The 133,690-nt window shown below is 36.1% G+C and overlaps 7 protein-coding genes, 1 long non-coding RNA gene and 2 pseudogenes across 9 annotated transcripts; 7 read left to right on the top strand and 3 right to left on the bottom strand.

Annotated features, from left to right (window-relative positions):
• Positions 1 to 23,824: 23,824 nt before the first annotated feature.
• Positions 23,825 to 25,915, top strand: LOC126797020 (zingipain-2-like). Its single transcript, XM_050523711.1, has 3 exons — positions 23,825 to 23,830; positions 24,663 to 25,116; positions 25,196 to 25,915. Exons 1-3 carry the CDS (start codon positions 23,825 to 23,827, stop codon positions 25,777 to 25,779), a joined length of 1,044 nt encoding a protein of 347 aa, XP_050379668.1. The 3' UTR covers positions 25,780 to 25,915.
• Positions 25,916 to 26,201: 286 nt separating this feature from the next.
• On the bottom strand, positions 26,202 to 30,555 carry LOC126801060 (ketol-acid reductoisomerase, chloroplastic). The gene is made up of 10 exons (XM_050528513.1): positions 30,198 to 30,555; positions 29,892 to 29,984; positions 29,443 to 29,508; positions 29,175 to 29,315; positions 28,790 to 29,017; positions 28,593 to 28,710; positions 28,370 to 28,509; positions 28,113 to 28,280; positions 27,824 to 27,979; positions 26,202 to 26,792 (listed from the first exon to the last, which is right to left on the bottom strand). The coding sequence occupies exons 1-10, from the start codon at positions 30,480 to 30,482 to the stop codon at positions 26,430 to 26,432; spliced, it is 1,758 nt and encodes a 585-aa protein (XP_050384470.1). The 5' UTR covers positions 30,483 to 30,555; the 3' UTR covers positions 26,202 to 26,429.
• Positions 30,556 to 37,015: 6,460 nt separating this feature from the next.
• Positions 37,016 to 66,761, top strand: LOC126800293 (uncharacterized). Its single transcript, XR_007672702.1, has 3 exons — positions 37,016 to 37,312; positions 37,807 to 38,712; positions 66,557 to 66,761. It is a non-coding gene; the product is annotated as an uncharacterized LOC126800293 (long non-coding RNA).
• LOC126800290 (uncharacterized) lies at positions 42,733 to 45,930 on the bottom strand. Its single transcript, XM_050527621.1, has 3 exons — positions 44,468 to 45,930; positions 43,476 to 43,852; positions 42,733 to 43,191 (listed from the first exon to the last, which is right to left on the bottom strand). Exons 1-2 carry the CDS (start codon positions 44,666 to 44,668, stop codon positions 43,499 to 43,501), a joined length of 555 nt encoding a protein of 184 aa, XP_050383578.1. The 5' UTR covers positions 44,669 to 45,930; the 3' UTR covers positions 42,733 to 43,191; positions 43,476 to 43,498.
• LOC126800291 (uncharacterized) lies at positions 46,069 to 46,977 on the bottom strand. The gene has a single exon (XM_050527622.1). It carries the CDS (start codon positions 46,818 to 46,820, stop codon positions 46,302 to 46,304), a length of 519 nt encoding a protein of 172 aa, XP_050383579.1. The 5' UTR covers positions 46,821 to 46,977; the 3' UTR covers positions 46,069 to 46,301.
• Positions 66,762 to 76,127: 9,366 nt separating the features above from the next.
• Positions 76,128 to 79,962, top strand: LOC126800289 (uncharacterized protein At1g03900). The gene is made up of 8 exons (XM_050527619.1): positions 76,128 to 76,365; positions 76,692 to 76,723; positions 77,062 to 77,162; positions 77,262 to 77,334; positions 77,507 to 77,538; positions 78,551 to 78,641; positions 79,288 to 79,399; positions 79,491 to 79,962. Exons 1-8 carry the CDS (start codon positions 76,261 to 76,263, stop codon positions 79,788 to 79,790), a joined length of 846 nt encoding a protein of 281 aa, XP_050383576.1. The 5' UTR covers positions 76,128 to 76,260; the 3' UTR covers positions 79,791 to 79,962.
• A 6,353-nt stretch (positions 79,963 to 86,315) lies between these two features.
• LOC126800286 (uncharacterized) lies at positions 86,316 to 94,354 on the top strand. 2 transcript variants are annotated; one of them, XM_050527617.1, is made up of 6 exons: positions 86,316 to 86,471; positions 91,418 to 91,593; positions 91,945 to 92,674; positions 92,857 to 92,960; positions 93,099 to 93,719; positions 93,815 to 94,354. In XM_050527617.1, exons 2-5 carry the CDS (start codon positions 91,498 to 91,500, stop codon positions 93,267 to 93,269), a joined length of 1,101 nt encoding a protein of 366 aa, XP_050383574.1. In that variant the 5' UTR covers positions 86,316 to 86,471; positions 91,418 to 91,497; the 3' UTR covers positions 93,270 to 93,719; positions 93,815 to 94,354. The 2 variants fall into 2 exon arrangements, with proteins under 2 accessions (XP_050383574.1, XP_050383573.1); XM_050527616.1 differs by having other exon boundaries at positions 92,857 to 93,020; positions 93,815 to 94,353.
• Positions 94,355 to 95,565: 1,211 nt separating this feature from the next.
• LOC126800284 (disease resistance protein RPM1-like) lies at positions 95,566 to 98,316 on the top strand (annotated as a pseudogene).
• A 3,423-nt stretch (positions 98,317 to 101,739) lies between these two features.
• Positions 101,740 to 104,685, top strand: LOC126797019 (uncharacterized; annotated as a pseudogene).
• A 24,260-nt stretch (positions 104,686 to 128,945) lies between these two features.
• On the top strand, positions 128,946 to 132,344 carry LOC126800288 (protein trichome birefringence-like 39). Its single transcript, XM_050527618.1, has 5 exons — positions 128,946 to 129,375; positions 129,480 to 129,654; positions 131,145 to 131,320; positions 131,440 to 131,598; positions 131,845 to 132,344. Exons 1-5 carry the CDS (start codon positions 129,053 to 129,055, stop codon positions 132,134 to 132,136), a joined length of 1,125 nt encoding a protein of 374 aa, XP_050383575.1. The 5' UTR covers positions 128,946 to 129,052; the 3' UTR covers positions 132,137 to 132,344.
• The last annotated feature ends 1,346 nt before the right edge of the window (positions 132,345 to 133,690 follow it).

Here is a 133,690-nt window from a genome sequence, read left to right as displayed (position 1 = left end):
CCAAAGAAGCTTTCCGTCCCACCAAAACCATATAGTTCCCCAATCCTTCTTCATCGATGAAGTACAAGAAAATTAGGCTTCACTCAATCCACATTGGCTTGTGAGGGGGAAGAGTTAAATTTTACAGCCCAAATTTATTGGGCAAGGAGAGAAGAACGAGGTTCATCCAAAGAAAGACAACAACGCCCGACCAGCTTAACGGCAAGCAGAATACAACAACAAGCAAAAGAACATACAGAACGGCTGGCATATCGTCTGTTTCCTCTAATCCATTTAGAAGAGGTTCTTTACCACCTTTGTTCTTGCTTATGCAATGATGCATGAATATCCTAAACTGCGTTTGCTCATTGGTTAGTGATAAAATAGTAGGAGATGCTAAGTTTGGGTAGCTGGCTAGACTTCCTACAAGAATTTTGGTTTTTCTTGCTTCTATTCTATTTTATACATTATAGTTATCAAAATTGTCGAGCTATATTCATTTGGTTTGTATTTTGTTAGTCTACTTAGTAGTAATTTAAGAAGGGCCTGAAAGCTAGGGTTTTGTAGTATAGAGTTGCAGATAAAATGAAGAATATGAAGCTAAGCTTGTATTGACTCGATGAATAAGAATCTGTTACAAGCAGCAATTTATAGAGCTGGAAAGAGCTAAACACTAACTGACACTTATCAGTGACCAGAGAACAAGCTAACTAACTAAAATATATATCTAGACTTAGCTAAAATATCTGGCTGATTATAATCTAACAGGGCCCCAAAGGCCTTCTCGATCGCTTGCATCAACTCCCTCTCTGCATCATTATGTACGGCCCTTCTTCACCCTATTGTGTTCCCTTTAATTAACAACCGAAACTAGCTAGCTCGGTCCATTTGTTGTATCATGAAAAAAAAACTTAATAGTCCACTTATCTGTAAAGACATCACTTACTTGGGTTCTTTCCAATCACTACAACAATTCTTAGCAAATTGCACACTTTTATAGCCACACTTGTAATTAGGGTTGTAAACGGTTCCAAAACCACTAAAAATAGCTGGAACGGTAAACTAAACCGTGTTACTTAAACAATTCAATTTTTATATTTTTCATAGTAGGAACCGTTAGGAACTGAACCAAACGGTTCTTTTACAGTTATGGTTCCAAAAAGTTCTTGTAGCTAAAACTTTGTATAAACAATTAAACATCAATGCTTCTTGTTAATATTGGCAATATGCAATTGTGGAAGACTCACCAGAGTAGTATGTTTCATGATTACAATCATTCAATCAACATTCAAGTTTTCTTCATAAAGTACTAAACTCAGTCTCAGTGAATAAACTAAGGAGACTCACCAGATTACAAAATACAAACCATGGTACCAAACTCATCAAATAATTAAGAAAACATTGCAAATTAGAAACCAACAAACAAAGTTGCAATATATAACATAAAAATTAAAAATAAGCTTGTAAATTGAAATCAAGTTGGGTGGACCACTCTGATAGGAGCACAAAAGTGTGACGTTCTTAATGTGATTATGCCCTATTCTTACTCTTTGTTACCTCTTATTTAGTATGTTTTAATTTCTTTTGTATGAATAAGTGTCTAGGTAAAGCTTATATCAATTGTGATTGAATTGATGATGAAATCGTGCTAAGTGTTAAGAATCCTTGTTGAAATATGATTCCTTGTTCGAGTAGGATTCATCCTTTTGTATTTCTTTGTTTCTAACGTACTTATTTTTATTAGGAAATACAAATCCATGTTGGAGAAGGAAAGCAATCCTAGTTCCACAAGGAAAGGGAAGAAGATATGCACTTAAAAGCCAAATCCATGCAAGAATGAAAATGCTGTCAAGATTCGTAGCCCAAATTCGATGAGGTCCCCTGGATAGCTCCGATCGAGTTACAAAATGTACCTTATATGGATAGAAAGCTGTGTGAGTGTAGTTTCTGTAGGATTTAGAATCAAATCAATCTCTAATTCCTACAGGGAGATATTACTGAATCATTACTCGGAGGTCCAGTGAGCTCGGCGGAATTATCTCAGCCATTGATTTGCTTTTGATCCAAGAGCTATGATGGAAACTTGGGACCTTGTTTCTCCGGCATATAGAGCACAAATATGTATCAGAATCTCCATAAATCCATGCACCAAAGAATGTCAAAGAAGGCATGCAGCAAATTAAATGCGAAGAGGCAAGAAAGTCAAAGAAGGCATGCATCAAATTTAATGAGGAGAGGTAAGAAAAATCAAATATGTCTGCAACAATTAAGACTTTTGCTGCCTCCCTAATTCAAAGGAAGAAAGTTGTGTAAAAGAAATCAGCATTAAAGGAGGAAGAAGATATGCAATTAATGCAAAAGATATGCAATCCTTATAGAAATCAGAATTCTGGCAGTGCAGATCATCCAACTTTGACGGGCTCCCATGGACAGCTCAAAATGACTGAGAATATGCATGATATATGGATGAAAAGCCCCGGAAGTCTAGTTGAAATTTCCGGTTGGAATCATCTCAATATCTATTTGATAGAGAAAGTTATGGCCACAACAAGGGACAAAGGTCAGATTTGCCAGTTCTATGAAACCTCAACCAATTTGGTTTCAACTTTGTGGACTTTGTGGCCATCCTCACTTGGGTTTCTTCCTCTATATATAGCACCTCATTTCTACATAAAATGATGATCAACCTTGCTCACAAGACTAGCCAAAGCTCTGCCTTAAACACTACTCATCATCCTCAAAGCCATTCAAGCAAAAACACAATCTTTCCTTCATTCCATTCGATCCAAAGCGCTATGCCTAGGATTTCCAATCAAGTTGAAGCCGTGCTGCCTTGTTTTGATACCGCTAAGGAGATTTACAAAGTGTAACTCGTTACTTCTTCACTTATGTTTTCGGTTTGGATTCTTTATGTGGTGTTGTGTTTATGTTTTTGGCTAGTTCCGAATTTGTGGAATACTCTTATGTAGTTTACGATTTTGCAAGATGTTATAAAGTAGTTCTGATTTTGTTTTCTATGATTTCTATGTAGATTTCGTGAGTTTATAATTCAATGATTTAATTATTCTCTTTCTTGTGCGTTAACTATATGTGATTCAAGGCGCTAAGTTAGTTCTGCATATAGGATTCTTAAGTGTTTTTGTTAACTTGTTAAAGTAAGTGACATGCTTGACTTGTTAGTAATCACTAGGAATTAACCATGATCCGTTTGTTATCTAAGATGCGCTAAGTAATTAGATAAGAGATGAATCAATGAAGTGGTAAGATTGAGAATGACATGTTACCTTGTAATTTCTAAGCGCTAAGATAGGATTACCAGGCCATGTTTCGAGTTAGGGATGCGCTAAATAACCTAGTTCGGCATTAGGTTGTTGTTGATTCATTCAATACTTGTCCGCTAAGGCTCGGTGATTGCATAGGATGACATTATGATTTTAAAGTTACTTGTGACGTTTTTTTTGGTGATGTTTATGTGTTGGTTGGTTGGTCACATGTATATATTAGTTTAGGTTTTCTTTTTTGTTTTTATCTTTCAACCCGATCCTATATATCAAACTCTTTTAAACTCGTATGAATTCATTGTTAAATGTTTGTGATTCTATGTCCTGGTTGGATCCCCGGTTTGTGAACGATACCCTCTTGTTTTATACTACTAACGATGCTTACAGGGTTAATATTGATCTCGAGTAATCGAACCGATCAAATGGCGCCGTTGCCGGGGGATCCATCTTGATGGATTTCTAATCTTTTAATTTTGAATTCACTGTTCATATTGTAAATTTGTATATTATTTTCTTACTTGGTTCTAACTTATAGTAATTTGATCTTAGGTTGTTATTTTTTATGATTGAGTAAATGATTGTTATAGGTTGTAAATCAAATGGAATAGGTAAAGTCCCTTTTGTTAATATTAGCCTTAACCCCTCATGTTTCTTCCAAATTTTTTGCATGAGGTTGAGGGCGGCTTTTATTAACACTTGGAGATTTGTCTAACACCCAAGTTAGTTTCTAGCTGAGTAAGGGGCACGCTCTCTTTCATTACTCTAGTGCATGGGACCAAAATTGGATCTCAGAGAACTATTGATTGACATACATCTCGGTGATGGAGTCGATAGGGGGCTTGCCCTCCATAGTTCAACAAATGAGTCCTATCATGTTCACTATCTCTAAATTAGCTATCCGGCCATCTGAAACAATGATTCAAACTTGTGTCTAGGCATCCATACTTAGGCCTGTAACAATGATTCAAACTGTTCACATTTACTGTTACAGATCACTATTCACTGTTACTATTCACACTGCGTTACTATTCACATCCACTGTTCATGCGGTGTTAATGTTCACTGACCGCCACTAATCATGACCAAATTTCACCACCACTACCTAAACAACATTTCCAACAACTTCCTAGTTGACACCAAGGTCTAAATCCAAGCCTAAACAGTCCAAACAACGAAGAACATAAAATCGGCACTATTCACAAACCCTAGAAATTGAAATTTTGATTCGGGTACTTACACTTCGATTTGGCTCGATTCCTTTTGTGGAAATGTTGCTGGGACTGAGACAAGCAAAACCCCCCAAGAATCTCGAGCTATGGTGGCCGGAGGAGGCGGCGCCGCCACAGCAGTAACTTCCGGCGGTTGCTGCACCGTGTGTGGTTGTTGCAAATTAAGTTCATGCCGTAAGGTTCATTATACATCCTAGAATCGGTTATGCAGTTAAGTTCCTCCCAAGGTTCCTAACTCAATGACACTTTAACACATTCGAACTCAGTCCCAACCTCATTCGAAATCTAACATACTTATCCTACCATGCAACTTCAAAGCCACGCATATTGAATTCATTAAGCATGTCACCTACTTAACCAACAATCATGCAATTCCAAAAATCACATAGAAAAGATAAACATATTCAAATGCACAAGTCTAACCGAACCTAGGCAATAATCGGTGAAGGTGATAAAGAACAAACAATTAATCAACTCCCAAGTATCAAAATCGTTTATAACTTTGGATTATTACACATGCGACGTCAACTTCCGGGTATCAATCACACACGTAAGTAAGAACACACCGAAAATCATTTAAATAAATAAACATAAACTCATGGCATAAAACCTAAAATCAATGAATTAAAATCGAAAACCTTAATTCATCATGTCATTCAAAAGTTACAAATATCTCATAGACAAGAATAAAAATATCTTTAACAAAACCTAAACATAAATCATCCAAGAACAAGCACATAAAAACCCGAAAACTTAACATGAAGATCAAAGAGTTACACTTTATAATTCTCCTCCCAAGGTTCCTTACAGAGGTAGCACGAGATCTTCAAGAGTATGGTATCCTAGGCTCCCAAGCTTTGGACAGAAAATATGATGAAGGGTGGTGAATTCGGATTCTATGATGCTTGGTGAATGAAAGTGTTTGGGCAGAGCTTTGGCAAGTCTTGTGAGCAAGGTTGATTGATAAAGTGTAACCATGATTCTCTCTATGTTTATTTCGGTTTTTGGTTTTTCTTGTTCTTGGTTGTGTATGTGTTTTGGTCATTGTAAACTTGTTTCAATTTTGTCTATAAGATAGTTACTTGTTTCAAATTATATAAAGTTTCGATTTTAGGTTTGTAGTTCTATGATTTTAGTTTATGCCGTGACATGTCTTTGTGTGATTTCGAGAGTATCTATGTGTTATGTATACGCTTGTAGCATGATATTTAGGTTGTTGGATTTATGACTTGTGCTATAAATATGTTTATCTTTTCTATGTGATTTTCGGAATTGCATGATTGGGGGTTAAGTAGGTGACATGCTTAATGAATTCAATATGCGTGGCTTTGAAGTTTCATAGTAGGATAAGTATGTTAGATTTCGATTAAGACCGCTTGGAATGAATTGAATGTGTTAAGTGTCTATGTGTTTAGGTTACTGCTTAGGACCCTAATTGCATGATCCAACCTTAGTTATTCATGATAGTGTCTCGGCAAGACTGTTAAAGGAGGACTAGAATCTGATTTTCGTTAGCTTTGTATGATTTGTTTTGGTAATAATGTGTTGGTTGGTTGATCACATGTATATATTAGTTTAGGTTTTATTTTCTGTTTTTATCTTTCAACCCGATCCTATATATCAAACTCTTTTAAACACTCATGAATTCGTTGTTAAATGTTTGTGATTCTTTACCCTGGTTGGATCCCCGGTTTGTGAACGATACCCTCTTGCTTTATACTACTAACGATGCTTACAGGGTTAATATTGATCTCGAGTAATCGAACCGATCAAATGGCGCCGTTGCCAACAACCCCACACTTAAACTTTGCTAGTCCCTTAGCAAATACTAGAAAAGGGAAACAAAAAATCAATACAATTAAACTAACGACTCAACTATAATGCCTTCAACATTTTGTCTCAGAGATCTTCAAACTCATAGCATCAAGAATAACAATTAATCGAAATAGATAGAATGAATTCAATGGTTAATAAACATGAGATCTCGCAAAACAAGTAAGACATGGCAGAAACATAGGTGATATTAAGCTCAACATGTTCAAAACAAGTTCAAATTCAACTCACAAGGGATATGCACTCCAAATATTTTCTCTCAAGAACATGGCATATGCTTAAAAGCTTTTCACACATAAGAGTTATGAATACATAGTGAATTCGAAAACCTCATGAAAGATACCAATCATATGCACAAATGAACCCAAACCATACGCTTACTCATGAAACAAACTCCACAAATCAAGAGCTACTCATTATAAGAATCATGCGGATCTTTATAAAAGGTAGGCTTAGGCTCGGTAAGGATATCATTTTTCAGGTAAAAGGAATCACAAAGGTCATCCTCAAGACTTAGCAGAGCAAAAATCATTCACCTTATGTCGCCATACTCCATAAAACAAGGGCCAATTTTATCATGTTGGACCCATTCTTCACTCTAAACATTGTGAAAACGAACAAAGGCTAAAGTACAACATTATTGAGCCTTCAACAAATATATCACAACTCCAAATTCACATCAAACATAGCTATGCCGTAACTTCTTTGTATATATATATTTTTTTTCTTTCAAGTCGTGTTCATGTATTTTTTTTCTTTTTCTTCTCACGACACCTTTCTCTCTTTTTTTTCATTCTTTTCACCCTTTTTCATACGGCATAAGTACATACATAGCATAACCCCACACTTGAATCGAATCATCACTCCATATTAACATCCAACAATCGGCTCTGCCAAGCTTTGAGAACAAGGTAGAGATATAACTATACTAAGCAAGGATATTAACATGTTGGTAATGAAAGAAAAGGTTTAACGTAGGCTCAAAGGGGTTCATACTAAGGTGTCCCAAGCAGGGCACAAATAAGGCATACGGCTTTTTGGTTTAAGTGGTGGAATCCTAAAAAGATCCAACAATCCTTTTCAAAATCAGAGTATATTATGATAAAAGTTTCGAAAGTTTCACAAAGTAAGTTCTAGCATTCTCTAGTTCGTTGCAATTCTATGGCATATGAATTGATCAAAATAGATGTAATGAGGTCATATAGCCAAGAAATGATAGATTAAAATCTCCAAAGAAAGGCACATATATGGCTCGAAACTCACATAGGTTACATGAATTCAAACAAGTAGGGAACATGCTCATTTTGTACCTAAGTTTCAAAATCCTCATCTACTACATGTTCGTATAAAATCTACACATTGATTAACCATCAAATAGCAATTAAGTTCAATTTCCAATCTTGTGATCATCTTTCAACCAATAATTCAAAGATCAACTCATCCTAGACAGTTAAAGGCCTACCTAAGACTCAAAACAAAACAAAACAAAAAAATACAAACAAATTTTTTTTTTTTTATGACTCTAACATGTAAACCTTCCCCCATACTCGAATCATGCATTGTCCTCAATGAATGTCAAAATAAATAATGCAATGAAAGACAAAAGCATAGTGGAAGCAAACAAAGACACAAAAATAAAAACATGAGAAAAAGATGAGAAATGCTCCCCCATGGCGCGGTCCAACAGCTTGCATTCCATGCTTCATAACGTTTGAAAGTAATCTTCAATCAGTAAGACAACAATGGGAATTGAAAGCTGATATTCTAGCTTTCCAAGCATAAAAAGTACGTTCGCTAACTCCAAATGAGGAGAAAGTTATGCCCCTGAAAATTTGTCACGAAAAACAAGTTCATAGAATCAAAAACTAGAATGACCTTTACCTCTTTGTACCTGAATTCCGTTGATTTAAACAGCCGGAATGGACATGGCCTGAATGAAAGTTGAAGATAACACAACCAGCTTTCAATCCATATATGGCACGACTGCCCAGTTAGGCCGGAAGTACTCCTTGTTTTGCAGTTTCCGGACTACAACTGCACGAGTTCTGAATTTCTGACACGACCTTGCTTCCTTCAAATTATAACTGGGAATGATGTAGACCTCTAAATCTAGTTCTGTAAAAAGCTACAGAAACTAGACTCAAATACCTTTGTTTCCATATAAAGCACATATTCCAACTCCCTGTAAGCTAGGAGATACAGTCTGCCGAAGTCGACGGACTGTTTCTGCCAGATTCTGTTGAACGAAAATTTTTTGGATCTTCTTCACGTTTTCTCGAAAACTAATTGACACAAACACAAAACACATCAAAAAGAAAAAAAAATAAATAAAAACAATAAATAGAAAAGAAAACAAATTGGGTTGCCTCCCAACAAGCGCTTAAGTTTAAAGTCTAATAGCTTCGACCGAGTTTTCCTTTCAATCATTTCGTAGGTGACACATTATGGGGTTTCTCCTCCGCCATTTTGTTGTCCAACATTGTAGTATATTCTCGAGCTCATTGTTGGTCACTTCACTATAAATCTGTAGAATCTCAATTAAAATCATTAGTGAAAGTGAGAACTTACCAAACATAACATAGGACGTGAGGTCCTTAAGAGACTATGTTCCTCTAGCCATATGATATTCCGTGGAATTTAAAATGCCACATGAATGAGATGCAAAATGAATGCAATTAGAATAAATAATGAAGATGCAATGCAAAAGTTAGAGAATAACAATTAGGAAGTCATGGATATATACAAGTCACACACATGTCAAAAGTCATTAAATTATAATAAGCACATGTTAAGGGAAAAAAAAACTAGCTTAACAACTAATCCAACAAATTGTCAAATCTTATGTTTAAGTTCGTTTTAATTTCTCAACTTAAAAACCTAAGAAAGTACACACAATTATAATTATTATATGTTACAACAAAATAAGATAAGGATTCACAAGTTAGTTCTTTAAGTTTACAAAGTTCACACAATTCACAAGTTCTTTTTGCTATTTCAATGATTGAATGAACGACTGATTCTAAGTTGTAAGCCGAGGTGGACGTGCGGCCTAAGTATGAATGTCTAGACACAAGATCAAGTCTTTGTTTCAGAAGACCGTATAGCTCAATTAGAGATAGTGAACATGGTAGGACTCATTTGTTGAACTACGGAGAGCGAACTCCCTATCGACTCCATCACCGAGATGTATGTCAGTCAATAGTTCTCTGAGATCCAATTTTGGTCCCATGCACCAGGGTAATAAAAGAGCATGCCTCTTACTCAGCTGGACTTAAACTTGGGTGTTAGACAATTCTCCAAGTGTTAATAAAAGCCGCCCTCAACCTCATGCAAAAACTTTGGAAGAAAACATGAGGGGTTGAGGCTAATATTAACAAAAGGGACTTTACCTATTCCGTTCGATTTACAACCTACAACAATCATTCATTAATCATAAAAAATAACAACCTAAGATAAAATTAGTATATATTAGAACAAAGTAAGAAAAAAAAATATACAAATTTACAATATGAACAGTGAATTCGAAATTAAAAGATTGGGATCCATAATGATGGATCCCCGGCAACGGCGCCATTTGATCGGTTCGATTACTCGAGATCAATATTAACCCTGTAAGCATCGTTAGTAGTATAAAGCAAGAGGGTATCGTTCACAAACCGGGGATCCAACCAGGGTAAAGAATCACAAACATTTAACAACGAATTCATGAGTGTTTAAAAGAGTTTGATATATAGGATCGGGTTGAAAGATAAAAACAGAAAATAAAACCTAAACTAATATATACATGTGATCAACCAACCAACACATTATTACCAAAACAAATCATACAAAGCTAACGAAAATCAGATTCTAGTCCTCCTTTAACAGTCTTGCCGAGACACTATCATGAATAACTAAGGTTGGATCATGCAATTAGGGTCCTAAGCAGTAACCTAAACACATAGACACTTAACACATTTGATTCATTCCAAGCGGTCTTAATCGAAATCTAACATACTTATCCTACTATGAAACTTCAAAGCCACGCATATTGAATTCATTAAGCATGTCACCTACTTAACCCCCAATCATGCAATTCCGAAAATCACATAGAAAAGATAAACATATTCATAGCACAAGTCATAAATCCAACAACCTAAATATCATGCTACAAGCGTATACATAACACATAGATACTCTCGAAATCACACAAAGACATGTCACGGCATAAACTAAAATCATAGAACTACAAACCTAAAATCGAAACTTTATATAATTTGAAACAAGTAACTATCTTATAGACAAAATTGAAACAAGTTTACAATGACCAAAACACATACACAACCAAGAACAAGAAAAACCAAAAACCGAAATAAACATAGAGAGAATCATGGTTACACTTTATCAATCAAGCGATCTCACAAGGTGTAGCCGTGGCTTTCCAAGGGGATGAAACCTCTTCACAAGCGTGCTTGAAGGCTAAGGATTGGTGGAGAATGGTGGAATCGGTTTTAGGATTTCTTGGATGGGTGAGTATGAAATTTGGTAGAGCTTTGGCTAGTATGTGCACAAGGTTGATGATCATTTTATGTGCAAATGAGGTGCTATATATAGAGGAAGAAACCCAAGGGAGGATGGCCACAAAGTCCACAAAGTTGAAACCAAATTGGTTGAGGCTTCCTAGATTCGGCAGATCTGACCTTTGTCCCTTGTTGTGGCCATAACTTTCTTTAGAAAATAGATATTGAGATGATTCCAACTAGCAATTTCAACTAGACTTCCGTGGATTTTCATCCATATAAGGTACATTTTCTCAATCCTTTTGAGCTGTTCAGGAGAGCCCGTCAAAGTTGGATGATCTGCACTGCCAGAATTCTGATTTCTATAAGGATTGCATATCTTTTGCATTAATTGCATATCTTCTTCCTCCTTTAATGCTGGTTTCTTTTACACAAATTTCTTCATTTGAATAAGGGAGGCAGCAAAAGTCTTAATTGTTGCAGCCATGTTTGATTTTCTTACCTCTCCTCATTAAATTTGCTGCATGCCTTCTTTGACTTTCTTGCCTCTTCTCATTTAATTTGCTGCATGCCTTCTTTGACATTCTTTGGTGCAGGGATTTATGGAGATTCTGATCATATTTGTGCTCTATATGCAGGACAAACAAGGTCCCAAGTTTCCCTCATAACCCTTGGATCAAAAGCAAATCAATGGCTGAGATAATTCAGCCGAGCTCACCTGACCTCCGAGTAATGATTTGGTCATATCTCCATGTAGGAATAAGATATTGATTTGATTCCAAATCCTACAGAAACTAGACTCAAAATCCTTTTATCCATATAAGGTACGTCTTCTAACGCAATCGGAGCTATCCAGGGGAGCCCGTCGAAGTTGGACTACAAATCTTGACAGCATTTTCATTCTTGCATGGATTGGGCTTTTAAGTGTATATTCTTCTCTTTCCTTGTGGAACTAGGATTGCTTTCCTTCTCCAACATGAATTTGTATTTCCTAATAAGAATAAGTATATTAGAAACAAAGAAATACGAAAGGATGAATCCCACTCGAACAAGGAATCATATCTCAACAAGGATTATTAACACTTAGCACGATTTCATCATCAATTCATTCATAATTGATATAAGCTCTACCTACACACTTATTCATACAAAAGAAACTAAAATATACTAAATAAGAGGTAACAAAGAGTAAGAATAAGGCATAATCACATTAAGAACGTCACACTTTGTGCTCCTATCATTGCCGAAGTGCAAGGCGTAGCCCAAAAGATGGAGATCGTCGAGCCCGTCAGTTTGATAGGTGGCACGACACGAGGCGACGTCGGATGGTGGAGAAATCGGCCGGAGAAGATTTTTTGGGTCGGGTGAACAGTATCCGAGCTGATTTTCTGGTTTTTAATCTCCTCTCCTTCCTTTTATACTATTTCCAAAATCGGAAACGAACTTCCAACGTTAATAACTTTCGCGTCCGACGTCCGATTCGAACGCGTGACGTGTCCACAAACTCGTATCGATGAGTTCTACGACTTTCATGAAGGAAGTTTCGCAACCGAGCGACGGAATAAAAGTCGATCTATACGTTGCGGTAATGTTACGTTTTCTAATTAAACGATCCGAGAACGTTTCCGTTTTCGTTTCGAAATGTCGCAAACCTCCAATTGTCATCTTGAATTAATTTCACAAGTTTAACACTTTGAAAATACTCGACATTTAGTTTCTAAAAATTCGGGTTATTACAAGGCCGCACGTCCACCTTGGTTTACAACTTAGAATCAATCGATCATTTAATTGTTTGAATGACAACTTACGAATGTTGAAGCATGAAATTGATTGAAACAGCAAAAAAAAAAGAGCTGCTTGTGAATTGTATGAACTTTATAAACTTAAAGAACTAACTTGTGAGTCCTTATCTTATTTTGTTGTAACATATAGTAATTGTAATTGTGTATACTTTATTAGGTTTTTGAGTTGAGAAATTAAAACGAACTTAAACATAAGATTTGACATCATGTTGGATTGGTTGTTAAGCTTGTTTTCGTTTCTTTTTCCCCTTAACATGTGCTTATTATATTTAAATAACTTTTGACATGTTTGTGACTTGTATATATCAATGACTTCCTAATTGTTATTTTCTAACTTTTGCATTGCATCTTAATGATCTCATTCTAATTGCATTCATTCTGCATTGCATTCATTTTTCATCTCATTGATGTTGCATTTTTAATTCCACAAAATATCATATGACTAGAGGAATATAGTCTCTTAAGGACCTCGTGTCCTATGTTATGTTCGGTAGGTTCCAACTTTCACTAATGATTTTAATTGAGATTCTACAAATTTATAGTGAAGTGACCGGCAACGAGCTCGAGAATATACTTCAAGGTTGGACAACAAAATAGCGGAGGAGAAATCCCATAATGTGTCACCTACAAAATGATTGAAAGGAAAACTCGGAGTAAGCTATTAGACTTTAAACTTAAGCGCTTGTTGGGAGACAACCAAATATTTTTTATTTTCTATTTATTATTTTTATTTATTTATTTTCTTTTTTATGTGTTTTGTGTTTGTGTCAATTAGTTTTCGAGAAAACGTAAAGAAGATTCAAAAATTTTCGTTCAACAGAATCTGGAAGAAACAGTCCATCGAATTCGGCAGACTGTATCTCACAGTTCAGAAGGAGTTGGAATATGTGCTTTATATGGAAAAAAAGGTATTTGAGTCTAGTTTCTGTAGATGTTTACAGAACTGGATTTAGAGGTCTACATCATTCCCAGTTGTAATTTGAAGGCAGCAAGGTCGTGTCAGAAATTCAGAACTCGTGCAGTTGCTAGGGGTGTTAATCGGTTTGAATGGTTCGGTTTATAGGTGATACCGAACACCAAACCGTTCTATTTATTCGGTTCGGTTCGGTTTGGTTTTTCACTTTTTAAAAAAAAAACCAATTGTGTTCGGTTTGGTTCGGTTTGGTTTTTCTCTGGTTTATATCGGTTTTTTTTTCGGTTTTTTTGTAAACAAAATCGGAGTTTCTTTCCTTGTCTATCTACTTAATTCTTAACGAAATAAAAAGAACATGCGGACAGATTTGCAAAATTCTATTTACAAGATATAGTTGCTTCACAAATGCATACAATTGCAAAAAGCCACTAAACAAGTTATACCACATTAGTAGGCATGTTGTCGTTCCAATATCTAAAATTCAAAATATTAAATTTTGACCGTCAGATGTGATCAGCATATTTAAATAAGGATATGGTAAAAAATTCATCTAATGTTGATAATATTTGGGTCTCGATCGATGTGGTCAACATTAACTTAATTTCATCTAATTAAGTGAATTTATTCTTACCCCCTCCTTCTTGACTAGTTTTGGTGGATTTTTTCATGCACACACTCTCACATATATGTGATGTAGCAGCTAGTGTAAAATTTTCAAAAATTTTACGTTCCATGGATAAGGCTACCCATAGGTGATAATAAGCGTAAAAAGGGTTAACCGCCTCGATCGGGACACAAACGTTATCGAAAAGATGTGATTTTTTTACCATAACCATATTTCACTATACGTAACGCATCATGCGGACAAATTTGCAAAATTCTATTTATAAGATATAGTTGCTTCACAACTGCATACATTTGCAATAAGACCACTAAACAAGTTATACCACATTAGTAGACATGTTGTGGTTCCAATATCTAAAATTCAAATTATGAAATTTCGACCGTCGGATGTGATCAGCATATATAAATACATATATGGTAAAAAATTCACCGAATTTTGATAAAGTTTGGGTCTCGATCGATGTGGTCAACATTAACTTAATTTCATCTAATTAAGTGAATTTGTTCTTACCCCCTCCTTCTTGACTAGTTTTGGTGGATTTTTTCATGCACACACTCTCACATATATGTGATGTAGCAGCTAGTGTAAAATTTTCAAAAATTTTACGTTCCATGGATAAGGCTACCCATAGGTGAGAATAAGCGTAAAAAGGGTTGACCGCCTCGATCGGGACACAAACGTTATCGAAAATATGTGATTTTTTTACCATAACCATATTTCACTATACGTAACACATCATGCGGACAAATTTGCAAAATTCTATTTATAAGATATAGTTGCTTCACAACTGCATACATTTGCAATAAGACCACTAAACAAGTTATACCACATTAGTAGACATGTTGTGGTTCCAATATCTAAAATTCAAATTATGAAATTTCGACCGTCGGATGTGATCAGCATATATAAATACAGATATGGTAAAAAATTCACCGAATTTTGATAAAGTTTGGGTCTCGATCGATGTGGTCAACATTAACTTAATTTCATCTAATTAAGTGAATTTGTTCTTACCCCCTCCTTCTTGACTAGTTTTGGTGGATTTTTTCATGCACACACTCTCACATATATGTAATGTAGCAGCTCGTGTAAAATTTTCAAAAATTTTACGTTCCAGGGATAAGGCTACCCATAGGGGATAATAACGTAAAAAGGGTTGACCGCCTCGATCGGGACACAAACGTTATCGAAAATATGTGATTTTTTTACTATAACCATATTTCACTATACGTAACGCATCATGCGGACAAATTTGCAAAATTCTATTTATAAGATATAGTTGCTTCACAACTGCATACATTTGCAAAAAGACCACTAAACAAGTTATAGCACATTAGTAGACATGTTGTGGTTCCAATATCTAAAATTCAAATTATGAAATTTCGACCGTCGGATGTGATCAGCATATATAAATACATATATGGTAAAAAATTCACCGAATTTTGATAAAGTTTGGGTCTCGATCGATAACATATTTAATTATGTATATTAAAAATATCTATAAATAATATAATTTCTTTATAATATATATATATATTCGGTTTTTCGGTTCGGTTTCGGTTTCCAAACGTCCCAAACCAAAACCACACCAAATCTTTCGGTTTGGTGCGGTTTTTTTGCGGTTTGGTGCGGTTTTTTTTTTCTTCGGTTTTTTTCGGTTATGGTTCGGTTATGGTTCGGTTTTTTTTCGGTTTTCGGTTTTCAATTAACACCCCTAGCAGTTGCAGTCCGGATACGGCAAAACAGGGAGCACTTCCGGCCTAAGTGAGCAGTCGTGCCATACATGGATTAAAATTTTGTTGTGTTATCTTCAACTTTCATTCAGGACACGTTTTCATTCCAGATCTTTAAATCAATGGAAATAAGGTCTAAAGAGGTCAAGGTCATTCCAGTTTTTGATTCTATGAACCTGTTTTATTTGACAACTTTGCAGGGGCATAACTTTCTCCTCATTTGGAGTTAGCGAACGTACTTTATATGCTTAGAAAGCTAGAAATATCAGCTTTCAATTCCCACTGTTGTCTTACTGATCGAAGATTATTTTCAAACGTTATGCAGCAGGGAATGCAAGCTATTGGACCGCGTCATGGGGAAGCTTTTCTCATCATTTTCTCATCTTTTTCCCATGTTTTTATTTTTGTATTTGTTTCCTTCCACTATGAGTCTTTCATTGCATTATTTATTTTTGACATTCATTGAGGACAATGCATGATTCGAGTGTGGGGGAAGATTTGCATGTTAGAGTCATAAAATCAAAAATAAAAAAACATTTATATTTTTTTGTTTTGTTTTTATTTTGTTTTGAGTTATATGTATGCCTTTAACTGTCTAGGATGAGGTGATCTTTAAATGATTGGTTGATAAATGATCACAAGACTGGAAATTGAACTTAATTGTTATTTGATGGTTAATCGATATGTAGAAATTGTACGAACATGTAGTAGATGAGGATTTTGAAACTTAGGTACATAATGAGCATGTTCCTTGTTTAAATTCATCTAATCTTTGTGAGTTTCGAGCCATATATGTGCTTTCTTTTTTAGTGATATTCTATCGTTTCTTGGCTATATAACCTCATTACATCTATTTTGATCAATTCATATGCCATAGAATTGCAATGAACTAGAGAATGCTAGAACTTACTTTGTGAAATTTTCAAAACTTTTATCATAATATACTCTGATTTTGAAAAGGATTGTTGGATCCTTTTAGGATTCCACCACTTAAACTAAAAAGCCGTATGTCTTATTTGAGCCTTGCTTGGGACACCTTAATATTAACCCATTTGAGCCTACGTTAAACCTTTTCTTTCATCACCAACATGTTAATATCTTTGCTTAGTATAGTTATATCTCTACCTTGTTCTCGAGACTTGGCAAAGCTGATATTTGATGTTAATATGGAGTGATGATTCGATTCAAGTGTGGGGTTATGCTATGTATGTATTTATGTCGTATGAAAAGGGTGAAAAGAATGAAAGAAAAAAATAGAAAGATGTCGTGAGAAGAAAACGAGAAAAATACATGAACACGGCTTGAAATAAAAAATATACAAAGAAGTTACGGCATAGCTACGTTTGATGTGAATATAGAGTTGTGATGTATTTGTTGAAGGATCAATAATGTTGTACTTTATCCTTTGTTCGTTTTCACAATGTTTAGAGTGAAGAATGGGTCCAACATGATAAAATTGGCCCTTGTTTTATGGAGTATGGCGACATAAGGTGAATGATTCTTCCTCTGCTCAATCTTGAGGATGACCTTTGTGATTCCTTTTACTTGAAAAATGATATCATTACCGAGCCTAAGCCTACCTTTTATAAAGATCCGCATGATTCTTAAAATGAGTAGCTCTTGATTTGTGGAGTTTGTTTCATGAGTAAGCATATGGTTTTGGTTCATTTGTGTATATGATTGGTATCTTTCATGAGGATTTCGAATTCACTATTTGTTCATAACTCTTATGTATGAAAAGCTTTTAAGCATATGCCATGTTCTTAAGAGAAAATATTCGGAGTGCATATCCCTTCTGAGTTGAATTTTGAACTTGTTTTGAACATGTCGAGCTTAATATCACCTATGTTTTCTACCTTGTCTTACTTGTTCTACGAGATCTCATGTTTATTAACCATTAAATTCATTCTATCTATTTCGATTAAGTGTTGTTCTTGATGCTATGAGTTTGAAGATCGCTGAGACAAAATGTTGAAGGCATTATAGTTGAGTCATTAGTTTAGTTGTTTTGATTTTTGTTTTATGTTTTTGTTTCCCTTTTCTAGTGTTTGTTAAGGGACTAGCAAAGCTTAAGTGTGGGGTTGTTGATAGGAGCACAAAAGTGTGACGTTCTTAATGTGATTATGCCATATTCTTACTCTTTGTTACCTCTTATTTAGTATGTTTTAGTTTCTTTTGTATGAATAAGTGTCTAGGTAGAGCTTATATCAATTATGACTGAATTGATGATGAAATCGTGCTAAGTGTTCAGAATCCTTGTTGAAATATGATTCCTTGTTCGAGTATGATTCATCCTTTCGTATTTCTTTGTTTCTAACATACTTATTCTTATTAGGAAATACAAATCCATGTTGGAGAAGGAAAGCAATCCTAGTTCCACAAGCAAAGAGAAGAAGATATGCACTTAAAAGCCAAATCCATGCAAGAATGAAAATGCTGTCAAGATTCGTAGCCCAAATTCGACGGGGTCCCCTAGATAGCCCCGATCGAGTTACAAAACGTACCTTATATGGATAGAAAGCTGTGTGAGTGTAGTTTCTGTAGGATTTGGAATCAAATCAATATCTTATTCCTACAGGGAGATATGACCGAATCATTACTCGAAGGTCCAGTGAGCTCGACGGAATTATCTCAGCCATTGATTTGCTTTTGATTCAAGGACTATGATGGAAACTTAAGACCTTGTTTCTCCTGCATATATAGCACAAATATGTATCAGAATCTCCATAAATCCCTGCACCAAAAAATGTCAAAGAAGACATGCAGCAAATTAAATGAGAAGAGGCAAGAAAGTCAAAGAATGCATGCAACAAATTTAATGAGAAGAGGTAAGAAAAATCAAACATGGCTGCAACAATTAAGACTTTTGCTGCCTCCCTAATTCAAAAGAAGAAATTTGTGTAAAAGAAATCAGCATTAAAGGAGGAAGAAGATATGCAATTAATGCAAAAGATATGCAATACTTATAGAAATCAGAATTCTGGCAGTGCAGATCATCCAACTTTGACGGGCTCCCCGGACAGCTCAAAATGACTGAGACGATGCATGATATATGTATAAAAATCCACGGAAGTCGAGTTGAAATTGTCAATTGGAATCATCTCAATATCTATTTTCTAGAGGAAGTTATGGCAACCACAAGGGACAAAGGTCAGATCTGCCGAATCTAGGAAACCTCAACCAATTTGGTTTCAACTTTGTGGACTTTTGTGGCCATCCTCACTTGGGTTTCTTCCTCTATATATAGCACCTCATTTCTACATAAAATGATGATCAACCTTGCTCACAAGACTAGCCAAAGCTCTGCCTTAAACACTACTCATCTTCCTCAAAGCCATTCAAGCGAAAACACCATCTTCCCTTCATTCCATTCGATCTAAAGCGCTACGCCTAGGATTGCCAATCAAGTTGAAGCCGTGCTGCCTTGTTTTGATACCGCTAAGGAGATTTACAAAGTGTAACTCGTTACTTCTTCACTTATGTTTTCGGTTTGGATTCTTTATGTGGTGTTGTGTTTATGTTTTTGGCTAGTTCCGAATTTGTGGAATACTCTTATGTAGTTTACGATTTTGCAAGATGTTATAAAGTAGTTCTGATTTTGTTTTCTATGATTTCTATGTAGATTTCGTGAGTTTATAATTCAATGATTTAATGATTCTCTTTCTTGTGCGTTAACTATATGTGATTCAAGGCGCTAAGTTAGTTCTGCATATAGGATTCTTAAGTGTTTTTGTTAACTTGTTAAAGTAAGTCACATGCTTGACTTGTTAGTAATCACTAAGAATTAACCATGATCCGTTTGTTATCTAAGATGCGCTAAGTAATTAGATAAGAGATGAATCAATAAAATGGTAAGATTGAGAATGACATGTTACCTTGTAATTTCTAAGCGCTAAGATAGGATTAGCAGGCCATGTTTCAAGTTAAGGATGCGCTAAGTAACCTAGTTCGGCATTAGGTTGTTGTTTGTTCACTCAATACTTGTCCGCTAAGGCTCGGTGATTGCATAGGATGACATTATGATTTTGAAGTTACTTGTGACGTTTTTTTTGGTGATGTTTATGTGTTGGTTGGTTGATCACATGTATATATTAGTTTAGGTTTTCTTTTTTGTTTTTATCTTTCAACCCGATCCTATATATCAAACTCTTTTAAACTCGTATGAATTCGTTGTTAAATGTTTGTGATTCTATGTCCTGGTTGGATCCCCGGTTTGTGAACGATACCCTCTTGCTTTATACTACTAACGATGCTTACATGGTTAATATTGATCTCGAGTAATCGAACCGATCACACTCTCGCACTTCCAGCCTCCATGAATGTAAGTTATGCAACCACCAAGTAAACTCCTTTACTACATAGCAATTTAGCAACATAGCATTATGTTTACAATTTTTAATTGTACTTAAATAATCATTATAATACAATGAAACCATAATATGAGGCAATTATTAAGATATGTACTTGAGGCTAGTTACATATGTGCATATCTCCATGTTAAGACTTTGGGCAATTGAGTTTAGAAGCAATGAAACATAGAGGTTTAGAAGATGAAAGACTAATCACTATCAGCATCAGAGTCAAAACCAACTCTTAAACACAAGATGTTCTTATTTGCACTAAACACAAACTTGGTACTACATATTACAATAACCCAAGATCTCATGACATCTAGGCTCTAAAGATCACAACAGTATGACGCAGCAAGTGTCATGAACACAATAGAGATAAGTGAGAGAAGTTCATGTTAACATAATGACTTGCCACAACAAACCAAAACGATAAAATCCTAAATGTACATGTTCTGAATGCATCCAACAATCACTCAGCACAATGTACCATCCAAAATAAGTTGTCTTAACACAAGCAACAAGTTCACAGTTCATAACAAACTATATCAACTCAAAAATCAAAACCACAAAACAAGAAGTCCTAAATGTATCACCCACTTAAGGAGCACCTAGTCCGATTAGAATGTAATCATTCAAATGCTGAATAAAGAAAAAGGTTTGTTAGCCAGACAACATTGATACTAGGAATAGTCAATCATAAAATCAAAACATATATTTCTAGTAAAACCAATATTAGATATAACAGTAGGGTACTTGGCATTTATGATACCTCTCTAGCAATAAAACAAAAGCTGGTCTTAAATCATTCAACAACAATGATCCAAAATTGATTTCGCAATATCCAGATGTCACAACCCCGAAATTTCGAGTGATAAAACTCGAAATCGAAGCCATGAAAAACTCTAAAACAATCTCAAATATATTAAAATCATCTTATAGTCACAGTACGCCGCCCGACATTGGGCAACCACTTGCTACCCAATATCCAAAATATGAGTACTCATAAGCGCTGGTACACCTTTGTTACCCCTCATGTTAGTATTCTGGCAGACAGACTAGAGCTCTAACTGTATCGTAACTGTCGCCCGACCAAGGCTAGGTTCCGACATGCCAACACGTCCGAAGACAGGTCCACAGACCACAAAAATGTTTTAACATAACTCAAGTTAAAACCACGTACAAAACAATCATCATATGATAATGTACCAAATCAAAGTAACACGCTCAAATAAATAAATATCAACGTTATAATAAACTTATTTTCAAACGGAAATTATGACAGTGTATAATATAGCAAACCATATATATGTACTTATTTTACCAATTATACACATACACAATCCACTATATTATATACGTATCATAGTTCATTCTTTTTAATTAAGTGTAATTATAAATCTCCGCAAGAGTCGATTCATCATTGTGAGATTTTAATCACATTCACCATAATCCATAATCACAAAAACCTTTTCAAAGTCATTTATTAAAATAGCGTTTCACTTACCCATGAACCATAGGCGATCAAGTTCATGTAATTTAAACCAAAACATATTTTTCAAATAATTTTTATAAACTAGTGATGCAACGACTATGATGACAACTCAAACTAAATTCATAAGTATAATACTACTTCGATCATGATGATCATTGTGAGGTTTACTCACCTTATTTCATGCGTGCAACTTCCACGACACTGAAAGTAGTTTCCTCACTCGTTTCGTCAGTCACTTAATAGCATGATAAAATGCTTAGAAAATGATACGTAAAATATCAGTTGACTATTTTAGTACAGCTAAATGTTGTTCATAAAACATTGTTCACAGAACACTGTTCATGTTTTACTGTTTTACTAAACATTGTTCCAATTTACTGCTTTACTAAAATACTGTTCACATTTACTGTTACAGAACACTGTTTCACAGTACTATTCATGCGGCACCACTGTTCACCGACCGCCACCAATGACCACCAAATTTCACCACCACATTCTAAATAACATTCCTAACAACTTCCTAGTTCACCACAAAGTCTAATTCTGAGCCTAAACACTTCAATTTAACATGAACTGAAAAGCCCCAATTTAAAAACCTAGAATTTCTTTTCTTCGATTCTCCTAGCACACAACGATTAGGGTTAAATATTTTAGAGGGTGTGTAGTATGGAAGGAGACCTTCAAAATGTGACAAGAATCGTACCGATTGGTTGCCGAAGGAGGGAGATCCGACGAGTTGAAGTTCGACGAAATATGATTTTGCGGGAGAACTTCCGGGCTTCACCGCTCTTAAACGGCGGCGAGATGGCGGGTGGTGCTACCACCAATCGACAGAGGATGCAGCAACCTTTCAAACGTGACTGGTGAGCCGCTCTATGGTGGCCGGACGACGGAAATCCGGCGGCCCAAAGTCGGCTGTTCGGGAGAGAGAATTTCTGGATTTTTTGGGGTGAACAGTACTGATCCGAGTTTCTGATTTTTCTCCCCATTTTTCTCTTTAATTCCTCTATTTATATTATTTTACAAAAATGTCCAAATACCTTTTGATTCGTAACTTCTTCATACGAACTCTGATTTAGGCGTGCCACGTGTTCACGAATTCGTATCGACGAGCTTTACGACTTCATATAAGAAGTTTTCTAAGAAACCCAATAAGTCAAAAATCAACTATTAGACTCGTCAAATTGAACGTTTCCGAACAATTAATATTTCAAACCCTTTCGTTTTCATTATCGGCTAATAAATTGGACAATGACCAACTTCATAATATCCGGGAACTCATTGGAAATTAGATATGAATTTTCGGGGTATTACACTAACTCATTCTTTTTGAAGACCATATGCCGTAATGACCCTTAATTAGAATGTTTCTCAAACAATCGTACGTGATATTCTACGTCCTAAAAATTTTCTATAGAAACGTACACAAAATGAAGAACCGCAAGTAAATATTTGAGCTAGGAGTTTAGCCAGTAGTAGAAGAACTCGATCTTCTCAATAAGGTTGGGTGATCTGACTACAAACTCAAAAACGATATTGCCATGGTTTGTATTGAACTTTGTTATTACGAACTTTTTGTATAGTTGAATTCCTTGCATTTCATATATAACGTTTTTTACGTGTCTATAGTGACCTTGTAATCGTACTTTAGGGTTTCCGTTCCGCAGAAATATATAGCAGAGAATTAGGGTTGGGAAAAGGATAAGTCCCTGTCCGGCGGTTCCCTAGCTCTGGCGGTGGCTTCCATTATATATACTGATTCTAGTCTGTTTATGATGGGTGTTGGTGTGTTGCCGGCCGGGTTCGCGGTTCCGCGGCCTAGCGGGTGGCGGTCAGAGTTTGATGTTGTAGCTAGGGATGGCTTTTCTTTTTCTCTAAGATATATCAAAGCAAGGCTACGCTAGAGGGTCTAGGAGATTCCTTACTAGTCGAGGACAACGTAGTCGACCTAGGTTCCAACACACGGGGTCTAGTGCATGCTGGTGGTTCGATACGAGTTTAATGGAGCAGCGAGCTTGGGTTTTCAAAATGGTAATGAGTACGTACTTTCGGTAGGATTGATCGAGGCGAAGTTTTTCGCTAAAATATGGCTGTATGGTGCGGGGAGAGATTGATCAAGGGAAGAGCAGGGTCGTAAGGGTTGGTCTTCGGTTGTGGGATTTCTAGGAAGAATTCTGCTGTGGATCCTAGCTAATTAAGTAATTGATCATGAAGTTCTAGTCATGAAGATCATTAATTAAGAATATCAATTTACACAAACTCGATCGGCTCAAGTTGTTCGTTGCTTTTCCTAGAATCATTGTGTCCAAAATTCCATGGAAATCATGTATATGGCTCCTTAATGTAACTAGTTACGTACACATGATGATATAACTCATCCAACTTTCTACGTTACAAAATTGGAACATTCGATCAGTAAATTTTCACACTTGAGGTTCCCAGTGTAACTAGTATAAGTTTATGTCAGATTCACGCTGCTTGACCTTTGTTGTACTCGCATGGCCATAACTCTTAGATTTTGTAGAATCTATGATTACAGCTAAATGCAGTTTATCACACTATAAACATATATAAATTAAAAGTCCAAAACCTAAATCATCATCATTCGTTTTTATCCTGACTTGGTGTGGAACTGTGGATGTTGCATAAGCCAATTGTGTTTGGCTTGCAAAGTTTAATTTGGCCAAAAGGAAGTTACCAATTTGTGACGGAAGGATTTATGAAAGCATAGAAGAAACATTAATAATTTGCAGTACTTTGTTCTTTTACGTGTCTTTACATTATATTGATGTTACGTACCAGCTGTTTCATATCAGAACTTTGATTTTTCAGGGGCGTCTTCACGGAGACACCAAGGTCAATTTGATCAGTATAAATCATCAACTCTTTGATTCATTGGCTCCATCAAACAAAGCATATCTTAGCTAGCAAGCATTGAATTCACATACCAAATGTACTCTAAATTTATTTGCCTTTGCTTGATCCTCATATTTGGGGCTTGGTCTTCTGAGGCCACTTCTCGAAACGTTCAAGATGCATCCATATATGAGAGATACGAGCAATGGATGGCTCAATACGGACGCCAATACAGCTACATGAATGAGAAGGAGGCTCGCTTCAATATATTCAAGAAAAATGTTGCATTTATTGAATCTTCAAATAATGCAAACAAGCCATACAAAATGAGTGTCAATCAATTTTCAGACCTCACAACTGAAGAGTTCCTAGATAAAAGAACTGGATTCAAGGGTCCTGGGGATATCCCAGTTCCACTTCCGACTACTACTTTCAAGTACGAAAATGTTAGCATGGTGCCATCTTCACTTGACTGGAGAACGAAAGGAGCTGTAATGCCTGTCAAGGACCAAGGCGACTGTGGTACGTAGTCGATCAGTTGCTTCAGATTGTTACTTAGGCCTTATTTTTCTAAGTTCTAACTACTATATAATGCATGCAGGAAGCTGTTGGGCTTTCGCAACAGTGGGAGCGTTGGAAGGAGCTCATCAGCTTGCTACTGGTGAACTAGTCTCTCTGTCTGAGCAAGAGTTGGTTGATTGTAACACTGTGAACTTCGGCTGTGGTGGTGGCTACCCTGACGTTGCCTTTGAGTACATCATAAACAAACACGGGCTCACAAACGAGGCCAATTATCCCTACAATGCTAGTGATAATGTGTGCAATGCTACAGAGGCAGGCAGCCCTTCAGGCAGCATAACCCGCTACGAAGATGTGCCTGCAAACAATGAACTGGACCTTCTCAAGGCTGTTGCCAATCAACCCGTCTCCGTTTGCTTTGAAGTTACTCAAGAATTCATGCATTATAGTTCAGGTGTGTTCACAGGACCTTGTGGAACGCAGGTCAACCATTGTGTTACAGCTATTGGTTATGGAACAAGTGATGAGGGGATGGACTATTGGTTGCTGAAAAATTCATGGGGCACAAACTGGGGTGACGAAGGTTACTTCAGGATGCAGAGAAATGTAGAGGCAGTGGAGGGAATGTGTGGCATTGCTACATTGTCCGCTTACGCTATTGTATAGATGATTTTATCAATGGAATAAACACCTACTACTTGATGTAGGTGTTCATTACAATAAACTTGTTCCTCATAATAATACCAAGTGACAACGATAAACTTGTTCTTAATAATAAAACCAAGCCACAACGTTATTGAAATGTTTCGCCAACAATCACAAATGATATTCTACGTAATGTTCACCAGGCCAGATAGATATATACACCGCGGTGAAGAAACAAAGTTCTGAGAGTTGATGGGTTTTCTGAAACAAAGCTCTGAGAATGTATTGACAATCGCAAAATTTATAACCAAATTGATGCACAATATGGTGTTTGCACATTTTTGAGATGCGAGGAACACCTTTCAAAGCAGCTAAGTTTATTCAAGTTTATCCCCCATTTTGCGCATGTAATATCGCAAGAATATCTAGTACAGTGGTTCATATATCAGGAACACCATCAAAGCGGCTAAATTTATTTAAGTTATTACCACAGATTCTTAATACAACATCCAGCACCATACCTCAATAGTTCATAAGAAACATAACGTGCAATGCAATAAAAGTACATAAGCATAGAAAATTCAACACAGACAAACTAGTTAAAGCTACAGTACTCGTGAACATTACTCTCATAAAGGATTTTTTTGTAGGCCCGGTAGGTTGTGGGTTATTCAACTAGAACGCAACTCTGGTCGCACAAAGTCAGCATCAGCAGGCACTGAAATATCAACTGTGGGTCTTAATTGAGCGCACACTTCAATGGCTCCATGCACTGGATCCGACAGGAAATTGCTAATGAGGTCCTGATTGATGGGTGAACTGTTGTCCACGGCAACCAACGCTTGCTGAGTGAGGATATAATCGAATCTTGGAGCCCATTTCCTTGATCCCAACCGCGCTGTTGTCGAGCAATTATCTACCATGAAAGAAACTCCCCTAGCATGCATAAAAGGATTCAAAGAATCCACTGACTCGATCACACTTTCATTGATTATCTCTGAGTAGGAGTGCCCCTTCTTCCTCAACACTTCAATCTGGAAATAATGCCAAAACATTGGAAAAGCATGAGCATATTGAAAAACAGTAACCAACCAATGCATCCTGGGGATTTATGTTTCAATGCATGAATTAACAGACAAAAAGATAAACATCAACCCAATGCATCATGATCAACATGAAAAACTCCCACTACATTTATTCACAGGTTCTATCCATTCTACATCTACATTTCATTATATACATTAGAATTTATATCGTTTCAGAAATTAATATAAGAATAGACTCAATAGAGAGGTATAAAACTTGAAAACAATTGGTTTACTGAAAGTTTATCAATCATTATGTTTAGAGTAAAACCTAAAATGGTACATGAACTATTGTCAAAGGTACTTTTTGGTACCTGCGAATTTTTATTACCTGGACTATTGTACCGTTACGAATATGGTAACTCCGTTAACTTTTCCGTTAAATTAATGACGTGTCATGTATTTAGAAGGGCAAAATGGTTTGTGTTTCCTCTCCCTATTTTTTTTTTATTTTTCCTCCAAAATTCACACAAATTTGGTGGATTTGATAAATGATTCATATATTATTTGTAAATTTAATTTTTTTTTTACGAAATTTGCAAATTTAAGATGAAAATCAACTCTTGTAACACAAAACATTACACAAGTTTCAGTGTATATATTTGTTTAGTAATAATAACAAATTGATTTAAAAATTATTGTTTTGCCCATTACTTATTTAATAAAAAATAAAAATATATGCCATGTCATCGACTTAACAGAAAAACTAACAGATGTACCATATTTGGTAACAGCGCAATAGTTCAGGTACCATTTCGGGTAGCAAAAATCCATAGGTACCCAAAAATACCTTTCACGATAGTTCAGATACCATTTTGGGTTTTTACTCATGTTTATCACAACAAATAATAAACATCCTTGGGACAATCTACTGTAATTTTAGATCAGACTAAATGGATTTATCCTAACATGCCAGAAACAGATGACACATCTCCTTTGTAAATACATACATACTTATTTTCAAAGGATTGGGCGCATACCTGTGCCATCATCAAGGCCACAAAAACACCAGCTGTAAAAGGGTGTAGTGGGCCCAGATCACCAGCTGGACGTGTCGAGCGGACACGCTCACCAACTTTCCACATGCGGGTCTGATCAATCTTCCCCATAGGGAAGGCAGGAAGACCATCTTTCTCCTGAAATTGAAACAAGTTTCATTAGTAAGAGGATATTAGTTGAAGGATTATAGCTGCAAGTATCCTTGACCGTTAAATAAAGATATTCAACCAGTTTAAAAACTATTTAGTGGCAACAGATAGGAAAACATACATAAAATCGGCGCCCAGCCAACACTACACTGCGGATCTCACTGCCGCTTGCTACGTCCTCGTAGCATTCATAGAGGATATCCATGCAAGGATAATAGGAAGCACTGTATGCAGTCTCAAACTCCTTCTTGTCTGCTTTGGACAAAGAGTTGTATATTTCCAGCATTCCCTGTAGAAGAGAACATTAAACAATGACTTGTTGATTTGTATAAAAGCACACATAAAAGTAAACTGATAAGTGGGCAATCTGAGCAGAACCTTAGTTGATATGGTCCTTGACACAATTCCAGTTACACATTCAACAGTATTTTTATAAGCAGAATCTTCACTCATTCCACTGTCGGTATATCTTCTGAAAAGGGACTCCACAATTCCATGAACAGCACCAAGTAATATGCCTATAAACCAGAAAATCCGGGATTAAGTATCAAGTACTAGACTCACAGTAGGGGAGAGAGAGAGAGATGTAAACCCAATTTACCTCGCTCGCCAAAGATGTCACTTTTGTATTCCTGCTCTAATGTAGTGGCAAATGAGAAAGGAGAACCAAGGGCAACTGACCAGCCCAGGGCAACATCTGTAGCTCTTCCATCAACATCCTGTAGAAATGAAAAAAGTTGATTATCATGACAAACAACTTTATTGAGGCCGGAACAGAGAGAATAAGAGAAAACTGACCTGGTGGACTGCAAAGCTTGAATTAATTCCGGCACCATTTATCTCTTTTCCTTGGACATAAAGTCTCCTTACTGATGGACCCATTCCCTTTGGGCAAACAGCAATTACACTGATGTTCTTAGGAAAGTCAAGTCCTACAGACTGCAAATGCCCCAGAAGGAAACCGTGGGAAAGACCTAGTATGCTATTTGGTTTCATGTGTGAGAATATTTTCTCATAATTATCTGCCTGCAACATTAGAGAAATTGTTTTTAGCATATAATAAAAACTTATAAATTGTAAATCGATTAGCAGTCCATTTCTTAATCATGATAGAACCAAAGCTCTACACTACTGCAATTAAAGCCTATTAGATGTACAGTTTTCCAAAGCATAACCAACATACCTGTGCAGAATCAGAAATTAGTAGCAACACAAGATCACTGCCTGAGACGGTTTCCCATATATCACCCAAGGTCCCACTCTCCTCAGTAAAACCAGCTGCACGAGCTTCATCAAAAGAACGGGATCCCTTCCTGAGCCCAATCTGTAAAAATCATGCCATGGAATATAGCATTAGTCGTGATTTAGATGACCACACGAGTCTTATAAGAGCAATCACAAAACACCTCCACATCTGAATCATTTTATGACAGTAAGAGCCTGCAAATTACCTTGACCACAATATCAGACTTTGCTTCAGTTAGAGAATCTCTCAAGTTCTGAGCTTGAGCAGGTCCCTGTATACAAGAAAGTTATTAAGAGTTTCTTTTGCTAGTAAACTGTACAGAATTTAAGATACATAACAAAATTAAATACATAAGTGACACAGAACAACGAAAATATTTTGACTATTGAGAAGAGGCGCCATCAAGCACATAGCGTGCATTGCAGTAAAAGTAAAGTCTAAGAAAACATCTAGTCGTACAAGACAATATAAAGCCAGTAAAACTACATGCAGAAGCCATGCTGTTCTTTAAATTCTCAATTAACAAAACTTAAACAAATAAAGGATATTCCACCACCATTCAAGAAAACAAACAACAAACGCTATTACACAAATAGAGTAACACCACTCGACATTTAGCTGAAAATAATAATCGAGAGAGAGAAATTCATTCACCTGAGAACCCCAACCGATAACACCGATCTGCTTAATACCCTTGAAGGCATCCGGCAGCAGATGGAACAAGTCCCTTCCTCCTTTCACGATATACTGCAATCAGTATCAACCCAAATAGCATATATCAGTCACTATAAACATGTATCAACCCAAATCGAATAATCACACCAAGTTTAGGTTAACAATAACTAAACTGCCTGTTCACAATGCACTGTTTTTCGATACTCAAGTTCTTTTACATCAAACTAAAATTAGATAAGTGAATCAGTAAGAACAACTCTTAAACACTGGGATAGAGATAGAGACCTCATCGTGGCCAGCGAGGTTGATCTTCTCCTTCTTGAAAACAGAGGTCTCGAAATCAAGCGACAGAGGCGTCTTAATCGCCGGCACTGACACCATACGAGCGCCGAGAGCGGAGCCGCCGGCGCCATTAGCAGCGGGAGAGGCTCTGGCGCGGAGAGGGTTGAGAGACTTGGAGACGGAAGAGGAGAAGGCGAGAGTGGAGGGGGCCGCGTAGGTTTTGGAGGCGGAGGAAGACGGCGGTGGAGCGGTGAGCGAGGGAGAGAAGGAGGAAGTGGCGGCCGCCATGGTAGTTTGACCTGGAAGAGGAAAAGTGAGGGCGAAGAGAGGCAGTGAGCGACAGAGAGTCAGAGAGGGTGGGAGAGTGGAGTTTTAAGCATGTTTTTATAGTGGGATTTTTGTGGCTAACGTGGCTTTACGCAATCAGGATTAGGAGTTTAGGACTTTGGTTTCTTTTCTTTTTGTTCTTTTTCTTTATATCTACCACTAGCAAGTTCTCATGTGTTTAACATAGAAAGATTTTCTTTCATTTTTTCACAACGTACATTACTAGAATCCATGGCATTAAGCATTCATTTATACTTTGATCTTCATTGCAATTATTATTTTTTCTGTAAATTATACATTTATAGAGTTTCATATGGAAAAGGAAAAATAAGCTGCATGGATATGCAATGCAAGCATATTTAATTTTGCTACTTTGTGCAGCTTCGCCTCTATCTCAAAAGTCCCAAATCAATTGGCCATCACAAAGAAGCAAACAATAATTAGGGCTTTTGTGTATCAGAGGTAAACGAACTTTAAAAATAAAGAAAATGCATTCATGCATTTTGGCACATGTTGTAGGCATAAAGCAATGGCTGATGTAAAGCTCATATACATGAATAGACTCTTGGCATCTGCAGTAAAAATGTTTACACCTTACTTATTGAGTGTTCTTACACGGATTAAAATAATGCGACAATTTACTGGGGTGATTCAGGTTTTGGTATACATCCATTATAATTTTTCAAAAGATACAACTATATAGCTCAAAATAGATAGACAAGTAAAGCTACAAACTTACTGGCAATTGACCAACTATTTAGAAAGACATACATATATAAGGTTCCCTAATCTTAGATAACAATTTTGTTAATAAATGTTAAGGAAACATGAAGACTGATCGAGTTAGTAATGATCGAATATTAACAGTTCTCTTTTCTTTTTACTCATGTATTCTGAGTTCTGAATTTAATAGAATAACAAGTTTATCAAAACCTCTTCTTTTCTGAATAAGTCTATGATGATTTCCAAAATACAGTGGCACCAAAGATTGGCAATACAATGCCAACACTATAAGTTGGTCATTATTAAACGCCATTAGGTGGACAACTAAGCTTTTGAAATCATTTCATAGGCCACCTCTTTTTTTTTTTTGGAAGTGTCTTTGGTATGTCAGTTATACTTCAATGTTTTCTAAACAAATAATGAAAAAAGGTGCAGTTTGTTTGCCTGTGTACGTTGTTGCAGCCAGTCCTTACTTCTAGACTTCGGTAATATAGTTAGCTTGCCCTTTTCATTATCCCTGTGTGTTTGTTTGGTTTTTGGGGGTCGGTGATTGGAGTGCTAAATTTTTCAAGTTATATGGTTTTTTGTGTTCCGTAGGTTCTGTGTCTCATGCAGTTTGGATTCCAAGTTGTTATTTACAAAAATTCGAAGGTACACTGCACATATCAACTTAACATGTTCATATTATACTATATTTAGAATTCTTATCTTTGGCATTTGAAACTTTCTATTAATTTCTTATTCTTTCATTCGGAAATTAATTTAGAAAATAGATATAAAAAAGGAACATTGTTGTCTCAACTCCTGACTGTTGTTGCAGTGAATCAATTGCAACTATAAGGTAGGTAACTGAATCAACGCAAATTTACTTTACAATTTTTTGTGCTCTTATATATCTAGATTGTTAGTAACATATCCACTGACAGTTAGCTATAGCTGCTCTAATCTTTATGCTCCTCTATATCTATATGTTAGTAACACAATTTACTTGGTCGGTTTCTTTAGATGACTTAAAGTTTAAGTTTCTGCCGATTTTAGCTGAAAGCTTAATTTATCGTAATGAAGTTGGTCATGAGCACCTATCTATTGCTATTAACCATTTGTGGTTACATGTTCCTTATCAAATGAATGGCTTTATGTACTTCTTTCGTTGAATTTAATCTAGAAAATAAAACATACATTGCAGAAAATGTAAGTGGATATTTTTGTAGATTGTTACACTTCTTCCTACCAGAGTTTTTAAAGGTGTATTTGAATTGGAAGTGTATATATTGTAGAATCATGGGTCAACCTTAAGGTGGTGCAGAAGCTCCGTATATGACACCTTGAGGTACTTATGTTGGTTATGCATGTACCTGTGATATCTCTTTTGATATTTTACTTTTTAGCTACAACAAGATATTTTCCCCAATCATGTATGATCATCTTTTACCCTATGGTCATTGCATTACGTGTTCTATAAACTAGGAGACACTTATTCGGAATGAGAAAAGTAATCGTGCTGAACTGATCAATGTATATGGTACCGAGTTCAACGATGATTGTGAGAAAGGCTAGGTGGGAACCAATCTCAAAGAAATAAGCTTTTAAGAAAACCAGTTGGGCGTGTGGAAGTTTGTTCTTTCACCAAGCGGTGTGGATATGTCACTTAATTTGTAATCAATGTAGATTAATATTCTTGCAACTATACAGCCGCATCCTAGATTGGGCAAGGATAGCAAATGTATGCCTCCAACTTCACTTATGACATGCAACTATTATGTATTATAGATGTTCTGTGTTATACAACAAGGGATGTTGTAGGCCTGCAACTTAGACTGTCAACTACAACTCCATCTACTTCAATATAAAGCTCTATCTTCTACTGTGACTACAATTTGCTACAATTGTGATTATAAATTTACTCCTGCATTATAGTATACATTCATGTTATATATTTGTTGTGTTTCAGCAGTTCATAATTATGACCTAGGCTGCATGGAATCGGGTGCGGGTACGTGGAAGCGAAGCGTTTTTTAACGCGGAAGCGTTTTTTTTCCAAAAATTAAGGAAGCGGGTGCGTTTTGGAAGCGTCATAATAATAATATATATTATAATATATTTTTTTATATTTTAATTATTTTATCTAGTATTAAAATAACTGGATAACTATTAATGACTTATTTTCTAACCCATGATTATCTTTAATTATATCATTATTAAAGCTTCATTTCAAAATTCAAACAAAAGAATGTACAACATAGTGTGAAGGTGTTGGGTACGTGCAAGTCAAAGAGACATCACTAGATGAAATTGATAAAAAAAAAGTTTCGTCTTCTCTCTGTCTCTCTCTTTCATATGGATTTTTTTTTCATATCTCTCCACAACTCTCTGTATTCTTTATATCTCTCTCATCTAGATTTTCATGATATCTCTTCCCCTTATTTATGACACATATTAGATTGATTGATGCTGATCATCTTTAACCGCTTAACGAAATAAATAAGAAGATGAGACGACAAGAAGAGTCTCAAGACATTGATTGATGAAATAGAGGTAGAGAAGGAATCACGCTTCCAATTTGGAAGTTAACGCTTCCGCCGCGCTTCCAATTTGGAAGCCAACGCTTCCGCCGCGCTTCCAATTTGGAAGCCAACGCTTCCGTCGCGCTTCCAATTTGGAAGCCAACGCTTCCGTCGCGCTTCCAATTTGGAAGCCAACGCTTCCGCCGCGCTTCCAAACCCACCTTTTTCGGAATCGCGCTTCCGTCGCGCTTCTCCGCGCTTCCGAGCGCTTCCGCTCCCGCTTCCGCTTCCGAAGCGGGAATCGGTCGTCCAACGAAGCTTCCGTGCTATGTAGATTATGACCACATCATTACTTCTAACTGACATAATTTTCTTTCATAAAATAACACGAATATATTGACATGACCACAAGAATCCTTTACCAACATGAAAAAAAAATCAACAGGTTACTTCCGTAGTTTGATATACTGAAGATCGGCGTCACAACAGGCCAACGCATAGCGTGACCTTTATACGTGGCCTTGCCAAAGACATGCCCAAAAGAAAGAGAAATAAATCACAACACACGGCATCAAACTCTTTCAATGTCAGATACATGACCGACAGAGCCTGAATCACACAACTTTATTGTAGATTTGTAGTTTAATCATCACATATAACTTCAGCATGTTCGTTACAGCCATTACCTGAAGTTCAGTGTCATCTTCAGCAACCTCTAGAATGACTTAGAAGTTACTTTATGAGACATGATATAAGCCTCTATTCACTTTCATTTGAGTCTCGAAGTAAAAGCCTGCAAGGATATAAGAACTCGTACTGTTCATCGAGCAAGTTGCCATCACTGTCAAATTTCGCTGGAGGCTGGAATGCATTCAAGAAAAACTCAGGCTTGTTAATGAAATGAAGGTCAAGGAAAACTCCAACTTGGCGAAGATGGTATTGGGATCGTCCACCACCAAAGTTTCCTCCGGCACTTATAATTGCGGCACCCTTATGAGCCCACACATTTGGAGATCTGGATGCCCAGTCGATCGCATTGTTTAGAGGTGCTGGTGTAGTCAGTATGAAAGAAATGCTTAGGAAGTACTAGAATCTACAACAATAAACCATCTTGCCAGTAGACCATAATCTAAGCACAAATAATCTCTACTACAAAAATTACGATATATATAATGTAAGCTTTAGCATACACGAGGTCTTATTTGTATTCTAATTCCTGCAAGGTCTAATCTAATTAGACACTTTATATATTTCAACACTATCAACTACTATATAAGTTACAAGAAATATAACAATAGATATGCACATGAGGATGTTGCTTAGGCCCTAGAGTGAGATCAACATAGAAGAGAAGCCTGTTTATATGCTCTGTTCAAAAGTAGGCTATACATGATACATAATTACACCAATATTCTTTCTCTGAAGATGGATGGGCAGCACCAACAAATAAAATCATAAGCATCCATAGCAATAATCTGAAACTACATGAACGTAGTTGAAATTTGGAAATGATATTATACACTGGCTTCAAATTTCAATTGGATTGGATCCTTTCCATCACAGTCGAATTCCCCTACGTTGCCAACTTCATGCTCTAGTAGCTTTTATATTGGTATAATGGACCAATGGTATTCTGTTTCAGTATTTATTTCTTCTTTCAATTCGTACACTTGATCATAAATTGATAATACAACTTTAATCTAGCTTAATCCTAACTCATTTTTCTACCCTAGCCTCCTCAAGTTTTTCCTCCCAAAATTTAATTACATATATGTCTCAATTTTCTACTGTCAGTCACTATAACATTGGTAGTTGGTATATATATAGCCCTTCTTGGCTGCGGAGGTCCACACTAAGATTTTGGTGGCGGATTTCCATCTTTTTACCACTTTTTGATCAAATTTTCTCATCTCCACCGTCTAGTATCTAGATAATATTGTGTAGATCATCTCTTCAAAATTTCAGCCAATTTGGTAATCGTTAAAGCCCTCAAAATTGCGTTTTTCTGTTAAAAATATGAACGGTTCATGTTCGACAGAATTCGGTCAATTTTGTCGGATATCTGGTCAAACAATGTTCTTTCGACCGAATCTTTGCTTCGCCCGGGGCCTACAAGACAAAACCGGGTCAGAGTCAAGACCGGTGGGGTGCCGGCCTATAACTCTCCAATGCTTACATTAGCAAGTATTGAGCTCTTAAGCAGGAAGTTAAAGGCTTAGATAAAAGTTCATTACCTATTTTATAAAGTTCAGCTCCCTCTTATAGGCTTTGGGAAGTGTTCATGTCTTCCCACATATCGATGTGGGAGTTTGTTGGCGTGGAAAGTGGTTTGACTGCCGTGGGAAGCCCACTTCGTGGCATCGTGGCCGGCGTTGGTGGCGGACTTGAGGGTCGCTGACCATCAATTCTTAGAGGTGGAAGTGGTGGGATTAGGTTCCACCTCCGGCCTTCCCTGGAATGTAACTGGAAATTGGAGAAACTTGCCGGAAAACTCTCCCCGCCGACAAGGAGTTAACAAGTCCCCAATCGACGAAATATCTCGGGTGGGGAGTTAAATTATGTTTTGATGTTATCGGCAAGTTTCATCCGGCCGGGGCAACCTTTTGAAGGATGGCCGGCCTGGGACTAGTCTGGGGTGTCCCCTTAGTCCCTATAGTCCCCAAGTCCCCAGGCGAGATGTTGAGGCGGCTGGCGCGTGTTTCTGTCTTTTCTTTCCCTTTTTTTTAATACTTTTGAGCATTCAGAGACGCGCGTTGAATGCTCTTTAAGAGATGTTGTGAAATTTTAATTATAACTTGTAAGCTCACGAATCGTCATTAGTATAGATGCAAGTACGATGTCGTTCCAACTAGAGATTGAGAATCGATTTAATTCTAACTTAATTGATCTGAACAAAGAACATATATTTTAGGTTTTTAACTAACAAATTATAAAAAAAGAAACAAATAAGAGAGAAGGTGGTAATATCAGTCATCAATCTTTAATTGTTCAGTCAAGGATAACCATTTCTTTGATTCCAAAACTTCCTCACTAAGCCTACCACTGGCTTGAGATTAATTGAATACAATTGAAGTGATTCTGCCAATTCTTATGCGATTGATTATGGCCGTTTTCTTTCTCCGACAAATTCGGTGGTCGACGCAAAAACTCAATCAAACCAACTCATAATGACATACAAAACACATAAAAAAGATAGAAGAAAGTAGAGACGGAAAGCACCAACATTCCTGGACATCACCCAAACCCAAATATACATATTCCCGCTACTGTTCACTGTTATTTTCAAGTTTGTCATTGCCATATGTTGCTGCCGTGTTTTGACGTCTATTATCTCTGAAGAGTACTACAAAAGACTCCGCTGGCTTGCGATAGAAAATGATTTGGGGGTAAGAAAACGAGGGCAGAGAAAGAGGAAGTAGAATGCGACACAACCAATATGTGCTAGCTCCTTGCAGTTCTGACTCCCTCCTCTTCTCTACCAGTTTGTTCGGTAGTGTATTGCGAAGAATAAGAAAGGAGTTGGTGATTGAGTATAATCTGACATCGATCAAATTGGTAGTTAAGGTTCTGTTTTGTTTCTCTATTCTTTCAATTTTTCGTTCTTTCTGTTGTTAGGATTCTGTGATTTGGTGGGTTTGTTCGTTCGTCGTTTTTTTTTCTTTCTAATTGAGCCTTAGAATACCCGGTCAATTTGATCATTTTGGATTTGGGTGAGTTGCCAACCCTCTTTTTCTGTGTTTTGGTTTATCATCCGGAAGGAAGGAGGAGATTACAGGTATGGCTTTGATTGTGGTGTTGTATCATCACTATCATTCTATTTTGACAGATCTTGATTGATACTAAAGATTGAATGCCTCCATTGCAATTACCCAATATGTTCCTATATGTTCCTTATGTTACTTTCAGTCGTAAATATGCATTCTCAATTGGTTTGCTTTCATTACTATGCTCCAATTCAAATTTAGTAATCTTGATTAAATTTGAATTTAATGACATGTTGGTTTGCTTTCAATCAGTTTCCTTGACATTTACTTTCATCTTTATCTTTCTTTTTGCAGGTTTTACTTATCGTACCTGAGAGCCGTTCTATCAACAAGGTAATTTTTGTCCCCTTTCGAATCTACTATGTCATCTTTGCTTCTGTTGACAATACAAATATAATTTCCTTTCAATCTTTAAAAGTAAGTTTATTAGAAGCAGTTATAGACTACTACTTGGATTAATGGTAACATTACTGACTGATAACTACCTTTAATCTTTAAACTTGAGATTTTAGCGTTCAGCTATTTACCCTGTACATTTATCCATTCTTTAAAGCAAGGAATTGATTCAATGAAGGTAATAGTCATGACAGAACTAAGCAAAAACATCAACTTTCCTGCTGGCTAATACGGGTTTGTAAATTGCCAAGGAAATTGATATGTTAACATGTGATTTGAAAGTAGATGACACTAGAACAAAACCCCTATTAGATGACTAGCAATGATGGAGGAAAATAAGAGTATGGACTTGATAGAGAATATAGTTGATTCTGGTGTTTTCTGATAATTAGAAAAAGAAAAAAAATTAGATACTCTGATTGAGGAATTGAATGTGCGATGAAGCAAATGCATCTCTAATTACAGTAAATACTAGTGGGGAGGCCACGCTATGCGATGACCTGTTGTAGCGGCGATGTTGCAGTTGAGGGTGTACTGCTTTTAGCAGTTCAAGGATGAACTGATAGTACTGGTAGACATCTGCGTGAATGAACATAGTCTATAGTTTTGTTGGTCTTTCATACATTATGTCTGAACATGTGTAAGGCGAAATTGATATTGTTAGTTTGTGGCCTAATCTGAGGATAACTTCATGTTTTATCAGTGGGGCCACTGAGTCACTGATGTTCATTGCCTTTTTGTTGCGAACATAAGGAGTTGAGAAAGTTAAAAAATAGCTTGTACGTTGATCGTAATATGCTGAAGGTGTTTGATGGAATGACTGTGAGCAGTGTATGCATTGATATGAAAAATTATTGTTATCGACCATCTTGGTTTCAGTCCTATTATGTTTGATGGTTATATTTGGGAGAAGTTGTGAAGAAATAAGTTGAGGGAAAGACACTACAGGAAGTAGGTATATATGTTTGGTGGTCTCTTAGACATTATGTCGAACATGTTTAGGGCCAGGATTCATTTAGTATATTTGTTGCAGTCTGGATCCATTAGTTTATGGTAGAAGGAGTAGCTAAGAAGATGCAGGGGTGGTTTGTACCTATGTTATCATATGCAGAAGGTGTTTGATGAAATGATTGAGGAATTCTCATACATGATGTAAGATTTGGAGTGCTTCAGTTTTGTAATTGCTTATGTAGTATCTAAGTCTTGGAATGTATGAGATCCTTCAGAAATGTGATAGTATTATCATTTCATTATTTATAAATAAGGTTAGGAGTAGGTATTGAAATATGTATTGTGGTTGTTATTACAGCAAAATTGGAATTAGTCGTTATGATGAAAGAAGTAATGAATACTGATGTTTACAGTTTTGGAATGCATGAGATTTTTTAAAATGTAAAGTAATTATCAGGTCTCTTTGAAGAGAGAACGTTAAGAAGAAGATGTCTCTATGATAGTGATTGACCATGTTTGTTTTAGTTTTATTATATCTAATATGGAGCCATTTGTATGTGTTTCAACGTTCCAAAATTAGGAAGAGTGTGTAGCAATACTGTTACATTTGGTATAAGTTTTGATTATAAATAAATAAGTTAAGGGCAGTTCCGATAGGATGTGAGTATATATGCTAGTTAGTTTTGTTCGTCTCTCAGCCATTATGTCGAACATGTGTAGGGTAGGAATGTTTGATACTGTATTAGTTTCTAGTTAGTATATTTGCTATAATTAGTTTTTCTCGAGATCTATAATATATGTCAACAGTAAAACAATATATGTCCTAGTAAGTGATTGAGAAATGGCGTGTCATTGTATTGAAAACTTTGCTTCTAGTTTCTCTATTAATTCTTTTAATCTGATTGATGATATTTGTAAGTGACCTATTCTTTTGCTTTGAATTGTGCTATGTTTTTACTCTGTTTCTTTTATAATTAACAGTTTTGTAACAACCTGTCAGATACATCCTACTCACTTTGATTTGCAAATAAGGTAAGACTAAATTTGATCACATAGGTCACCTTACAGTTGCAAGTGTAATTGCCTTGGATTATTAGATGGAAGTGGAAGCAGAGACTTGAGAATGATTTTTGGATGACGTCCAACGCCCGTTCTTGTTGTTTTATTGCTTACGTTTGTGACCATGTGTATACGCGAAAGGTTGTTAAATTATTAATGTAAATTGTTTTTTTTTAATTTTCTTGAACATATTAATTTTATATAGATGTTTGGCGTACATTTGTTGAGCAATTATTTTGTTAATTCTTCCATTTGTGTGATGCTTGTATATTGCTTCTCATGCATTTTGACACCATTTTGATTTTATAGTCATTGGGGCCAAAAGCGCATACTATCCAGGTGTTTTCCAATCTTTGTTTTTAATCCATTCCGGTAAGTATTTTTGATCAACCAATTGCTGGCACGATGCTTGAAATAACGCTTGGGCTGGTCTGCCTTTGATCTCAACTCAAATGTTTCCTGATTCATCATCGATATCCATATGCAATCTAAATCTATATTGAAGGAAGTTATCATGAATCGGTAGGGTATTATTTTGAATAAGCTTTAAAGTAATATATTTAAATATGCATTCTATAAAATGCTTACTGTGGAGTTCCTGAATTGTGGCCGTGTTTTGGACATCCTGTGCTCCAACTGAGCTCCCTGTCGCATCTTTGGCAGGATGTACCACCATCAATGGTCGTAGGAAAACTCTATTATTGTTGCTCTGATTCGATAGACCACTTCCTATTGGAAATTTAGAACCAAACATATAAAGATTTCGATTATTTCAATTTTATTTTTTTGTAGTAGTAGAGTGGCTATTTATAAATTGATTAACTGGTAAAGAGGATATGTGTTTAGTTAGTATGCATCACCACTATCATCGCTGTCTTGGAGTTGTGTCACTGTTCGTCTGGATCTAAGGTACATGAACTATAAATGTAATGGTTATACAGTGTTGTATGGTCTTAAAATGTAGCAGTAACATATTTTTGTATTTATGTTAGTAGTGTGATGTTTCAAGTTTATACTGGTGACATTTGATGTAAAATGCCGATTGTAGAGATATATCATCAGATAAATCCAAATTACCTGGAGCACCCATTGGTCTTGGTGGACTTCCAGGCATTTATTAAGGAACAGACTCGATAGGAAGGAAGTGTACATGCTAAAATTTGGTTTTTGGTTTCTCAGACATTTTGTCGAACATGTTTAAGGCAAGAATTCACATAGCAAATTTGTTGTGTAATTTGAATGTAACTGCAGGCTTTAACAATATATAAAGCAAATTATATATTAATGACTGATGTGCATAGCATCATTCTTGCGAACATGATGAATTAAGAATATGTAGAAGTATTTTGTAATCTCTGTACCATACAAAGAAGATGTTCGATAGAATGACTGAAAGAAGTATGTACATTAGCATGACTGAAGGAATATCAATTGATATTGAAGAAACAAGGTAAGGAAAAAGATGAGATTGAAGAAAGAAGGTTAGAAAGAAGATGCCACTTTGAAACAGATTGACCATTTTGTTTACAGTTTTATTACATGAGTAATGGCAGTGATTATCAGTTCAAAAATATTTTTTACAGGTGTTCTTATAACACCTAAGTCTTAGAATGTATGATATTCTTAAAAAAAAAAACGTAGGATCTATCAGTTCCTTTCAAAGAAAGAAGGGATTGTATGTGCTTCAATCCTATTCTCAATTTCATTCATTATACAAATAAAAACAATGATCATACTTGTTCCAAAACTGGCATTATAAGAGAGGCCTGAACAGTTTCTCTTCTAACATGTTTGTTATGAGGGTGGAAACTGTGTATCTTCTAAGCCTTCAAGCCTCAAAATAGGAAATGGGGGAGAAGGAGAAGGAGAAGAAAGATAGTAGAAGGTTTTTATTGAAAAGGCTCTGCACTTGAGATAAGACTAACGAAGAACTGGAAGAATGGATTTGGGCTTTTGAAAAAATAAAGATGCAAATGGAGAAGGAAAAAGGGACTTGACATCTATTAAGCAATACTAAAAAGAAAGTCATACCATGCTCTTGGGAGAAACAATATTAATTGATACAGATTGAAATACATTTGCTCACACAGTTTAATCATTTTGATTTACAGAATAATGCAAACTTTAAGGAGTGCGTAAATGTGAGGTTAAACTTTGATGTTAACAGATAGAGGCAACCAGTTATATCCTTTTTACACTTTATTTTTTTTTCCTTTATATATATCAAGCTTTGTACATAGGTAGTCTATAAAAAGATAATTCATAGGATATGTGGCTAAACTTTGATTATAGTGTTCAGAATCAAAGGTACAAAGGCGGCCACATCAGTATTGAATACCGGAAGCTTAAAATCCTAAACTCTAATGCACCACTACATCGACATCATGATCTACATTATAGTGAAGTAGCAAGAATTGAATTCTTTATACTATAGCAAAAATGACACTAAAGGCCACAGAGTCTGGTAGTGCCAGGTTCATTATTCTGGATGAGTTATATATGTATGGAAGAAAAATATTCGGCTGATAATTAAATTCAATCGAATAAATAAAGAAAAAACATGATAGCTATATATAGACAGTATATGATTAAATGACTGAAAGAAATATATATAAGAATTGGAAGATCTATTATTCAATGGGATGTTGGAGATAATATGAAGCTATTAAGTATTGGTATGCATGGAATATTTCAAATATGTGAATAAACCATCAATACATTTCAAGGAAAATAGCTAAAAATAAATTCTATCACATGCAAAATAAAAAAATGCATATATGCATAAACATTTATATATTAATTCACCAGCATTGTTTTTTACAAACCGACAACCATATTAGTGGTTGACATTTAACTGATACAAAATACAAACTGCTGCACATATATGTTCAGTTCCTATCATAGACTGAAAATAGAAGATCGCCTCTAACCATGGCAAATAACATGCTAATTGCCATTTTCAAAAAGAATGTGTGGGTAACTGACAAAGCGCATATGATACACATAAATGTTCAAAGGGAAATAGATGCTTGTATCTCCATTGTTGTTCCAGCAGCATATTTAATCTCAGGTGTCTGAGGCCTGACTCTTCATCAATATGAGAGCAACACATCTCAAAACATCAGCCTGCAAAAGTGCGTCTGCAACAGTCTTTTGAATTTCAGAGAAGAGAAGACAAAACATTTCCAATTTTCTGCTCCATTCGGATTGATGATTCAATGATCTTGACGGACAGTTCCATTTGCAGAAATTGATGTCGATCCTTTTTCAAATCTGTAGTTGGACATTATAACATTTTACTCTTTATACAGATGAGCTAAGATTTTTAATTTTATGTCAAAGATAGCGTAAGCAAATACATGTTGATGTCCATATTATTAGTTATAAAAAAACCCCAGTAAAACATTGATTAATATGTAAAAGTGAATGTAAATATTCAAAGTAAAATTACAATAAGCAGTTAATAATTGGACAATTAAATTTGAGTAGAACGTAATGTATTTATAATTTATGATGACTAATTTTTCATATAAAACATATAGTAAAAAATGCTTTACCTCCTGAATTTGTTTTGGCTTGCCTATGTGTCACCATCTTCTATTGGAAAATTGATACTCCTTTTTTTATCGATTACACCACTCAGAGTTTTATCAAGCAACAGATCATGTTTTGATAGCATCATCTCAGAAGATTTTGTAATGAATGTTGCCTTGGCCGTGAGAGCTATAATTTCTCGAATATCTTCAGTTGTTACCATTGATAATGGTGAACCATTAGCTCTAAGTGCTTTTTCAATAGTTGGATACACAGCTCGGACAACTAACCTATTTTCAGTTTCTAATGCAACTTTCCATACAAATGTCTGTAAAAGTCTGTCAGCAATAACCTGTGGCAGCCATGTTGAATAAGAGGATCCCTGTTTATCCAATATAGTCTGACAATTCATTCCAAATAAAGATTTAGCAGGCTTTCCTGTCAAAGATACTCTAACACTGCCAGAAATGTCTTCAAGTTCAACAATAACATCATATCCATTCATCACAGAAACAGATGTCACCTAGATAGTTCAACTTCAAACGAAAAACTTAAAATTTAAGTAAAATCATAACTCCCATTGGGATCTCAGTATGATCATCAAACTCATTGCATTTGATTTTAGGTACAACCTCATCAGTTTGAGTTTTTTGTTACAGTTCTCACATACTTTGTAATACCATTCCTGCTCAAATTCAATTTTATTAATTGTCGCTGTTATAATAAACACCTAGCATGCAACCTGTTTTAACCAAACATAAAAGGTGGTGTTCAGTAACAATTTTTAAGTTTAATAGTAAAGAAATTGTCATTCTAGATTATAGATCAAGTTTAAAAGAGAATGTTTTCCTGGATCTCTGGTGTTGTGGGGACAATTGATTCTAAACAAAGTGGTTGGCTGGTTGCTCCTGTTTCTGATAACTGCATAAAGTTGAAAACCTAACCAATATAAGCAATACAAATAAGATGCTAGACCTTCCTGATTATAATAATAATGTGAATTTTGAGAAAGTACCTGATGTAAATGATGGCTTAGTTCCCAGCATAGAAACACCAAGAAACTCCCGATGTAGAAGGTAATCTGCTCCGCCATCCACCTCCCAACTGTAACTTTGTTGTGAAACTCATGGGGAAGGAACAGCACCAGAACAGCAGAGACTAGATATGCCACAAAGGACAGCTTTAAGGATCGTGTGACAGCTGCAGGGATCCCCATTTTGAAGCTAAAAAAGGGTGGTTCCTTTTGACTACTTGATCTTCATTGCAATTATTTTTTTCTGTACATTATACATCTATAGAGGTGTGCTCTTTGTTTCATATGGAAAAGGAAAAAGAAGTTGCATGGATATGCAATGCAAGCATTTTTTTTTTTTGCTACTTTGTGCAGCTTCGCCTCTATCTCAAAAGTCCCAAATCAATTGGCCATCACAAAGAAGCAAACAATAATTCAGGCTTTTGTGTATCAGAGGTAAATGAACTTTAAAAATAAAGAAAATGCATTCATGCATTTTGGCATATGTTGTAGGCATAAAGCAGTGGCTGATGTAAAGCTCACATACATGAATAGACTCTTGGCATTTGCAGTAAAAATATTTACACCTTACTTATTGAGTGTTCTTACACCTTCCTCTAAATATGTATTAAATTGAAGTGCACGCCAATTGTATTATGGCCAGTAGATAATGAAGTAAATCGTACCCTTGAGAGACATGGCAGCCTTTGTGTGGCTTTACATCACATAATGCCACTTGATGCATAGATTGTTAAACATAGCAAACGGCCAGATGAGTGATATATGCCTGGAAAAAACAATCAACATTAACCACAGTAGAAACCAAAAATACAATTTCTCAAACTTGCTCTATACTATAAAAGGGCAAATACATTGCCCGAATGGCCCATAATGCAGAGTTATAATGCAAACGCAGAGAGAGCTAACAAAGAATTCAAACCAATCAAAGGTAATTCAGATTATATAAGTATAAATAACATTATATAAGTATGATTAACCCACCACGACTATTAGTTAAAGGTAATTCATATTAGATTTTACACTAAGGTATTTATTACATTCATAGGTGAGTGATTGAGGAATCTATGTATAGAAGATATTCATCAAGATGCACCTCATGTGGCAAAACAGAGGAATATCAAGTCAGGAATAAAAAATCAACTCAAAAAATAACTCCAGACGATGCACAAAGCTGCAAACATGGCCTTTTGCTGACAAGTGAATAACTAGCCTTGAATTCCACCTCCTGCTTAAAAAAATTCTAACATGTTGGGTTAGTTAGTTTACAAGTCTACTAATCTTATATTGAGTGGGAAAGAAATCAAAGAATCTAATACGAAAAAAGTAACAGAAAAAAAAAACAACAGAACATTGCAGAATGGGAAAGCTTATCAAGTTATCAAACGCTAGAGAACTATAATAGTTCCATGCTAAACCAGATCATCAAATTTAACTGACGCTTGATTGGGTAATCACCAAATATCAGCTACTACTGATATTTGTTCCTCCACATTGGAACAGAAATTACAGAACTGCTTCCTTGCAAGAATGAACTGCTACAACTGCTAAAACTCATTAAAAACATTCACCCTTGATTTTAAAACTATAGGGTACAAAATTGATGGATTGGAGATGAACAAATGTACTAAATATTACACAAACCAGTGAGAGATGACACAATATAATGGACACAAGTAAAATGTTACAACAAAGGTCAGGGCTTCTAGCTTCATCCTCTCTCAATCCTCACAGGGAGAAAGGGGAACTTTACCAAAACCTAAACAAAACTCCAAATCCTTGAAATCTCCTCCCCGCCCGCCAGAATTAGCCAAGAAATTCAGTTAATAAGGTCAGGAGTAGCATTACCATTCCTCCTGAAAAGTACAAAGTAGCCCAAAACAGCACAAACAGCAGCCACCAGATTGCCCTCCTTCAACAAAATCTTGAACACTATCCCCACAATCTCTCTAGTGATCTTCCTGCCTTCGACCACCAAAGCTCTCCTGGGCTTCCCAAAGAAGGCCAAGAGAACCACAATTGCAATCCAAGTCACCACAGTGGCGGGCACCATCACGGCCAGCGCTGCAAACATGGAGAGCAGCCCGAAAACTGCGCCGAGGAGCACGGAGGCGTAGAGGGCCGGCCACCCAGATGACGACGGCGAAGGCTGGCCTTGTAGTTTGTACCACGAGAGTATGGATTTAAGGAAATTCCATGAGCTCGTTAAGAGGATCGCATAGACCAGCACAAAGATGCATACCCAGGTTCTCCTTTTGCTCATGATGCTGAGGAACACCAAGTAATACGAGGGCGGCGGCGCTGCTGTGTCTTGTTCTTCGCCATTGTTGTCTGCCATAAGGAGATCAACACCTGCCTGTGTCTCTGCCGGAGTTTCCTAGCTACCAACTGTATAAGTATCTGCGGGCTGCTCTGGGATTTTGGGTTTGGTCGGGTGATGATCTGGAATGCGTCGATTTATGGAAATGAAGTAGTATATATCATCTACACCAAGACAGGAAAAACATGGCAAATTATTGCATACATTGCAGGAGGTGAAACGCACGCACTTGAAGGGCGTGACGCGCTTTCTTAATCTAGGAGTTCCAGTTTTTTATTTTTTATTTATTTTGGAGTTTCTAATTTCGAAAAGGAATCCTTGGGAAAATGATATATATATGGCACGCCATTCCTAAATTCTTAAACTCCATATTCTCTAGGTGTTTGTGTGAAGAAAAGCAACTTGTGCATCTCTGTGGGCAACTCAACGATAAAAATGAGGCTACGGGTTGCCTTTGTTGAAAGAAAATTTGGAGTATATAACATTCTTTAAAAAGCAAAAAGAAAAGAAAAAGGGAGCATATACTTGGCACCTTCCAACAAGTTTCCCCTACATAGTTGTCAAAAAATAAAAATAAAAACAAGTTTCCCCTATACATTCTTCTGATCTTCACCTATAACTGTAACTCTATAAGCATACAAAGTTTTTTTTTTAAGGAACAAGCATACAAAGTTACCAATACATGGATTGTCAAAATTCTAGAAAATTATCGATAAATGGAAATGGATTCTATGTACCTAGCTACGGTCCTTTCCATATTACCATGTAGGTACATGAAATTGGATTCTATGTCATTATACTACTCTCAGGTCCGACATTGCTGCCAAGCGACCTTGGCGGCTGCTTAGGGCAGAATCAAAGAAAGGGCATCAAAAATTTTATGAGGGGTTTAACATATGTAGCTGCTGGCTAGTGGAACTCAAAACAAAAGCAAACAAACTTGTAGTCTTTTGACATGTGGCAGAGAGCGATAGTCATATGATTTTATCTCTAGACCTAGCTTCCATAATCACACTCCACCATTATTTTTTCCCATTTATGGATATATCCTACACTCCCACATTAAATTAGTACATGATTTATGAAAATTTCATTTAATTCTCAATCACTATCATAAAGATAAAATATATAAGTGCCAACGAGTTTTGGCTCAGTTGGCAAGGGTGGACTTGAGCTGTATCACCCACACAGGTTCGATCCCCGCTGCCAGCAGGCTTCGTTGGCTCGTGATCTGTAAATTCTCCTACCAAAATCCATTCCTGAGGGCTGTGTGACAGGTACGTGTCCGTTGTAAATCATTCAGGATTGAAGTTGTGGGTATGCCCTGACGATGGTGGTGTAGCGTAACTAAGCTCTCACCAAAACGTTTTGTAATAAAAAAAAGATAAAATATATAAGTGGATAGTGGATAGTGAGAAATAAATTGAAAGTTTCTTGATGCACCATGCGTCCTCTTATTATGTTTCTTCTCCTAAACGCTAGTACAACACTATTGCTCCAACGTCTCTTACTCTTGAATCTTTATCACCAAACTCACAAAAAAAAAAGTAATAAAGAAATTTTCCAACCTCATCAAGTCTTTATATATGTTTTAGTTAAAGAAACAAATGTTTTTATAAAATAAGCATTATGAAAATTTGGACAATGTCCTGAACTACAATGTATTCCAATGAGTTTGTAGAAAATCAAATTATTATATGTCTATTTACTGTCAAATCGATAGTTGGGCACGCAAAACAAATTTGACCGGGACATGAAATAGGTCAGGTTTGGCCCTGAGTACTCTTAATCATTTTACAAGTTAAAGGTAGATGTTGATACAACAAATTGTTTAAGGTATGGTAGAAACAAACTAGCGAAAAAAATCTTAGCTCCATTTCAAAAAAAAAAATCTTAGCTCTAAAACTTAATTTTGAGTTTGGACACGGGCAAGATTAATTTGGATAATCTATTATTACAATTGGTATCCCAGAATATATGTACAATCCAGACTATAAGTATGGCTTAAAAAGAAAATTAAATGATTAAGTACTTCTCTAGCTAGCTCATGAAGTCCTCTAGTAATTGGTGAACCATCAGTCTCAATAAACTCATAAACTCGCAGTCAGATAAAACGCTAGCACATCGCCGCTTAGATCCCTAGTCCATCTAGGTTGCATTCAGGCGGGGTTCCGACGCTGTTCTTGATCCCTCCCCTCTATGTCTCCCTCCCCATGAAAAACCTTGATTCATTTACCCAAAAGTTTTCTAAAAAGCTCGCTATTGCGAGTCAGGATGTATTCAACATCTCGAGTGTCCATGACGACGACGGCTCGGCGGGTTTTGGCCAAGCATTCTTCCTAGCGTGGCCGGTGGCTTCGAAAAGGGTATCGGCATTGGATCTATGTTTCCACTTTCGTCATATCTGGACGTTAGAGGGATCGTTCAATGTGTAAGCAAGACCCCCTGATCGGTTTCTTTTCGCTTTCAACCGTGGTAAGGATGCAAATAAAGTGATCAATGGAGAACACTGGTACTATGCTAGGGCTCAAGTCGTTTTTCAAGAATATGATGGCGTTGTAGACATCCTCTCTATTCCAATGGATCACATGTACTTTTGGGTTTATCTAAAGAATTTCCCGCCCAAATTTGAGAAGCCAAATCGTATCAAAACGGTGACCATGGTTGCTGGTAAATTCCTCTATTGGAATGATAAGGAATGGAGAGCCTCTTGCAAAATAAAGGTTAGGGTTTCTCACAGCCTCGACCGTCCTTTTGTGATGAAGAAACCGGTTAAGTTCTAGGATATTGTTGCGAAAGAGATTTTCTTCCACTATGATAAGCTACAAGGATGATGTCAGATGTGCAATCTAATATGGCATGAGGAAGGGCAATGCTACAAGACTCCATTTATAGGGTTGGTGAGTACCTCAGCAAAACCTGGTCTGCCGAATCTATCAACCTTACTGTCTGATTCAGGTTTGGCTCTCAAGCATGGATTGTTTCGGATGTCCATTCTACCTATAGTGTGCATCCAATGTTTGATTTACATGTTAGTAGCTCAAATAGCCAAGCTTCTACGAAGCCTTATCGTTTCCGCAAACTGGTGGTGCTAATCGAAAGAATGTTTTTGAAACTATTGATAATAGCTCGCACTTGTTCCTTTTAACTGTAATCAGGAGCATATGATAGCTAGAGATGGAACTTTGTCAGGTTTATCCAGTCAATTACCACTTGAAAGTGAGTTGTAGATGTGTGGAAGTAATTCAGATTGAAACAAAACCAATTACAGAAGCATCTTTCGTTTGTAAAATTGAAAAAAGTTCATTGTGTTATTTATAAGAGATATCATATACTTATTTACAAAGCTTGCCAGGTGCAGAGGTTTGCACCAATAGTTTTGGTGCATATCTATTTTTACATTACTTTTCGATTGAATTTTCTCATCTTCACCGTCTAATACCTAGATAATAGTGTAGATCATTTCTGAAAAATTTCAATTAATTTGGTAATCGTTAAAGCCTTCAAAATAGAAAAACAAATTAACGGATTGAATTCTATCAAATATGAACCGTTCATGTTTTTAATAGAAAAACACAATTTTAAGGGTCTTAACAATTACCAAATTGGTTGAAATTTTGCAGAGATGATATACACAATATTATCTAGATACTAGACGGTGGAGATGACGAAATTCGATCGAAACGTTGTTCAAAAATAGAATTCTGCACCCATACATGAGAAAATGTGTACTTATTTATTTATTGGTATTGGTGCGGACTTCAGAACATCTGTACTTATTTATTTATTGGTGTTGGTGCGGACCTGAGAAAATATGTACTTATTTATTTATTTATTTTTACAATTCCTCTATAATCCTATATAACATACCACAATAAAACAGGTGTGAAGGTGGGGATTGGGAAAAAAAACTTTGCAGAAGCACGTAACAGCAAGGTGCATTAGTTATACGTATATCTATTGTGCTAAGATTATGTAATTAATGAAATCTCACTTTAGGTTGCTGGCCGCGCTTTGCGCTGGCTTGTAGTTTTGTTTAATTGTCTTAATGATTCGATTAGTTATCTCGTATATTTGTTGTGAGTGTGTAGATATAATGTGAGTTATAATTCGAATTATTTTGTTTATAGTGGGCAACCTCAGAAGATATTCTTTCATTGCAATTTAATGGGTAACAAGCTCGTGCTTCTTTTATAAAAAAAATGAAAGTTATTCTATATGCATAATTAAACTCTGTTTATATTGTCGAAATGGAAAGATACATTGTCTACTAATGAAAATCGCTCGATGAAGGATCATATGGTTAATGAGGTGTGCATTTTGCTCTGAGAAGGCCTTGAATTGTCTACTAATTTCGTCATGTATGGAGTTTTGCAAGGGTGTCGATTCGATTCATTACATCATTAGCCCAGTTGTGGATATTGTTCTCCATGCGACGAAGATAGACGACCAAACTCCAAAGATTCGATGTCGTTGTGCTCTGGTGGAACATGTGATTTCTAGGTCTCCCTTTGAAACCTAAAGGTTAGAACGGTACCTATGTAGTCACCTATGGTAGGAAATGAAGAGACATGTGGTCTCTCATGAGATGGAAGTTGTGAACGTTGGGATCCAAGAGGGAAAGTAGGAGGACCAACATCAGGATAAGGATCAACAGAAAATCTACTATCATGATATTGAGAGATAGATCGCCTGTTGTTCTCTTCATTGGAATGTTACATATTACAATTAAGATATATTTTATGAAGAATCATCACACAAAAATATGATGGAAAGGATGAGAGGGATAAGAATTAGATTGATAAAAATGTAAACACATGAGTTAATATTACATTGTGGTTGAAGAAATAAAAAACTACGAATATTGTCTGTTAGGTTTTTTGGAAAGTAGTAGACATCACTGTACATTATGTTTTAGCACAGATTTAGCTAAAATAAACAACTTCAATCTTTTTTTTTATAAGTGTGTCTCTTCTTCGACAATAGTTGTTGCAGTTATTTTTCAATGATTATTAAAGGATCGTTGGTTATTCAACTGTTTAGTTTGTTGATTCGATGTATAATATGCATTTCTGTTTTAGTAAGACAATTCGATATTATTGTTAAAATAATTGACAATGGTGATAGAAAATATTCCTCTAACCATTGGGTAGAGGCGTAGATCATTTATAAATAACACAGAGACTTAAGGGACTATTGGATGATTTATTATCTGCATACTAGCAGAAGGATTGTTTTTTTTTAATTTATTAATATGGGTAATTCTTTGCCTTGTGGGTAATTCTTCTTCTTCTTCTCTTGCTTCTTCCAATTCATGGTCGTACTACAATTTACAAGAATGTGCTTGCTAGCTTACAAGCATTAATTCTAGCTTAATAAACATGTAGGTAACTGGCTTGGTAGTAGTGGTACTATCTGGTTTACCGGTCATGTGTCATCAAACATGTTGAGCACAGTGTAGATTTAACTTATTTAGTTTGAACAAAATATTTGGAAAAGTTTAACAATACACATAAACTACCATTGTTATTATGCCTTGATTAGACATACGATGCAACTCAAACCGCTAGTATGAGGGCTATGTCAAGAATAAAGGAGGGAGTAAAGTATAACTCATCATCGGTGTTCAAATTATATCCTTCGATTTTTTCTAGTCAATCAATGACTAATGAAAAAGTTATTTTAATTTCCTAGTACTGCTCGGATTGGATCAGGAGATCGACTTAAATACTGCTGAATCCTACAAGGAGTTGTACTGCTCGATCTATCTCTCCCTATATATGTTGGGAGAATCATCGGACGCATAAAAAAGCTCATTTGTCTGAAAGCTTACAAGACTCTAGCTACTTATAATTATATAATGGCAACAACTGTAGAGAGCGACGATCCAATTGTCAGAATAGATCTCGGAACAACCTATTCCTGCGTGGGCGTTTGGCAACACGATTGCATAGAGATTATAGCCAATGATCAAGGCAACAGAACTACACCTTCCTATGTTGCTTTCACTAATACATGACATTTGATCGGTGATGCCGCTATGAACCAAGTCAACATCAACCCAATGAACACAATTTTTGGTAAGAAGTAAGATGTAAGAGAGTAGAACTATTCGATTTACAACTAAAATATGTAGAGTAATGCTATTAGTATTCTATGCTACATTAGACTTAGATGAAAAATGTCTGTCTATGTCAACAAGTTAACACAACAATTCTGACTAGACTTAAATATGTAACTCGGACATATGATCTTCCGTTAGCTAAATTGTATATATAATTATATCCAACTGAATATGCTTTTGTTTTACCATGTTTCAAGCGTAAAGAGATTGATCGGAAATAACTTTAGTGATGAATGTGTTAAGAGTGATATGAAATTATGGCCTTTTAGGGTTCGTGATGTGGGTGACAAGCCCATAATTGTTATCGACTACAAGAATAAAAAGATGTTATTTGCTGCTGAGGAAATATCTGCAATGGTTCTTAGTAAGATGCGTGAAATAGGATAGACCTACCTTGGAATGATAGTAAAGACTAAAGAATGTTGTCATAACCGTTCTGGCATACTTCAATAATGTGCAGCGACAAGCGACAAAAGATATTGGTGTGATCGGAGATATGAATGTTGTTGTGAAATTTTAATTAAAACTCGTAAACGCATGAATCGTCGTTAGTATAATGTGCAAATACGAGGTCATTCTAAATAGGAATAAAGAATCGATTTAATCCAAACTCAATTGATTTATACTAAGAACATAAGACAACCGACAGAGGTATAGAGAGGGTAATTGATGTTGGGCTATTCGGGAAGTCGAGTTTGGGAACGATTACAAGATGGGTTGGGCAATTACTTTGTCTACGGTTGGCTGTTCGTGTGGCTCCATAATTATTTTCATGTCGATTGTTTCTTTGGCGTTTGTCAGGGCCAGGTATGTTCGTTAAGCTCTGACTATTGGTGGATGTGAGGTTTGAGTTTGCATGGATATCGATTATGGAGATTAGCCAGGTATTTATTTCTTAGTTAATTGTTTTTGTGGTGACGGATGGTTGCTCTTGATTTTGTTTTATCATGCATATGTTTATTATTCGTTTTGCTGTGTCTAATGACTTTGGTTCCTGCAAAAAAAAATTTAATCATCACTGACGTCCCTTACGGTATGGGTTTATTGTCAATTTGCCAGTAAGATAATGAGTGAATGCTGAGTTTAGAAGAATGATTTGTTTCCTTTTATGTTTTGAGGCCTAGTTGTCATTTTTATTTTTTTGGTAGAGAAAAACAATAAAGAAATAACAATCTGATGGAAAGAAAATAGAAACAGTAATAGAATTAGAGCAGTTTTCAGTTGAAGTCAATCCAATTGTGATAAACAACAATGAGACTAACTCTTATTTAGATTTGAAATGCACATTAATTGTAGTAGGAAGGGTAGACTATGCTAGAATGATTTGCTACATGTGCTGATGTGCATTTCCATTTGTTCAATTATTTACTATTCTTAGTATGAGCAGTTTGTAACCAAAAGACTCATTGACATAATTTGTTATTACACACACATAGCATAGCAAATGTGTTGTCCTCGAATTCAGAATTGGCATTGTGTGGCTCTCAAGTTGGGTATGAACTAGCAGGTTTAGGCTATGAATTTTCTTTATGTAGCAAAGCATTTTCAACTGTTGGGTATCTACAGCCTAATTGTTAATGGGACAACCCTAGTTATTTAGCCTTCTATAACCACTTCATGTCCAATGTGTGAGCATGACCATTTCAGTTTTGGCAGATGAATGCTTATAAGGCCAAAGTGAAAAGACTTGATGGCACATAGAGCTGGTCTAAATGCATTACTACAAATCTACAATCAATTCAGGTACCTAACTCCAATAATTTTCTATACCATGATTACTTTCTAGGTAGAGGGCAGAGGTTTTATTGGCGGTTCATGACATCATCATAATTTTTGAACCATGTTATTGACTGTTATGCGTTTTTGACCTTCAGTCTAACCAATACATATTAATAAATTTGGGTTTATAGTTACAAAATCACGCTCTGCATGTTTTAAGCTTATATATATACATATAAGCATATTTAACAAATTTAGTGCAGGTAAATGAATGATTTAAAATAAAATTCAATCAGAAACATTTGGTCCCGTCAATTCTAACTATATTTGTAATTTACATATAAATGATATTTGGTCTGGGAGAATAACCAATTGTCACACTTTTACACTTTTGGAATTGATAAAAATACTTTTTTATTATTACTGATCCATTTTGTCCTTTGATATGAGTTTTTCACTTTTTTTTATTTCAACTGACATTTTTCTTTTTCTTTTTTTCTTGAACAGTTCATTCTTCAACTAAAATATTGAAATATGTTAAAGAGAGGCAGAGAGAGAAAGATATGAAGGAGTTGCGGCATGCCTGTAGACACAATCCTGAAAGCAGATTACGTAAATAGTTTCCTTTTGACTACTTGATCTTCATTGCAATTATTTTTTTTCCTGTAAATTATACATCTATAGAGGTGTGCTCTTTGTTTCATATGGAAAAACAAAAAGAAGTTGCATGGATATGCAATGCAAGCATATTTAATTTTTTTGCTACTTTGTGCAGCTTCGCCTCTATTTCAAAAGTCCCAAATCAATTGGCCATCACAAAGAAACAAACAATAATTCAGGCTTTTCTGTATCAGAGGTAAATGAACTTTAAAAATAAAAGAAAATGCATTCATGCATTTTGGCATATGTTGTAGGCATAAAGCAGTGGCTGATGTAAAGCTCATATACATGAATAGACTATTGGCATCTGCACTAAAATGTTTACACCTTACTTATTGAGTGTTCTTACACCTTCCTCTAAATATGTATTAAATTGAAGTGCACGCCAATTGTATTATGGCCAGTAGATAATGAAGTAAATCGTACCCTTGAGAGACATGGCAGCCTTTGTGTGGCTTTACATCACATAATGCCACTTGATGCATAGATTGTTAAACATAGCAAACGACCAGATGAGTGATATATGTCTGGAAAAAACAAACAATATTGAGTATTCTTACACGGAATAAAATAATGTGATAATTTGCTGGGGTGATTCAGGTTTTGGTATACATCCATTATAACTTTTCAAAATATACAACTATATAGCTCAAAATAAATACACAAGTAAAACTACAAACTTACTGGCAATTGACCAACTATTTAGAAAGACATACATATATAAGGGTCCCTAATCTTAGATAACAATTTTGTTAATACATGTAAAGGAAACATGAAGACTGATCGAGTTAGTAACGATCGAATATTAACAGTTCTTTTTTCTTTTTACTCATGCATTCTGAGTTCTGAATTTAATAGAATAACAAGTTTATCAAAGCCTCTTTTTTTTTCTGAATAAGTCTATGATGATTTCCAATATACAGTGGCCCCAAAGATTGGCAGTACAATGACAACCCTATAAGCTGGTCATTATTAAACGCCATTAGGTGGACAACTAAGCTTTTGAAATCATTTCATGGGCCGCCTCTTTTTTTCGGAAGTGTCTTTGGTCTGTCAGTTATACTTCAATGTTTTCTAAACAAATAATTAAAAAAAGGTGCAGTTTGTTTGCCTGTGTACGTTGTTGCAGTCAGTCCTTACTTCTAGACTTCGGTAATATAGTTAGCTTGCCCTTTTCATTTCCCTGTGTGTTTGTTTGGTTTTTTGGGGTTGGTGTTTGGAGTGCTAAATTTTTCAAGTTATATGGCTTTTTGTGTTCCATAGTTCTGTGTCTCCTGCAGTTTGGATTCCAAGTTGTTATTTACAAGAATTCGAACGTACAATGCACATATCAACTTAACATTTTCATATTATACTATATTTAAAATTCTTATCTTTGGCATTTGAAACTTCCTATTAATTTCTTAATCTTTTCTTCTGAAATTAATTTAGAAAATAGATAAAAAAAAGAACATTGTTGTCTCAACTCCTGACTGTTGTTGCAGTGAATCAATTGCAACTATAAGATAGGTAACTCAATCAACGTAGATGTACTTTATAATTTTTTGTGCTCTTCTATATCTAGATTGTTAGTAACAGACACACTGACAATTAGCTATAGCTTCTCTAATCTTTATGCTCCTCTATATCTATATTGTTAGTAACAGTAAAAGATTTACTTGGTCGGTTTCTTTAGATGACTTAGAGTTTGAGTTTCTGCCGATTTTAGCTGAAAGCTTAATTTATCGTAATGAAGTTGGTCACGAGCACCTATCTATTGCTATTAACTATTTGTGGTTACATGTTCCTTATCAATTGAATGACTTTATGTACTTCTTTCGTTAAATTTAATCTAGGAAATTAAACATACATTGCAGTAGATCACAACCATATGTAGTAGCACTCCTGGATGGTTTTTAAACATCCATTATGGAGCATTCATATGTTCAATGCTAATGTTAAAATTCTCCTGTTTCTATTCAAGCTTTTTATTCATGTAAGTGTCAGTTCCTTCAGTGCTTTATTGTTTTAGGTACATCGCACGATTTGGAACTAATTCCCCCCCCCTGAATTTTAAATCAATGCATTTTACATAATGAAAAAAAAATGTAGCTATCAAGCAACAAATTTTAACAAGCTTCGGTATTTGTATGATCACACACCAGGAGCCTTTTTAATTGAGAAATCTTCAGATCAGACTCCAGTACACGACAAGTTTATTTTTTTTACTTAAGGAGTATTCATGTATTACAGTGATGTTGGTATTTTTTTTTGAAAGTAAAAAAACAAAAAACATTTCTCAATATGCCTGCTTCAATGAAAATAAACTAATAGCTATCCACCTACTTTCCGTTTTTTGTGATGCATGATTGTAACGTAATATCTTGCAGCTGTAATAGTGTTGCGATTTGAATACCGCCAGTGTTATTAATCTTGCAGTCCATAATTTAGTGTTGGGATAGATATAATACCATGTGAAGGTCTATTGTTCTATGTTATATTATGAGGTTACAATATGTTGTTTATGTTTACAAGGGTTATTGAAGGAAATGTATGTGGATATATTTGTAGGTTGTTACACTTCTTCCTGCCAGAGTTTTTAAAGGTGTATTTGAATTGGAAGTGTATATATTTGAGGAATCATGGGTCAACCTCAAGGTGGTGCAGAAGCTCAATATATGACACTTAGAGGTACTTATGTCGGTTATGATGTACATGTGATATCTCTTCCGATATTTTACTTTTTAGAGAAAATTAGAGTTAAACTCAATAATGGAGCACATTTTTAAATCTAAACCCACATCTATTTTTCTTTCATTCTACACCCAAAATCATTTATTATTATTAATTTTTATTTTTGTATAAGTCTAATATACCCTTCTAACATATAAAAGATTATATTAAATAATTTTCCTAATTTTAGGTTTTTAAATCAATTTTGAATGTGAAGCTTATCAATTGTATCCATAATTATTTTATTATATTTAATTCATACTGCTAACATCAATGTGTATATATATTCATCACAAATTTCAATTTTACAACTTCTTATTCTTCTTCTATCAATTCCATTTTGCAAAATTTTACACCAATTATTATGTTTCAAGCAATAGGAGCTAGTCATCATATAATCATTCATATGAAGGTATATAAGGTACCAAACGATCTTGATTCAGTAAGTATTTCTCATCGTGAGGTACATATTGTTCTTGTTGAATTATCTTTTTTTCCTTCTTGTTAGGTATATTGTCACATTAATCCATTGTAAGAGGTATTAAACAATATTATGGACAAGAATCATAGATATATAGATACACTATAACATCTAATAAAGAGGCATATTAAACTTCCCTTATATATTGTCTTCCTCAATAAAAGTTAGATTTCTATAGATTGAACATATATATTTATGAACTAGGAATTCTACATGAACCTTCTAAATAGATATGCTTCTCATTCTTAGGTTGTAATTAAAGAGATACCTACTAACTAGGTTAAACATTTAAAGTCCCACATACCTTTAATTTAAGTTATTTAATAGATGAATAAAACTTAAAAAATCAGAAAAAAGACTATGATATAACAAAGTTCTCCAAGTTAACAACCTGATCGAAATCTTAAATCACCAAAATATAAGTTTTACATTCATTATCTTAAGGTATTTGAATATAATCTATTGGTAATAATGATGAGTTACAATGAAACTTGCAAAATCGTATTCAATCTATAATTAAGGTAAAAAACATTTAATACTAAAGTTGACTAATTAGAGTTAAATAGTGGCAATATGTAATTTTTGTTAAAACGAAAGACAATTTAGTATCTTATTTGACAATACTTGAGTAAAAATATAGTTAAATAATAGGTGGGTTTATTTTAAAAGCATGCACCAAAAATGGGTATGAAATGAAATACCCCTACTTTTTAACTACAACACGATATTTGCCCCAATCATGTACCTTTTACCCTATTACGTGTTCTATAACTAGGAGACACTTATTCAGAATGAGAAAAGTAATCGTGATGAACTGATCAATGTATATGGTACCGAGTTCAACGATGATTGTGAGAAAGGCTAGGTGGGAGTCAATCTCAAAGAAATAAGCTTTTAAGAAAACCAATTGGACGTGTGGAAGTTTGTTCTTTCAGCAAGCGGTGTGGATAGGTTACTTAATTTGTAATCAATGTAGATTAATATTCTTGCAATTATACAACTGCATCCTAGATTGGGCAATGATATCAAATGTATGCCTGCAACTTCACTTATGACATGTAACTATTGTGTATTATAGATGTTATGTGTTATACAATAAGGGATGTTGTAGGCCTGTAACTTAGACTGTCAACTACAACTCCATCTACTTCAATATAAAGCTCTATCTTCTATTGTGACTACAATTTGCTACATTTTGTGATTATAAATTTACTCCTGCATTATAGTATACATTCATGTTATATATTTGTTGTGTTTCAGCAATTCATAGTTATGACCACATTCATTACTTCTGACTGACATAATTTTATTTCATAAAATAATACTGATAGATTGTTGGTAAAAACATCTATAATAAACCCTGTAAAACATCATCGTTAGTATAGAATAAGCAGGGATCGTTCTTTCCGGGGAATTGAAGGGAACTCTAAACTTTTAGTGTTAACAAATAATGGGGGTTTGAGATTAATTATTAACTACTAAAATAAAACCTAAATTACTATTTACATGATCGACTTCTCTTTAACAAACTTAAACCAAATTTACCAATACACCACATAATTACAAGTTCGAACCTATCATGCCTTCTAATTTGACCAATTACATATTTTTTAGACACCAATACAATTAGAGCCTTAGGGGATCATCTAATCATGCAAGATTTCAATTAACATTTAGATTGACTTAGGGCCTAATCTAAATTTGCATGCAATCAAATTCAATAACACTTAGAGTAGAAATCAAACAAGATTACATTTAAGCATCAAATCTTTGTTGGAGACATGTTTCATGTGTGGCGTCACCCACCATGATTTCACATGCAAATTTCCAGAATTTTTACCACTTTTAATCAACACAAACCGAACCTACTTAGGGCATGATTCGATTTGTGTCAATATGGTTGATGAATCTAGCACTCAAACACAATCTTAGGGATTGCATCCAACCACTAAATTCATATGCACATATCTGAAAATTATCTAAAAGTATGAGAAAGATGATTAGAACACAACAATAGAAATACAAACTCATTAATTATAAGAACATAGATTCGGCATAGTCTCAAAAAAATATCAAATACAATCTGAAAATTTTAAAACAAATACAAAACCAATATTTCCACATAAACAACAACTTACAATCTTTATAGACAAAGAATTGTAGATTAACACAAATAGACGAAGCCATGGAGATGAGTTGCGAGAATCACACGTTGTAGAAACCTTGGAGGTGTGTCTTCAATGGTGAAACTCGGTGGAGATGATGATGGTTTTGGGGTGGACGGCTCGGCTAATTTGTGAGGGAAGTTTATGGTGGTGTTTTGGTAGAGTTTTGGCTCTTGAATGGTAATGAGAAGTGATCATATTTGAGAGGTGAAGCCATGTATATATAGAGGAAAGATGGAGGGTTTGAAATTGTTTCTTTCTTCCTATAATAATGCCATGCTTTAATCCCTTAAAACATGAAAAGTTTTATTCCCTAAAACATGCCATGTTTTATTCCCTAAAACATGCCATGTTTTATGCCTTTAATGATCATCTTCTATTTAATTGTTGCATAACTTGGCTCCATCTTTTTTTCTTTAATTATCTCTTCAATCCAATCTGAAAATAAGAAAATAAAATCATAAGTAAGAGATAATTAGTTTCAAAACCTAACAAGGATTCCTAGTCAAACTAGGACTCTAAACCAATTATGCGTTTTAACTCATGTAAGCACAAAAATGCATCCAATACTGCTCAAGACTCTTACTACGACTGAATGACTTAATAGTACAACAATATGGGCTAAGCAAAGTACAAATTGAGGTAAAAACATGTTAAGAACGTCGCACAAAGTGCTCCTATTAACTACCCCACACTTGGCTTTTGCTAGTCCCTTAGCAAAACAAAACTAAATGAGATACTATTGCCCCTAAATGATTGTCTCAGAATCTCAAAACACATAGTTTTCAAGTTTAAGCATTTAAATGTAAGCACATAAATTCCAAGTTTCATAAACATGCTTCATAGTATGAATTAGTCAGATATGAGACAATAAGCATTTAACATGTTTAGTCAATCCAATCCTCCTCACAAGGCATACTCTCTTTTTTTCACTCAAATTCATGGTTATCATTCACACATAAGTATATGCAAGAGAAAGGATATTAAGGCATCAAATAACTTGCATATTTTAACAAATGAAAGCACTTTGTGAATAACATAGGAAAACCTCATTTAACAACTAAGTGCACAAATGGACCAAAACCATATACTCAACTCTTGTGATCATCTCCACAAACCAAGATTTGCTCATTTTAAGAATCATTAGGATCATTAGATAAGGTAAATGTTTAGGCGTAGCTAAAGCCATGGAATATCAAGGAATCACAAAGGTAATCATATAGACTTAGCAGAGTAAACATCATCCTTATGACACCACACACCATCAGGGGCCGAATATAACAAGTTGGGCACAATCATCATTCTAACCACAAAGTGAACATGGACAAAGGTAAAGTAAAAATTTTTAGACCTTCAATTACAACTCAACTCCAAATCACAAATGAAAGACAACATAACATTTTTTCTTTTCTTGCCGAGTTCATCATTCTTTTTTTTTCTTTTTCTTGTTTTTTTTTTCGGCAATGCTTGCTTAAAAGCTTGTTGATTTTTTTTTCAAATGTCTTCCACCCCACACTTATTTCATGTATCATCACAACATCATCTCAATAAGAATTCTGCCAAATCTATAGGACAAGGTAGAGGTAACTATACTAAGCATGGAGATAACATAGGTGATGAATAAAAGGCTCAATGTAGGCTCAAATGTGGTTTAACTAAGGGGTCCCAAACATGGCACATATAAGGATAAATGGTTGTTTGGCTAAAGTGGTGGTATTCCTAGAAATGATCCATAAATCATTTTCAAAATCAGAGCATTTTATGACTTAAATGTTTCAACAATCACAAAAGTGAGTTCTAGTAAATTCTAGAGTCCATTAAAAGCTATGACACATAGTTATTGAATATGCAAAGAATAGTGATGTTCATGAATAATCACGAAATTTTAAATTACATCTCATGAAAAAAAAGTACATATAGGCTCAAAAACTCACTGGTTGTTATGGACTTTAAACTGACCAAAACATGTATGTCATAATCAATCAATCCAAATCTCACATGTTCATACTAAATCCACATCATCAATGAAACTTACAATTCAATTCGTATGAAATGCAAAACCATCATCTATGCATTTTAGAGACATAATCATCCTAGACTTTAGGGGCATCCTAAGACTCAATAAAACAATATTTTTTTATTATTTTTTTGGATTTTTTTTATCATGACACAAACAATCAATGAACTTGCAACCCTACCTCACACTTAGAAAATTACATTGTCCTCAATGTAAGCTCAATAGTAAGAATGTAATTCACAAGCATAGAATAAGATCACATATCAACACATATACAAGTCAACCATAAAAGTGAAGGGATTAGAAAATTCAAACTCCCGTAGACGACTCCTCCACAGATACGGTTGAAATGGGTTGCCTCCCATGCAGCGCTTGAGTTTTATAGTCTCTCAGCCTAGACTCTCTCATGTTCATTCTCATTTAGGCGCATCTCTCACAATTGTCTTCTCATGCGTGTGCTCCTCATATAGCTCATAGTAGGGCTTAAGTCGATGCTCATTCACGTTGAATGTCTTCTCTGTTTTATCATTTTGAATCTCAACTGCACCATGAGCAAACATGTTAGTAACAACAAATGGGCCAACGCAACGCGAACGAAGTTTCACTAGAAACAACATAAGCCTCGAATGGAATAACAGAACTTTCTGGCACACTTGGAACTTCTTTCCTCTAATCATTTTTTTGTTATTATTTTTCATTTTTTTTGTTTTTTTATTCTTTTTTATTTTTTTTATTTTTTATTTTATTTTTAATGTTACGAAATCTACATAAAGTATTACTAAGTCGAATTGATTTTATTCACACACAATCCTAACATTTAAGGTACGTGGAGCAGAGGAGCTAACTGTGCAACAGACTGAAACAGCCCCAGGTAAGGGTCTTGCTTTATCCGATATACCTTAAAAGTTAGAATATCATTTTCTTTTGAAACTATATACATCTATTTATACAAAGTTATTTTCTAAGTTATAAAACGAGGTGGACATGCGGCCTAAGTATGTTGTCTAGACACAAACTCATTCTTTTGTTTCAGAAGGCTGGATAGCTAGATTCAGAGATAGTCGCAAGGCAGGACTCATTTGTTGGACACCACGGAGGCTACACCCTCGAAATGATGTTTCCACTATCGACTCCATCACCGAGATGTATGTCAGTCTATGGGCCTCTGAGATCCATTTTGTAAACCTTGAACCAGGGTAATGAAAATAACATGCCCCTTACTCAGCTCGGAATAAATTTATGTGTTAGACTGCTCGCAAAGTGTTAATAAAAGCCGCCCTCAACCCCAAGTGATCTTAGCAAGGTACAAATGGAGGGTTAAGGCTAATATTAACAAAATGAACTTTACCTATTCCGTTCACTTTATAACTTACAATAAACTAAACATAAATAAACATTTAGTTTCCTTAAAAATTATCTAAGTGTAACAAGTATCCTATATGCATACTACAACAAAATTAAAACATTTATCACAAAAAATATATATTTTAAAAAAAGTTTAATTTTTTACTGTACGTATTTTACTGTTACCTATTACTGTACACATACATTTATTTTTTAATTTTTTTTCTATTTACTATTTACTGTACACAAAATTTATTTTTACAAAAATAATTTTTTTTTACTTTTTAGTTTTTTACAATTTATAAGTATTTTTACATTTTTACACTTTACAAAAAAAGTAAAAAAAAATTTACAGAGATTTACTTTTTTTTTTAGATGTAAAAAAAAACTTGTAATTGTTTTTACTGAATGTTACTATTCACCGTACTATTCACATGAATTTATTTTTACAAATATACAATATAGTACAAAATTAACACTTCAAAGAATTGAGATTTTCTCAATTTCCCGGCAACGGCGCCAAAATGATAGAGCGTTAGTTAAAACGTCTATAATAAACCCTGTAAAACATCATCGTTAGTATAGAATAAGCAGGGATCGTTCTTTCCGGGGAATTGAAGGGAACTCTAAACTTTTAGTGTTAACAAATAATGGGGGTTTGAAATTGATTATTAACTACTAAAATAAAACCTAAATTACTATTTACATGATCGACTTCTCTTTAACAAACTTAAACCAAATTTACCATTACACCACATAATTACAAGTTCGAACCTATCATGCCTTCTAATTTGACCAATTACATACTTTTTAGACACCAATACAATTAGAGCCTTAGGGGATCATCTAATCATGCAAGATTTCAATTAACATTTAGATTGACTTAGGGCCTAATCTAAATTTGCATGCAATCAAATTCAATAACACTTAGAGTAGAAATCAAACAAGATTACATTTAAGCACAAATCTTTGTTGGAGACATGTTTCATGTGTGGCGTCACCCACCATGGTTTCACATGCAAATTTCCAGAATTTTTACCACTTTTAATCAACACAAACCGAACCTACTTAGGGCATGATTCGATTTGTGTCAATATGGTTGATGAATCTAGCACTCAAACACAATCTTAGGGATTGCATCCAACCACTAAATTCATATGCACATATCTGAAAATTATCTAAAAGTATGAGAAAGTTGATTAGAACACAACAATAGAAATACAAACTCATTAATTATAAGAACATAGATTCGGCATAGTCTCAAAAAAATATCAAATACAATCTGAAAATTTTAAAACAAATACAAAACCAATATTTCCACATAAACAACAACTTACAATCTTTATAGACAAAGAATTGTAGATTAACACAAATAGACGAAGCCATGGAGATGAGTTGCGAGAATCACACGTTGTAGGAACCTTGGAGGTGTGTCTTCAATGGTGAAACTCGGTGGAGATGATCATGGTTTTGGGGTGGACGGCTCGGCTAATTTGTGAGGGAAGTTTATGGTGGTGTTTTGATAGAGTTTTGGCTCTTGAATACTAATGAGAAGTGATCATATTTGAGAGGTGAAACCATGTATATATAGAGGAAAGATGGAGGGTTTGAAATTGTTTCTTTCTTCCTATAATAATGCCATGCTTTAATCCCTTAAAACATAGAAAGTTTTATTCCCTAAAACATGCCATGCTTTAATCCCTAAAACATGCCATGTTTTATTCCCTAAAACATGCCATGTTTTATGCCTTTAATGATCATCTTCTATTTAATTGTTGCATAACTTGGCTCCATCTTTTTTTCTTTAATTATCTCTTCAATCCAATCTGAAAATAAGAAAATAAAATCATAAGTAAGAGATAATTAGTTTCAAAACCTAACAAGGATTCCTAGTCAAACTAGGACTCTAAACTAGTTATGCGTTTTAACTCATGTAAGCACAAAAATGCATCTAATACTGCTCAAGACTCTTACTACGACTCAATGACTCAATAGTACAACAATAAGGGCTAAGCAAAGTACAAATTGAGGTAAAAACATGTTAAGAACGTCGCACAAAGTGCTCCTATCAAACACAAATATATTGACATGACCACAAGAATCCTTTACCAACTTGAAAAAAAATCAACAGGTTACTTTCGTAGTTTGATATACTCAAGATTGGCGTCACAACAGGCCAATGCATAACGTGGCCTTTATACTAGTGGGGAGGCCACGCTATGCGATGGGTGTTGTAGCGGCGATGTTGCAGTTGAAGGTGTACTACTTTTAGCAGTTTAAGGATGAACTGATAGTACTGGTAGACATATGCGTGAATGAACATAGTCTATAGTTTTGTTGGTCTTTCATACATTATGTGTGAACATGTGTAAGGCGAAATTGATATTGTTAGTTTGTGGCCTAATCTAAGGATAACTTCATGTTTTATCAGTGGGGCCACTGAGTCACTGATGTTCATTGCCTTTTTGCTGCGAACATAAAGAGTTGAGAAAGTTAAAAAATAGCTTATACGTTGATCGAAATATGCTGAAGGTGTTTGATGAAATGTCTGTGAGCAGTGTATGCATTGATATGAAAAATTATTGTTATCGACCATCTTGGTTTCAGTCCTATTATGTTTGATAGTTATATTTGGGAGAAGTTTTGATTGTGAAGAAATAAGTTGAAGGAAAGACACTACAAGAAGTAGGTATATATGTTTGGTGGTCTCTCAGACATTATGTCAAACATGTTTAGGGCCAAGATTCATTTAGTATATTTGTTTCTTAGTCTGTATCCATTAGTATTTGTTGCTTAGTTTGGTGGTGTCTCAGACATCATGTCTGTTTGGGCCTAAAATAATACTCCGGTATTATCTAGATTTTTTAGACTCGTGGACCGGTAATTTGGGGAAAATCTATCAAAAAACAAGATTACATTCCTTATTGGAATAGATTTAGGGGACTAATGCTGCATAGAATCTGAGTTGAATAAGGAAGGTGAATCCAAATCAACTAAGAGGTTCTCGAGACTTGATTTGCAAGAAAGAACAATTTGTGTTCTCTATATAAAGGGGTCGAATGTGCAAAAGACAGGGACACAACGTCAAACAAACTTTCGCGCAACCGCATAGTCAAATCTCCCCACCGAGTAAAAGTCCGATTAGCTTTAGCAACCAAGTCTCCCATCGGAGCAGAGCTACCCAGATATATGCCTCGCGCTGTATGTAGCAACAAGTCCGACTAACATCGGCAAATAGAGTCAAGTCCATCGAGTCGCTAGCCTAGCTTCTAGCAAACACAAAAGTCTACACTAGTCAGCAATTTCCTACAGCGAGAGAGTCCCGCTATCAACGACACATTATAAGCTCTGTTTTTCCCCTAGCGGTCTAAAGTAAGATCGCCCATCTACTTGAGGTGGAGTGAAAGGTACCTAGTAACTCCGATTGTGTATAGGTCATTCGAACTTCAGCGGTTTATCAGCAACTGCGGAGCAATCGTTTGAGAAGAAGACAGTACGTGAGCGCAATCATCAACAACAAAGCAAGAGTTGTACCTAACTCAAAGGTATTGGCACGCCAAGCAACAACAGAAAACAAAGGTTAGAACCACCGAGGGTTCAAAACCGGGACTTGCTAATTATTCCGTGAGGAGATCTTTTTCCCAGCTCGAACAACGTCGAAGATGTTTAGGGCCAGGATTCATTTAGTATATTTGTTGCTTAGTCTCTCAGACATCTAAATTTTGGAGCACAAATAAAGGGTGGTGTTGTATCCCATTGTTTCAACATGGCGGATGGAACCCCAACTGGCTCTGCCTCTGCATCTGAGGTTCAAGGAGTTGAAGGCATCATGTCTGCTTATTCCAGTGCTTTACACAATGTTTCTCTATGTGGTCCGACTTACTTTGGCGAAGTAGTTACCAGGGCAGCAGAAATGGCTTCTCAATCCCTCTCCAAACATAATAAGAAGTACTTTGTGTTAGTTATTTTAACAGATGGTATCCTTTCAGATATTCAAGAAACAATAGATGCTTTGGTTAGGGCATCTAATCTTCCCCTCTCCATTATGATAGTTGGAGTTGGAAATGTAGATTTCACACAAATGGAGATCCTTGATGCTGATAATGATATACCATCGAAGAGTTTGACAGAACTTTTAGGTGAAAGAGACATTATTCAATTTGTTCCCATGAGGGAAGTAGCTGCAAGAGCAATGTTTCCCATAAGGTAAGTGTATAGTAAACGAGATCCCGTTGCTCAATCACTTCTGGAGGAGCTGCCTGGACAATTTTTGACTTACATGCATAGTGTCACGGGCCGACTTTGCAAAGCACAAGTAGGACCGTGCGGCACTTGCTAATCGTTGAATGAGAAGCAAGTTAGCCAAATGAGTACCTTGCAAGGGACAATGAAACCACAAGATATTAATATAGTGCTAGCAACAAGCGAGAACACAATTTATATAGTTGTAAGAGACAATCTCATGAACAAGTGAATTATCGAGTAGACAACAAGAAATGATCTCACGAGGCACATATGATTGAATAATTCCTCTCTTTATTGATGGTAAGACGGTAAGGGAGGCAAAAGTACATGTGCTTACCTATACTAGTTCCGTAGTCCAACTGTCACCAACTAGGAACTCCTCCCTATAATAGCATATTTTGCAAAACTAGACTTGGCAGGGGAACCATGAAACCTTCCCACTATGAACCTTCTAAAGAAAATAAATTACAGAAATTATAAATTACAATACTGCAACTAGCATGCAAGCAACCGGCCATAGGCATGACTCATGACCTTGGACAAGGTTGCTTGCAGCCTTACAAGTGTTTGCCCCTAACATCCTCCCCCACTAGAGTTGTCGGCGCTCTTGACGACGACATTGGACTTGAAGTCTTTAATCTTATGCTTGAACTTCTTTAGTGCTTCGACATTCTCCCAGCTGACTTCTTCATCTCCAAATCCCTTCCACTTCACCAAGTATTGCTGGCGGGGGCGCTCTTGAACTGCTTGGTTACGGCTCTGACTCTTAAATGTGCTAACAACTCTTTCTGCTAGAATCTCCTCCACCTCCTTCGGCTTGCTTGATCTAATCTCCACATGCTCTCGAACAAGATGGTTTTGGGCTTGATCTTCAAGGTCTGGCAGGTGCGGCTTGAGGTTGCTAACATAGAACACAGGGTGAACTTTCATCCACGGGGGTATGTCGATCTTGTACGAACACTTCCCCACTTTTGAAATCACAGGAAGTGGGCCTTCATATTTCCTAAACAACTGCTTATCTTTAGAGCGAAGAAACCTGAGCTGTTCGGGCAATAACTTGACAAGGACCATGTCCCCCTCTTGGAACTCTCGGGGTTGACGGCCTTGATCCGCCCACTTCTTCATTCTCCCAGCCACCTTCTCCAAGTAAGCTTGAGCAATCTCGGCATTGGCTTTCCATTCTTTGGTAAAGTTGAAGGCACGAGGATTCTTGCCACTATACACCTCCTGCACTGTGTGAGGTAGGAGTGGTTGTTGGCCATTAACTACTTCAAAGGGACTATTGTTGGTGGCGGAGCTCTTCTTTGAATTGAAAAAAAATTGTGTCACATCAAGTAGCTCTACCCAGTTCTTCTGATTGGCATAGAGAAAGTGCCTCAAATACTCCTCCAGCATGGAGTTAAATCTTTCAGTCTGTCCATCCGTTTGGGGGTGGTAACTCGAAGAGATGTTGAGTTCGGACCCGAGCAGCTTAAATAACTCCACCCAGAATGACCATGTGAATCTGGTGTCTCTGTCGCTGACAACATTGTGTGGTATTCCCCAATACTTCACCACATGCTTGAAGAAAAGGGCTGTTGTGTCTTCGGTAGTGCAATGTTTTGGAGTTGTCACAAAAGTTGCATATTTTGAGAACCTGTCCACCACCACTAGGATGCCAGAAAACTCTCCCATGGACGGCTCGGTAATGATAGTGGTTTCAGCAATCCCGGAGTCTTCTGCCGCTCCACTTTGTCTTGTTGGCATGTTAGACAAGTCTTTGTGTACTCCATCACATCATCTCGCATTTGGGGCCAGTAGTAACCCTGCTTGAGTAGTGCGTGGGCATGATCATAAAGTGTCATGGCACTCCCTCATTAAGATCCTTCGTAATCCGTCGGCTCGGGGAACATACATCCTCCCTCCTTTGGTCATCAATAGACCATTTTCCATCCAAAATCTACGGTTTTTTCATTCTTTCACTAGTTTGACAAGAGCTCGAGCCACATGATCTTTCTGTAAGTTCTCCTTGACCCTTTCCTTAACATTTGTGGCTACCACACTGCCAGACATAGTAGCTAACATCCGAAGGGTAGCAAGGTCGGCCTTGCGACTGAGGGCATATGCGACTTGGTTAGTGCTGCCCGCTTTGTACACAAATTGGAAGTCGAACTCCACGAGAAATTCTTGCCAACGGGCTTGCTTTGGTGTTAATTTTGGGTGTGTTAGGAAGTGACTAACCGCAGAGTTATCGGTCTTCACTACAAACTTCGACCCCAGTAGATAATGTCGCCAAGTTCTCAAACAATGAATCTCAGCCAACATCTTTTTCTCGTGCGATGTGTATCTTCTCTCTACTATTGAAAGCTTGTGGCTCTCGTATGCCACAGGGTGTCCTTTTTGCAATAAGACCTCACCTAGAGTGAAGTCAGACGCATTTGTCTGCACTTCAAATGGCTTGTTCAAATCTGGCAGGGTAAGAACAAGATCTTTCATAACGGCTTGTTTTAAGTTTTGGAAGGCCTTCTCGCAGCCTTCACCCCAGTTCCACACCACTCCCTTCTTCAAAAGTTCGGTTAAGGGAGTTGTCTTCTCAGAGTACTTCTCAATGAACCGTCGGTAGTAATTGGCTAGTCCAAGGAAAGAGCGCAATTCCTTCACATTCTTGGGACTCTGCCACTCTTCAATGGCCCTTACTTTCTCCATATCCATCCTGATTCTTCCCCTCTCTATGATATGACCCAAGAACTTTATGGTATCTTGCACGAAAGAGCACTTTTCTCGCTTAACATACAACTTGTTGTCTCGCAACCGTTGAAATACCACCTTCAAGTGTTCCACATGCTCTTTCAAAGTGGAACTATAAATCACAATATCGTCCAGATACACCACCACAAATCTATCCAACAGGTCGCTGAGGACTTGGTTCATTAATATGTAGATGGTAGCAGGTGCATTAGTCGATCCGAACGACATTACTAGAAATTCAAAGGCTCCATATCGGGTGACACATGTTGTCTTGTACTCATACCCTTTTGCGATGTGGACTTGATGGTACCCTGAGCGAAGGTCTAGCTTTGTGAAGTACTTGGCACCGCTAAGTTGGACGAACAAGTCATTAATCAGGGGGATATGGTACTTGTTCCTCACGGTGACCTTGATGAGAGCTCGGTAGTCTACACACAATCTCAAAGTCCCATCATGTTTCTTCTGAAATAGTACCGGGGCGCCAAATGGTGACTGGGAGGGCTGAATGAAGCCCACCTCCAATAGATCCCCAAGTTGCTTCCTCAATTCTGCCAACTCTGGTGGGGCCATCCTATATGGTGCCATCGCAGGCGGTTTAGCCCCTAGGAGTAAATCGATCTCATGATCTACATTCCTCCTGGGTGGTAAGTCTTTGGGTAACTCTGATGGCATCACATCTTTATAGCTCTCCAAGATTACCATGATCTCCTTCGGTACTATCTCGTTCCCACTCCCGTTTTTTATCAGGGGGACGACAACATATGTCGGTTCTTGGCGCTTCACGCCCTTCTTAAGTTGGAGGGCCGACAAAAGGCGAGGTTCACTTGGTGACACCAAAAGGCCGGCACAACACAGGGTCTCTCCCCTATTACTAACAAATTTTGAGCATTAGGAATGGGAATAGCTTTGTTTTCCAGCATGAATTCCATCCCCAATATAACGTCAAAATCGTCCATCTGCACAACCACCAAATCTGTCTTTCCTTCCCAGTTACCCAACTTCAGGCGCACCCCTTTTGACAACCCTATAATGGACGAGGGTGAGGAGTTAACTACTTTCATGTGGCCCATGTCTTTCTCGTACTCCAACCCCAGCCTTCGTGCTTCCATTTCCGATAGAAAGTAGTGGGTAACGCCAGTGTCTATCATCACGCTTTTTGCGACCTTTCCGTTTATGCTTCCCTCCACAAACATTAGGCCCTTGGGTAAGAGCTTCTTTGTCACATAGGGCTGCCTTTTCAACCGCATTCAGGAATTTCAATGCCCCCATGTTGCTATGTTCTTCTACTTCCTCTTGTCGATCCTCATTCTCCTTTGCTGAAATCTGGGCTTGTAGAGCTGACAAAGCAGTCTTGTGAGGACACTCATTTACTCTATGAGGTCCCCTACATAAGAAAAATGATAGAGGTCTCGGGGTGAAGCCAGTAGAGTTAAATGGGCGTGGAGTAAACACCCATGTTGAGATTGCTGGCTTGGAGGAAGCTGTGTCTCTCACATTGCTAAATCTTTTATCCGTTCCTCCAGAATTTGAAAATCTTGACTCCCCTCCCCCACTTTTGCATTGTCCTGGTCTCACGCTTCGATTGACGTTCACATTCGAAAATGATGAGTTTCTTCTTGCAGAGTTTTCTTCGAATGTGTAGTCAGTTAACCTTTCAGCTGCCGCTTGAGCGGAGGCCAAATCTTGGACCCTTTGTCTTTGAAGCTCCATTCTAGCCCATGGTTTTAATCCCTTGAGGAAATAGAACAACCGATATTTCTCGGACATGTCTAGGAGATCAAGCATGATCATGGAGAATTTGTTCACAAACTCTCTAATGTTGTTGGTGTGTTTCAACTCCCGCAATTGCCTTCTTGCAATGTAATCCACGTTCTCTGGAAGGAATTGAGTTTTAAGTTCCTTCTTGAGGTCTTCCCATGTCTCAATGGAGCAAACCTTCCTCTGAATATCATTGTATTTTGTTCTCCACCATAATTTGGCATCCCCTGACAAATACATTGTTGCCATGTTTAACTTCACTTCTTCCGAGTCAGTTTTGACGGCTCGGAAATAATGCTCCATATCAAAAAGAAAATTCTCAAGCTCCTTGGCATCTCTTGCCCCTCCATAAGCTTGAGGTTCCGGTATCTTGACATTCCTGTAGTCCGTCACAGGTTGGTTGTCCATCGCACGGATGGTTAGATTGAGCTTAGTGTTCATCTCCATCAGCTCGTTTTTGAATGCATCGATGGTGGCTCGGACATCATCCGCCATAGTGTCCACCGTCACACGTAAACTGTCGAGGGCATCACTCATCGCCCCCAATTGTTCCAGCGAGGCAGCGCCTTGCTCTTCCTCATATCTTGCCCTTCTCTTGGGCGTTTCCATCTCCAGGGGCGTAACCCGTGCTTCCAACTCTTCAAAACCTTCTCCTGCTCCTCCCCTGGGAGCTTCAACATTTTCTAGGGCCGCAACTCGATCCCTTAACCCCTCAAGGTTCTCCACCCGTGTCACCAACCTTTCTTGGTCGACACGGTCCAGCATGGAGGTAATGTCAATCAATCTATCCGGGACTCCCGCAAGTTCACCGAGTTGCTGATCATAAAAATCGAATCGCTGCTGGTTGGTCATTTTCCAGGTCATTGTAAGAGCCTTGAGCCAAGCCGGCTCTGATACCAACTGTCACGGGCTGACTTTGTAAAGCACAAGTAGGACCGTGCGGCACTTGCTAATCGTTGAATGAGAAGCAAGTTAGCCAAATGAGTACCTTGCAAGGGACAATGAAACCACACGATATTAATATAGTGCTAGCAACAAGTGAGAACACAATTTATATAGTTGTAAGGGACAATATCATGAACAAGTGAATTATCGAGTAGGCAACAAGAAATGATCTCACGAGGCACATATGATTGAATAATTTCTCTCTTTATTGATGGTAAGACGGTAAGGGAGGCAAAAGTACATGTGCTTACCTATACTAGTTCCGTAGTCCAACTGTCACCGACTAGGAACCCCTCCCTATAATAGCATATTTTGCAAAACTAGACTTGGCAGGGGAAACATGAAACATTCCCACCATGAACCTTTTAAAGAAAATAAATTACAGAAATTATAAATTACAATACTGCCACTAACATGCAAGCAACCGGCCATAGGCATGACTCATGACCTTGGACAAAGTTGCTTGTAGCCTTACAAGTGTTTGCCCCTAACACACAACAAGGGCATCAAACCACTGGCACCTTCCCATTCCAAACCTCATTGATTGACTTCAAGTTCAGTTTTGAATTTCATGCTAGCTATATTAGCAAGCCGAGTATTATTCATATATGTATTAGGTTCATCTCTCTTATTCACAGCAACTAGCTAGCTCCCCATCTGTCATGTAATTCTTCAGATCAAATTCACAGTCTTTGTTTGATTATCAAATTTCTGTTCTTATTCGTTATGATCAGTTTGTCAAATTAACGAGAAATTTGCAACTTTTGTTTTCCAAGCACATCATGTAAAGAAAAAATTTGATCATCAAGTTATTTAGTTTCCATCCTTAATTTTCATCTAATCTAATAATCATAATGGCAAAATTTCCAACACGGTAAACATAAGAAGCATAGTTGCAGATAAGCTAGTAGGTTGCTCAACAAAATGTGGCTGCATGTTCTCTGAAATTTGACCAAAGCGACATATGTCATGCATATATATACTTAAAAACTAGGTAAAAAAGTCAATTTGCACCCCAAAAATTGACTACAATTGTCAATTTGCACGTCGAACTTGCATTTGAGTCAATTTGCGTCGTAAACTTGTAGCCATCTGTTAAATTTAATGTTTTCCATCTAATGTTAAGTTACATGTCATGCATTTGAGGGGTAATATTATCATTATATATTTATTCATATTTAATAATAAAATAGATTAATAAAATTACTTAAGAGGAACAATTGCTACTATGTTTTTTTGTTTTTATAGAAACATGTTATTGATTTATATATTTATTATTTTACGTGATATGATATGTTAAAATATATTAGAAAAATATAAATAAATACATAGAAAATTAAAAATAAATGTGTACATATAAAAATATATATATATATATATACACAACACACTATATTTGAATATGTGGGTATGTTGAATATATAATTCGAAGTAGGATTAAGTATGTATAAAAAAGATGTAAATAAATAATTTGTTTAAAAATTGTTTTATTTGTTTTTAAGAAAAATATAAATAGAAAATGACAACATTACTGCTTATGTGCATGACATGTGACACAAAATTAGGTAGAAACAGTTAAATTTAACGGATGAGGTGCAAATCGGCTATTTTTACCATGCTTATGAGGTAAATTGACTCAAATGCAAGTTCGGGGTGCAAATTAACAATTTCAGCCAAATTTAAAGTGTATTTTTAATAATTTTGCCTAAAAACTATAATGATCTGTCTACTGAATGCACTTGACTTAGATGATTAAGTGATTGCTACACCTATAATTGCGACATTTACAACTAATATTCTCATCGTTCTTCATAAAATCTTAAGTTTACTTTACGTACTGTAGAAAAAAACAAATTGTGAGTTCAGGAACAAGTGAATTTACATATCCCTAATGTAATTATAATTTTCAAAGAGTAATCTGATCTTTTTGAGTTCAGTCACTTAGAGATGGCAAACTTATTCAACCTCAAATCCAGCCAGCAAACTTTTCTTGCAACTCGATCATATAATTTTTATTTATTAATTTATTTACTTGTGCATACACAGTACTGCGTACACTTCCATATCATTGCAGAAAAAATGGGTTAATACTTCATATTATCACTCGATAACAGAACTAAACACAAAATTATTTGTTACAAACTAGAAACGTTTCGCCAAGGACCATAATATAGTTTCCTCCACATCCAAGCAAACTCTACATATTAATATTCGTTGACTCTGTCCCAATCAGGACCGTTCACCTAACAGACCTTCCTCCTCATCACAACGGTGTCCATAAAATTTCATTTTCTGCTTAAACACCACCAAATAATCACAGACCCTCCGATCAGAGAGGTCATCAAATCACGGTCCCTGATCTGATGCCCATTTGCTACATAAGAATTTCTTAAAAGAAAGATCTCCGCGTCTCTTATACAGAGAAAGGAAAAGGAGTAGCGAAGCCTCTTGATCTTATTGAACCTGAAAACAAACCCAGATTAAAGATTCAGAAAATCCCCTCAGAAACCCAGTTTCGGATTCACATTCAGGTTACTGGGCCGAGTCTGATCCACGCAATCATGGAGCAGGAACAGAAGAAAACGACATTGAATGATCAAGACGACGCCGAAGTCGAGGCACTGGAGCTCGTGCTTTTTCAAGTCCCCGAATGCTACGTCTACTTGGTATATACCTCATTTCTGTTTTTAAATTAAGTTTTTGATTTTGATGGAGTAGATTTTAATTTTGTTTTCATGTTGGTATCTTTAGAACTGATGTTGTATATGAATGAGTATTGTTATCTGATATGACATGTTTTTTTTTGTTAGTATGAGTAGTGTAGTAAGGACCTGAGGTTTGCGATTAGGATATCAATGTGTAGTTGTATACAAATCAGTAGTGTTTTTTCGTGGCATACGAAGTTTTCACTTCAGTTAGATTAGTTAGACCAGATCAGTGTATGGCAAGTTGATTGTGATGTCAAGCTAAGGTTGTGTTTTTGTTTATGCAGATCCCGCCGAGAAAAAGTGCAGCTTCATACAGGTTTTTTTTTTTGTTTTTGCTTAACTCACCAAAATAGAAAAAAATTGATGTAATTTCAGATTGTACAGTGTCTATAACCATCATCAGTTGATTTGATTAATCTGTAAGGTTGAATGTTTCCGCTTCACAATTTGGTTGCCTCAAGATGAAGCTTTAGAATTAGGATAGGTTTTGGGGAATTGATTTGGAAATGAGTTTCTTGAGGTTGAGTTGGAGTGATAGAATGTGCAAACAAAACGGAGCTTTCCAATGGCAGTTTCTGTGGCTACTTATACATGAACTCATCTCTATGTTGGATGTGTTAGAGACAGATTTTAAGTTTATGGAGGTTATTTCAGGGCTGATGAATGGGATGTAAACAAATGGGAATGGGAAGGAATACTGAAAGTCATAAGCAAAGGAGAAGACTGCATTATCAGACTTGAAGAGAAGAACACTGGTGAGAATACTTATTATATACTATAACAAGTCTCAGCATATCAACTTGTTGTGTGGTTCCCTTCTTTTTTGGACCATACCCTGATTTATTTATTAATAGGTGAACTATATGCTCGGGCATTTTTAAGAAAAGGAGAGCCACATCCGGTGGAACCTGTAATTGATAGCAGCAGGTTTGTATTATTTTTCCTTAAAACTTGTAAACACTATATGTGTCTCAGCAGATTTATTCATCAATCCACTGTAGTACTCATGTAGATTGAATTTATAGGGCCTTAGAACTTGAAAATTTTATTTTCTCATTTTGACTGTGTTTGACCAGTTGACGTATGTTTTGTTATGCAGATACTTTGTTCTTCGTGTAGAGGAAAACATAGGTACGCTCATTTATATTCTCTATTGTTACGAATTCTATTAGCCACCTTATATAAAGTTCCTTTTGTGTCTATTTTTTATATATTAACTTGCAAGGTTAATCATCTCCTGTAGTCTATCTTATCATTGATTTATAACATATATAGAAGATAGAACAAGAAATGCCATGATACATGAGCAACTAGCCAGCTGTTGTTAAAAACTAAAACAGCGTAGCAAAACTCATGTGAGATGATACATACATCCAATCTAGACATGGAAGCCGGTGCGTACAAGGCCTTGAAACTATTATAGATGCCTGTAAATGGGACAGGCCTGAACTTTGAAAGCTTTTAATCTGTGCATGAATGTTTAATAACATAGATGGGACTGTCTGCCTCTAAAAATAGTTGGAATTGTAACTGTGAATTCATAGTTATGGTATCTTGTCCAAATAAAAAAAAAAGGATAGGAAAAGATGAAAGATGAATAAGTTTTCTATTGTCCTGCAGATGGTTTCTGTTGAATAGGAGTAGGATGTATATACAACGCCAGGCTACACTGATAAGGAGAATATACATACATTATTTGACATTTTGACATTAGAGAATAAATATCATTTCATTCAAGACTTCTGCTGGAACATACTTTTAACTTGTGCATATCAGTGCACCACTAGTGTGGTGATAAAAACAAAGACATATATGCCCGACCGATAAGGAGTAGATAGGAGTAAGATGTCTATACAAGGCCAGGCTACGCTGGTAAGGTGTAGATACATATGTGATTGAGCATTAGAGAATAGACAGGATTGCATCAAATTGACTTGTGCTGGAACATACTTTTATCTTGTATGTATCAATGCACCGCGGTGTGGTAATATAAACCAAAGGCCTATATGCCCGAAAAGAGATTACTGTTCAAAAAAAATTAAAATTTTGCCAGGCTTGTGAAGAAGTTGAATTTTCCTAGACCATTTTATCGTTACCCATTAATTGCTTATCTCTGGTCATCCAAACTCTTAAATATATGCAGACGGTCGACTTCGGCATGCTTTCATTGGCATAGGATTTCGAGAAAGAACAGAAGCTTATGATTTCCAAGCAGCCCTGCATGATCACATGAAGTATGTCCTATACAGACGATTCTCACAATCTTTATTTGGTCATCTGTTTTTCAACATAATACTTGTTGTGGTAGGGAGAAAAATGGTATAGTATAGGAAAGTACAAAAAGTGCACCAAGTGATGTATCAACATCCTTTAATACCAGAAACTGAAAAACATGTCATTTTTAGATCCCAAATGAGTTTCCAAGTGCCAACTACTATTACTGAATGTATGACAGAAAACTGAAAATCCTGGAAGCTCTTTGTGATAAGTTTCTATTGAATGCAAGATTCCAAAAGAAAATTGAAAATCACTCCCAGTAGGAGAATATGAGCAGTTTGAAAAGATGACAGAATTTTGGTTTATAAGAAAACAATCAGGTGAATTGTGTTTGAAACTGCAGACGGGTTTGACTTCCTGTTTTTCTCACTAATCACGATCCCAACATCCAATCTCCCTAAGTCAGCAAAAATAAGAGACCCTGAAAGGCTGAAATAGATATTTCCAAGGGCTTTTTGATGGAACCTCTCTTGACATTTTTTATTTCTGCAACATTCTTGGGATCCTGTTAGTTGATTTTGTAATGCCTGATACTGTAACCGTATGCTTAGAAGATGAATTTCCATGATTTGATCTCTTGTTATCTTTAATTATGCTTTGAAGATATCTAAACAAGAAGAAAACTGCAGAAGAGATGGAACAGAAATTTCAGCAAACTTCATCAGTTGATTACAGCTTAAAAGAGGGGGAGACTCTTGTACTGCAATTAAAAAGTGTTAGTTCATCTGCATTTTCTTATCAACTCTTGTCATTTATGTTACTTGCTGGAGTGTGCTTTAATTTACTTTTATCTCTTTGGTTATCAGAAAAGTACGGAAGGTGTGAAGTCCAAGCTCTCGGAGCTAGCAGTAAGCAATTCGCCAAAAAAGAGTAACCAAAAAGAGTCATTGATCTGTATCAAACCACCACCACCTCCTCCAGGACCGCTCTCACCTTCTACGAATGCCCTGAAGCCTTCCACAAACCCACCAAATCTGAGTCTTGAGGGAGCTCCTAAATTTCCAGAATCAGTGACAGATGATTCAAAAGAAACTAATGCTTCGGCAAATCAAAGCACACAAGATATACCAGATGACGACTTTGGGGATTTTCAGGCAGCCGTTTAATACAAAACTATAGTCCATTTTATTCACCCCATAATCTATTGTTTTATTGAAAAACTGTAATACCCTGATGTAAAAATTACTGTAATAGACAATACGTTGTTTAAATTTGTAATTTATTTTTGTTTATTTCACAAAACACATATCTATTAATATATATATATATATATTAATTATTAAATAGTTAAAATTGAAACTAATGAAAAGATTAAAACTCTTATACTTGTTTTCTGGTTGGGATTTAGACTTCAATGAACAAATTATTTTTAACTTAACAAAATCATATTATTGATATACGTACAAAGGAGAAATTATAATACATGATCCTATTTTATATTTACAAAACCTAGTTATATGTAGTAATAATTGGAAGTTTTTTTTCTTAGTAGAGATTGTCAAAATAAAAATCTTTAAATAAAACATGAACAAAGTAAGTTTAGAATTTAAAAAAAAATTGTAATGTAAGAAGGGAATGTAGAGTGAATAAAACAAGCTTAAAAATGAAAAAAGATCATGTTGGATGAACAAAGAATTTTTGAAAAAATTGGTAATTTAGGTATTATAATTTGGTGAACAAAGTAATTTGAATATAAAAAAATATATGTGGGGTGAAAAGATAATGTGGCCATGTGGGGGTGAACAAAGTGCACTGTGGGGTGACAATAGCCGCAACCAACTATAAACTATAAGATGAGATATGCTTATATTAAGTGTCCCGAGTGTAATTTTCCTTAGATGGATTGGGGTTTGAAATTTTAATGGATCTGGTGTTTATCTTTGTTACATACCAAGTACCAACTAAAGTGAATTTACCTGGACGAGTTCATGCAACTAAGTTGACATAAGAGGGCTAAAGAATGGGCTTGGTCGTGCAATTCCTATTCCAATTCCAATGGAGGTTTCATAGTTTCTTAGATTCGACGATTGGAGGTAACATGTTATGCCATGTTTGTTTTATGAAAATGAGCTTCTATTCATATATTTAAAAACGGTATTTGTACTCATTCACTTAGTAGAACTCTATTTTACTTTTATAAATACTTAAAATGTTATTTTGACATTTCTATTTTTTCAAAAATAGTCATAATCAATATATTATTGTTAGATATCAAATCAATATACTATCTATTAATATCTTTCTAATTCTACTTTTATTCCATTATTATGAACAACTTGAAAAATTTCTAATAATTATATAATCAATTTTCTCAAACTAATTTTCTCTTTCACTCCTAAATTCATAATTAATAATATTATTCCTTTTTTTTAATTCATTGATTTGAAACTCATCAAATAGTAAAATCAACACGATGTTTCAGGATGAAATAATTGTGTATTATTGAATGATATGGGGGCCTATATATAGGCATTACAAAACCACAATCCCGTAGGATTCGGAGTCCTAATCTATTACGGAGATGCTAATCTATCTCCTAACAGAAAACCTATTAGGCTAAGACACACACAAGGGTAGAATAATAATTCTCCCAGAACACACGAATAATTCTAACATTTATTGAACAATTTTTTCTCTCAGGTTCTAACCGACTTTTCTGGGCAGCTCCGATGACGGCGAGACTCCAGAACCTCCATATTGGCCTCTCTCCACGTCGCCGACCTCCTTGTCCAACCATGTAGATAATCGGAGAAGAAATCAACAAGTTGAAAATCTGAGTTCTCCAACCTCCATTGTTCTTCGTTTTCAATTTGTCCAATCGTGATTCTCCATAGCTTCTGGTAATAATCACATTTCTTTAATCGAAGTTCTTAACTCCTTTCTCTTATTCCTTCAAATTTTCTAATTGTCAATTCAAGCCAAGCTTAAATTATTCTCGTCCTCTGTTTTGCTGCATGTGTTCTCAGTGCTATCATCACTGAAAATCCTTCCATGTAGCTCATCGAACTGACCAAGAGCTTTATCAGAACGATAAGGGAATCATGAAGAGAAGCTGAGGAAAAACTCGACTGAAGAACTGAAGCAAATTTGATCTCACAAGGTCACGAATTGGAAAGTAAGCGTTAATGCTACGAATTCGATGGCTTATGTTTCTAGAATTTGAAACTCGACTGATTTAGAGGAAAGGAGTGTTGGAGAATTTCTGGGTAAAAATGAATTGTGGAGATGGAACAAACCAAACAAACGTGTCTTTTGGGAACGAAAGGACACGATTTCTGGGTTTCAACTAAATTGAATGAAGCTTTGCTACTGATTCGTCATACCCTTTCAAAGCATCACCAATCCTCTATATAAGGATGACAAACCCATCAGATGGTTAATCAATTTTCTCCTCTCTCTTCTTTCCTCAATATTTCTGAGAAACACAAAGTAGAATTTGCCAGGGATTCAATTGAAGTGCTTCGATTGAATTCGATAATTGTATCATGCAAGACAGACGTCCAAAGATCTACAAGCACAAGTGTAGAGGCGAATTTCTGTTTTAGATTGTTAGAACACATGTTTAGTAAGTAATGGAATCAACTTAATCAACACCAGATGTTGTATAAAATAGCATTTGATTTATACTTCTAAATTGTTGGAGAATTTCTGGGTAAAAATAAATTGTGGAGATGGAACAAACCAAACAAACGTGTCTTTTGGGAACGAAAGGACAATATTTCTGGGTTTCAACTAAAGTGAATGAAGCTTTGCTACTGATTCGTCATACCCTTTCAAAGCATCACCAATCCTCTATATAAGGATGACAAACCCAAGCAGATGGTTAATCAATTTTCTCCTCTCTCTTCTTTCCTCAATATTTCTGAGAAACACAAAGTAGAATTTGCTAGGGATTCAATTGAAGTGCTTCAATTGAATTCGATAGTTGTATCCTGTAAGACAGACGTCCAAAGATCTACAAGCCCAAGTGTAGGGGCGAATTTCTATTTTAGGAGATTGCAACAAGCAAGCCTCTATCAAAATCAACAAGTCAGTTTCTTTGTTTTCAATCTTTTTTTTTTCAGTTTAATTGAAATTGATATTACTGTATTCATAGAATTGAAATTGTGTTCTTCAAATTCATTTTATAGTTGTAATATTACTATATTTATAGAATTGGAATTTGGTTCTTAAAACTCAATTTACTGCTGTAATTAAAAGTATAAATCAAAGGCTATTTTATACAACATCTGGTGTTGATTAAGTTGATTCAATTACTTACTGAACCTGTGTTCTAACAAGGAGAAAGAAACAACGTGTGTTTCTGAGGCAAAATTGGGAGAAGAATCGAAGCTACCGTGTTTCTCTTCTTTTGGGTGTAGTGATCAATTTTCGAATTGATACAAAAGCTTTATAAATCGGTAAGCTTCTAAGCTTTTCATTGCTTTATCGTGGAGTTGGACTCAATTCTAACTTGCTGGCATTGGTCTCGATTTAGGAGAAGACTAAAGAAGGATTAGGAGGCTTGAACATCAATTACAATGAGGAACAGAGAACTATAGTCATCCATTTTACCTCCACATATATGTAAATTCATTTAATCTCACGGCTTTGATCTCCTCATTTCGGCCTTTGGAGTACAATGTTGAGTTCGTGTTCTCTCATTTCAATCTAAGGAGACAAGGAGAGCACTAGAGTATCTTTAGCAATTAGATTGCAGAACATAGAAGATTGGGAGATAGCAAGTTTTCTGGAAATTCTAAAGGTAATTCCCATGTTTCTTTGGGTCTTTACCTCCCTTGATTTCCAGTTTGAAAACATGAAAACTGGAGTGAATATCCAATTTTGTAGCTAGAATGTAATGCATGAATTTTTATGCAGCCTTGAATTTGAGCAGAGGAAGAGAACCAGAATTCGGGCGACATCGTTCAATTTTCCGACAACGTTATTGGAACCTCCTGCTAAGGCCCATTGAGGTAGATATTTATCCCTTCCTTTTACAAAATCGCCCTAGTTGAGAAATTTTGATGGGTGTTCTTAGTAAAATCTAGAGTTTTCGATTTATAGCTAACACGATTTAAATCCTAAGTCGTAATCTAAGACCTTCTTATATTATCAACATATTAATTTGCTAGATATTTTCACGTTTAAGACGTGCAGAATCTCAGCCATTATCCAAATCAATAGAAGTATATGTTGTTGTTGCTCCAAGTCTCCGAAAGATCCTCATAACATTAACTTTGAGTTCATGAGGACATGAGGTATAAAAAAGTCAACATCAAAGTTGAATATCGAGATAAGTTGACTATCATTTTCCTAGTTTGACCAAGAAAGTCAAATTTTGACTTTCTGTTGACCAAGTATTTCTTGATTTGACTAGGAATTGATAATGGTGATGCATGTCTCCGGGTCGCGGAGACGGCGGCGCAAGGCAGTGAGGAAATGGTGCGTTCGGTCGAGTTGCAGAAGACAGAGAGAGAAATAAAAGAAATGAGGGACAAGGAGAGAAAATGGGAGAGAGTTGGGCTCAGGCTTGGGCCCGGGTTAAAAAGAAAATGGGCTAAAAAATAAAATGTCCAAAAATTTTAAAACCCAACACAAACTTTGAAAATCGTAAAAACAAAACCGAGCGTTAAAAAAATATTTCGAAGACATTTCCGAGCTCGTGGCGACGTGTAGTTTAATAACGACGTATTAACTAAGTACTCGAATTTAAGCTAAATACCGATTAATTAATCCTAATGTGTCGGTAATCGAGATTAGAAATCTCAAGTCTTATAGTGAGCTGACTCCATTTGTGTATTTTGTGCCCATTAAATTCATTGGTTATGTCTCAGTGATGTTTATTGTTGGAAAATGCACATATGATTTTAGAATGCTAAAACCCGAGGATAGGCAGATAGATCTTGAGTGAGTAGACCTGAAAGTGTATGGGGCCCAGTAATCCGGTAACCCCTCGGTGTCAAAAACCGTATATCTCTAGAGGGGCAATGCCCTGTTTATTATTGGATTCATCCTTTATTGTATTATTGAGGGCATTTCAGGAAATACACTCACTCATTTGTTATTGCAACAAAGGCAGTTGGCCTCAACTTGATAGTTTTGCTACAAGTCGTTAGGATCGGTCACCATTGACTGAATATTTATTTGATGGTCATCATGCATGTTTGCATTGTTTTTAGTAATTGATAAACTTAGTATGGTTCTTATTAAATGATTTAAAGAGCATGCTCATAATTAAATGTTTTAAGTTTTCATAAAAATTAGCCAACCTTAATTTTTAAACCACATTGGTGTGCTGGCCTACTAGGTGAGCAAGGACGAAGCTCACCCCTACTTTAGATTCCTTGCAGATTTATGGATTTATTTTGGGGCTTAAGATATGAGAAGGTAGGAGTTCATTTCATTTGAATTCAAGATGTTTAGACTAGTCCTTTGTCTATTATTTGTTGTTGATATTTGTACATTGATCCTCTTGTTCCGTGATTGTGATTTTTTTACTGTCACTATTCTTGTATGTCTTGGGTTGCTTGTACTATTTTAGTTATGGGCTAGTGACACCCACTTCTACTTCCGCTGTTCATGACTTTGTTGTAAAGCTCGCGTACTTTTGTAAATATTCACTTTGTGAAGACAATGTAAAGTTTCATTTCGTTGTTAATTTTTCAGTTTGTTTCATTTCACGAAACGTTTCAGCAGATTTTTAGTTAGCGAGTGTTCAAGTTGAACTCTATTCTATTGTTTGCTTGTTATCTTTATATTTTACCATTTCAATACGGTCATTTTTCCTTTCGGGATGTGATATAAAGTAATTAAATCATCTTATTCAATTTATTATTCTGAATTGGGGTTTTCTTAAAATAAATACATAAATAATAGATTGACGAAAAACGAAAAAAATCATTTATATCCGCTATTTTAAAATAGGCAGGTTGATAATTTTTTTTTTAGTTTTTTCTTTTGTTTCATTCTTATATTTTTTTTTGTAATTTTATATGCGTTGAAAAATGAGGTCTAAGTACAATTTTGAGAGGTATGAATAGAAACTACATTTATGAAATCATTGCATTGAGAAAGAAAATTGCTTCGTTTTATTTGTTTGGAAATCAAAGGAAAAAAAAAAGGAAAAAGGAAAGCTTTGGGATCATATGAAAAACTTTGGTTCCGTGACTTCCCTCCGGCCTCTACACAGCCAATGGAGTCACTTTCCCATCTGAACTTAGGTTTTTTTTTTTGATCGAACCCATCTGAACTTAAGTTATTAATAGGATCTTCTTTCATATTTCTTAGTCTTTCCAAGCATAAGAAAATAAAATTGATGGAAATTGTAGTTTTTGACGACAATGAAAAGAGTAGAAAAAAAATAGTGAAATACAATTCCATTCATTTTCATTCTGTGAAACGAACGAGGCCAGGTTCATTCCGTTTTATGCAGCGCTTCACTGGATTAACCAAGAGAGGACCCAAAAGAAAAGAAAAAGGCATGTTACACGGTGAATCTACGAGAATCTATGAGTGATGAAAGGAAACTTTAGAAAAATAAGCCAAATATTGTCAATAATGGAGGAATTATAAATTGTGAAAATAAACACGTGGTAAAAACAAAGAAGTAAATAGAAGAAGTCTTCGCGTTTCTTGTGCCTGCGTCTGTCTTTCATGTTTCTTTTGTGTTCCGTCTCTTCTGTTGCTCCTACTATTGTTCCTATACCAGTAGGACCTTTACAAGCAAACCAAACCAATACCCTTAACTGAATTGGGTTTCCATTCATTCCAACCTTTCGCCTTCCGGGTACCAATCAATCATCTTTGTAAGTTCTCAAGCTCCAATCTTCATTCTAGATGATCCAAGCTTCAATTTTCATCCTCCTCTAAATATGTTAACAGGGTTTTTCTGTTCCCTGATCATGCGTGCCTTTCTTTTTCCATGTAATTGTTGGGTATAATTTCATTACACATATGTATTCAGCTTGTTGCAAACTTCTGCTTTATGTATGATGTTTTCGGTATCAGTGTATGATACTGGGTTTGATATGATGTTGCTTTTGCTAGAGCTGAAACAGCTGTATAGTTCTGATATATCAGCATAGCAGTTTAAATCAAATAAATCAGGCATGTTTTAGTTTTTGATGTTTTGGGTGAACTTCTGCATCATGAAGGAATGGTAATGAATTGAAGTTTAGGTATACATAATGGTGTGATTTTAATTTTTGGTGAAGACTTGGCTATATCTTCATGGGTGCTCAAGTAAACCAACACCCCATTACTTCCTGCATAGGCTTCATTCAGTTTATTATTAGGGCATCCAGTACAGTCTCTTCTTTTGTTTGGACAAGTAGGTTCTGGGATGTTGAGACTTCTAGTCATGTTTAGATCAGATTTTGCAAATATATTGCTCTCTTGCTAGTCTTCCAGGTGGAATAGATAGTAATCAAATTTGAGTTTTCATTCTCTTAAATAAAATCATTGAGACAGCCTTCTTGACTCATCGGACAACTAGAAATGATGTCTGATATATACCCATCATGATTCCATGTACAATGATACTGCTTTATGTCATTATTGTGGAATGCAGTAGTGTCAACCTGATCACTAACTGGCCAGATAAGTTTTGATCGATAATCCAAGGTTTACATCCAACCCAAGGGTGGAAATTGAAACAAATCCATTTAAAAATAATTCTCTCCATCATTGAATTTAAATTTAAGTGTGGTTGAGCATGAATTTCATGGTCAGTAATTGACCACGGTGAACATGGCTGTGTGGAAGAACCCACTAAACTTTATTTCATGCACAAATATAAATCAATCTTATTATTATTATTTTTATAACATAACTTTTGATCACGAAGCTAAGTTGCTCATAGATTATATAATACCTTGTAAATGCGGATTTGGTTTGCATCCTTCTTTTCATATAACCAGAAATCCAGAATGACAGAATTAATTTCAAGACTGTAAATATAAGAAGTGTAGCTGCATATAGTAGGATGCTCAAAAAATTATAGAAACAGATTCTCTGAAATTGAGAAAAGCAACATATATGTGTCATGCATACTGATACAGTCATGTACATGATCGAAAACCCAAAAACTACGATTTATCATCTGAATGCATGTGACTACTTAATCATCTAAATTGCTACTACCTAGCAGTGATAGTAGCCTGTGATGCACAGATACGTGGAAAAATTGAATGCCCGTATCGGAAACGGGTACGGGATGGATATGCTACATTTACGTATCCTTGGCTGAAAATACGCACCCAAAATATGTACTGTTAGTCAACTCACCAGATACGTTTTGGATACGTTTTGGGGTATAATTGTCATTACCACGTTAAAAACTCAGAAAACCTAGATCTAATACCCTGCCTCAGCCGTATTGTTTCCATTTCAAAGAAGAGGGAGTGAGGGACTGAAGCACACACCACGTCCAGCAGCTCAGTTACAGCAAGTTAAAAACTAAACCAAAACGAATTAGTATAATCTTTCATTGAAGCAAGTCACAAGCTTCTCTTTGAAGGAAGAGATGTTGGTCTCTTTCTGTTATCTTCCTCAACAAGCACACACCAGACAAGTCGAAGTATAAACAAATTAGGACATTAATCCCATAGTGATTATTTTCACGGTTTCGATCACCGTTGCAATGATCGATTTTGTGAAATGTATGGAGAATCATAGCTTCCATTTCTATTTTCAGTGCATCAAGATGAAGTAATTTTGATATTTGTTTCACTGCATGCCACTCTCTTGTTGATATAGTTTATTAAGTTTGAGAAATAACACTTCCATAAACTAAATTTCTTGTAAAACGGTGTCTATGAACATACATTTAGCCTCCTCACTCTCCTCACAATAACTATAGTACTAATTACAATTAGGTGGAGAGTCTAATAGCCCATTCCATTGTTGTTGTTTTCTTCTTGCTTGTACTTACTAGATATCCTTACTGAAATGTAGTTGTATGGTTTAAAAGATTATGCTTTCCATGGTTTCAAAAGTGGTTTGTCAACTTGTGAATATTAATTGGTATCATCAATCCTTGTCTGTGTTTGTGTTGAGCTTTCTTAAACTTATGTTTATTATAAAATTGATGGAATTTAGGTGTTTTAATTGCTTGTTTGATCAAATTTTAGAATTTATATATATAATATATATATTAAATATTATTTTACAACGTATCCAAAAGACTACATTTTAGAAAATAACGTATCCCGTGTCATGCCGTATCCGTATCTGTATCCCGTACTTGTGCTCGTGCATCATAGATAGTAGCTAATACCCTCATCTATCTTCAAGAAAGCTTGATTTACTTTTCTGTAAAACTGGCTTAGCTTTGCTAACTTCTTCCTCTTTTCATTCCCCAATTTACCCTTCATGCTTTTCACTTTATCTTCAGAATTGAGTAAATACTGGTCCCCAATTCTCAGCTCCTGCAGCTCTACCTTTGCATATCGGCTTTGAAGTAATATAACTTGAGCATCATTCTCCTCCCTGACTTTTGTATCCAATTTCATGGCTGCCTCTTCTTTCCTTGACATTTTCTTCAGAAGGTTTTTCTGAAGCTTGTCTAGGAATTTGTTCCCATCAATCATTATCTCATGAAGCTCGTTGTCTCCTGGGTTATCAAGAATCATTAAATTCTTAGTACTCTTCCCACTATTACTTGGTGTGTCTTCCATGTCTCTTCTTCTTGTACAAACTTGTATAGGACTCAGAGAGTGAAGCAGACAATGTAAGAGATTGTGTCCGTCTAACACGGAATATGTGTTTGCTATGGAAGGTGATCATAGGCAATGGAATTTGGAAGGGTGGATTTTGTTGAATGATTTAGATTTCTTGTAACTGGCTCTAATAGGAAGTTTGATCGGACGTAACCATGTATAATTTAGAGGAAAACTTTAATAAAATATGAATATGGTTCCTCCCAAATGTGTTCTACACGTACTGCAGCAATTTAAAGAGACCTGCTTGATTTATGATCCACTGAAATATACATTGTGTAACTGGTACTTATATAGACTACTAGGAGTCCTAAAAAATTTAAGATGTGATATAGAGTGGCAAATCAAGAATTTATTCTATTCTGAAATGGGAAAGATTAAATGGAATCTTAGCACTGTTGTGGCTTTGACTAGGAAAACTTGCAAGAATTCTCTTGTTCCTCTAGGACTATCAAGTCTTGCCTGATATTTCTATTAAAACCATTTATTAGACCCGTTTCTCTTTTATGCTGACTGGCAGAGGACTACTCAGAAGCATAACTGCCAGTAGGAACCCTTACACACCTACATGAAAAGAAAAGAAAAACAGAATGATAAAAGAATCTAAGACACAGCATATCACTTTAAAAGAATAGTAGTGAAAGAGCTATCACAGGGTTGTCAATTTTCAACGTTCTCAATGATGATTCAGCTCTTCTCCCTTGACAGTTGACACCATCAAATTCCTCCTCTTTCTCAACACTCAAACCACCAAAAATCTCTTTATCATAGCACATCTCCCTGAAGTTAGTATCTTAAAGCAGTTTACTAGGCTTAGGCCTTGCTGCTCAAAGTGGCCTCCCTGAAAAGCTTGGACCCCATTTAGTCCCTTGGCAATGAAGCATCAGGATCTCCAGATTAAATTAGAGGAGTTTTTACCATACTTGATGATAGTGATGTAAATTCTCAAACCTCCTGAGCATTTAGGATAACTTTTTGGAATCCAAAATCTCTAAGGATGGGACATGAAGAAGGATTTAGAATAATGCCTGCTCTAAATAGCAAAGGCTGTACCTTGCATTAAACAGTATACCAAGATCTCACCCTTTCCACTCAAAAGGGCAAAGACAAAATGAAGAAACAATTTTGAGGAATGTCTTTGTAACAACTATAGCCTCTTCACATTTTATTGGAGTGGCATTAATTCTCTTGTGCACGCTAAAGTTGTTAATAGCAACATACAATAGAGTGCCACACTATTTGATATCTGAATAACCACTATCTATGCAAAGCTACAAGACTATAGAATCATAGTGACCAATGTACGAATTATAATTTCCTTCCACCTGGTAATTATCTTTTTGTCACAACAAATTGTCCAAACCTGTTTTGTGGATCCAGGCTTCAAACTGGGTTCTCCCGTCAGGGGTAGAATCTCTATGAGACAGGAAACTTTACCAAATGAATAGGTATGCACTGTGAAGGAATTCGAACCATAGGTTTCATGGCCTAACTATTCCTACCACCCTCCATTGACCACCTGATGGTTTTGCTGTCAGACCTTGTTTTCCTCCAAATCTTTCTCGTGGACTCAGGCTTGAAACTGCGGTATCCTACTTAATGCTACAAACCATATGAGACAGGAAGCTCTAGTAAATAACTAGGTAGGTACTAAGATGGGATTCTAAACATTGATCACATGGGTCTAACTGTTTCTAGTATCCACCATCAATCACCTGATGGTCAAATACGTATTTATGGCCAGACCAGTTTTTCGCTTGTGCCTCTTCTAGCTTGCATTGGCAAAGTAAATAATAGCACTCTATTTCTATGTAGGAAGTACAAAAAATAGCTAAAAATCACAAACAAAGTAATCTGGTATTTATTTCTGAAGATTAATTACATTTAGCCTTATCTTATCGGATTTTATGGAAAACTAGAAACCTCATATTATTGAAGTCATATTATGCATTTTTCTGGATATTTATCTGGATTAAAAAGACTTCTATCTGTTGTGTAGAGCCTCTTCTGAATTTTATTTTGTTGCCTTGCAGATGCGAACCAATTGACTCAGAACTGATTATTGAAACTACAAAGTAGCAGTTAAAGTACACCTGTTGTGTAAAGTGAATTTATGACCACGATGGATGTCAAAGGTATAACCTGGGTTGGGTGTGTGTACGAAAAATTCGAATCTATGTGCTTGGAGGTGGAAGAAAATATGTACCAGGTAAGGCCTTTGGGGAATATTAAATCTTGACAATGAAACGCCTTTGAATCTTTTCAATGAAATGGTTGCCTTATACTGCTGGTTATTAAATGTATGCAATATTTAGGTCTTTGCCTTATCCTTGATGGCATGTACTTTTTGCCAAAGCTTTTCTTTGTCCTTGTCTTTTCATCGAGCATTAATGTGTATGACATGCTCTCTGTCTAATTCGGACAAGGTTCATGTGATACTGTCGTCTATGGAGACAGTACCCTTGTTCTGTCATTCCTCGGTTCATGTAACATATATATATATATATAGATAATTTTTTTTTCAACTTTATTAATGTCTTGTTGTATTAATTTTGGTCAGGACACAGTTAATTTTGTTGAAGATCAGGTACAGACTGTTGGGGAGAGTGTTAAAAAGTTTTATGCAGATGTAATGCAAGATTTTCTCTGTCACTCTTCATTAGATCAAGATGACATATCACCCTGTGGTTTTCCTGTTGAACATTATTCAGATGGTTCTAAGAAATCAAAGCTTAAGAAAGAACACGCAAAGGTTGGTGTTGAAGAAGTGAATGGGGATTCAGAGGTAATTTCTTCTGTGGAGAAGAATGTAAACTGTTCAGGATTGTTCCATAGACAGCGTGTCTATGATTCTTGCACAAAATCCTCAGGCAATTGTGCCAAAGTAGAACTGCCTGACTTGTATTCAAGACAAGAGTATAGTATGAGAAGTTATAGTAAGAAAGTGGTTGTCAAAGAAACTCCAATCAAGGACAGACTTCAAGGGGCAAATACTGCTGTTGGAAAAGATTTTAGCAGAGTATCCCTATCATGCAGTGAATTTTCAAATGAAAATATTGACACTTTATGTGACCAACCAGATGAAGGTATAACCCCTTCTAAACCAGTTGAAGGTATGAGATGTAATTCCATGAGGGAGAGTTGTGTGGCTGCAAATGCTAGCCAATGTACAAATGATATTGTAATCAACTCCCAGTCACCTGATATGATTATTTTGGATAAATTTGATGGAAAAAGATGGAATGAACTACCAGAGTCATCGATTGGTGGGTTGTCAGCAGAAGTAAATGGTGAGTTCCTTGATACTATTAAACTGCATTCTACAATTACACTCTTTTTGCTTGTTCTTTATTTGTGTTTGGTTTTGATTCCTCAATCCTGCATGCAGTTTTTAGCATAATTTGTTCTGGGCCTTCTGGCATGATTATTTGCATATTCTTTGTCTTCATAGTTATTGATTGAGTATTTACAGGTGGATCTAATATCTCTCTCGTGGATGAGAGTAATAGTGTTGAACATGGTACCGTAATCATTCAACAATCTGACAAGGCAAAGCTTGAGGAAACTTGTGTACTGGTGAGTGGTGAAGAACTTCATTTTATTCATCACTCAGTAGCCAACTGTAACCCTTACAAGGTAGAATTTCTGTATCTATGTCCACTTGTCTGTAATTATTCTCTATTGCCATTGGTTTTAATTCAGAATTTTTTTTAGAAAAAAATTCCAAAAGCCTTCACTTCAAGAACAAGTTCAGTAAGGCAGCAAGAATACAAGCAGCTTGCATTATGGCATGGGCATCATACAAATTCATTTTTAGAAGGTGAAGAAGAGTCGAACAAATCCCAGACTCATGATTTTTGTGAATCTGAATGGGAGATTCTGTAGGTGCCGTTGTAATTCGTATATAAGCATTCAACTTACTGCAGCATCTCATTGCAAATCATGGTGCTGTCTAAGTTATAGCTTCTAAAAATTGGTAAACAAGTGGGCGATGATTATGTAATCTCTTCTTGCTACTGTGCTCAGTTCTGGAGTATTGAGATTCATGTTGTCTGTACAAGATAAAGTACTTGAAAATGTTATTTATAGGACAACTCTGGCCTACCCAAATGAGACCTACATTGTGTTCAGCATCATAAATAAATTGGCTTTTATCCATGGGTGGATAAACTTTGTCTTTGCTCCTATTGCTATTTTTTTCCTGAATGTTATTGTAGATATCAGGACTTTCAAATGGGTCTTCCCAACTCGAACTATGCACACTGCTTCAGGTGGTCAAAACCTTTTTCATGTGTTTTGCTACTGATGTCTGGAAATTCCGGGTTAGATTTACAGGTGTGCATGCACTCGTAATGTTCTTTTGTTTTCCTACATAAGATTTTTTTCCCTGTTATCATGTAAAACCCCTGAATCCATATTTTCCGACACAGAATGATGACAGATCCGACTTTGATCCAATCTTCTGCAAATTTGAGTTTTCCTGCAGGCAAGGTAAGCTCACACAGTTCTATTACAGATTTTCTCTGATGTGTTTGATTGGCTTTAGTGCAATCTCGAAACTTTGCAAACTCTGATTGCAGTCTAAACTAATAGCATCCTCATCTGCTGAAAGTTTTTTGAAAACAACTATTGCACACATAATCCACCTGTACAGCTGATGTTACGTGCGTGGGATCTTCAAAGGAATGTTTTCCTTTCTGGTATGCGATGGTCTGGTACGTTATGAGTTTCAGCTACTTCATATTTAAGAACATCAGGGGTTGTTTATTTATCTATAAGATATGCAGAATACCAAAAGCTTGAAAGTATGTTCCACATTCGTGAAAGGAGGAAAGAAAAAGAAGTAATGTTTGAGGTCAAGAGGAACTATATGAATATGATATTATGATATATCTGGGTCTGTAGAAGGGGTAAACACAGCTCAAGAAGCTCTTACAATATTGCTAGATCTAGGAACTGCACACTAATCATTAAGAACGATTTCAACTTGTGAAGGGGGTATAGACTATATAGACTAGTCACCAACTGTGTGTAGCCTTTTGTAAGTGAATCGTTGCCTGATGCGTATTGATTAACATTTTGGCCCCCCCAATAAAAGGAATGTGGCTCAACTTGTCTAGCAGCTTCCAAAAATGAGATTAGGGATGTGATAACCAGTCTATTTTTTTGTTAATTACTGTTGATTGTGATTTTATTTTCCTTTGAAATCCAGAAGATACGCCTTCTTCAACGAGCTCGTTCCAGATGAAATAGGTGGGTGTAAGGAGAAGATGCTGCTTAGCTCTCTCTCTCTCTCTCTCTCTCTCTCGATAATAAGTGTGATTTTAACAAAAATGTGTGATTTTACTATGGAATAAGAACAATTATAACAAATCATAGAAGACCAACAACTGACTGGGTGAAAAGACATGTACAAGCCAGCCCAAGAACATAGAAAACATCTTAAGAGAAACACTAGCAAAGCACAAGAGCTCAAGTAATATGAGTGTAGTTCTTGACATTGCTAAAGCTGTGGTATACTTCTTGACATCATGTTATAGACTTATAATAAGCTCTTTTTAGCTCCAGAGGAATGAATTCTACTAGTTGTGCTGGTTGACAAAACAAACTTGTTTGGGGGGGGGGGGGGGGGGGGGTGCTAAATCCTTAATTTCATAAGTTTCTTTATTGATTTGTTATAATCCCTGGATTTAATATATTCTGAGAATCCATTCATTGATTTAAATATGCTCCTGTTATACGTACTACTACTTCAGACCAATTTGACTTGATCAAAATGCTGATCTCAGGTTGACTTTGTGCCTCATGAATTCTTTCCAAAGATATGATTTCTCATTTGCTCTTTTAGTCACCTAGTTATTGTTTTCTTTTTTGAGTAAACAAAGAAAAAATTTAACAACTGAGGTGTAGCCAAAATAAACAAAAACAAAAATTAGCTAGCACTGATGCTGCTGCTCAACCACCAGACTTGCCTGGTCTATTGGTCTTACATTCTTACTCAATAGCTCCACAACCAGGTATACATATCATAATGTTGTTCAGGCTATTACGTTATAGATATTGCATGATGTGTTTCTGAAATCTATTGTCCATTGAAATGTTACAGTATGCCGCTTCCGGTATAATTCATTTGACTGTTTCTGTTTAAATCAATTTCAGATTTTCTTTTGTGATTAAAGTCATGGGATCAGCTGCGACAGATCTTTTGATTGGTACAATTGTAGTAATTCTTGGGGATGAAGCGTGCTCCATAGCAGGTGTTCGTGTTCAAGTTAATGAGATCAAGCAGGAGCTTATAAGCATGAAATCCTTTCTACAGGATGCTGAATGCAGTAAAGCACAAACAGAAGGAGAGGAGACATGGGTGGCAAGTGTAAGACACTTGACTTATGATGCTGAAGACATCATTGATGAGTTCATGTATCATATGTATCAGCAGAAAAGTGGGAATCGTTGTGTTTGCTGGCTCCAGAAAACCTTTCGTATTCCAAAGAATATATGGTTCAGACGTCAAATTTCTCAGAAGTTGGAAAAAACCACCAAAACAATCAAAGACATTCCGGACAGGAACAAGAGGTATGGCGTTGGTGGTGTAGAAGGATCGAGTAGTAATCACGGTAGCCAGAGATGGGTGCAGAACGAGGCAGTCTTGTCTTTTCATCGCTGAAGATGAGCTCATTGGAATTGAAGAGGAGAAGAGTCTATTGATACAATTGCTGATGAATGAGGAGAAAAACCAGAAAATCATCTCAGTGGTTGGAATGGGAGGATCTGGGAAGACGACTTTAGTTGCCAAGAGCTTCAGTAGTAATATTACTAAGAGGTATTTCGACTGCCGTGCATGGATTACTGTTTCTCAAACTTATGTGATTGAGGATTTATACTGAAGCTTGATCAAGGAGTTCCACGAAGAAAGGAAGGAAAAGGTTCCGACAGATATGAATTCGATGAGCTACAGAGAACTGCTACAGGTACTTGTAGACTACTTGGAGTCTAGAAGGTATTTGGTTGTATTGGATGATGTGTGGGAAATAAACCTTTGGAAAGAAATAAGGATATCACTTCCAAACAGGCAGAATGGAAGTCGAATCATTCTCACAACTCGGAGAGAAGACATTGCATTCTACTCTTTTGGAGTAGACAGGCATGTACATCATATTCAACCCCTTCAAAAGAATCATGCTTGGGAGCTATTCAGCAACAAAGCATTCTCATCTTATCCCCAAAAGTGTTGTCCAATGGAGCTTAAACCAGTAGCTTGGCAAATATTAGAGAAGTGTCAAGGCCTACCTCTTGCAATTGTGGCTTTAGGTGGCCTAATGTCTTCAAAAGGACCATCAGAATGGAGAAAAGTCTGCAACAGCTTAAATTGGCATCTCACTAGCCATCCATTGCTAGACAATGTCAAAAGCATCTTGTTGCTTAGTTTCAATGATTTGCCATACCGATTGAAGCATTGTTTTCTATATTGTTCCCTTTTCCCCGAAGACTTTATGATTCGAAGAAAACGACTGATTAGATTGTGGATAGCTGAAGGATTTATTCAGCATGTCAAAGGGCTTACACTAGAAGAAGTTGCAGAGACCTATCTTATGGAACTCATTCTCCGCAGCATGCTACATGTTGTATGGAGGAATGAATTTGGAAGGCCAAAAGCATGTAAGATGCATGACCTTATGAGACAGCTTGCTTTATCTATATCTGAAAAAGAAAAGTTCTGTGGTGAATATGATGGAAAAGGAGTAACTGAGGCAATTCAAGTCCACCGCGTATCAACTCAAACTACTGAAGGGAAAATGAATTCATGCACTGCTATGTCCCAGCTTCGATCCTTTCTTGTTTTTGTTACAGACATGTTCTCATTGTCTTTTTCAAATGAATTGCCATCTGGATTCAAGTTGTTGAGGGTTTTAGATATTGAATTTGTCCCAATTTATAAGCTGTCACATGAACTAGTGTACTTGTTCAATTTAAGGTACTTAAATTTGAGGGGTACTCCGATTAAGAAGCTTCTGAAATCCATAGGGAGGCTCCGAGACCTTGTAACTTTGAACATCAAGAACACCAAGATAGAGACCCTTCCAAAAGGCATTGTCAAGCTGCTAAACTTGCGGCATTTAATTACGCATCGTTACACTAGACAGTTCAAGGATTTCAGATATGTCAATGGGACTGGAGCACCGCCAGGTATCTGTAAGCTGAAGAAATTGCAAGTAATGACGTGTATTGAATCAAGCCATTGTTAGACTCATGGGGAATATGAACCAACTTACCAGGCGTGGCATTACAAATATAAAAGAAAGAGATGAGATAATTTTGTGTGCTTCAATTCAGAAGATGAAGCTCCTTCACTACTTGTTCTTAATGACAACCGATGACGAGGAGATTCTTCAAACTAATGCAATGTGTTATCCTCCTCCACATCTTCAAACTGTTGTTTTGGTTGGAAAACTGGAAAGGGTATCTATTTGGTTCTGTTCACTCCAGAGCCTTACCAATTTGTATCTGCATTGGTCCAGAGTTGAAGAAGATGTAATTTCTCACCTTGAAGAACTGCCAAATTTGGGAAAGCTTACCCTTATCAATGCATATGTTGGGAAAGAGCTGCGTTTCTGCAAAGAATTTGGGAAGCTTACACATTTGCAGTTGATTAATTCCCCCTTATTAAAGTCGATCACTATAGAAAAAGGAGTGATGCAGAATCTCCAATTCTTATACCTTGATAGCTGCTTGGTATTGAACACATTGCCATATGGTCTTGTAGACCTTGCTAAGCTAGAGACATTGAGATTGGAGTCTCTTCCAATGCAACTTATAGACTCCATACGCAAAGGCGGTAAGCATCGTTATAAGGTGCAGCACATCCCTGAGGGCTGAGATCGACCATTATTACAACAATTCTTCTGCCATGCTTCATGAGAGCTTGTCCTAGTTCCTTGCAGGAAGGTATGCAACTTTTTTTGTTTTTCTCATCTCTCAAGGTTTTAGTGTTTTACATTATCTATACTTTCTTTTTGTTCCTAGAACTTGCTAATAGTGCAAAAGTATTATCAGTTCTCAAAAATTTCATTGAAACGTTAATTGATTATCATTTTCCATGCAGAAACTTGTCTGATGAGAGAAGATTTACTTGGTTGCGCACCCGATATTCTGTGAAGCCTCCATGTCTTGTTGAAGCCGTTCCAATGTTGATCATTACTGAATTAGGCTTCGCCATGAGAGATCAACAAGCACTAGTCGGGATATTATTCTCCATTCGAGTATACCACCAATCAAATTGCTTCAGTCGGCTTGGTCTACTTGTGCATTGTAATATTCTTCTTCTCCTGCATGGAATTCTTTCCATAATTACAGAATATGTACGCAACTTATTAACAAATTCTAAATATATAAATTGGATGTAAACTTGCAAACTAAATTAGTTTAATTTTATTGTTTCTTAATTTTTTTTGGATCAAAATCCTTCAGAACTATTCACTGATTCAACTTTGCTCAGCAGTTTGAAACTTTGGATCTGATTGCCAGCAACTAGCTAGTAAAGGAAACCATGGACATGTCATTGAAGACATTACAGTCTATCATGGCAGTTTTAGGAAGTTGCTATACCAAATATAAGACGTGAATGTAGCTCACTGCAGCACATGTTATAGTTCGTAATGCATGACAGCACGAGAAATCATGCCATTGTTCTTTGGTTACAATCCCATTCTTGCTTGGCCATGTTGATCATATTGAATTGCTTTTTGAAACCTAGCTCAGGTGGAAGGCTTTGCCTCATCACGCTCGGTTCCAAGATAGGCTGTGTTTTGTTCAATATAGGATTGCCAATACTTTTATACCGACCAAGTTATACATGTTCTCCATTTAGTTCCAAAAAATAACTCTATTTTGTTTTTTTATGCGAAAGGGTAAAATTACAAGGAAAATCTTCTGGAGGAACCGGCCCGTCAAAATTCACAACAGGCATAACAGAAGGTGAAAAATGTGAAGCATTGAAGTGAAATCAACCCGTCCCAAAGTGGCAAGATAGTTGGCAGCAAAGTTTGCTTCCACTACAACAAATCTGGGAATTAGTGACCACACAAGTGGTCACTAAAACTATGAAATTTGGCCATTGAATGTGGTTAGTGACCAATTTTGAGCGGTCACTAAAAGGCCCTATCACTGATTCTATTTAGTGACCAACTGACAAAAGTGGCCAGTGATTAGAAATTTCTTTAGTGACAAGATATTATGGCCATTAAATCATGACATCTTTAGTGACCATAAAGTGGTCACTAATTTAACATAACTTCAGTGACCAGTCTAATGGCCACTAAAAGTGATAGTTTTAGTGACCAACATATTCATCATTAATTCTAACACCGATGGTCACTAAATGGCAAAATCCAACTAAATTTTTTTGTTCATTATACTACTCGCTGTAGCCTGCAGTATTTCAAAAGCCAGTATGAAAATGTACTACAAAATTTAGCAAGGACGCACCACAGCAATTCAATAATAAACATCAACCTCCTATCTTGAATATAACTGTAAATTTAGTACATACAAATGTCAATATCCATCCTTGATAGCCATTTCAAAATAAAAAACAAACATATAAAGTATTCTAGAATCTTAATAAGCCTTCAATGATATGTACGTATGCTTAATGCCATTTTCGTTTGCCAATTTTTCCAATGCTGGACCTGTACATTGACAATATGTTTACATAAGAGACTGGGAAGAGAGATTATCAACATTTAGAACTGTACTGTGTACACCAAAATATAAGTCCTTTTTACATGGCAGATACAAAAGTTATTAACAAGTAATATGCGATATACCCAGACTTATTCTGCGAGTTTTTGAATAATGAAGGACCAAAGCCACCTTTGTCCTCCTTAAAAGCTTCAATCCTAGTGCCTGCATCCACCTAATGCCAAGAAACAGTGGAGATCAATATACACATCACAGTAATATTAATGACGGTAACTTTTTAAATAATAGTAGAACACCAAACAAATCAGTTCCATAATCCCATTTCATTTACAACTTCAATATCCAATATAAGTTTACGCTAAAAAACAAGATATAATAATAAGCTTGAACACATAAATTTGGCTTTCAAAATCAAAATCAAAGCTTCGATTCACATCTTAGCTCCTTAATTTGTCAAGAAAATTCAAAGAGATAAACATATAAACAATCATATAATGCCCACCGAGTAATTATATTTTAAACGATTCTGTGAGTAAGCCACGTTAACAGAGTAAGCACAAAACACAGCCTTATAGATGAAGTGAATGAAATGATAGAGAGCTGCATAAGAATTATATATCTTTTGAAAGTAACAAAGTAAAGGGTTAGTGACTTAGTAAAAGTGACAACGATTCTCAACTTGAGCAAACCTAATATCAACTATTTAAGTGAAGCGAGTTGATGCAAAACCTGGTGAATGCTACAATTACGAATTCAACCAGTACTTTATGCATCACCATTGTAAATGAAGCATAGAGCAGTAAACTTGTTTTGTATTTTATTTTTCCAGCATATACTGTAACTATTCAACTAAATTTATCAAAATAGCAAACCCTTCACATTTGAGCTTACTGGTAATATATATATATATATATATATATATATATATATATATAGTCTCTATTCATAGTGAATCTTCACTTTGAAATTCAGAGTAAAATTCGTTATTTGGCTCACTTTCAGTCACATTTTCACATCTCCACTGTACGGATATTAGATTATAATATATAGATCACTCCTGTAAAGTTTCATCTAATTTGATATACGTTAAGATGTTGAAATATCACTAAATGATTGAACAAACTGAATCTATTCAATCTAAACCATTCGTGTAAATCACGATTACGGAAGATCAACCAACCAGCAAAATGTACAAAATTTTGCATGAGTGACCCATACATTATGTTCTAAGATATATACTCATATGCATGTCTCGTTGTTTATTGCCTCGCCAACAATGAGCACCATATATTTTACCAATTACACTAAAGAGACATATAGAGTATATATATGCTCAAATACGACACTCAATTAAATGTTTTGAATAAACCACATAAGCACCAAGTTCTGCATGGCTCTAAGCAGGGCCAGCCCTGAGGGGGGGGGGGGGCAGCTAGTGCTACCGCACTGGGCCAGGGCCCAACATTCTAATTTTTTTTTCCAGTGTAAGGGCTAATTTTTTTTTTCTATTTGTTTTTTTGTGTGGGAAATAGTCCTTTTTTTTTCTTTGCATTGGGCCTCAAATTTCTCAGAGTCGGCCCTGGCTCTAAGTATTCATTATTCTCAAAATTTAAGAACTTACTCTCTTTTTTCTAGAACCAAGCTGTACATCTCCATGTGGAACAACAGCTACAACGCAATGTTTTCAAAGGCGACACCTTGCATTTTGGTGCGGGGCGAGAGAGAAAAGCCTCGCCGGTTCACTCGCCGAGCCGCCACTGGAAAGGCAATGGCCAAGATGTCGGGGCAGCACTTTTTGCAGAGAGCGAAGGAACGATGCGCAGATGCGGGGTTGAAGACGACATGTTTATTCCTCAAAACAGCCTCGGTTGGTGTATCACGTGGTTATCACACCCTTCTCTCAGTATTTTTACTATTATATCCTTATTTTTTTGGTCATTTGGGCTTGAATAAGGGGTTCTAATGTGGGTTTTCTACTGGGCAGGTTCTTACCTCTCTTTTTATGTGATCCACCATTTGCTAAAATGTAAAAAGAAATCTCTTAGAAACATCTAATTTAGTTTTAGACCTAATATATAAAATTTCATTAAAATAATCGTTGTTGGAAAGGAGATCGCCCGCCGATGCTCTCATCCTTGTGAGACTCAACCAAATCGCCTTCGCCTTTGTTTTCACCTTTGAAAACATTGCTACAACGACAATGCTCTACAAAAATGATAAACAATCTAACTTATCAGGACATCAAGTTGAAAATCACAATCCTCCATGTTCTTCATTCCAGAGCAAAGTTACAATGAATAACTCGCTGGGTTATATTCAGATCAAGATTTTGATAAGACATGTCAATCAAAACAAAACAATTGTGCCAAAACGCGTTGATAAGAATGAATGTTAGCTTGATCAAATACAAGTAGCCGCATAGCAACAACCTTATATTTTTATAAATATAACACCATTTGGAAGTAGAAACACACTAATCAATATAAACTTTGAGTTATTACCTCAGACGTTGAACTGTATCCTTCACAATATTATCTGCAAAGATCCACTGATGCTCCCAGTAATTGCCACTAATGCTTATTCAATCATAATTAGCCTAGAATTTCATATTCTCCTAAATTCTAAATCGCAACTTTGAACATCTTAGAAAGAAGCCCAAAGCGAAATCAATAATAGCTGAAATCATTATCGGATTACATTATCTTACACAAATCTTAGTGAATTAAATGAGACTTGTTCTCACCATTTTTATAGCTTATTACATAAAATTTTACTACTTGAACTCCAAAAAAAAAACATAAAATAAGTAAATATTGTTCCACACCATATCATAGTAAGTTCCACACTAGAAGATCAAATTCACATAAGATAGAGCTGAAGACTGCTATAATCAAGCATATTATGAGTCATCAGAAATTAGCTCGAATTCAAATTGCTTCAACTTCTACGATCTTAAGCTGAAGCAAAGAAAAGTACCTCTAATACGATCTCGATTGAAATTGTAGCAACAAAGCTGATGCAATTTCGAAATGGAATCACTATCATGATGATTGTAACAAAATTGGATATGAGACTGATTCATATTTTAGGTGAGACTACAAATTTTTTTTTGCATTGCCCACGTATCTTTTTCGTGCGCATTAGCCAATTACTCACAAAAATCTGGGCGGAAAGGGGTTCGCCACGTTGCAGCGACATTAATTGAGATCGTCCCCTTTACTCCCGTGGCCATTGCCCAATTATATCACGATTGCTCTACATTCGTGGGTTAGGGGCCCACCCATTTAAAACTCTCTAAGGTCTCCCACGAATACAATTCTTCCGTGCTTTGACCAATCATTTTGTATTTGTAATATGTATTCATTAATAACCGTATAGATAGGAACCAAATTAATTCATTTTTGATTCGTAATTATTTATTTTATTTACCAGCTGGCTTTTGATTTCTTTTTATGGATAATTATATCTAATTCTGAATGAGAAAATACAAACAAATTTTATAAAATAAGTAATAACCATGAATCATTGATAAAATTCAATGTCTACAATTTCAAGCACATTTCCTTTGAGCTAATTGCATAAAACATAATTAGCTTGCCATCTTGTAAAGATGCCTACTTAACCATCTAGTCTCTCAAGTTCTCAACATCTTCGCAACTGCCCTCAATTTCTATGCAGCTATGTGTACCTGTAAATTGTGGGACAGTTAGGAGATTCAATATCTTTTGTATTTATATTAGATGAGTTCAGTTGTGAACCAACTAGTTTAGAATTTCAAGTTGTTACCTTTCACATGTCCCCAAATACAATCACCATTGCAAGGAGTCCTATCCCATGAAGCGTGATGATTTGAAAGAGTGCAACTCAGGATACCTTGGCGTTTAGATACACCTGTTCATAAACAAACGAAAAAACATTTAGAGCATCAGATCTATGTTGTTCCTTTTTTTGTCTCTCTTTTCGCCAATATGTAGACATTTGATTTGTGAATAAAATGATCATTAAATTAGTAAACTCCAACAATATCTAATTAATCAGTTATTGATAGACCACAAGATTGAAATGAGTCGTATCAATATGCTAAGAAAGAAGTGTTATGTAGCTGAGCTCCTATAGTGTGTGACGGATTATGAACAAGAACATGAGATGTAAATTGAGGAATTGGAGGTAACACTCATGGATAATTTCTAAGAAATTTACCCAGATGAGTGGTTTAAATGCTACCGAGAGGTATTTTCTAATAATAGTGTCTCCACTGGATGATGAGACAGATGAGGTAACTGCAACTCCAGTTCAGCTGGGTTTGATTTTCTCACGGAAAAAAAAATATCTGCATGAGCCTCCACAGTTGAATGTGAGAAGTTTACGAAAAAAACTTCAACAAGAGGCATATGAAAATCTTGGTATGGCTATGGTCTAGACGCTAGTTACATCAGGTAAAAAATGGCTTTCTGAGCAATATGGTCAAGACACTAGTGTTGAGGATGTTATAGCCGTAGCAGAAAAAAAGGATGACATTATTGTACCACATGGAGACCCCGTTACTTTGGAATGATTTTTGGCATGGAGAGAGATGTTTGAAGCAGAGTTCGACACTTGAACGACCCAAGTAAGTCTTATTATCATGTGAAAGCATAATGGATTTCAAATATTATGTGGTGCTATGAATTCTCAATTCAAACTAAACAATTTTAACATCCCAAATTTAAATGACAGACTTTGACGTAGACTTTGACATGCAACATCTTTGATCAATCCAAAATTACTTGATATCCCAAATAATGAATAGAAACAGAGTAGCATGACAAAATAGATGTTATCTAGTACTTGGAATCGAAGAAACATACCATTATGAACAGAATTATCAACTCAAGATCTAGAGCCCAAGCGGTGAACCCATGACAAAAACATTAATCCATCATAGATGAAGATCTGAAATCGGTACAAAAGCAAATAACAAAATAAACAAGAAAAGGCAAATGTAGAGTACAGTAATTGGAAACCAAGTGAGCAGTGAGATGATTGAGCCATGGATCTAAACAAGAAACAAAAGCATCAAATCTCAAGTTCGGAAGATGTGATGGGTTGATCAATTAACAGAAGATGAAGAGTATGATACCCATTTTAATTTTCAAATTTGCCTTTTAGATCTGAGACAAAATGAAGATAGATAAATTATGAGGATGACATCATTGACATGGGTGAGGGAAGGTTGTTTGCGCAATCAAAAAGGAGAAGAAACTACAAGCAGATAGTTGAATAAACTCTTACACTGACCTGGACCTTTGGAGCAAAGATGAGGAAGAACTGAAAAAGGGTAAAGTAATTCCATCTTTATATATCTTGGTTTCTCGGAGGTGAATATGTCATGTATTTAGGTCATTATTGATTTTTATTTCGTTGGTATTCAAGTATGATAACCTGTATTGAAGTCTGGGTTCCCATGGGTAGATATGTGGGTTAATTGCTTATTTAAATCTTAAATCTTGCTCAAACAACGGGATCTCAAGACTCTATACATATGTGGCATAATTAAATAGATACTTTATTGTTAAACCACCACAATCGCTGACAACCACTGTACATGGGCTGCTACCCACGAAAACGACTATCTCTCACGATATATTCCTATCCTTTACGATGATTTTTAGTAGTGAGACATTGAGGAATTACCAACGGAGAGATTGATGCGAAGTAGTGATCACTGCCACTCTCCTCCATGAAAGCAAAGAAGCACCGCGCTGAGAACACCTAAATCTCATCAAGGACGATGTTATGATTCTAATGTAATTCACGTGCGCAATACATGATAACCAATAGGGTCTATATATACTTTGATGTATAATCTTTGAAGGAATCAAAGAAAATATTGCTATTTCAATTTTATTTCCTTTTTTTCAGTTATAGTCTCTAGCTTAGGGGTAAAACCTTAACGAGTGGTATCAGGGCCATGAATCTGGGGGCTGGGCAAGTGGCGTCTATGTTGTGTGGGCGTTTTTCTATGGTACCCAGCGCCATCGCAACAGTGGTATCGGTATCCACCGCAGCTGAAAATAGTGGTATCAACCATCTTCCCTGATGAATCTTTATCCTTCGCCACAACCAAATCCTACTCCACCACCACGCTCATCACCACCGCCGCGTCCGCCAAAGCCAAGTGATTTAAAGAGGAGACTTTTAATTGAGGAAGAAGAGAGGCAACAAATTATAAGGGAAAAGGAAGCAGTGATTCGACTTGCTTTTAGCCATGCACTGGAGAAAGCCCTTGCAACGTTTGAGTCGAAGATGCAAAACGTGTTTGAGAAATTCCAATAGGAGCAAACATTGACACCACGATGACCGGACACTTTACAAAACCTTTCACATGTACCAAAAATTCACTCTTATCTCTGGAAGGCTCGCAGCAAGAAAGTGGCTCTCAAGTTGACGACGGCTACTGGAGGAGTGAAGAAGCCCCACCGATTCAGGCTTAGATTTATCACGCCATGCCCTCAAGACAAGTACCAGAAGTGCAAGCCCCAATTTTAGCGTCTTGTTGTTGAAATAACTAGGGATTTCGAGGCTACTTGTAGTTTTCAGAGCTCAGTGAAGCTTGATCTAGTTGAGAATGCCATTTCAACTCCGTCAAACTACAACCCTGCAGCTTTGGGGCAGGTAAGTGGTGCTCACAATAGTGTTCGTAATCTCAATTTGGTGAATGGTGATTGCGGGGGTCTAGATTCAGTTTTTGCTGCTAAATTGAATGGTAATTATGGGAATATGATGTTCATGGAGGTAGGGAGTTCTGACGTGAAGATTCCAGTGAGTAGTGGAGATGATAATGAACTTTGTGAGCTTAAGGGTGTTAGTGTTAAGCGATATGAGCAGGATTTAATATTCTTGTCAATGGGAGAGAGTATCGTGCACCCAACCTGCTCGATGAAATGCCTAAGTCAAAGGAGATGTGTAATGCATGGAGGATTGTTGCAGCTTATATGAGCATTCGAGACAAGGGTGGGGGAGTTGTTCACCAACCTCTGAAATGTGCAATTGAGGTGATTTATGAAGTACAAGATGGAGGTTTTGACAAGTCTGTTGGGAAAGATGATCAAGCTAATGATGACAAGGCTATGATTGAAAGTCGTGGTGAGGATAAATTTGGTATTGATGTTGGTATGACTGACAAATTGAATGTTGGGGATAAGAGCATGAATGTTAGTTTGGGAAATACATAGTCTGTTGCTACAGTTAAACTAGTTAGAAATCTACAGGAACTTGAAGATTTTAATGAGCTTGAGACTGTTTGTTCTAAGAAGGATTAAATGACTTCAAATCTATGTAGCACCGACACTTCAAAGGCTGAATTGTTGAAGTATCTGTAATTGTCTGACACACTGATTGTCTGACACGCTTTCACCCTAGCCCCAACAAACTAACTACTCACTCATAACCAAATACACAAACTTCAACATGTTTATGAACATCAAAGTAAAAAGAGAGGAAAGAGATGACTAGTGAATCTCAAGTTGAGAATGATGTGGATGAACTCATGGAGATCTTGACATGGTGGTGATGGAGATCTTCAAATGATGCTAGACTCCTCTTCTTCCTCCTTGCTTGATGATAGTGGATGATGAAGTGTTAAAACTTTGTGTTTTTAAAATGAGATGGGTAGATGGAATGTTCTTTTCCTCTCTTTTTTTTGGTTGGTGGTGGAAAATGGTGTGTTTGAAGATGGTGGTGATGAAGGTTTTTATAGATGAGAATGGTGGTAAAAAATAGAGAAAAGTGAGAGATAATGCTATAGTGAGTGGGGTGATAAATGAAGGAAGTTGATGATAAAAAAGTTGGTGATCATGGAAAGAAATAGGTGATCATGGAAGAAGTTAGTGATAAAGTAAGAAAGTGGGTGATAAAGAAGTGGCTGATCATGGAAGGAAGTGAGTGATCATGGAGAAAGTGGGTGATAAAAGGAAAGAACATGGAAGAAATGGGTGATCATGGAAGAAGTTGGTGGATGGCTAGGTAATAATGGACCTAGAGGTGATGATTATACCTAAAATTAAATCAGATTTTTTACATGTAATATATGTGTGGATTTTTGGACAATGGGGAGCCATGATTTATGTGAGAAAGAGAGAAAATTGGTGTAGTTAAATCCCAACTAAAAATATAGGACCTAATTATGATAGAACAATGTGTTGCTCTTCCCTTGCTCCTCCATAAAATTAGCCGGAAAATGCATGGCACCACCAAAAGTGGTGGTGTTCCTCCATAATAATGCCGCTAAAAGTGGTGGTGCTTGGAAAATTATCGGGACTTGTCGTTATTCTCTTCTTGTCAAGATATTTTTCAAAACATAGAAATGAATTAATCTAAATTAAATTAAGCACATAGAATAAGTAAATTTTTCATGTTTTAGGGCATTAGAATATATGAGAATTATGATTCAACACATTAGTAACTTTAAAAGGCATTTAAAATATCAACATAAATAATCAAGGCCACAACCTTCCCTTGCTGATACTTAAGAAGCAATGTATGATCTGAATTACTCTGTTTGTAACTAATTTTCCGCATAAACTGTGAACATCTCTCAAACCAGGCACAAGGTAACTGTTTGAGACCATATATAGACTTTCTCAATTTGCATAAAAAATCACCATAAGAGGTAGTTACGTACACTGGAGGAAGACTCATATACACACCTCTTCAGCTAACTCTATGATGAAATGCATTTTTGGCATCAAACTGTCGGAGTTGCCAATTCAAACTAGCAGCAAATGAAAGGAGAACTCGGATAGTGTTCATTTTTGTTACAAGAGAAAAAGTCTTGTCATAATCAATACCATATGTCTGGGTAAACCCCTTTGCAACAAGGCGTGTTTTATACCAGCTTATTGATCCATCCGCATTATGCTTCACAGTGAACACCTAACGGCACCCTACAGCTTTCTTGTCATGTGGTGGAGGAACGAGTTCTTAAGTATCATTTTTCTACAATGCCTCAATCTCTTCCTCCATTGCTTTCCTCAACTTTGGATTCCCAAATGCATCCTGCACTTTGTTAGGTACTGATACAGTAGATATTTGATTCATAAAAGATTCATATGACTTTGATAATCTCTTATTGGACATATAATTAGCTACTGGATATTTTGATTTGTCCTGTAAACTAGGTTCATATCTTTTATGGGGTTGACCTCTAGTAGACCTGTTTGGTAACACATATTGCTCACTATCAGACTCACTACTAGTACCAGTGAATGGACATACCTCGGATGAGTGATCTTCTGCACTAGGAAGTTGTTGGCCATGAAATTCTAAGGATATTCAATATTTTCAGACATACTCATTTGGCCATAGTGCATTCCTAATTGCCTAGTTCAATTCTAAGACACAAAATTGTGACAAAGAGCTTTGAAAGATATGAAACAAGTTCTAGAGATGCAAAACAATGAGATGTTCACACATGAATGAAGTAGTGCATGGAACTATGCATGCACTTCAATAAGGCTCAAGTACTCACAATATGACATGTAATAGCTCACACAAGTCTAGCAATGCTTCTTATATTCAATATCTTGAAATGACAACTATATGCATAAAGTAAAACAAGCACTTGATTCATAATGATATTTTGAAAAATTAAAGCTCATAAAACTCAAATATGTTTTCTAGTCCACATCTAAATCAATCTCAAATTTCATCATTGGAGTTGGAAGGAACCTAAAAGAAACAAAAGAATACTAACAATGGAAAACTAAAACAAGGAACATTTTTTTTGAACAATAGACACTTATACACATTCCCCCCCACAGTTGAACGTAACATTGTCTTCAATGTTGAAAATGTTATTTTGAAAGCAAATTCAATGAGAAGTTCAAGTATGTGGGAAAGACACAAACTAATTACGAAACTAAAACAATATGATTACTAAAATGAAAAACATTAACAAGAGTAAAGTTAGAAATTCTCCCTCCTGAAGACCATATTTCATGCTAAGCACCAAGTTACCCAACATGTAAAACCAACAAGATAAGGTCCTTTGCTATATACTCCACTAGGTCCAAGCATCACCATTGAGAAAAATTGTCTCCTTAAAATGTCACAATCACCAAACGGTATTAGAAGCAAAGGAGGTTATGAAATAGTCATACTAACATGCATTACAGTTATCAAAGTGAATGACCAAATACTTAGCCATTAAAATTGGAAAAGAAATGGCTAAGCAACATGGAGGTACAACTACAATGAAGTCTCCCCCTAAAGGCATTAGGGGTTACAAAATAAATCCGAAATAGAAAAAAAATAGCTGTAAAAAAGTTTTTTCTTTTTGGCGATCGATCGTTTCAATGAAACGATTGATCGTTTTCTCTGTTTTCACTCAAATTTTAAACTAAAAATAAATAACGTGAACAAAATGACAAGCGACGAAAATACTTAAGAGAAACTTCCACTTGAAGACCATGAACTTCACCATAAGCACTTCCAATCAGCAACATACAAAGGCAATGCCTTGCGATTAAGGATTGTCACCATTGGTGTTGCTCCAAAATAATTGTCATTCTCCTTCCTTGCATCAAAAACATGGCTACCTCTAAGTAAGACTTTTATTTTAAGAACTTCTTGTCGGTCCATTGGCTCTCCAAATCAATGAAGAGCAGCAAGAGAAGCATCCACAAAGCAAATGACCTCCTCTTCATTTACCACACTTGCTAGCAAATATGGCTTCAACCGGTGACCATTGACCTTGATTTCCCCATGGTGCTATGAAGTTGTGCTATGAAGTTGTGCAAGTATTCTTGATTTCTATAGCACCATGGGGAATACTTGCACAACTTCAAAAGAACCACTCCACCTTGATTTAAGTTTTCCGGGAAACAATTTGAGCCTTGAATTGTAAAGAATGACAAGTTGACCCTCATGCCACTAAGTAAAACAACATAAATTCAACTTTTGCCACTAAGGTAAAACAACAAAAACTCACAATCAAACAACACTTCTACCATAAGGTACATTTTTTTCCCTTCCGGCCTAACACCACAACAATAATGTAAATTACCGGAAAGTACATTTTATTCACTTCCAGCCCTTCTGCCACATTATCAAATAACCACATTCAATTAACCCAAAATACACAATAATAACCATATATAATATACTATAACAACGTGTATACGTATAATGCTATTACCATTAAATATACATATACAAATAGACTATACTATACTATAACAATAACCACAAGCACAAACCAATTTCATTCTCAACATTAACATAGTCCATAATCACCGAAATCCTTTAAAATCATTTATAAAAATACCATTTACTTACCCATAAACTGTTGATGATCAAGTTCATATTATTTAAAACCAAAACATATTTTTTTTAAACCATTTTAAAAAGATTAATGATATATGGACTATGTTAACAACTCAAATTAAATTTTTATCAACTGAGGTTTACTCATCTTAGCTCCAACCGCGTCTTCTACTGAAAATATGAAAGGCACTAATCACTGCAACCACTCCACACAATGCATCACACACCTAGTCATGTCAAGGCAGTAACTCATTAACACTTGATGCACAAAAACAAAGATTCTATTTCCCCCCCCCCCCCCACTTAAAATTAAAACCGTTACAAGGCCACTCGAGCCGCAACTTTATCCAAAACTATTAAAATCCTTGAACTAACCAGCATAATGTTATATCATAACCGTAGTGAATTCAAACATTGAATTCATACGGATCAACTACTTAACACGTTGTACCTACGAAACTCTAATATGCTCAATGGCCACCAATTGCCATAAAATTATATATCAAAATGCTCACATCGATGAACGTGAGATACCAAAGCCATCAAAAGCTCAACAACATGTCGAATGCACCTGCTGCAAACCACCACAAGGGCTGCCTATGGTCATCCTCAACCTTCCCTTAACCTTTCCAAATTCTCATCAATACAATACCACAACCTAAGAATAATTGCATAAGAACCATCTTATATACCTAGACTTGAGCTTAATTCGACCATAAGTTTCCCCGAAACGCTGCTACTAAGGATGAACTCTAAAATTTTGCATCACACTTCCAACTAAGCATCAACCTTTGAATCAATATGATAAAAATGTAGAGAATGTCAAAATACAACGAGAAACCAACCTTTACAGAACCGAAGCAAGGATTCAATTTGGACTCAAATAACTTACCACAACCTACAACTTTTAAGTCAATTTGAAGGATTCTAACCAGATAAGAGTGAAGGTAGGAAGGAAACAGATATTGGTTGAGGTTGTCACTGGAAATCGCCGGAATTGGCAAACTGATTTCAGGTCAGAAACTGGGTCGGCGAGTCAACTTCCAGCTACAGATGCGCGTAGGCCAGCGCGAAACCGCACTAGCCACCACCATAGAAAGGTGCGCACGAGGAGACGAACAGATCTGGGCGGGACCGGTCACGGGAACCGTCGAAGCTGGCCAAAATAGTTGGGTCGACTTAGGTTCAGGTCGGGTTAGAAGAAATTTTTTGATTCTAAAGAAGCGCGCAGAAGAGAGAAAAGAAAAGTGGCTTCGAAATAATGAGACCCCAGTACAATGATTTCTATTAATAATTAAAACTTCAAAAACCTCAAAAGTTCTATTGCTTACAACTTCTTCATACGACCTTCAAATTACGCGTGTCACGTGTCTACGAACTCTTATTGATGAGCTCTACGACTTTCATGAAACAAGTTTTCTGAGAAACCTAATGAGTCAAAAGTCAACTTTTTGTCTCTCATTATAACGTCTCTGAGTAAATATTTGCCCGAATGCCTTCAATTTCCCCCTCGTACTATAAAATCAGACAACGACCAACTTAAATAATATCTGAATAAAATTAAAAATTAATTACAAATTTCCGGGATATTACAGTTAGAAAAACAATTACTTACACAATTTTCTTCAAGATTAAAGATCCTTTATATATATATATTAGTTCCAATCAAATTATCCTCCCTTTTCGAGAAAGAAAATTCAAATCATTATTCGATGAAAACATAGCGCAGACTACTCCACAGTAATAGTTACCCCTGAAAAGGACAATAATATTCCATCATCTGCATGCACAAGTTTTACAATAAAACTAAGTTATCTCATCGATTTTTTTGAGGTAAGAGCGTCCGCACCAATAGTTTTGGTGAAAATTTTTATTTTTGACCCCATTTTCGATCAAATTTTCTCATCTTCACCATCTAGTATTTTAATAATTTTGTGTAGATCATCTCTGCAAAATTTCAGCCAATTTGGTAATCGTTAAGGCTTTCAAACTCAAAAAACAAATGGACGAACTGAATTACGTCAAAGTTGAACCGTTCATGTTTATAACAAAAAAACGCAATTTTGAGGGCCTTAACGATTACTAAATTGGTTGAAATTTTGCATAAATGATATACACAATATTATGTAGATAGTAGACTGTGAATCACTACCAGAATTAATGACTTAGATGACAACGACATTTCGTCGCATAAGATCTTATTTTCGTCTTATTAAGTCATTAGGCGACGACATTTTTGTCATCTAAGTTCCGTCAAGTAGACACTGTCACACAAGTACTTAGATGACGATATTAGGTATTTCGTCGCCTAAGCGCACAGGTAAGATGACAAAACTACGTCTGTCACGGTATTACTAAGATGACGAAATTCCAATACTTAAATGATGACATATTTGTTGTCACGTTACTACTAAAGTGACAAGGTGTAATTCTTAACCGACGAGATGTATTATGTCACCTGATATCTAAGATGACGAATTACAGTACTTAGACGACAACTTGTTGTCGTCACCATGTTTGTTAACCAACGGATTTTGATGATCTATAGTGACGAAATTTGTTGTTAACTTAGGTGTAAGACGGCGAAATATAAGGCAACGAGAAAAAAGTTTGTCACCTTACTGTTTTTATTTATTTATTAATAATTAATTTGTATTAAATGGATTATAATTTGAATCAATTTCAAACAAGATTATCATATATATAGAAAGGGTCCCTTGAGTACAATGACCTAACTAGCAAGCAAGTTTTTGTAGATCATTGAATTTAGATGGTGATCTACATCCATATATCACATACAAAAGATCATATATAGAGGATGATCTACCTCTGTACAAAAAATCATAGTGCTAGGCTAGTACACAGTTTAAGCAATTAAGAAATTCAACTACCAATGCTAAGGGAACCATTCTCACCACCTTCATCCTCATCTTCATTTGAGGGAGGCTGAGGCGGGAATGATGGTGGCTCACATCCAAATGTCTCCAACATGAATTTCATCACCCACTTGAGTTTCTCATTGGCTTGTACAAATTCCTCTCTTGCCTTCCGGGCCTCCTCCTTCGCTTCTTGGGCTTCTTGCTTAGCTTGTTCGACCTCCTCATCAACCATGACAGCTGATTGGCGACGTGAGGCTGAAGCATGTGATGAAGAAGTCACACCAAAGCTGCCTGCTCCTCCTAATCCCCGAATGTGACCATTGTTCCGATGTCCCAGTGCATCTCGAAGAACTTGAGCTTGAGTGGGAACGTCAAAATAGTTGATATACATCTCCTCCGGATGGTCAGGGTGCTTCTCCTTTACTTCTCTCATCACCTTGTTGAACTCCTCATTAATCTTCTTCTGCATATTAAACAATAGCACTTTATTAAGACATTAAGGAGCATCAATCTCGAAAAGACTTGGCAGCAACATATTGATATGTTAAAGGTGACAAATATGCAGCTGATGTTATACAGTGAATATAACCAAAGTTGAAAATGAATAGGCTGAAGATGAGCATACTATGCAAGTGAAGACCACATGTACAGTTTGTGCAAAGATTACTGGACCAGATATGGTCATACTGTGCTCAAATCCAAAGCACAAAACCAACATACATACATCAATATGATTACTAATATGACTTGCTAGAACTCAATGAGTTTATCTTCAGCTATTATGCATTGATTTTTCTTAAATGACTAGCACTGTTGTAAATCCTGTCTATACATTTCAGACTGATGTTGATGGAAATGGATCGATTGACTACATTGAATATATATATATATATATATATGCTACTATGCATAGACATAGACTAGAGAGAGATGAACACTTGTACAAAGCATTTCAGTATTTTGACAAGGATATCAGTGGGTGAGTTGAAGAATCTTAATATAAAATTCTATCTATTTGAATGGGTTTCTGCTTCTTTTCAGTATTTTGACAAGGATTGCAGGGTTTGTATTCTACATCATTTTTTCATAGAGGGAAGTTAATCAGTTCATTACTGTCAATTTCAACTAACAGTGATATATCTGTTATATTGGGTCTAGTGACTACTGAGTGCAGCTCAGACTTGTTTTTTTAGTCTTGAAACTGTTTACCTTAATGTTCATTTTGATGAAATAATTCTTCAGATACATTTTGGGGAGAACAGCATGCAGAAATGTGAAATTATGCTCAATGATCTGATTGGTTCTAAGAGGATCAACACCAATATTAAAGCAACCATAGCTCATCAATATTACTAATTGGCGGCATCCTGAACCTGTAAATTGAAGAAGTTTGGAATTAGAAACCAACAATCTTGTAAAATGTCTACGAAATGCTTAAATGAAAAGGATTGAGACTGGTACATAATGCAATGCTACAGAATGATACAGTAAGAACATGATATGGTTATTCACGGAATGCAATGCAATGCTACCAAGAAGACAAGCTTACATGTCAGTAAGGTAACATGTATGCTTCTCACCAACATTGTAGTGAACAGATAGTGACTTCATTTATTAATATATATAGATAAGTTAAAACAATCAGTTGCATTAAGTGGTCCTAAACAGACAGTTGCAACTAAAACAATCCGTTGCATTGTAACCGGACCCTTCTCATATCGGCACCGCAAAAGCCTTTTCTTTCCTATACCCCTCTCCTTCTCTGTGTAACTGGTAACTGTGTATAGATAGAGACTTCCAAGTGCTGCATGGCCATGGGAAGAAACAGAGAGAAAAACTAGTAGGGAAAAACGACATGCCAGTGTCAGAAAGGTTTCTGTGTACAAGACCCTACAACTTGATCAGTTCTAGCATTACTGCACTAGATAACGTCAGTTGCATGGGTTGGATACACTACTTTGTACCTTACAACTTTGGCCTAGTTTCAGGGAATCACACCGATTTTAGGCGAAAAGGAAAGAAATAAAACCAACTCAGGTGTTTTTCTTCTGAACTAAAAACGAAACTAGGAGTTCTGTAAATTACAAATACAAAATCAAATTATCAAGACAGAAGAACGCATTAACAATAAACCAAATGCACATACAGTTATAACAAGCCTCAAGATTTCAATACTCTTAACCTCACTAAGCTTATCAAGAATCCATTGATAATAAGCCACCAACCCAGAAAAAAGCATCAGAGGTTTGTACCTTTACAAATCGGAAGGAGACCAGACCAACCCATAAAAAAGCATCAGAGGTTTGTACCTTTACAAATCGGAAGGAGACCAGGAAACAGAAGGATTCACACTAGACCAAATGCTCGCACTATTGGATTTGGGAGATTGGAAGCTTGGGTTAATGGATGTGGGGAAACTGAATCTGATTTCAGAGAGATTGTGGAAGCTTGGGTTAATGGATGTGGGGGAACTGAATCTGATTTCAGAGAGATTGGTTTCAGAAAAGATGGGATTTGGGGCAAATTAAATTTGGACGGCTTTAGGGATTGGTTTCAGAGAAGATGGTTTTAGAAAAATGGAGGCCGAAGTGTTAGAGTGACTCGATTTAGGGGTTTCTATAGAGTACTTAGGCGACAAGGTTTCGTCGACTAAGAATAATTTCGCTGAGTTTTTAAATTTTTCGCCCAATTTTTGAAATTTCATTCAATATGGGGGGGGGGGAAGATCGCACCGCTAAAATTTTCGGGGCTTAGACGACAAATCTTCGTCGCCTAAGTGTTTTTCACTTCCCTCATCTTTACTAGCTAGCCTCTGTGAATTACATGCCTCAATATGGAAATATATCTATATAGTTATTATATGAATAAGCATATAATTAAATTATAAGATGTGTGCACTGTTCGGCACTGTTCATGTTTGTGCTACGAGCTTAGAATATGGCGAATGATACATTTTCGGAAAGGGAACGGCGCCAGAAACCAAACTCGTCGCTTTGCCACGACGTGTGTGCTTTTTCGGGCATTCGAGGTCGTTTAGGCCCTCAAAAACAGCTTTTAGTGTTTTCAGAAATTATTTCAGATTTTATTTGTTTTGGATTTTATTTTTATTTTAACCCATGAGCTTGATTAGGCTTTTGTGAGCGCCCTAGAGTAATCCTAATCTTATGTCGGTAGTGGATTCTAATGGATTAGTTCCACTGCATTAATCATATAGTTTTTTTGTTTTTCCTTCGTTTCTGTTGATCGGGAAATAGATTTACATTATAAAGTCAAGTTTTAACTTAGACGACAAACATTTGTGTCATCTAAGTAGATTTGTTCATCACCTTACAAAATGTTTAGACGACAAAATATAAATGTGTCGTCTAAGTTCTGTGCTGAGATGACAATGGAGCGGCTTGCTGACTAGGTCACCATCTTAGGCGACGAGATTACATTTCATCGTCTCAAATACTCAACTAAGATGACAACACTACATTTTGGTCATTTAAGTGGCCCCTAGGTGACGAAAGTGTTCACTAAAATGACGGCTTTGTTTTCGTCGTCTTATAATTGCTTAGGTGACGACGGATTTTTGTTGTTATCATCTAAGTGGTATTTTCTGGTAGTGAATATGAGAAAATTCGCATGAAAATAGTGCAAAAATAAAAATCCGCAGCAAAACCATTGGTGCGGACGTCGTCCGCATCAAAAAAGGCCTTTATATAAATGTCTTCCATAGGACCGAACGGAAATTATTAAAACGAAAAAATCAAATCTGGGGTCGGCTAATAATTTGTGCTACTTAATTAATTCCTTAACCTGATTTCGCAAGCAGAAGGGGTACGCATGATCGACTACCTATATATATATATATATATATATATATATATATGTATATGTATGTTCATGTGCAACGGCAGAAGAAGTTGGCTTAGGGGGAGCCCCCCGTAGAGAAAAGCAAGATGACGACCGACGACCTGTTGCTGCTGCATCTTCTTCTGCACTTTGTGGTGGAGGTCCGTTTAGGATGGTCATCTTAATTGATACAGAAAGAAGAAGACAAATGTGAAGCAAAGTCAATTAAGTTCTTATGGCATTTTCTATTAGGGCAGGCCCTCCAGTTTATTAACCCTGGTAGGTATATATTAATATGAAAGAAGAGCCAAGAAACAATATGACAAATAAGTAACTAAAGAGTACACAACGCATGAATCTCCTCCAGTACTTTTGCCATGCACTACAGATGGATATTATCCTCATAAATCGGCCTTATATGATTGGAACTTGGAAGTACTCGAAGTTTATATTGAGAACTTCATAATTCATATATAGATCGAGATCAATGACACAATCATAATCCTGCTCACTTTAGCTGGGGTTTCTCTTACAACTCGATCTATGTGGAGTACAAAATATGAAGAAAATAATATAAGCCTGTACGTAGGTTTGGTTGCATATAAATTAAAGAAACTTCAACACTAATTCATATTTAAGAACTGAGTTCATTTGTCAAATTTCCCGACTTGTTAAATTAAGTTGTTTGAGTGTGCACATGTGAACCGTAATCCATATGTATACGTACATGGATGATCGAAGCGCGGAAACATTTTGTGAGAACTTCATTTCCATCATGAACACAACTTTAATTAGCGATTTGCCAATTGATTGCTTGTATCTACATCATAATCTAGAAATTGCAAATTTATTTATTCCATTCGGTAATGCAGCTGAACTAATCCATTAGAATTCACTAATAACAGTCTTGAATCTACAAGACTAGGATTTTTCGAATCCACGAGAAGTTCTGGAATACACCAGGAAAATTGAAAAAATTGAGAGAACTCAAAAGTTTTATAATATCAAAGATATCTCATACGGCCACAGGAGGTGGCTTAAATACTAAAACGAAACTCTAGGGCGCTAACAAATGCTTAATCAAGCTCATGGGTTAAAATAATATAAAATCGAAAATAAATTCAGAAAACACTAAAAGCTATTTTTTGAGGGTCTAAACAACGTCGGATGCCCGAAAAAGCACACACATTGTAGCAAAATGATGAGTTTGGTTTCTGGCACCATTCTCTTTCTGAAAATGTATCATTCGCCATATTCTGAGCCCGTAACCCAAATATAAATAGTACCAACCTTCTATTTCTTTCGTCGGTCCATTTATTCTTCAATTTTTTGTGCCATCTATTTTACATCATTCGGAATAGTGAATATTCCCACTTGATGAATGAATTCATACTTACATTTATTACTACTTTTACCACTTCCACGTACGTACTTCGACCATCGACTTTCTACGTGCTGCAGTCACGTACTGAAGCTCTATTTACATAAAGTAACAAACAAAAAATACGCATGCAAAATGCGTCACGTTTAAATATTCCAAAAAAGTTTCGTTCAATTAACAGAGAACCTAATCAAAAATTATATAGCAGATCAGTTAAGGCATAATTAGATTACTAAACATTGTATCTTTTCTCAAAAAGATTACTAAACATTGTTTTATGAGCATGATAAGTATATTAATTCAACAACAGCGTGATTGAACGAGGGGACGTGGTTCCGAAATGACCATTTTTAAGGACTAACTAAGAATAAGCTAGGTTGGGAACTGACACTTGAAACTTGAAAGCACATGCTTATGTAAATATGATATGTTAACATCACCACACACGTTGTTTATATATGGGCGAAAAAAAAAATGAAAGAGATCGAACAATACATCAAAAGGACTAAAGAGAAACACGTGTACGTTTTCTGCCACTTCTTCTAATTAGAAATCCATTCGCCGGAGTCTTATCTATCGATCGATCTACTAGAATACTTCGTCACTCTTTCATGCAATATTGAATCTCTAGCTCCCATGTCTAATCAAAAAGCTAATCACTTGAACTAACTAAACACGCCAACGAATCAGCAGACACTTCCAAGTAGTTCAGTCTCTAACAGATGATTCGTGGTTAGTTATTTGATAAGTTTGTCATACTTAATTGGTTATATGTCGCTTAAATTTGAAATCAATTAATAAAAAGATCAAATTAGTTCTAGTACGTTTTGATGAATAGTCTCCAAAAATTTGACGTTCGATCGAATTACTGATAGGAGCACAAAGTGTGACGTTCTTAATGTTTATATGTCATATTCTTATGCTTTGTTACTTCTTATTTAGTTGTTTTAGGTTCATATTTATCATTTGTATGTTCTAAGTAGAGCTATTTCGAATTTTGAATGAATTGATGATGAAATTGTGCTAAGTGTTAGAAATCCTTATTGAGCTAGGATTCCTTACTCGACTATGATTCTACTTTCCTATTTTCATTCTTTCATATTCCTTAATCGACGATTTCTTTTCAGGAAAGACAAATCATATTTGGAAATGAAGTAGAGTTGCCGAGATGCATTCCTAGTGAGGCAAAGAAATCATGTTCGAGTTGAAGAAGGAGAAGAGGAGGCCGGCCTAGCTACTCCTAGTTGGACCAAGAATGTTGTCGTGCAGCCCTTAAGTGATCTCCCTATTGGACTTGGTTTCCTACATCAAGTTGGATATGGAGTACATGAATCAAAATCCATAACAAAGAGGATTTCAACTTCCCAATTGGATTCTATCTCCTAAATGGGACGGCAAGAGGCTTCCTAGACTCCTATATATAGAGGCTCGGCCTCTCCATTCAGAGGATCATCAACCTTACACACAAACACAAGCCATAGCTCTGCCGAATTCATCCCTCACCCTTCCAAGAAATCCTAAAACCGATTCCATCATTCTCCACCAATCAATAGCCTTCAAGCACGCTTGTGAAGAAGATTTCATCCCATAGAAGTCACAGCTATACACTTGTGGATTGCTTGATTTATAAAGTGTAACCATGATTCACTCTTTATTTCAATTCGGTTTTGGTTTTATTCTTGTTCTTGGATGAGCTTGCGATTTGTGTAGAGTAATCTTGTTCCAATTTTGTCTATGAAATAGCTACTTGATTCAATTTATATAAAGGATTCGAAATTATATTTTGGTTTTATGAAGTTTCTGTTTTGGTTTCTGCCGAGTATTGTTCTTGATTAATTTCGATTTCTAAGTGTTATGACTATGCTTGTAGCATGATATTTAGGTTGTTGGATTAAAGACTTATGCTAAGAACATGTTTATCTTTTATATGTGATTTTCGGAATTGCATGGTTGTTGGTTAAGTAGGTGACATACTTGATGAATTCAATGTGCATGGCTTTGGAATTACATGATGAAGATGAACATGTTAGATTTCGATTATGGCTGCTTGGTAGTAATCGAATGTGTTAAGTGTCTATGTGTTTAGGTTACTGCTTAGAACCCTAAATGCATGATCCATTCTTAGTTGTTCAATATATGGTCTCGGCATGATTCAAAAGGAAGTCATAGAGCTTGTTTCGATTCTCTTATATGAGTTGTTGTGGTGATTGCTTAGGTGTTGGTTGGTTGATCACATGTATATATTAGTTTAGGTTTTATTTATTGTTTTTACAAATCAATCCGATCCTATATATCAAGACCTTTTATATTTTTATGAATTCGTGTTAAGTGTTGTGATCCTAAGCCCTGGCTGGATCTCCGGTTTGTGAACGATACCCTCTTGCTTTATACTACTAATGATGTGTTCAGAATTAAATATTGATGTCGAGTAATCGAGCAATCATCTGTTTGAATTCCTGGATCAGCATATATGTTATAAGATGATGAGTATTCATTGACTGAGATCGTCATAATCATCAGGAAACTCACCATACAACATTAATAAATCGATCTGGTTTTCATGATTTGCAATATTTGTAACCAAATTGCAGCTGTGTACGTACTGCGCGCTGAAAACTTCATTGACTTGTATATATGGATCTCAATTAACTGAACAATGGTGTCTAACGTAGCATAATGATCTCTAATAATCGTAACGAAATCATGCGGTCATCAAAAACTAATCTTAGGCCAAAATAAATACAAGCATGAACATTAATATAATAAAATAGACCACATTCCATGCTCGTCAAGCCATTACGAATTGCATTTCCCCTTGGTCAAAAACAAAAATAAGAATTGCATTTCCCGTTGACAAGAAACACCACCACCAGGCCGGCCGTCGGCTGGTTGCCTAGTTCCGATGAGTTGCTCAAGCCTCTGGGAAGAATATAAGAACAAATAATTAATATAAAGGACTAATTGAGTACGCAAATGAGTTGTACTCTATCTGAATTTCTATAGAGTCCCTATCAAACAATGGGGGATGGAGCAATTATGCATCACCAACTTAGACTCTGGGTTTCAACATATATATCAAAGAAAATGCCAAATAATTGACCTAAAGACTTTATTTATTGAACACCTATGCATGCACGCTAAGCCATTTATATTCAAGAATTTGTTAATATTGGTCCAGGCCATCTGGTGCTTCATTCATTACATGAAAACACCTCCCCAATAAATCGTTGTGCCGTTGTCCGGAAAATTTCATTACTCTAAATAGTCCAAACCAAAACCAAGACCTAAACCTCTATCTGTACAAAGTTGGTGTAGTTTTTGAGACCAGAATGGTCCATTCCAAAGATTAAGACTCATACATAGGCGCCTGCAACTTACACCTCGATCACTATGATAATTGAGATGAAAAAGAAAGAGATCAATGAGTCTCTCTTCTTCTAAATTGGTGATCAAACAGTTAGGCTAGTGTGTGACAACTCACGAATTGGCATATGTTAATGCAGTAGAACATTCAAATTTGGTGGCCATAATTAAGGATTAGTTCTTTCCTTGAAGCATAAAAAGAAAGGACTGCTTCTGTTTTATTCAACAATCGGTGGTTCGATTTGAGTACCATGGTCCCTCACCTCAATTTTCTCATTTGATGTTCTCAACTACTTAGTTAAATGTAATTAACTTTTACTCAAGAGCTATAAGTAAAAAAAAAAACAAATCGTTGAGCATACAGAGCATAATGTAATGATTCTTCACGAAACGAAAATTATACACTATACACTATACAGTAGTTTCTTTGAAGAAAGCTATATGAATTGTTGTTGTACACCAACTATATATATAGAGTATAAAGAGCGTGCGGAAGTCGCCACTTCCGGCGACAGGCGATGCGTAGCGACGGCATGGATGGTTCCGGCCATGCTCTTCCCTCCCGATGTTCATGTATGTGCCGACTGGAGCTCCATCGCCGGCCTATGGATGCCAGAATCTACAAATTTCCCATAAACTTAAAATTTATGAAAATTTGCAGATTTTGGCCGGCAATGGAGTTCCGAATGGCACAGACATGAGCGCTGGAGGGGGGGAGCACGGCCAACACCTTTAGCGCCGTCATTGTGCATCGCCGCTCTCCAGAAGCGGCGACGTCCGCACTTTTGGTGCACTGTGGATGTTTGCTCTCTAACCCGCCTGATGGATATATACAGTTCCTATCCAGAGTGATTCAATATTTAGGTATGCTATTCAAGATCATCTTTACAAAGTTTCATTCAATTTGACAATGGTTTGAGCTTTCAAAATTAAGATTTACACAAATTGTTCACGTTGAACCGTTTTAATTCGTTCATTGATTTAATCTAATTTCAATACATTAACGATGTTCAAATTGGATGAAACTTTGTATAGATAATCTTGAATAACATACCTAAATATTGAATAACTTAAAATGAAAATATTTGACCGAAAAGTTTGCCAAAATTGGAACTTTACTCTGTAATTTCAAAGTGAAGGTTCACTCTAGATAGAAACTGTATATATAACAGTCCACATCCAGAGTGAACCTTAACTCTGAAATTATAGAGTGAAGTTCTAATTATTACACATTTTTTGGTCAAATGTTTTCATCACAAATGATTCAATATTTAGGTATGCTATTAAAGATCATCTATACAAAGTTTCATCCAATTTAACAAGTGTTTGAGCTTTCAAAATAGAGTTTTACACGAACGGTTCACGTTGAATAGTTTTAATTCGTTTATTGATTTAATCTAATTTTAATACCTTACCGATAACCGAATTGGATGAAACTTTGTAGAGATGATCTTTAATAGCATACCTAAATATTGAATTATTTGTAATGAAAATATTTGACCGAAAAGTGTGCCAAAATTGGAACTTCACTCTGTAATTTTAGAGTGAAAGTTCACTCTAGATAGAAACTGTGTGTGTGTATATATATATATATAAACGATCGAGAAAGGATGTTCATCCGCACCCCCAAAAGTGCGGATGTTCATACTTTTCACCGGATTCTAGCGCCGGCAACGACTCTTCTCTTGCGAGGCAAAGCCTGGGCCACGATTTGGAGCTTCTGCTTGTTGGTGGAGTCATCGATTGCCAATTTGCAGTCCACGTTGATTGGATGTGAATTTTCTGGTGAGTTAGCTCCTCAAATCTCGAGCTCGATCTCTTTGGCCCTCATCTTCTTGGTGACGTCGTGGGGGGTGGTCCTGGGTTTGGTTGGCAAGAGAAACATTGTTGGGGTGGTCGGATTCCGGTGAAAGTGCCAACGTCCGCACTTTTAGTACAATGTGGACGTCTGCTCCTGATGAAGAAGAAGGCGAAAGAGATCGGAATCGGAGGTCCACCATGATTAGTGGTGAAAGTTCTGAGTGAAGTTTCTGCAAGACCTTCGATCTCGATATCTTTCGCCTTCTTCTTCATCGGATCAGTATTTAGGAAGGTGTGGTGTCACTCCGGCGAGAAGAAACGGCGGAAATCCGGACTGAAAAACCACCCGAACGTCCGCAGCCGAGAAGCGCTGTATATATTTATACATGGAAGTAGACGAGCTTCGAATGATGTAATATTGTATTACAATGGTTTATCCTAATTAACGCTAGCCCGCTAAGAGATATAATTACTCAGACGTATTGATAAACTTAATCAAACTAATTACGAACACCCCTTTCTGGATTTCCTTAATATATAGACGGAGGCTAATATGGGAACCATTGATAAAACGTACATTAAGATAGGGTTCGTCAACGGGCCGGGCCGGGCCTTAATAAATTTAAATAAGTGGCGAGCCGGGCCAGATATTTTCAAAAATACGAAGATCCAAGCCCGCCCACCTAAGGCGGGCCTTGCGGGTTTTTGCAGGCCGGGCCTTGCAGGCTTTTACAGGCCGGGCCTTACGGGTTTGCATTACAAAAATAATATAATACTTTAATTTAAGAGTTTGAAACAATAAAAGAATTATTAGAAAACATTCTAAAACAAAAGTCACAAATAAATTCTAGTTTCGAAAATATTATCGATCGACACTAATAGATGTGATCGATAAATATATTTAGGAACCGTGTAACCATTTCATCCAATTCGGACCTCGTTTAACCGTCGGAATTTTCGGTCAACAAAAAAAAGAGGCGTTTTCACATAATAAAACCTCATTAACCGGGGCTTTCCAAATGCTTTTCTCGTTGCGACCACGCAAAATCGGTGACAAAAATTAGGTGATTTCAAATATGTAAACAAATTTCCACATTCGCATCTTGGTAATTGGTCCCCCTTAGGGCATATTAGTGTTGTTTTTGGTTTACCGGAAATTCTAACGGTTAAACGAGGTCCGAATTGGATAAAATTTTAAAATGATCATTAAATATATATATATATTGATCACATCGAATGGTGTCGATCGATTCCGATAAGTTTTCTTCATATAGTCGCTTCATAATGTGATAGTTTTATTATAAACCTAATATAAATGTTATAATACATAAGTGGACACTTTGGCGATCGACAACTCCAATTCAAAATATGGTCGATCGACACCAGTAGATGTGATTGGTATATATATTTAGGAAACCCATAAAAATTTCGTCCGTTTTGGACATGATTTGAATGTTCGTACCAACGGTCAACTAAAAAAGAGGCGTTTTGACATATTTAAACCCCATTGACCGGAGTTTTGCCATATAGATTTCTTCAGTTCGACCATGCACGATAGGTAACAAAAATTAGGTGATTTCATATATGCAAACGGCTTTCAGGATTCGCATATTTGTAATAGGTCATCTCTTAGGGCATATTAGTGGTGTTTTCGATTTACCAAAAATTCTGACGGTCAACCGAAGTTCGAATTTGATGAAATTTTTACAGGGTCACTAAATAGATATACCAATCACATCAGCTGGTGTCGATCAATCCCGACAAGTTTCTTTCATATAGTTGCTTCATAATGCGATAGTTTTAATATAAACCTAATATAAAAGGTTATGATACATTAGTAGGCGCTTCGGCGATCAATAACTCTAGTTCGAAATATGGTCGATCGACACCAGTAGATGTGATCGGTATATATATATTTAGGGAACCCGAAAAATTTCGTCCGTTTTGGATATTGTTTGACCGTCCGTACATACGGTCAACAAAGAAAAATGCATTTTGAATATTAAAATCCTCATTGACCGAAGCTTTGCCAAATAGGTTTCCTTGGTGCGACCGCACACAAGCGGTGACAAAAATTAGGTGATTTCAGATATGCAAATGACTTTTAGTGTTCGCATTTTGGTAATGGGTCTTCCCTTATGACATATTAGTGTTGTTTTCGGTTTACCGGAAATTCCGACGGTCAAACGAGTTCCGAATTGGATGAAATTTTTACAGGGTCACTAAATATATATACCGATCATATCAACTGGTGTCGATCGATCCCGAGAAGTTTCCTTAGTATAGTTGCTTCATAATGCAATAGTTTTATTCTAAACCTAATAAAATATGTATGTATAATATTTTATTATTTGGCGGACTTTTACGGGCCGGGCCGAGTTTCACACATCTAATTTAAGTCCGGCCCTCTACCCACAGAAGCGGGTTTTGGCAAGCTTTCTTGCGGGCCGAGCCGGGTAAAAGCCCGTCGGGCTTGCGGGCCTCAGCGGGCTTTTCAGGTCCACGGGCTAAAAAACGAGGCCTACATTAAGAGACCTAGAGGGTTGATTGTGGCATTTCTTGCTTCTCCAATGCCATATTAATTGGATGCATGATTGGCGAATGCAATTGTATCTCTTGAAACAGAAACAGAAAAAGTATTTGTTTGACATTCCTTCTAAACCCAGCCATTATTCTTGACTTCAAATTGAGGAACATCATTTATATATCGATCGAACTAAAAAAATAAAAATTCTGAACTTAATGAAAAATGCCATGTATGTGAAGATTGCATAATATTTTTAGATTTTATACGTGACACTGTGGGCCAACAGTAACACGATTATTAGAATGGATTAGTGATGAATATGATATATGTATGTATACCATATGCGAAAGTTAAAGACTAATGTCAAACAACTACACTGTATAATCTTCATTCATGCATGCTAATTAATAATTAATTAAGCGTGAAGCTAATATTCCTGGATGATTCTCTTGTTAAATTTGTCATAAATAACAACTCAGCACAATCATGTACAGAGATGAAGATTATCATGAATATATATGAAGAAGAAGAAATTCCTGGAATGATGCACAAATATTTTTCCTGGAGGATTTTCTTGTTAAATTTGTAATTTTTTCTGGTAATTTTTTCTGCTTTAATCTGCTCATATTTGATTCCACCCTCCATGCAACAAAACATGCGTCCAACAAATATAACATCCACGTACGTACACAAACTAATGAATGTTAAATCCACCATGCATGCAAACAGAATTAATCACTACATTAATTAATTGTGTTTGCCAATTGCTTGGCTTGGAGTTGAAGTTGTCACTAGATGAAATCACGTACTCATCATTGGAACATATAGATCAGCAATGCAAGCTTAATTATTGAATTGTTCACACCACATTGCTTCAGTAAAATTACACTAATCATTTCATAACATAAGCCCATAATTGCACAACCAAAAACATAAAACTTCCTACGGAAAACTTGAAACAGCTGTCCCCAAATATTTGGATCCCGACCACGTGATATGTATAACACTACTCATATGATTCTATATAATATGAAGTAAGGGTTGACAGATTGAGAGTTCAATATGCACACCTATCTGCATAAATTCTTCAAGATTCAAATTAAGCTTATTCACACCATATGTACTTCCATAATAAATATTCCAGTCTGCCATGAAACCCAAAAACAAAAACAAAACAAAAAATAATGAAGAAGAAGTTTAAGAAAAAGATGAAGATTATCGATCTCTTGGGTAAGAAAAGATAACAATAGGGTTGATATAGTGAGATCATCAAATAATACTAGAGTATCTTAAGTGGGGGAGAACTTGATGAGGCAGGTGAGATCTTACAGTGTCAGTAACTGATCCCTCCAGATAGAAAGGGAAGAAGAAGAAGAGAACCTGCAAATTCAACTCCAAAGGACAAAGGAAGCAGAAAAACCAGGAAGGAGAACAGTAATGATATTTTACAAAGCCTAATAATATAGTCAGTAATTCCCAGGTTTCTTTCTTTCTTTTTCTTGGTAGGGATACTGTTCCCCATTATTTCAGAAATAATCCAAATCATGATGATTCCCCAAAGCTTTTCAAGGCCCAGAGGATTAGATTCAACCCACATGCTGCCACAGTTAAAATTAATTAAAACAACCCACCAAACATTTAGCTCCAAAAATTAAACTAAGAATTAGAAAAAGAGAAATTTGCAGGCTGTCTTCTCTGTCTCACATTCCATGTGAAATCCCAGCAGCCAAGTTCTCTCTCTCTCTGATGCATTATATAAGCAGCAACTGTGAGACACTTTTTCTTCACTTCTCCTGGGTCCTTTATATTTCATTTGAAAACCCAACAAATTGGAATTGAAAATATTGTGGGATCAAAACCCAAGAAAGAGAGAATAATGGGTCACCTATCCAAAGCTGCAGCTGCCTCTCTGTTTTTAACTCTGTTTCTGGTTTCCCACCAAACACAAGCGCAAGATTTCAATTCTTTGCTCCACAATAACAATGCTACTGGCTCAGAAGAAACTGTAGTAGCTAGAAAACTCGCAAGAGGTCAATGCAACTGGTTCAGAGGTTCATGGGTTTATGACGCTTCGTATAATCCTCCCTACGATTCAAACTGCCCCTTCATAGATCCAGAGTTCAACTGCCAGAAGTATGGCCGCCCTGATAAATCTTACCTCAAATTCCGATGGCAACCCTCTTCTTGTTCACTTCCCAGGTACCATTTTCATATCTCTGCATCACTACTTCGTCTCATGAACATGTTTCAACTTGAGATTGGATGATTGAGTTGATTTCTGAACTGGGTTTTCGGTTTTGCAGGTTCAATGGGTTGAATTTGCTGCAGCAATGGAGGGGGAAGAAGATTATGTTCGTGGGAGATTCATTGAGTTTGAACCAGTGGCAATCACTAAATTGTATGATTCATTCTTGGGTACCACATGTCAAGTACACTTTCATCCCATTCAGAAATGGCTTAGCCTCAGTCACATTCCAGGTCAGTTATTCAATTTTCCATCTTGTTCATATGTTCTTCAACAAATTTAGATTTGGCCAGGAATATACAATTCCTCCTTTCTCTGTTCTTTTTCCCTCTGATTATCCTTTTGGTGTGTGCGATTACTATAATCATTGGATGAAACAGTGCATGCATGTATTGTCCTTTTTTTCTCACTAGTTTTTCTCCTAAAAAAGATAGGTGAATCTTTTTCATATCGAAATCTCATTTTGCAAATTTGGGGTAGCTCCAAATTTAAACCAACTGAGAGTCCCGCAAATTTGAATATCTCCGATGGTCTCCGACTACTAGATTTGTCCGACCGACCAATAAAATTAAGCTCAAATATTTTCAGATCTTCTAAAATCTCTGTTAATTATTTACGTGTCGACTTCTTATTGACCGGGCTGATCCGTCGGTGAATACATAGAGCGAGGGCATGAGCGTGTGAGTTAGTAAAGAGAATTAAAGGAACAGCGTGATTGGTGGTCAGCCTTTTCACTGTACTAGGGAACATGTCAGTCAGGCTGTTAATATTTTTTTGATAATTCTCTGTTTTCCACTCTCTTTTTCAGTTTTTTGTTCTTTGTCGAAATTTCCTTGTGAAAACTTGAAATGTCTTCATGTGGAAATATCAAATCTTTTGAAAACGAGAGTAGAGACAAGGTCCACTGTAATGGTTTTGGTTTTGTTTTTTACATTGTTTGCTAGAAATTTGAATGAAAACAAATGTGTTAGTTCAAATCGGTTAGCCGTAAGTACTAGATGTCTTAAGTAAGCTCTCCCATCTTCTTGGGTTTCCAATTGAAAGTATTGTTTAAATTTTTGTACACTCTGAAGCACGCTTTATCTATCTCTGTGTAAATTTTCAACCTTTTATGTTTTTTTGTCTATAAAAATTAAATTTATATCTCATGTAGTACTACTATCAAATACCGAACATAGTTTTGTTGCGAAGTTGATCTTGAAGTATCAAGTTGTAACATTTTGTTTTTCGATTACAAGTTGTACCATTTCGTTATAGATTCTGAATTTCAATCTTTTTGTGCCAAAAGTATTTTAACTCCATTTTTTTTATCTACTATGATGAGTTATCAGAAAAGGAAGAAAAAAACAAAGTAGCTCTGAACTCATTGTTATGTTATTCATGGCCAAAAGCAAAGTGACCTCAAAGGGAATAATGAGCCACTTGTAAGTTGGTAAACTCATAAAAATTTGAGTATTGAATCCACTTTTCTTAGTGTACTGGACCACTTTCCCAATTTAAAGAGTAACCTATCCTTTTTCCTCATACTACTACACTTCTTCTGTTAATTAGGTGATATTGGAGGAAATCAGTTTCCTAAAACAAAGGATGTATCGAATAATTGTAACTTAGTTTAACCTGTCACACTACTTGCGCTAATCCAAATAATTATCATAATTGTTAAATGATATAATTTCGTTGGCCAAAAACAAACATTTGATGTTTTCTATTCCTTATTTGGCAGGACTATGGTGTTCAAATACTACTATACCACACAACATACTTGGTCGATCTTGATAGCGAGAAGGTTGGAAGAGTGTTGAAGCTAGACTCCATTAGGGGCGGTAACGCATGGAGAGGCATGGACGTCCTCATTTTTGACACGTGGCATTGGTGGACTCACACCGGAAGAACCCAACCGTACGTTGTGTTTACGCTCTCACATGCACCCAATTATTATGTTTTCATTTGTCTAATGTAAAAATAAAATGGTAGATAGTTTATTAACTGCGGTTTTTTATTTTACTTTTTTTTACCAGATTTGACTATATTCAAGACGGGGGTAAATTGTACAAAGACATGAATCGGCTGATGGCGTTTTACAAAGGGCTGACCACTTGGGCTAGATGGGTTGATCGCAATGTTGATCCTTCCAAGACCAAGGTCTTCTTCCAAGGCATTTCTCCCATTCATTACGAGTGAGTAGCTCTATCTTCAAATTCTTGTCCAAATATAAACTCAGCATGATCTTTATCATATGTTTGACATCAATGCTAAGTTGTTAGATCGTAGATGAAATATTGAATGCAAAATGAATTCTTTATTTTGTAGTTTGTTTGAGCAAATTATATGCTAAAGATATGGTAGGAAGCAGTGCAATGATTATTACTTTCATGATAAGCAATCAAGTTACTGATGATAATATCCGTATATAAAAATGATAGGGGCAGGGATTGGAATCAACCTTCAAGATCATGCAAAGGTGAAACAACACCATACTCAGGGGCAAGATACCCTGCAGGGACACCCCAGTCATGGGTAGTTGTTAACAAAGTTCTAAGTAGGATTAAGATTCCAGTTTATCTTCTTGACATTACATACCTATCACAACTGCGCAAAGATGCACACCCTTCTGTTTATAGCGGCGAGCATTCCGGCACAGACTGCAGCCATTGGTGTCTTCCTGGACTGGCAGATACTTGGAATGACTTGTTTTATGGGGCTCTATTTGGTTAAGACTCTAGACCGGCAGAGCTAAGCAATGTTGTATTTAATTAGAGTCGCGTATTCTTGAAACAAAAGGATACTCATTGTTTCAGAAGGTTAGAAATTAGGTATTGTTTAATGTTCTTTGCATTTCTTGTGCATTCGATAGCAATAAGGGAGTTGGTGGTGCAATTGTACATTTCATTCTTATATATTGGCAGAGAGTTCATTTGAATTGGGGAAACCAGCTAGCCTTCAAAGTAAGTAGCTAGGGAAACGTTTAATTTGTGGCCAATATGTTTTCTTTTTATAAAATATCAGCTCACAGTAGAAGTAGTTGAGCTTTTCTGATTTCATGTGTGCAGGATGACATTTTACTTGAGAGCACGAATGTCAATTGCTGAAGAAAAAACCAAGGCTTTTCTTTCCATGTAGTTAAATTTGAACCACTTGGTGAGGTTTCATATATATATATGTTTTGGGCTTTGAAATTAGTTCAAACTAATTAAATCAAGGAAGGTAATGGAGTTCTCTCAGGAAAAAAAAATAAAGTTCTGAAACGCTTCGATATGCAAAATTGTTCCGCATTCAAAGAAATCTAATTTTTGAGTTCTAGCGCTGTATGCATGCAGAATCCTCAACACAATATTCAAATGAATTAAGTTTATAATTTGTTGCAAGTGTTACGGTGTTTCCTCAGTATACACACTGAAACATTAATTGATGGGAAGCAGCAAAACAATCAAACGTAACTATTCCACAAAATCAAGTTCTAAGGCAATAATCTAAAACAACACTATTTGCTGCAGAAAGTATGCAAATGAATTTCGTCAACTTCAAGATTTTAACTAAAAGCGATATTCCAGTACAACTAAATAACCTGAAAATGATGAGCGACCAACTTCAAACCAGAAATGACTTCCACTGCGATCATGCATCTTAGTAGATATACTAATATTTGTGGCTCTCTGAGTAAAAGCAGCGCTAGTAAAAGCCTTGTTGATATATCAATTTGCTAGCTGAGATGAAGTGTTAATTTTCAACACTAAAGTCTCCATTTATTGCTAGTAATATCATGCTTGAGATCAAATTTTCTGAACCTGCAAAGTTGCCACAGCAGAATTTTCAACGGTCTTGAAATAACTGGTTCATTAATTCTGCTAGTCGGAATCAAAATTTAGCCATAGTCGTCCAGAAACTTTTATTCAATTCATAAGCAAGTACCTATGAACTCAGCTTCCATGCGATTGCACATTTGCTCCATAGCAACATAAAAGGCATAGCCTACAGTAGTGTAAATATTTTGATGACGAGATTAGCGTTGCTCCGTTTCCACTCTCCAACATGTAGCATTCAGATAATCTCGATGCGTCTTCATCACTGCATGCAAACATATCATTAAACCTAGCTGCTGAACCACCACCTATAAGAGTTCAAATAATGCTTGAACTTCAAGGTAACCTATATATCTATTCCCCAACGTACCATCACAGTCTACTTGAGCAAATATTTACACGCTGTGACCAGCCAATAATTAGCGAAGTAGCCAACTGGGACTCTTAAAATTAACTAGAGACACCTTTC

Source organism: Argentina anserina, chromosome 6 (genome assembly GCF_933775445.1).
Source record: "Argentina anserina chromosome 6, drPotAnse1.1, whole genome shotgun sequence".
NCBI classification, from domain to species: domain Eukaryota; kingdom Viridiplantae; phylum Streptophyta; class Magnoliopsida; order Rosales; family Rosaceae; genus Argentina; species Argentina anserina.
The sequence above is the reverse complement of the archived record's forward strand: the minus strand, read 5'-3'. Positions and strand labels throughout refer to the sequence as shown.

Coding starts and splice junctions, on each gene's coding strand:
- LOC126797020 (XM_050523711.1), top strand. Junction 25,117..25,195: donor CAAGGACCAAGGCGACTGTG/GTACGTAGTCGA, acceptor TAATGCATGCAG/GAAGCTGTTGGGCTTTCGCA.
- LOC126801060 (XM_050528513.1), bottom strand. CDS start 30,482: ATGGCGGCCGCCACTTCCTCCTTCTCTCCCTCGCTCACCGCTCCACCG. Junction 29,316..29,442: donor AGTCTGATATTGTGGTCAAG/GTAATTTGCAGG, acceptor TGATTTTTACAG/ATTGGGCTCAGGAAGGGATC. Junction 27,980..28,112: donor TGGCTGGGCGCCGATTTTAT/GTATGTTTTCCT, acceptor TTTCAATTTCAG/GAGAAAGATGGTCTTCCTGC.
- LOC126800290 (XM_050527621.1), bottom strand. CDS start 44,668: ATGGGGATCCCTGCAGCTGTCACACGATCCTTAAAGCTGTCCTTTGTG. Junction 43,853..44,467: donor TAAGCCATCATTTACATCAG/GTACTTTCTCAA, acceptor ATGAATTGTCAG/ACTATATTGGATAAACAGGG.
- LOC126800291 (XM_050527622.1), bottom strand. CDS start 46,820: ATGGCAGACAACAATGGCGAAGAACAAGACACAGCAGCGCCGCCGCCC.
- LOC126800289 (XM_050527619.1), top strand. CDS start 76,261: ATGGAGCAGGAACAGAAGAAAACGACATTGAATGATCAAGACGACGCC. Junction 76,366..76,691: donor CCGAATGCTACGTCTACTTG/GTATATACCTCA, acceptor TTGTTTATGCAG/ATCCCGCCGAGAAAAAGTGC. Junction 77,539..78,550: donor TCGTGTAGAGGAAAACATAG/GTACGCTCATTT, acceptor AAATATATGCAG/ACGGTCGACTTCGGCATGCT.
- LOC126800286 (XM_050527616.1), top strand. CDS start 91,498: ATGACCACGATGGATGTCAAAGGTATAACCTGGGTTGGGTGTGTGTAC. Junction 91,594..91,944: donor TGGAAGAAAATATGTACCAG/GTAAGGCCTTTG, acceptor AATTTTGGTCAG/GACACAGTTAATTTTGTTGA. Junction 93,021..93,098: donor CCAACTGTAACCCTTACAAG/GTAGAATTTCTG, acceptor AATTTTTTTTAG/AAAAAAATTCCAAAAGCCTT.
- LOC126800288 (XM_050527618.1), top strand. CDS start 129,053: ATGGGTCACCTATCCAAAGCTGCAGCTGCCTCTCTGTTTTTAACTCTG. Junction 129,655..131,144: donor TAGCCTCAGTCACATTCCAG/GTCAGTTATTCA, acceptor CTTATTTGGCAG/GACTATGGTGTTCAAATACT. Junction 131,321..131,439: donor CACACCGGAAGAACCCAACC/GTACGTTGTGTT, acceptor TTTTTTTACCAG/ATTTGACTATATTCAAGACG.